At 31.3% G+C, this 144179-nt stretch overlaps 1 protein-coding gene across 6 annotated transcripts; it reads left to right on the top strand.

The window, feature by feature from the left end:
• The first annotated feature begins 42067 nt into the window (after nucleotides 1-42067).
• On the top strand, nucleotides 42068-115903 carry LOC132756916 (homeobox protein php-3-like). Of its 6 annotated transcripts, XM_060748074.1 has the most exons (4): nucleotides 42068-42159; nucleotides 61305-61355; nucleotides 101594-102107; nucleotides 113122-115903. In XM_060748074.1, exons 3-4 carry the CDS (start codon nucleotides 101609-101611, stop codon nucleotides 113445-113447), a joined length of 825 nt encoding a protein of 274 aa, XP_060604057.1. In that variant the 5' UTR covers nucleotides 42068-42159; nucleotides 61305-61355; nucleotides 101594-101608; the 3' UTR covers nucleotides 113448-115903. The 6 variants fall into 6 exon arrangements, with proteins under 6 accessions (XP_060604057.1, XP_060604054.1, XP_060604064.1 ...); XM_060748071.1 differs by lacking the exons at nucleotides 42068-42159; nucleotides 61305-61355 and adding an exon at nucleotides 64648-64961; XM_060748081.1 differs by lacking the exons at nucleotides 42068-42159; nucleotides 61305-61355 and adding an exon at nucleotides 65574-65840.
• The last annotated feature ends 28276 nt before the right edge of the window (nucleotides 115904-144179 follow it).

Here is a 144179-nt window from a genome sequence, read left to right as displayed (position 1 = left end):
CTATATCCCATTCTATGATTCAGATAGAGCCAGGCAGTGGTTATATATAAGCAATACATTTCTTAAAAAAAAATAAAAAATGTTTATGATTTCGTCAGATAAATATAAATTGTTATCAAATATTATAAGATAATATATCTTCAAAGACCGTGTCTAAGTCAGGGTATTTTACCACTTAAGTTTTATTACGGATGAAACATCTGCATAAAAGCCCAAGTACATAGGACCACCAATTAAGAAATTGCAAATAACACTTTGTTGAGAAGAGACGAGTGATTTTAATGCCAGGGATGAAAATAATTTATGTTCGTGGAATCCTGATTAGTTTGGCATAGATTTACAACTTTTCATTGCGGTCGGCGGAATAAATCTGTATTATAAGACACTCAAGACTTATACATTCTGTAAAGATTATAAAGACTTTGCTAATGTTTCTTCCGGAATAAATCTTTTCCATCAGAAAAGAAAGCTACTCGTTTTATATCCAAGCCGGTAATTAAAAATCTCACGAAGTAAGATGATGCAGAATCGTAATTAATAGTAACGTAATTACTCGAATTGTGTTTCATTTCCTATCCTGAAAAAAAAATAATTCTGATGATTTAATTCCTTATTCAAAGAAAAAAAAAGGTAAAAATACGAGGAAGTTAACAATTTTTATCTGAAAAATTCATCAGAAAATGGCAGTAAATTTAATTAAGTTAGAGATATACAATGCTAATCTTTGAGTGAAATAATTTTATCGAAGAAATTTATTGAAGTCTATGAAATTCTTAATCTGATTATGTCTAATTTGTATAAAAGAATGTTCCAACTATGTATTTAAAGCTGCATTCCCTATTACGGGTCAAGTAGTGTTGGTCCTTTCTTAAACAAAAAGCCATTTTTTTCATGACAATAATATTTATTATATAAAAATAATAATTGCTAAAAATAGCAAACAGGGGAGAGAATCTCGTCGCTTAGCATTTATGTAAACACTGCTTTCAAAAGAAAAAAATCGGTTACAGCGATAATAAAATTCAATTTAAATAAACAAATATGAAATAAAGAAAATAGAAACTGCAAGTGTGATATCATTTAAAATCATTAAACTGATAGTATTGCTGTGAATAATTCGTAGACCGGGATTTAAAGCTGCAAACATACCGAACAGCAGACGTTTTTAAAAAGCTAATATTATAACAGTAAAACAAAGACTAGACATCAGAGATTTAAAAATAAATATAACATAATGTTTGTTTTTTACCTCGAATTCGTCCATTTCCTCAAAAATTTCATATACAGCCAATACTTTATTAATCTCGCGCACCGAAACAAGTATGGAGACGAAAAAATCGCTGTCATTAGCCGCTCTCCTTTTCCCGAAGTTTTTGACGTTACGTCATATATGCCCGAGTGCCCTTTTCTCGTGGCGGCGGTCATATAATTATTCATATAGTGGCCTCCTATAGGGTGTAGAGTTTTAACATAACATATTTACTTTTTGTGAAGTCGAAACATGTTGATTATATATTTACAAAGAGAGAGTGTAGAAATTTTCAATATTTTCAAATATCAAATTTGAGAATAGTATATCTTTAAGATATATCACTGATGGGTTTAAATATGAAATTTGAAAACGATACATTCATGAAAACAAAACATATATAAATATAGCCCCGAATATATATCTCATTGTGCTTTTGACACACGTTTGAAAAAGTACCCAAAGTAAGTCCTCTTAGAAGCGGAGTATTATACACATCTTTCTGATTACTTTTACTCAAACTTTGTAGTAAATGTTTGAACAATACATTTTGTATTATTAAATTATAGAAATGATATACGGGAATCACTATTGCAATTTAATTTATCCTGTCACATTACATTGATATATAAAACCAATATAAACAGAATGGAAACAAATGTTACTAGGTCTTCATTATAGTAAATTAATTGTCCTGATATAACAAAGCAATACTTTTTGTAATTTGTTTAGGACCTTATTTAAATAAGCAAATTGAAAACTCTAGGGATCAGAAACAAGACGACTCATATCAAATAAATTTGATAATTTATATATAAATTTGTACCATTTCTGAGATTTTGAAATGTTTAACAAATTATCAGAGAAAGAAAACACCAATTTTTAATGTTACCATATCACTGTAAAACATCATTTTCAAAAGAAAGACGGGTATAATGTTGTCAAATTGAATAAAATATCAGCAATCTTGTCAACTGGCACGGTGGCTCAGACAATATTTTTAGAAAGACATGGATCTATGTTTCTACAAAGAGGAGGCGACCATGTTAAGCATTACTGAAAGAAGTTTATTGATTTTCTTGTCATAAAAGTCTGACCTAAAAAATTGACCTAAAAACAAAATATTGACGCTTGGACCGAAAATAAAATAAAAGGTATCCGACAAAAACAAGATTCTTACAAGAGTTGTCTCCCACTCGTATATTAAGAACGAAAAAAGAATGAAAATAATTGTAATTTCAATTAAAAAAATGATTATAATACAAACATAAAACAAGCAAAAAAAAAAGAATACGTGCAAAACATACAGTGTTCAAGTAGATTACGATATAGAATAATATATATTACAACTAATTTAACCTTTAACCTGCTAAATGAGTGTAATATATTTGTCTTGCTTTGAATTTCGAACAATCCATTTGTGAGAGATTTCGATATTAAAATATATAACACAGCTACCAACAGTATAGCGTCTGGTCAGAATACATGGGTGTTGGTGGCAAAGACAAGTTACTTTCGGTTCCATCAGAGTAAGGGCCATCTACTTTTGTATATTACATAAGCAAACAATTAAATCTAAATGGTAATACATTGTGATTTTCACGAACACACAGATGACAAAACTGCCGCGACTGCATATTTAAAAAAAAATAAATAAAGGCTAATTGCGAACGCCTTAAGTTCATATGGTGCATATAACGTTGCCAACTATGCAGTTGTCCTGATAACTATAGAATGAAAATGATACTAATTTTACCATTTTTATAGCCGTAAACAATGGGTTTGTATTTTATCTCGCTTAAATATTTTGTAACAAAAGAAGAAGAAAACCCCAGTTCAATGCAGATATGTCTATAAAATAAAAGCGAAATCAATGCCGTTCTTTGTGAAACTGGAGGGGGAAAATGACTAAGACAACGGCCTAAGATTCTTTTCTCTATTCATGAAGTAATATATTCAAGACAGCATTACTTTTCTGCCAAAGAATTGAAACCCAAAACTTTATGATCATTTTTATGACGCAATCGATAGTTACTTGGGTTACACACTCTACCACAAATCAATTGTTTAGGCATTCAGAATGAATTATTTACAGCCTCAGATCTAATCCTTAAAAACATGTAATGTATCTTGTGTGCATGTTAAATTAAAATCAACCCATTAATGCAAAACAAAATATACTATTTCTGCTGCTTTACTCGGCACACTCTGCATTATCCGACGTTAATGGTCTAGAATTATCATCGAAAAAGCCATAGTAGCAAACTTATTTCGACATTAATGTATTGCGAACCAGATACAAAAAGTAAGGACATAAAAAGGGCAATTTTCTTGCAGTCAAATCATTAAAATTTACACCCGCAACCCCAAGTTTCAAAGATGTATTACACACTTTAGCTCTTCCTCCTGCTTTATATTAGCTTATATTCTTTGCCAATGATATAGAAGTTGATTTGATAGAACTTTAACAAAAACTGATGTTTTTATTAAAGGCATGTCACCAAAAGGGTTTAATATTACCAGAAAAAAGGAAAAGGGAAAATACCACTCTCAAAGATGTAAAAAAAGACAGCTTATGCTTTTGGCAGAAGGAACAAATATATCCATTTTTTTGAGATACAAAAAGTTTTACACAATCATTTGTTTAATGAATTGATTTATAATAGTACCATATATAACTATTCCATTACAATTCCAGTATGCAAATCTGAGAATAAACTAATTTTGAAAAGGACGTAATATAATAATGTTCCAGTGTAATCCTTGTCATGCTAATTATCTTGATATGGACTTGCCAATCTTTTAATCTGGACGATACCATTCATCATTATGAGGAAATAATTTCAAAATGTAAACTGGAAAAAAAATCCAGTGCAGACCATTAAAAGAAAACATGGATATTAGTCTACATTTGCCGCATGGGGTGAATCACTTGTCACTTGAAGCCTAATGGTTAAAAGTAAACATTCTATGTTGTATATTAACGATTGGCAAATAGTTAATTAATTAAACATTTGCTATATTGCAGCTTGTGCTTAAGCTCTGACAAATCGTAATAAGTATAATTGTCCAAATACACTGACAACTCGCAACGAGTATACACTGACAACTCGCAATGAGTAAAAGTGTCCAAATGCTTTAACAAATAGCGATAAGTTGAATTGTTTTTAAACCACTTGTCCCTCACCGCTGTGGGTTCGAATCCCGACAGGGACTTAGGATTTTTTCATGTGAGGAAGCTATCCAGCTAGCTTACGGAACGTCGATGGCTCTACTTAGGTGCCCGTTCGTGCCTGAAATAATGCACGGAAGGGCACCTGAGGTCTTCCTCCACTAGTAAAGCTGGAACGTCGCGATATGACATATACTGTGTCGACGTGACGTAAAACCAAAAAACAAAAACAAACAAGTGGAAGTGTTCAAATGATATGACAAATAGCAACAAGTAGGAGTGTCCAAAAACAATGTCACACAGCAATAAGAATAAGTGTTCAAATGCTATGACATCAAGTATAATGCTAATACATTAAGGGGCTTTTTAAATCCAGACCGGTTCAACCTTATTTATACATTCCATCAAGACATTTTAAATAACCGAAATATAAGCAAAATATACTTATATGGATTAAGATTGATTCCTTTCCTAATAATAAAACATTGTAGTGTTAAATATTTGAGGTCAAATGTTATTCAAAGAATATCTGGTAAATCCTAGTCAAAATACGCTTACTCATGAATCAAGTGTAGGTCATTACAGGGCATTATAGATTCTCCCTAGAATTTAATATTGCGCCGTATAATATCTTGAGCAGCGACATTTATGTTAAAACGAAATTTTATGGTCCAAGGAAAACGCATATTAAGGACACAGTGATGGATGTTATCATAAATAACCCTGGTTTCAACCCTTCTCTTATCGTCTGCTTATCGTCTGCGAAATCTAAACGTGTCTTTTTGTCATGTATTATATTGCCAATGACACCATTGAATTGGCCAAATATTGCTTACGGAATATTCAGATATTCAAAAAATTAAAATTTGTCACATAGATTGGTCTCGGGTGCTGATGCTAAAAAAGTTGTAAAATTGTCATAAAACCTTACCCATGAATTTATCATCATAGAGGCATCAAATTTCAGTGACACATCGACATTTTGATCAGTCATAAGAATCATTAGAGTAATAAATAACGTTTAAAATACAACAATTTTAATATACGAAAAGCGACGGTATTTTCTTATAAAATATTCAAAAATGTCATTTTGTTTTAATACATCTCACGCTATAAAATTTCTTATTGTGTATACATCAAACGATCATTCTTAATTACACCATAGGGAGGTATTTTACTTATTAATACACGTTTGCCTCTCCAATTGCGTTCCTCCAAAAAGCAGAGCGTTAACAAATAAGGGTATGAGAACCACAATTGCAAGTACAACTATTACAATTTCTATTAAAATAATTTGTCACAACAAGGGTTATAAGGTACAATTTTACAAAGAATTGATTCAAAAAAACAATATAAATATAATGGGTTAAGAGTTATAAACAAAGGCCTTGAAACATAGAATTACAGCATACAATAAATGATCATTTGTATTGAAAGGTTTATACAAATTAAAGGCTTCCCCCAGCATTTCCAGTAAACAATAATTACACTAAGTTGTCCCCCTTTGTTGCAAATCATCTTAATCCAGTGAATCACGTGCATGAATTACAAAGCTCTCCTTTGGTAACGAACAACGGCATTTTCTAATACCGTCAAAGACCTGACAGTGTCTTTAGTAGAGTAAGCTTGATTCAGTGTCGGTATAAAAATTGCTTTACTTTCAAAAGCATAATTTTTCTCTTTGAAGTTTTGTTCATTAAATTAGTCTAATTGAATATGTATTTTTTCATTAAGAACCGAAATAAAACAACACCGATAAATCAACATTTTAGGTATAAAATGTGGATTATACAGAACAAAGCTTATTCAATGTAATATAAGTTGACAAAGTCTTCGAACCGACGCGGTGGGCCTTTTTGTCTTTTGTCCTTAATTTTGTCAATTGTCAACACTAGCTATGGAATGAGACAGATTATGAAGGTGCGTACAATAAGAATGATTGACAAACTATCATCATTATAAAATCTGTATGTGGCTTAGAATACAATGAAATTTTTAATTACACATTGACTTGTTAACTTGGAAAACTATGTAGGCTCCTCTAAAGAAATAATAGCATTTCTATTGATGATGTTAATAATAATGAAGCAAACGATGATGATGCAGAAAATGGTAATTATATTGATGATAATGGTGATGAAGAGCGTTGAGGAGTTGCAATAGTAAGTTGTTTATGAGTTAAAATTATTAAAACTTCGTCTTGGTCATTGATCAATGCACCGGCTTAAGAAATAAATATAACGCTGTAGACTAAAATCTGACGCTTTCATTTTAGTTAGTAAAGGGATAAAATGCTGCATTCAGGCCACGCTCTTTGTCACCAACTAAGATATTTATTTAGAATTAAAAAACAATCTTTAATTTCAACTATGTTCGTTATTGTGACAAAAGTAGCGAAATCCAAGTTAATCTACCTATTTGTTTTAAAAAGGCTCACCAGTTTAAAAAACACACACCTTTCATGTTAAGGTATACTTTCGTATCCTTCAACTCGTGAACTTAATATAACGACATCCTTATTGAAATGGAATAACCTCTTCAGATAGATCTATATCTATTTACCCAATCACAGTCTCTCAATTTCATATGTTTTCTTTATTTCAGACATAAACACAAGAATAATGTCCACCGGAGAACATTAATATATAGTATCGTATACAACATAAACAATAATTGTGATATTTAAGAATAGTCATTTTGCCATAAAAGCATTGTTATACATTTAATAAGAACAAAATGAAACTGCAATAAACCGTATTTGGAAATGTCATAGCATTTAATCTCTATCAAACCTAAAGCAGATATATTTTCCTAAATTTGACAATTTCATGGTAAAATAGGGGGATAAAATCTTTACTTATGGTCTTATAACGCCCATTTTATGGTCCAAATATGCTGGGCGTATGTTTTAAGTAGGCTATGATGCCAGTATCTTGCCGTGTTTTAGTATCGATTTAAGGATTCCCCCTCGACTTTTTACGACTATAATTGTATAAGAGAGCCGAGAAACATCTAAATTTATCCATCTTAGCACGCATACAACTGCGGTCTGAAATAGAGATGTGGAATTGAACTCGACATGTTGATAGCTGGCTGTATAACATTGTCTGACAAATGCACGCCATCTTTTTCTTCTGTTTAGCTTTCTTCTGTATTTGGCAAGTATACTTAGATAGTCTCAAAGGGAAAAATACGTCTGTCTGTGTACATAAAGTTACTTGATCTTTTAAAAAACAACAACCTATTTGCTTGGCAAGTACTCTCAGATCAATCAGCGGAGAAGTAGTTTATGTTGCTTATTTCAAAACTGTTGGCATTACTTTCATGATATGATATCCGGAGAGAGAAATTTAGTATTAATACCTATATAAAATGCAAATAGATGTGCAACATGCGACAGCTGAGAAAACCTAATATACCATCACTTACACGAGCTTTAGTCCCCCTCAAATTTACACAATTACAATTCATAACAGATCAGGACATTTCTGGAGTTTTTGTTTGTTTTCTTTTTTGTCTGTAATTTCTCAGTATTTAAATAAAATAAATAAAAGGCAATTAAAATGACTGATAATGTCGCTTATTTTAGAATACACTGATAACAGGGTATAAGGACTGTTTTTTATGTAACATGGTATAAGGACTGGTTTGTTTGTAAATGGCGAGTGTGAGTGGCTTGTTGTCTATGACAAACAACTGCAAGGATAACAATTGCTCACCCTTTGTAATATAGTCTGTTCATTAGATGCCCTTGCATATTGAACGCAGTCCAACCAAACCGTTATAGCAACTGCCTCAGCAGCAGTGGCCAGTCTAACAGTCTGCATAATTATATTGTAACCAAAATGTTTGTTGTTGTTTTTTTACTTTTTGCATACTCTTCAAAACAAACAACATTTTGTGTTCAAATTTCAAATGATTCACGTGACAGAATATCTGACCAGAGATTGTCATGTGTATATAGACTTAAAATATGGGGTATATGAAAATTATTACATCTATGAATATACATTTTTGTAGTAATATTCTTTTTGTTTGTAAATTGTGTCTAAAGTTACAAAGCTATGCCCTGAAAATATATTAAATGACATCGCACGATGTGAATTTAAAACATTTGTAGAAACTTGGGGAAATAGCTATAACAACAAATCAGTCACCTGGTATTTTGGAAACAATCTGTTGCTGAGAGAACTGTGTAGAGTTTTGATCTAATACTTGATGCTCACAAATACAATACATTAATTTTATGAATAGGTATTTTGCTAAAGTGGTGATCTGAATCATTCGTTATCAAATGACTTTATAAATTTAAAACTCGAATCTTCAAACCTGGCCGAGTGATTAATGCGTCGCACAGCTCAATACTCTACCCTGGTCATGTAGTTTATGTGTCACAGAAATAATCCAGAGATATCTACTGACACGGAATCGAACGACCGAACCCCGTGGGGCAAGCCGTTGTTTTCTTGACCAAGAAATATGACACTCATTGCTCTGTGCTGGTTGGTTACAGTAACGGATTCGAGAGTGTGTCTAATAGCTTATAGCTTCCTGCAAAATCAAACCAAAATATATTTTGTATTTGTTTTGTTTGACTTTACGGCGCATCAACACAGTTTAAGGTCAATATGCTGATATTCTGTACTTAGTAGTCTTCAAAAAAGTAATGGAAAGAGCTACAAGCACTGAAACATGACTCTTTGTTTTATTTGTTATATATTATGTGTCAGTGGAAACATTTTATGAGTACAATATAAAATTTCATATCAACTTGTTATCAGATGATAACAATTCAGAAGTTATGTTGTTAAATGAACAAGCAGTCTGTGACATTTTAAATGAATCCCAGGACAGGCAAATCAAATACCCGCGTTGTGTTTTTGTTGTTCTTTCTTTTTCAAACGAAATTGGACTAAATAGTCGTTTGTCTTTATTAGTAAATTCATTTGATTGTATTATTATAGTTATGTTTATATTGGTATCTTTTAATTTGTTATACCAATTTGTATGGAACAGTATTGATATCGTATAATGACTTTTTGCATATTCGGCCGCGTTATGTCGTTAAATGAAGTATATATACCAAATTACGAAAGGTAATTAATGGAAATAATGAATAAAACTCCTTAAGCAATAAATATACATTTGTAATTATGATTACTAGATTCAATAATTCAATAACTAGATTCATATTATGTAAACAATTTTGTATTTGAGAAACAACAACATTTTCAATCAACAAGACTAGTGTAGAGCTCAAATTAGAAATCAATCTGAACATAAAAAGTAAATTGTGTAAATAATTCTATTTGATCAGACGAAGATGGACATATAAGGAATTTATTGTCTATTTGACGTGTTTAAGTCTTTGCAAGGCTTTAACTTTGGGTTTCTCAATTCAATAGAACACGCAGACAAAACATTGAGAAGAATCAGGTCGACATGTATAGCAATCCTGGACACATAACGTATGAAAACACGAACCATGAACAAGAGAGTTCCATGTTAGAACCTTCAATCTTGTTTCCATACAAACACTCATTTTCTGTGTCTGAGTCAAGCACTAGAATTCATGTGAAGTTTGAAATACAATTCTAATAATCATTACTGTTTCTAAAACCAGGATAACTTCTTCATTTAAACGAAGAGATTATTTGAACTGAAGAAGTGGTTGAAATTTAATCATTTAAAGGGACTCCACTGTTGGTTTTTGACACAATTGGACTTTTATTGTATTGTATTTTATTTAAAAAATGAAAAGCGTTGCAACGCTTTTTGCTCAAATCGGGCTATAAATCGCTGATAAAAAACGATACTGGTATCAATCTAATTTTTCAAGACGTTCATCAGATGCTCTGTTTGTTCGTTAATATTTATATATATAATTATATATCATTTATAGATGTCGGGGAGTTATTTCAAATTATTGAAGTATTTTTCTCTATTATCCATTGTAGTTTTTCCAATTTTTAAATGTTTCACTTGATCTATGTACGAATTTAAAACTTGTAGGTTTTTCGGCTTTTGGCCCCAATCGAGCTCCTTAAATTAATATAATATGTTTTCTGCATAAATTGGCTGCACAAATTATTTGTATAATAATAATTTGTATACGTGTTCTTAGATTTTACTATTACACTGTATTTGTAAAGAAGGTGATCAATTGCATAGATCACGTAATCACGTGCATATTTGGTGCTCTATATGTCGACACAGCATTTTTTGAATATTCATTTCAGGAGTCTGTAATAGTGACAAAATGTCAATGGTAACATGTGCGTATAATCAAGTTCGTAAAAAAGAAATCCTTCGGTAACAGCTGATAGATAAAGAAAACCTGGAAATTGGCCAAACACATTCTCTTGATCCATTATGAGATCAATCAAAGGCCATGTAAACATGTCTTTGAACGAAATGCTCATATTCAGAAGAAGAACAAAGAAAATATATACAGTAGACACTAGGTGGAACCGAAAAATACGAAGTGTAGAAAAATCACTCATTTAGCTCCGTTGAAAGGACAAGTTCTTTGTTTCTTAAAAAAGTTTCCTAAATATATAACATGAGTCTGGATTTTGCGTCCTTAACTCTAACCACACTAAATATTTTAAGAGGACCTGTCCAGCTATCAATATGGACAAAACCATTCATCATTTTCAGGAACAGAACATAAGTTTATTAATAAATCGTATGTAAACAGCATATTGATTAAACAATAATATTTTACATGCAAGTATGTAATGAGAGCATATACAAGAAATGAATCAATGTATAAAAGATAAATACAAAGCCTACATACATTTGATAGATTTGAGAGATTCGGCTTTGCTATTTCAAACTATTCATAAACAATTATGATAACGAAAATGTCAAACATGGTAATTGCTATTTCATATGATACAGTATTTGAGTTTAGCATTTTAATTAACTATTTGTATTTAAGAGAGTCTTGCTTTCTTCAAACGCTTTGATTAAATATTTTGCCAGTAATATGCACATCATTTTTAGGCAACATTTCAAACAAAAAAAAACTGACTGAATAGCCGACAGTGCAGACACACGGTTGTGCTGGCTGATCTTGGTCGGCCCTGGTCACGTGGGTAGATTCATTTGCCATTAGAAGATTACAAGCTAACGAAGTATGTTGCTGAATGTTGTTGTATAAATAGAACCGCTTCATACTGACTTTATAAACTATAAACTTTATGTGTTTGTGTGACCTCTTGAAAGGAAACAATCGTGAAAAAAGGCTTCGTCAGAAATTCAGTAAAAATCTTTGTTGAACGTCCGTTCGAGATACAAAATGTAATTATGCTGCTATATAAGAAAAGAAAAAAAACAAAGTTTATCAACTCAAACACAAATATCGTAAAAGAGCATAGTTTGGGTAAAAGTAGCAAGCAAAAGTTACATATTTGAAGGAAACGACGTTTTGGCCCGCTAAGAAAAATTATATTTATACATACGCATATATGTTAGCTTGGTGAAATGTTCAATACTATGCATGTTAGCAAAAAAGAACTAAGCTGGATTCTTTTCAAAGCAAAACGTTCATCAGATGCTCTGTTTGTTCGTTAATATTTATATATATAATTTTGTAATTTATAGATATCGGGGAGTTATTTCAAATTATGGAAAAGTTATGTATTGCGTGTGCTTGTTAAATAAATTGAAAATCAAAAAGGTAAAAGCAAATATGTTATCTTAAGCTCATCACAAAATAGGATGAAAATATATCGGCATTAAACTGTATTTATAGCATTTTAAGATCAATCAAAACACTTTCCCATGACTTTTAACCGCTGTAAAGAACGGATTGACAAATGGGCGTTAATTAAAATCTTGTTTTAAACCTATGTTTGGCTCTTATTCGGAATGTGAGTGGGCGGAGAAACTGCCTTGATTTATTCCTTTATTTTGTTCAAACCCGTTTGTACTTTAAATAATCCTTTCCACGGAATCAAAGACAAATCGCCGGATATCTATAAAAAAACGGCTTAAAACCTTTGCAAAATGATAATATATTTTTTCACTATAATACCTTTTAAGCAAAACGATATACATATATCCAGATGACTTATACCTGATTCCTAATCAAAAGATTCCAAAAAAGTATTTTGAAAGAAAACAAATTATGCCTTTAAAAATACAAGCACCATTGATATACTTGGGATAGTTCATAAGTCTAGGTTCATTTAAAGGAATCGAACAGTCAAACATTGATTTTCAAATAAAAAATAATGTTCATCGCATGTTCGTGTTACCCTTTGTTATCAAATTTTCCGATAAGTTTAATGTGAGATAGTACCTTTGTCCTTCGTCTGTAATCTTCCTAATTTGACAATAAAGTTGCAATAAAATTATCCTAATATTCAACGACATTGTTCTCTAAGGTTTAAGACACCTTACACGCGCGCGGCGCTTTGATATAATCACATTTACTCTCAATTACTCCTAATGATGTAAAGAGATAGACGTTTAACAGCACAGGTGAATTTTTGCCGTGCATAATTCTTATGTTAAAATTTTCATAAGGGACAGATGGAAATATTATAAACGCATAAAATCGTTTATTTTATTTATTTTCTTTATTTTTTTCCTTGTGTTCTCTTCCTTAAGCAACATGTTTTGGTGTAGAGCAGCCGGTCTGTTCATCTGTACAAAAACTGTAAGATGCGTGCGACGATTCGTCTTAAAGAAAGAATAGTTAAGAAAGTCGATTAAAGACAAAGAATAATAAATAAAGTTTTAATGAAAGTTGTTCCAAATCGCCATAGTATCATCGTGGTAGTCAGGAATCAAATATTCCACAATTAAAAAATAACTACAATGTAATTTATCAATAAATTAATATAAATTAATATAGATATATTTAATTTAGGCGGGATTTTGATTCTCTGTAACAATTATTCATGATATATGATGTTTTTTTTTCATTTTAAAACTGAATTGTATCTATCTTATTTTTACTTGGGTGGTTATATAATTTGTAATAATAATAAATATTTTATATTTAAAAATGAAAAAAAAACAACAACAAAAAACAAATACATATAAAAGTAACAAAGAAATATTATGTTAACACAGTATGATAAAATTTAGAATAGAGCCTAGTATAAATAAATATTCTGCAGGGCATGCCACCCGTGTAGGTCAAGATTAGCTGGCAAATCAAAGCATTCTGATTATGGTATACACTATTTGCTTTTAAATCAGTACTAATTTTGAATGTTTTCCTTAAATTGATAAATACTTTTGTACAGAATGACAGATGAAAAACTCCATTTAAGATATTTTAAGCTTGGTAAGTATTCGAATATTTTATTAGATTCATAATGATGATGTTATAAGAAATACCGATAAAATTCAAAAAGCATATACTAACTTAAGAAATTAAACACTCTTGACGAATTTTTATGGTGCGGTGTATTTTGTTATTTTCATTGCAGAGGCCAGATTATATTAGTTAATATAATTCACTCACACTAGTAAACTTTTAATTATCATCACACTTTTGCGATTACAAAAAAAGTAAAAAATATTTGTAACAATCAAGTACATTATATTATTCATGTCGGGGGTTTCATATACTGTCGGCATGTTAAGATTTTTGTCTAATGTTAGTAAAAAAAAACGTCTGCGTGTGTGTGGTATTTTTTGGACAACATTATCATAGATTAGGAGCATAAAATGTAACAATTGTTTACACTTTCCCCACAAAGAAGCAGAAGAATACCTCTTAAGATAAAGAAAGCTCTCTTGATTTCAACAAAACGAATATAAATCATTATTTGAAACCATTTTGTAAGCAATGCCAATGATTTTATGGCGGGCATTAAACCCCCTTTTTGTAGAAAGCAAAGTATGTGAAATGACTGCGTTGAAAACTAGAGCGGCTGAAGTAGGATTCAGCTGGCCGCCGTTTTGTGTTTAGATTTGTTTATTACAAGATCAAAAACATACAAGTATTCCGACTGCCTGTTTGCTCGCCATTTTATTAGCTACAATCTTATGATCCAATGTTTATTTTATTGCAAAGAGGAAATGAAATTGCGTCATTGATCTCGGAAAAAAGGGCGGTGGTCCTTGGTAGCATCTGCAATACATACCAGGCATGTTTAAATCTCTGTCGTTATTAATGTTGGTCATACCATTCACCATCTTTGCCCTGTGTAAATCTATTTCAGTTAAACATGCTAATATTAACATTGCAGTCATTACTGTTTATTATAATCATTATATTATTATTATTATTATACATGTAACTGTTATCATTATTATCATGATAGTCATTATTATCTTGGATCACTCTATCCATAAATTAAAAAATTACAGACAAATAAAACTGAAAAGTATTTTTCTTCCTAGCTTGAATGATATACTATTTAAAAAGTGAAAAAATAATTATTTGCAATTTATTTAAAATATTTGAATCTGAATATTCATTTGAATTATCAGAATTTACGAACTCTTTAAGAATTATCGACTTCCCCTATAACACATTTCTTTCTTAACTTCAAGCATTATTTGCTAAAACGCAAAATAAATATAAAATTTAAATAAAAGCATTATTCCTTAAAGAAAAAGTGAAGAACAATGTTTCCGCTTTCACAACTTAAAAGTGACCCCTCCTTTACTGATCTCGTGTCAGAATTGTAAGCTCCCGTGTTAAGAATTATGCCTTCTTTACTAATTCTTGCCATAAAATTTTTAACGCTCATTCAATTCATCCGACCATAAATATTTATATTTGTGAACTACAAAGAACAAGATACCTAAAGCTCCAAAAAAGACACAGCGCGTGAGTGATGGGTCATAATTTAGATCCATTTTAACGTTAGCCTCTTTGCCAAGCCGCCAATACTCAATTCGTATTCTGATACATTTTATACCTTATTTCAATGGAAACTTTGTATAAATCATAGTAATTAGTTGCCAAGGTTACGGAGATTTTCTGGCAGCGTATAATTTATCTCCGATCCAGGGGTATGAATTTACATAAATCCAATTTTATTGTCGCTTTACGATACATTTTCTTTTCTCATCTCGTCCGCCATTCCTCGCGGCCGAACACCCATAGTGAAAACTATTTAGTTTACAGAGTTTTATATTCGAAAAAAATCGAGACAACTGTGCATGCATTAAGAGATTAATCTTGGACTTGTAGAGCTCTGCTGGAAATAAGGTCTTAAATCTTAGATTGTTACCAATCTGTAAAATGTGGGAAATGAAAAACTAAAAAAAAAGTCCATGCGCTGTAAATACGACACGAAGATTTCAATATCAAGATTTAGTTTCAGTAAAAATCTTGGCGCCCTTATGTCATTTAGCTTTCACGATATTTAAGAGAAAAAAACAACAATTTTTATAATATATATATTTTTATTTCGGATTTACTGCAAAATTTTAACAGTATCTTATATATAAAGTTTCCAAATTGAACTAGAAATACCCCAACATTTTTTGGTATGAGCTAGACAGAAAGGTACTATATACATGTATATACCTGAAGAAGTGAATAATGTCCTTTTTAAATTTAATCATTGAAAAATATAAAAACTTTTGTCTTTTCATTTTGTTGGAAAGTCAAGTGAATTATGAAACCTATAGAAAAAAGACATGAATATAATTTTAAAGCGCATACTTCAAAATATGTATTAAGTTTTGTATCTTAAAAAATCATAGCTCAATAGATTATTTAAATTATTTTTGTTTTACAAGGAAATCTTAGATATATACAACAACTTGCTAAATTGCAAAAGTCCATTCTTTTAAATATGAAGTTTTTTTACAGATTAGATTGATAACCAATTCTCTTACAAAATTAACCTATCGTAACAAAAAAAACAATAACATTTTAAAGAAATAAATATCAAATTAATGTAAGTTATGACCGCCATAACACTCAAACATTGTTTTACATAAATATGTCCATTTTCCAGAAAAGTTGGGAATTCTAAAAAGTCTTTTGATGATATAGTGCTGTTTTCATGAAACTAACATATTTCATATCGACATTTCATGCAGCTATTATACAAAAGCAGGCAATATCATATTAATTAAATTAAGTTATTGTTATTAGATACGAATGATTTAATGCGCTAAGTGCAACAAAAATTATTTCATTAATCAAAACTTAAAAGAAAAATACCTATTTAAATAAGGTCAAATGATAATAATTGCAAATGGCATAATAAATATAAGAGTAATATGTACAAAATTTGAATGATTAGTCAACCTTCATTAACAGTTCTATTATGTTTTATTCTTAATGAAATAATTTGTAAATAATAATAGAAAATAAATGAATGAATAAATGAATGAATGAACAAATGAATGAATGAACGAATGAATGAATGAATGAATGAATAAATGAATGAATGAATGAATGAATGAATGAATGAATGAATGAATGAATGAATAAATAAATAAATAAATTCTTTTAATCTACGACAGTAACAAATGTCCACATACTTTTAAGTGTCATATACAAAAATGGTTATTGTCAGACTTATTATTATTATTTTTATTTTGTATTATTATAATATTATGATAATAATAATGATAATGATAATATAATATAATTGCAACGACAGAAACAATTATAACAAAACTGATAAGGCAAAATCATACTAATACATGCAAGAAATCATCACAATTTTCAGGGGCATGGCACAGCAATGCAACAAGGACCCAAAACATAACAATGTCAAAATTGCTAATTCATATAAGAACAATTTCAAGTTTCAATTTGAAAAAAAGTATAAGTAACATAAATTTATTTTTTAAAATTATCAATCGTAAATGAACATATAGATACAGAAAAGAAAAGAATATAAAATTACATTTCTCCCATGTTCAAAGACAGTTACGGCGGAATATAGTGCAGACGTTTTATCACCCCTAAAATTGAAAGGTTATTTTACCACTTTCCAGACCGAACATTATTTGGTCATATAGAGGCCATATTCTAGGTATAAATTTCACACCTATACTAAATTTAAAACACCATTATATATTGGCAAAGGAAAAAGGGATAAAAATGTTATTGTTAAAGAAAAGGCTAAAAATAAAACTTTAGGAGGGAATTTTCCGCAAATTGATTCAAAAATTCATTAAAGACAGAAATGGGAAGACTGACATAAATAAGAATCGGGAATCGAACAGATTAAAAATAATTACATGTATGTAGATCCAACTCAAATATACTGATGATTTTTTATGGTTTCGAAATAGATATTTCTATTTAAAACTTACACTTTTTTCCTGAAATTATTTCTTTATATTTCTCAAATGTTCAGATAAAAATGTGAACAGCATTGATATATTGAAATTTGCTATTTTATGAATGATAATCTTTAAAAATTGAGTAATTCAGTAGTAAATTTAAACAGATTGGAACACGTTTTAGTGCTTAAATTGAAAAAGAAACTACTTTGAAAAGTTATGCATGACGTTCAGAAAATATAATAATAAATATATAATATTGTTTTTATTTCATGACGCGCCAAGTAAAATACTTTTTTCCCCTTATATTATGATATTTTATGTATATATTTAAGTGCCGAATCATTAACATTAGAAACGCTGTATTTTTCTTTAATATTATCCTCCTTATAACAAATATTACTTTAGCAATTTCAAGTCGTCTTGAAAATAAAATAGAATTATTGTTTTCGGAATAAAATAACAGAAAAAAGGTATATATTTTGCGAATCATAAAAATATTATCTAAAATTTTAACATTTGTTTTAAATCCATAGTTATCTAGATAATTTAATAATAAAGAACAATGGATTTTAACAACTAAACGTATATAGAAAAATACTTTAGCTCTTAAAATACAAAAGTTTATGAAATTATTTCACAATACGTTTCCAATTTCCACGCAGTAATATGTGGCAATTTATAAACAACATATTTTTCCATTTTAGAAAAATAATGGCCTCAAAAATGTTTCAGTTTTATAAACAACATGTTTTTAAGCAAAGAGTATTTACAAAATATATATAATAAACAAATTCATTTAGAGTCTTGATTATTTCGAAATTAAAGAAATTGCGCATACTGTATCCATAAATAATCTTAAATGTGTATTTTTCTTTTGTAATATAACAAAATACATAATAAAAAATGACTTATTTATTTGTTAAATGGAAACTTTGAAGCATCTTGTACGAATATAATGATTGTTTTATTTATTTCTTGTACAGCATTTTAAAACAATGTTTACTTTAGATAGACTATTCGATTTTAATGTAATTTCTCATGACCATATCCTATAATTCAATACGGATTGGCATTCCATCTATTTATTTTGTTTTAAAAAAGATATATGTAGAAATGTATGTTTTATCATGTATATGCAATGATAAGATGTAATTAAAGAAAACTAATTATGATATTTTGTATCAATAAAAAGGTGATTGCAATTGCGCAAATTGTTAATAATACTGCCGTATCAAATTATATGTCAATTATATATTTGTTAATAAGATTTATTTTGTTTCAAGTCTGGAATTTTAATATGAAACTTACGTTGCTGAGATAATTTGTATCATATAAATGTATCACTTTTGTTGTTATTACCATTTTTACCACTGTTTTTATTAATTATTATAAATTCAATATAATAATATCATTCATACAATTTAATATTTTCATTTCATCATTATAGTAAAAGTATTTGTAATTAAGTTCATTATTTTGGTTATTCTGTCTACATCATGACTGTGATGCTAACAATGATGATATTATTATTATTACTATTATTATTATTAATAATTATCATTATTATTCATATTCATATTCTTCATCTTCATCTTCTTTTCTTCTTATTATTATTATTTCTTCTTAAATCGAAGTGTTTTTCCTTGGTAAATATTGTTTCCTGTCATAATTATATCAGAGTCAAGAGAGAAGGGAATATAAAGAAGAGATTTTTTAAAGTGAAACTGAACTAACAACAATAACTTGAACATTTATTTATAATTAAATTAAAAAACGTTTTACTTTGAATTTCTTTTTTTCTCACTTAATATCATAACAATAGTCGAGGAACAGTAAGATTGGACTAAATATTATATAAGTTAAAACTGACTGTTCGCACCTAATGTCCAGCATGTTTGTATATATTTATCTACCATTAAGGAAATAGAAATGCCGACCACAAAAAAATTTCTTTTTTTATATTCATAACTTATGTTCAACTGATGATATCATTTTAAAATAAACACACATTCATACAAAAACATTCTGTTAGAATATCAATATAATGAGCAAATTAACATTTTTATTTTTTTCCCTTGCCAATCCAAATTATATTTAAAGTTCCCATATGCTTGGCTGTAACACTTCTCATCAAAAGCTATACCAGTTCTTTAAACAAAGCATTCTTCGGCAATTCCGTTGCCAATTGCCGAAACGAAAGCGATTTTGCCAAAGACTAAACAAAAAATCGTAACTCCTCTTAGATAAAAACGAAGAAAACGTGATGTCAAAATACCGAGCACATATGTTAAGCAACTGCCACACTTAATTATATCCGTTCAAACCAGTCTTTCTTGTGCAACAAAAACTTAAAGTAACCGAACTCCTTTGGGACGTAATCGAGTGAATTTTCCTTCACTTAGTTAAGATTTTAAAATATCTCCATCAGAAAATATGACAAGCTAAAATTGAATCTTTTCCAATCCTCTTTCAAAATTTCCAGAGAAAAAACATTTTTTGAGGTTTCACAGAAACGGACTGGGAATTTCTTGAATTCTGTAAAAACAAACATATTTTCCAACTCGTGGTGATGTGTTTTCCTTTTGCATTTTTGAAATGAAACATGAAAATGTTGACAACCATTTTATATGTTGTGCGGAGCTTTAAAAACCAGTTTTATACCATGACGGGGGAGAATTATTTCGTATTTTGTAGCCTCTACAAAACCGTTTACAGTGTTTTTATGCTAAAACCGTTGTTTTATTTGTGAAATAAAATAATACGATCCTTTTAATTACACAAAGAAATTTCGTATTGGTCTCTAAGCCACTAAATACAAAATTGATACCTGCTTTAAATTGTTATCTGCAATTTTACAATGCTAAAAGTATTTAAATGATTTTTAGAAATTCGATCTGGCCCAAAATGAAAAATATCATTTTGTTTTCTGTTTGAAGCTAGGCTGGGATGATTTCTTTATGATTGCATTAAAATTTAAGGACGCTGTAAAATTAACGCTTAAAATTCAAGCTGTAGAAAAATCAAGATTTTCGTAGTTTTATGGACCAATACCCTTGATACTAAGAGTTCGCCTTGATTAAATTTATTAACATCATCTGTTAGCTCACACGAAAGTCAAGAATGATAAAAACAGCTTTTGAGAACTTAAGCCGAGGTTCGAACATATGCTTTACTTTTATGTGGGCTGTAAAAATATTATGTGACTTTAAAAGCTGTGGAGAGATCGTAAAACAGAGATAGGTCGCGGCGAGCCATGTAGATTTCCGCCAAAATGTAAATATAATTATTGGAAATGATAAGTTTGAATAGCAAACTTTACCGATAACATCACCATAAAAAATCAAAAACAAGATGGAAAAATTTAACAGGTGTTATCGAAAATATAGTTTTAGTACTTGTTATTTCTAATTGTGAACAGAAATTTCATGTCCACGGAATGCTTCAGTAGACTTTATTAAGTAAACTAGATTTATTACCAACTTCATCAAATTTGATTACATTAATATGTAAAAACGCACTCAAGCGTTTATTGGTGTAACTTCCAAGCGTTTCAAGTAAAACAAAATATTGCCTTTTTCAATTTTTCCTTCAATATACAACGTCAAGGGATCGCACTGTTTTAAATTATATTGCCAATAAATCATTACATTATTTATTAAGATACTGAATAATTTATCACATAATAAATGTTATTAACTTAAAAAAGATAATTTAACATAATTAAGTGCATTTGTGATTTTTGAGAAAGTCTTCTGTAGCCAAAATATGCTATTTGATGCACAATTTGTTCTTTTTCATGTCAATAAAAGTGATAAAATGTCTTAGTAAAACATGCAAATTCAATTTACAAAGGACATCATGCCAGGCGTTATGCAAAAATGGGCAACTTTTTCAAATCATGCTTATGATAGAAATGCAGATAAAGCCACAGCTTCATGACTAAATTATCAATTTCTAAGTCTTACAAAATTTATCTTATCTATGTGAATAAAACATATCATTTCTAAAAGCAAAGGTAAGGAAATAAGATTGTTGTTCCCGGCAAACTTGATCACTCTAATTTTAAGTAAATGTGCGTAATAGATAAGCGAATATTTTGGAGGGTAAGAAATAAACAGAAATGAAGACCCATAGTGTAATCATAACCCTTTAAGTTAGAAATTTAATTTTAATAATTGCTTTTTTTCAAAACGCACAGAGCTAAAAGGTATAAGCTTAAGCTGAAATTACATGTCTAAAAATTTGATTAAAAATATTGGTTGGAAAATATTTCAGGTTTTTGAAGTTGAAATAGTTTGTTAAAAGTAACTACTGTAGAAGAACAAAACACATCTGAAGAACAAGGACAATCACCAAATAACTGAAATAATACAAAGGTCCTAAATCAAATTGATGCTACAAAATTATTTAGAAAAAAGTAAACATACTTATACGTCATTATTAGTCTGCATTTGAGTTTTTAGATATGTCTGAATGCTGAGAAAAAAATGAAATAAATCTGAGTTAATACATACTGATATTAAAGAAAAGAAAAACAATAACAAAAATGTCACTAAAATGAAATATAACTATGCACATTTTCAATAACTTTTTAAATATTTCATATAAAATAATTTCTGAAACCATGAGTTCTTGAGCACAAAATTTCAATCAATATTAAGAATTGAGAAGCTAAAAAGTTGGAAAAAGAGCAAAATTATTTTAAGGAAAATAGAATGAAGCGTTGGTGCATTTGAATTATTGTTTCAACCGGCAATTTCGTTTTCTCTATCACTATAAATGGCGACAAATGCTAGCACACTTATAAAACAGATAGAAACAGACGAATTACCTCTATAATGTTATTGCACTTGATAGATGAGCATGTTTTGTTACATCTCCACATTAATACAAAATGATGCATACGTCTAAAGAGCTTCACTAGTACGATTGTCTCTTTTATGACAGGATGGTTATTTTGCTTGACAACAAAGCAATCAAACGAAATAAATGGATTTTTGGCGTGAATTCAAGATGGTAACCCTCGGTTTAGTGATTTGTAAGTTAAATCGAACGTAAGACTTAATGTGTTTGCATTGCCATTTACGGCCCGTGTTATTGTCATACAATTTTCAAAGATGACAAGAAGACGTCAAGTGAACGACTTGACAATATTGAAACAAATTTCTTTTGAATACGCTGGCTTTTAAAATGATCAAAGCTGTTCTTAAGAACTTGTTGAGTGTAAATCGCCTTTTCAATGTATACATTAATATTACAATAAGCTTAGATGATCGGACGAGATCGGCTTAGTATCGTAGGAGAGGCATTCCCGTTGGGTCTTCTTCAACTTCATTAGATATTTTAAAAGACTTATCTGAACAAACCACAAATACGGTATCAGGTAGAACACAAAAAATGACAACAAAAGCAAACACATTTTCCGTTTGAATATACTTTTAAGATGACATTTTAGAGTATTTGGCAAAAACATGATAAAGTATAATTCTTGTTTAATTCCTGTGCAAGTCTGCTAAGGAAACCGAAAATGGGTTTTTTTTCTGTGTGTTTTTTTAAACCATCAGTTTCTTTTTATTTCTTCTATTTTTTCTTGGGAAGAAAAGAAAACAAAAACAAACTTACAACTAACAACAATACAAACAACAACAGACAAAATAATAAGGAAACAATATATCATCATTTATCCATTTAATCAATGCAAGTAAGTAAGAGACTTTCAATCTTAGACATACTTTTGTACATAAATATTCTCTCATAGCCATCATTTCAAACAAATAAAATTAAATATACACTTTTATCATTTGTAAACAAATGTTGATAAAATTTTCAACATACCAAATATGATATTGGCACAAGGTTGTTCAATATATTAAACTTATGAAGTAAAATAAAAAAAAATCGCACAAAACATCATTTTTATCAGCAATAAATAGAATACTTTGAGCACCGGTTTTATTTATTTATTTATTTAAATTATTTATTTATTTATTTACAATTCCATTTATTTTGCTTGGTCAGCTTCTTGCAGTTTTGAAAATAACAAAACAACAATCTATTTCCGAAAATAAGGAAATAAAACATTCTTCAAAATTCAATATTGTAATGGCAAAACATAAAAAATGAAATAGTATCATTGGAACGTGTATAAAATACAATTAACAAAACTTAGTAACTGTAATTTAGGAGATAAATATTGTTTTCTCTCCGGTTACCTAATGGTCTCGCGGTTGTTTTAAACTAATGATGGTTTTAAAGTTGTAAAGTTATGTACAGATGCGTGAATTAGGTGCATTAGTATTCTATTCAATCGAAGTTTTATGAATCATGTCATCAAATTACTTTGTAATTTATATGTTGATAAAATAGGATGGGAACAGTACCCATCTAAAGAGGGTTATTCAGTTAAAAACTTCTAAAAAGAAGAAAAACAAGTTTAGCACTGACGTTTTCCAATAAAATATGCTTTGTTCAGCTATTTCCTGGAAGAGGCGTGAACGCATGTGCGTAATAATATTGCATGCTAAAAATTGTATAATCAGCCACACTACAGATTATTCATATTATCCTGCCGCTGCTAAAAGAAGTTCTGTCTTTTGTAAACAACCAGCATTGCGTTACGGTAGTTTATTACTCAACAAAAATGTTTTGCATTTTTTTTTAAATTCAGAAATGACTTTCAAAATTTTCTGACATCCTTGCCGAGGTGTGTAATTATTATACTTATAGAGCATCATGTTACGCATAATAATGCATTATTACATTGTAATGTTTATGCTGTGAGATTATACGGTTTCAAGATAACTTGTCTACAATATTTCATTACTAGGGTTTACATAATTATTTCATTAACCTGCTTACTGCAATGAATGTCTTTTATAATTCTCGTAACCTTTTTCTTAGGATCAGAAACACGTTTGCAGTCTATATGTCGCCAATTTGCTCTTCGCCACTGGGGATCAGTTATTAGCAATAACCTTCCAATTTGGGAGACGGGATTTCTCACAAAAGTGCTTTAGATTACACTTTTTATTCTTAAAACAAGCCGTATACATATCAGTTTAGCAATTTACTCCAAATAAACATAGTGATAATCCTCGGATTTATACGAAAACGGCTGCAAAACTGCCGTAAAATCGGTGAATTAGGCATGGAGTGACCAGGAAAAAGCGTCTAATCCGCATTTCTACAGAGAGAATTTATTGAAAATTAAGGATGATTATAATAGCATCTATACGACACAGGGGAACATGAAAAAGAAATGAAACGAAACATAATAACAAAATAAAAACAGAATAAACTCTAGAAGAACGTCTGCAACATAACATTCTCTGGTTCTCATCAAGACTTGAGAACGAAATTAATATTTCACCAAGATTACTTTTACGATGTTATTATTGTTTTAATGAAAATTTCCTTGGTAATCAAGTTTTCTTACCACCAATAAAAGCCTAGATATATTGCCAATATAGTTTTTGAGACAATGTTAAAACGCGCGCATTATGATCATAAGAAACAGAGAGAAAAAAAGGCAAATAAATATACTTCAAAAACAATAGTGTATTTACTGACTGTTAAAGAAAAGTTATGCCAAATGACGCTCTTTAAACAGTAACACAATTGGCAATTATCTGCTCACCCTTGTATTAATTATATGTATTATTAAACATGCATTTGGCATAAGAATGATTCGCGAAGACATTTATCACTTGTTTAAAAGATATTCTTTATCACTCGTTTAAAAGATATTCAAATTGCTTAGCGAAAAATGAATACGAACTGCTCTAGATTGTCTTTGTCCGACCCGGGTATGACATTGTTTTGTTTTAATCTACATTTTATTTTCAAAATGCACGTGCGGCCTGTAAAAACGTTAGTGTATTCCTATTTCGGAACTTTTCTTAATAGCTGTAAATATGAAAACATTATTGTTTAGTTAAAAAGAGTCATAAACAAGAGTGTAAAATTAGAAAGAAAGAAAAAATGTGTTTGAAAATAATTAGCAGAAAAACTTTGTAAATAGATTTGTAAAGTAATAAGTTGCATACGCCAGGCATCTTATGAGGAAACCCAACAAGGGAAGTCGTTATTTAATTAGCGTTGCTAGGCAACCCCGTTCCAAATGAGATTTTATTACCTTAGGTAATGAAATACACGAAATAATGCTGAAAATTCAATAATTATTTTCCACCCACAGAAATTTCAACATTAACATTTAAACCCTAATGTCTGAAATTGTGATTAAGATGTTGAAACTGGAGAAATGAGTTTTGCATTAAAAGTCACCGGCATTGTTTGGGCTTCATTTATGAAATTTCCGGTTTGAATCATTCGATGACTATATGTATATAGGAAGGAGAATGTTTTAGTTTTCAGTTCTCAGTTAAATAGCTTTTATAAAAGTACAATGGAACCTACTCGTCGACTGGACCAGTCACCTATTGTCTCGATGAAGCACTAACTGGACAGTTAGGACATTCGGTTTCTAGGCATACTGCCCCAAATTGTTGCTCTTTGTCTTGAAGACTTTCAATATATCATTTTCTTTTTAAAACGCGATCTGTATGGCATTTTTATATATTGTTTACATAAGCAATTTCATTAATTTTACCTTTTCGGTGATACGGCTGTTTCCAAGTAACACTTACCGGAAATACATGGCAATAAGCATAATTCCGTGTTTGTATTTGTAGTAAAGTCGTAGGAGAAGCTTTCCGTACAAGGGGGCTTGCAAGGGTGGGTTTGTTTATAGCTTGTACGGGTATGAGCAGTTTCGTTGTACACTTTTGGAACCTGATTTGGGAGCTTCTTCAAAGGGCCACTACAACATGTGCCAAGGACAAATATGGTTACAAATGAGCTGGTACTATTACAATAATAACAGTTTTTTCAACAAGAATTTACAATTTACAGATTAGATTACTGAATTTATTGTTTTTATATCATAAAACATTTACCTGCCTCGATCCAGTCTAACATACAATCATACATAATTACATATGGCCAGTTTTATAAAGGGAGATATATCGAAGAACCCCCAAAAAGATTAGATTGAAAGTGTTGCAGACTCTCTTTGATTGGGCCTGTTTATGGACGGTAGTGGTATATGAAATCTACCGTAGATACCCCTAAGCACCGGCTTAAATAGAATGCAACATTTAAACATGAAAATGTGAAATTTTGAATTTCAATATATTCACTGGTATGTTCATAGGTAAACAGGCTGTAGAAGTCAAGGTCATTAAAAATTAATGCAATTTATGACCAAGTCGATTTTTGTGTGAATGTATGATCAGAATGTATGGACTTATCCAGTTAATCAAACATTCATTTGGACTTTCAAATATTTTAAGGGATTTCAGTCAAAACAAAAGAGTATGATAGTATTTGTGGATAAGGAATATCGGATGTTATGACATTACTTAAAGACACAATTGTGTTGTGATGACGTTTATGTTTTTCAAATTAAAGGCCAATGTCACGTGATAATGGCGTCATTTTACTATTATTTAAAGTGTTAAATAACTAAAAGGGTGACAGTAACTTGATACTAATGTAGTAAGTCAGTAAACTTTCTAATGAGTATATGGCACCTTGATGTATGTAATTTACTTAAGCATTCTTTAATTTAGTAAAATTGTCTATATACAAATACCATAACTTTGAATGTCGTGACGTCATATACTTGTTTTTCCAAACAATAAGAACGCTGTGACAGACGGCGTAAAGACATGACATCTTAATTTGAAAATTACTCGTCGTTACAAGCCTGTCTCTTTTTGAAGGTAGAATAAAACTTGATTGAAAGTCAAATTAGGAAATAATAAGGTTTTCACCTATTACAAAATAACCTAAATTAATATCGGTAACAAGGTTAAACGATCATTTGCACAAAGTGAGCATTTAACTTTATGATAGGATACTCCAAGCTTCTATTACTCTTTATCAAATACATCTTTCGTCAGACTGAAATAATAACATAAAGCACGTTTTGGTATTTAAAAATTTACAAAATTGAAGACAGATTAAGTTCTTATATAAGTAATTTTCTCTAACAGTAGTGTTACGTAAAATATTGGCAGGAACAAAATGTTTAAATTACATTTGGAGATTAGTTTTCAATATGCTGATAATGTCTTTTATTGCCTAAATTGAGTCTCTGAAACCAATTTCTAAGTTATTGCCAGATTCCCAATTAAACATTCACAGGTGATGGAAACAATTTTCTTGCGATATTTGGAAAAGATAATTGGGCGCTAAATCATAATTATTTCAGAACACACAGGAAGACTGTGGTAAACAGAATGTTCACATGCTGTTGCTTATAGCCATGGAAAATTATTTTACTTGTGATTTATGCTAAGTAATCCATGTAATAAAATACATGACCTACCTAAATACCTTATTGTCCGGTAACTATGTAATTTTATATTAAAAACAAATTGCACCTGATAAAGCTTTCGCATCACTGGGATTCATAATTCAAATGTAACCACAAAAAATAAACAATTTAATGATATTGTATGATATGTTTGTATGAAGTGTGCAATTAAAGTAAGTGTTTGTTAGTTGTAATACCAATACGTTGAATTTCAACTTTGATGTCAACATCATAGAATTTAATCATATATACAACTGATACTAAATTACTAAATGACATGTCAGCGCGGTCAACAATACTAATATCCGTGTATAATTATCTCGTTTGAAAATATATCAAAGTCTAAGAGGGACCTCCATTGCTGTGAACATGACGTGTTTACTCCTCAGTTGCAAGTTTGAGCTACGATACCGGCAGACTTTCTCTGGTATGGACTCTCTACGGCAATCCCATCGTATCACTAATTATCGATAAGTGATTGGTCATGTCTTATCTCAATGTTTTGAAGTATTGCCGGTGTCTTTTAACACAGGTTATTCTGTAGCAAAAAGGGCATTATTTGAAAACCAAAATACCGATACTGTTTTTCCTATCCTGACAATTATAATTGCTTCGGAAAGGGAAAAACTAGAAAAACTAGCATATGCAAAAGACGGTTGGATGTAACCAGTTTTAACACTTTATCAAAGTTTGCGTGAAGGGATAAAGGGAAGTAACTCAGTCAGTGTGTATATATAGAACACCCACACGTGCAGGCAAAATACCACCAGCAGCAACATTTAACACTAAGGATTTCCAGTTGGCTACAGAAGAACAAGATTAGTGTTTTAAATCGAATACTTACTGATGCATTTTATTTGCTTTTTCATAAAATTTTATCAGATCCACCTTAACTTATACTAATTAAGTCATAAATCATAACAGAGTGGCAATAAATCAAAAAACTAAAATTCAATAACTTTGAAGTTCATTCATGAATATTTTTTTCTGTCTCTAAAAGTATGCGAAAACTTGTTCGAATTATGGCAAGATGAACATTTCATGGATGGTATCATATTTACATCAATTATGATGCTTTTTTTATTTAGATTTGAATCATCAAATCTTCAGTAAAATCATCAAATGATTTTGAAATTTGAAAAAAAAAATTGCAATGTTGAAAAATTCATACAGTTAACACCAGTTTTGGTGGACACCAACGAAGCCAACAAACTATACATGCCAGTTTCAGTAAAAGGTGTTGCTTAAAATTGAGGTATATGCAACCCTTCTTCACGCCGTACGATCAACAGCCGTTCAACCGTCGATCAGTATATACATGTCGGCGCAGAAAACACATTGTCTGCCCATTTGATTGTACGGTGGGTTCTTATTGCAGGCTAGTTCAAATATACTAGTTTTATAAATACAGTATGTGATGAAAATTGTCTAATGAATATTGAAAACATGATTGTATTTTGTACCAAGCATCGGGCTGAAAATTAATATGTTAGTACATTGACATATTCTGTACATGTACAGTCAGCACAATTAACAATGAACACAAGCCACGGTTTTTTTTATCCATTTCAATTTTGCCGTTTTTAGCGTTCTTTAGGGATTTGCGTTAAACTCTAGTTTTACTATAAACGTACCGGTAGGTAATCAAAGAATAGACATGAATCATATACGTAATAGTTTAAATTGCAAGTTAATGAATACAATATATGTTCAGAAGATGTATCTCATTTTTATGAAAATTTATTCCTGTTTCATATGTTCATGTCATACTTTCTTGCATTGATGTGCAATACGGGCACCTGTCTAATTTTTCATGCGGTCAATACGAAATTGCGCAAAATTAATAATAGATCACCATTAACGAGGTGCCATCGAGTAAATGGACAGCAATTTCAAGGAGCATGCATACCTGTCTGTTAATTATCAATAATTCGCTTACCTTAAATCTGTACCTTTATGGCACACAAGTGCCCAATTGCAGAATACATTACACAGAGAATACTGCAATATTTATTAACATTGAATTGTACTGTTATATCAAAACCTGTTTTCAAAATAATACATTCATTAAATATATAAATAAGGAGTGATAGATGTGTTTCGTTCTGATTTTGCACTACAGTTACACGTTTTATTGCCGTTGGTTTTTAATGATTAGGAAATTGAAGCCTTATGAATCGGTAAATAATTTCTAAACAGGACCCTCTCTGGCGTCTTTTCAACAGGTTTCGTTATACTTATTGTTGGATACTTCTGCCATGTGAGTGGGTAGTGGGTGTTAAATAAGGCGTTTCGTAAACCTGCTTGTATGGTCCTTGATATTTCAAACGTCCTTCAGACAATTATTGTACACGTTAAAATCATTACACATTTGTAACATTGGTAACATTTGTCCTCTCTTTAATATCTGGAAAAAGTGCGATCCCACAGAAGCATTAATCACAACGAAATTATATGAAAATTGCAAAAGCGGTTTGATTGAGTCTGTACATGAGGGATAATAAAATTGTGCAACATCCCTCATGCTCCCTAGCACCGGCTAGAGCGGTATTCAATTCTCAACACTTAAAAGTTCTTGAATCAATGATCCCGAAGGACGCGAAAAATATAACAATATTGAAGTAAAGTACGGGACAATTTTTCTTTAAACCATTTAACAAATATCTATAATACTTTAATGAATGTTGATTATTACTTTTGTAAATTCAATATTGTCCTAACCGGACTGAAGATTTCCAGTTTATTTAGTTTAACTTTACATTCCAAATTGTTAACTTAGATTAGTTTAAAGGTGAATATAGGAAAATGACCATTATTTTTCTTTAGATGTACAGTCAACATAATCTATTATATAGACCTCAGTTATTTATTCTATTAACAACTTCCCTTACTTTTGTTTACTTTGCCCTTAAGAATGTCCAAACCCTTAAGGTAAATGATTTTATTGACATACAATAATGTCCATTTAGATAGCATTGCTTATTTTTCACATATTTACTATTGATTGTAAGAGCCATTTTCTTGTAGACACACAAACAGATTTGAGACTTTTGGTAGCATTATATAGACACTTAACAGAATTGCTGTCGTTTTGTTTCAAGTGTTTGGTGATAAGGTAGTGTGAGAAAATACCACGAAGCAAGGCTTCAATGTCAAACATGAACATTGTTAGTAATTGTAATAGATACTTACAAAATTTTATACTTGTAAAACCGATTTATTAACATCGTAATATGCTAAATATATTATATCTTTCAATGTGGATAGAATTACTTCTCGTTTTTGGGGTAATATTCTGATCGAATTGCATACAGTGCAAACCATGATCAGTGGACACATGTGTCCGGCTGATCATGGTCTACTTTGGTCGCAAAGGTAAATTCGGATGACGGAATCAGACGTAGAGTAAAAGAATAATTTGATGCTTTCATGCCACTCTAATGTTAGAAGATAATCTGTACGCTTTGAATTAATTCGTTTGATCACCAACACGAGTGCAAGGCTTTAAGAAACGGTTTGTTATATAGGAATGTCGTGAAAGCCATTTAATAATGTTAAAGAGCTTTTTAAAAGTATTATCCTACCGATTTGTGATATTCCTAACTTTGCTGAGCTTTCCAATGTAATGTGTGTATGTTATCAAATATTTATAAATATATTCTATGTTAGATTCAAAACAGAATTCTCTTGTGCAATCATTAAAACTTAAGTAACCATAAAATATGATATGTACATTTAAATAAATCATATCTAAAAATATTTGAAAGACTAAACTTGTCTTTGAGGGTAAAGTTATGATTTTGGTTTGTGCTTTTAATACGTCCGTGTTTTGAATATGTAAGAATACGTTGGGAAGCTTGACATTCGACTTCAGAATGCAGTGGCACCAAAGTGTCATATTGAAGGTTCCGTGATAACCGCCATATGATCTGAGGTTGGTTGAGAATTCAAAATTTTACCAAATAATGTTAAATGTTATATTCTGCTTAAGCCGGTGCTAGGGGGCATGGACCGTAACTTGCAATTACCACTGCCGTCAACGATCAGGCTCAATCAAACCGAGCAAGAACCAATTTCAATTTTAAAGTGTTTGGTTTTCTTAAGGGATTCTGTATTTCTCTATTTTATAAGGCTTCAACATTACATTCAAATAAATGTATACAGGAGACACATTTTTGTACACCGTCTGACAAATTAACACATGTTTTAGTGCAAATTCTGTCTTTGATTCTGTTTGAAGGAATCTATCCGTCTGATTTCAATTCCACTTCATATCATGTCTTTCCTGATTCAAATAAAATTGAATTATTTATGTGGCGGAGTAGCACCCTGGACGCAAAATGTAGCGAATTGTGAAACGGAATAACATTAAAGACTTCATCAGGAGTGTAGATCAAAGGAAGCCGCATTTTAATGACCAAGATTGTTTTCTATCTACGGCGGCTAAGTTTCACCATTTTGATTGATATTTCGAATACACGTGTTTGGGATTGGGTTGTCCATAGTTCTTTTTTTCCCTGTCGGGTTGATATAAGAAATAAAATACCACAATAAAAGAATATTGGCCTGACAAAAGTCGCAATACCTTTGATGAGGAAAATGCTGGATCATCTTTCGGTGTGTTTTTAAGATGTTTTTAACTTAAAGCAATTAATGACAAAGTGTTCCACTTAACTGGTGACTGTCAATGTAATGTACCCAATGAGATTTTCATATGAGTTTTATATATACAAATTTTAGGGGAAATGTGGTATTATTGATTAAGAAATATATAGAAAAACGTATATGTATATATTTAAAAATTAAAGTTCTAGATGATACTATGTTATTTTTATCGTGGTACAAGTATTTTTAAAAATATAATGGTTTATTAAAATAAAAAGTATATTACATGTATTCTTTATAATGTACAATATCCTCAAAGATATAGAATATCATACTTAAAACTGTTCCATGATTAATCTCTTTTCCATCCTCAAAATGGCAAAAGACCATCTCTTGTGCTATAATTTTGTTATATACAAAATCGTCATCAGAATGTAAACCACACCTCAGTACGGAAATATTTGAAGACATAGAATATTTCCCACAAGTGAAATAATTATTTTAAAAAAAATAAAACAACAGCAAGGAAATTATTTAAAATAAAGTCCACTTACGCGTCAATTTTTCCACCGGAAGTATAATGTAGCACCTACAGATTTCGTTGATTTACAACGACGTGTTACGTGTTGCACAATGATACAATTGTCTTGTATGTTAAATTTGTTTGATAAATTTAATGTATGTGAACAAGCTATCTACATACAATAACTGCTTTAAATGAATGCTAGTAAATTATATCTGATATATTTTCTAAATATTATATCCATCGAGCCAAGTAAAGTCAATCGTAACAAAAATATGAAACATTTTATTTTACCGTAATAGAAAAGATCTTAAAACCCACTGAATAGTTATAACTATTGTGATATAAAAACTTTTAGATGGAAAATATAAAAACCGAACCGTCCGGTAAGGGTTAAGTGAGAGCATTGGACTGTGAATCGAGCGACCCAGGTCCGAGCCCGTTACGGTACAGGTCACATTCGTTGTGGTTTATCATGAATTTTTTTCTACGGTCACTCGCACTGTACCTCTGCTCTGGTATGTACAGAAATTATCAGTTCCTTGCGAAAATGAAGGCACAAGAACTGGTGTACTGCTTTTAAAAAGGCCTACTAAGGAACGATGTGGCGACATAATTGCTCTGGTGAATCCAATGTATCTTACTGCTGTGATCCGGAGGTCAAACTACCAACACCACCTATATAAAAATGATTTCTTCCGTTGTAAAGTATGGAATAATAATGATACGTGTATATGGTCACTTCTATCGTCTTTAATGTCAAGTGGACACATGGTCAACTTATTCCCTGTAACTATATATGCTCATATACCGGCTCGTATGACCATTAGTCTGAATATGATTCTTAAAAAGATCTTTTTCTAAAAAGTGCACTACTAACGCTCGGACAATTTTACAGTGAGAGCAAATTAATCAATATTGATTCTCCATAGTTCGGCGGCCAAGGCACTCTAAATGTTATTAGTCTAGACTTCAACAAGAACAGAAAAACGAAAAGACCACTCGGTTAACCCGGTATTTGGTTACATAATTTTGATACGACTGGAAAATGGCTGTAAGTAGGTACACAACGAACATAATTTACCACTTTACAGCACCGGTTTTCCAATTGAAACGCCTAATATACAAACATACGCCGACCTGACATTGATAAATAAAAATATACAGAGTTGAAGTCAAGGGGCGTGAAAGTTGTTGCGTACCAACTACTCCAGTGTAGCTAGGCGGAAAGGGTCTTTGGGACACAAACATCCTTTTTAACCCCAAAACAGCCAGCAGAAGTTCCTTAAAATATAAACTCCCACGACGGTGTGTAAAATAATCAATGTTCTTTCTTAAAGTCTTATGTCCGCAGGAATAGTTACATTACAGCCAACTTTTATAAATAAATGATTTTTATTTAAGTCGCTATATTTATAAATCAATGTTTAACATCTGTGTCGTCATCTGAATAAAACTGTTGAAGTAGATAACAAATAATAATTGAAACACGACAGTTTTAAAATTAATTTTTTCTTATTATATATATTCACAAAATATAATTTTATAAATCTCATATTATGTTTATATGCATCTTTATTTAGTTCTTTTATGTCTCTATACAAAGCTCGTTTATGAATGTATGGCCATAGAAATATCTCATGCCGATGAATTTTGAAATAGTAGATTTATATTGTAAATTGTGAAATCAGTTAAATGACCGCATATCATATTAAATACGTTAATTTAATCGATACAATTATGTTATTTCAATAAACATAAATAAGGCATATACAACTATATGTGAAGGTTCTAATTTGACGGTCATTTACATCGATATAACAAATTACACCATTCAGTTGGTAACTATTTGCATCATACGTTATTATAAGTCAAATGCAAAATATTTTGTTTACTGCTTTCCTTACCTACTTAACGAAACGTAATGTGGACAAACTGGTTATTATTCTGTCTTTGATTTAGTTTTCTCTGCAAAGTTATTTTGATTGAGGATGCTTTGTATATTTCACTCGTATGATTTAATCATATTTGTTATATAAGACAATGTACATTGTATAATAATTTCCGCCTGATATTAAGTACGTATAAATGTTATGCAAAATTTCTTGCTTATCATTCGGATACAACAAATACATGTTAAAAATATTTTCATTGAAAGAGTGTTAATCATAAAATGGTGAGAAGCAATAAATCTTACACTTTAACACAATAAAGGGGATGATAAAAACATTCTCGTGGCCATAAACTATATTTTAATTTTGCCTACGTTCAACGGACTACCCATGCAAAATAAACCGAACATTCGTTGTCTATAAAAGAATAATAAATTCACAATAAAGCATTTGTTAGGTCACTGATCAAACAAACACCATATTACTGTAGTCTTAGATCGATTCCAACTCATTTCGACATCTGAGGGAATACTTTAATATATGAATCCTTACCCAGATGCATGCCATCCTTTTTCCTGCAAGCCAACGCTGTTGTTTCGCGAGTATCTTCGAGCTACTTCTGCTCACCGAACATACTGCAGGAAATAAAACGGGCATTAAAGCCCCCCTGAACACATTTTCCCCCTGATTTTACTTTCATTTCAACAAAATTATGTGATATTTATTTGAATGTTAGACTTTCGACAATTTGTTCCATTATTGTTTATGGCTCTTAAAATAGCAATAATATTTATTGAATGATTTTGTCTTATATGTGATTATGTATCCGCTAACAGGGAACGGAATTCATCTGTGAACACCTGGAGTTGTATGCCGATTGATAGACATCATTATGTGTTTTATATGGTTTCATTATTCTACCTTTTTGCACTTTTTTATGTGAAATGTAGTAACAATTCTTTGAGTACTTGTTTCTCATGGGTTTGAAGTCAAACCGACACAGTTAAGGTCATGGGACGGCTTTAATCATCTGAGGAGAAACACGGCCCTTAGCCTGTTGGCTGAGTCTATCCTTGCGACCACGATCAGCCGGCACATCCATGGTCTGCACTGTTCGCAATTCAGTTAGTACATATTTTCCCTAAAGTTGATGAATTCTTTTGTCAAGATGATTGGAAGATTTTTGATATCTGACGTGGTAGGGTAAAATATATTTATTTTAGTGCCACCCACATGCGATTTTTAAAAAAAATGTAAATACATGTATATACTTTAAATGATCTTTATAACAGTCAGTTATTTTACAACCAATTGTTACAAGAATTATCAATATATAATAGTGTATCTTAAAATTATGCGAATAACCAATATATATTTAAAGCAATTTTAAAAGAGAATGTTGATGTCAGTGAAATACTTTGAAATCTTGACGGAAAACATTGTAAGAAATAGAAAGTAATCGGCAATAACCGATAGTATTCAGCAAAAATAAGAGAACGAGTTAACCTGAATGTACGTTATAGAAATAAAAGTGTATTTTATTACATCGAATTCATACACAATAAAATGCATGTGACCAGATGAATACAGTCAAAAATAAATTTATTCTCAATGTCAAAATTTCGAAAACCTATTATCTCAGGACATAAAATAATCTGGAAGAAGAGTGATTACTCGGAAAAATAAATCGAAAAAAATATCATGAGAATTGCAGACTCGGTTTTATTGTGTCTGTACATGAGAAATAATGAAAACGTGCAACATCCCTCATGCCCCCCACTAACACCGGCCTATATATGTGCATATACTCTTTTTGACATATTTGTCAACATATAATTATATGGATTTAGTCTTTACGTTAATAGCTACATTTCATTGATTTTCTTAACATTTTTCCAAAAAAATGTGTTGCAGACACTATTGAAAATCGTGGCTGATACTAATCTAGTGTCAAAGTAATAAAAGTATTGAACTTTCATGACAACAGCTGTGTTTGTTGCATATCAACATTTTAAACATCATTGTGACATAGTAACCGAACTTTCAATTGCTAAAATGTGTTGATATCACAAGGAAATAAGTTCAATTTTAATTGCCAAGCTGCTCCCATAGCGACATCTCTCCGAAAGTGTTGAACAGATCATCTGGACTATAAAGAGGGGAGAACCCTATGTCCTAACATATGACACGTATAAAAATATTGCTAAATTAGGTTCATTTGAACATGTTTTCAGATGTTCGATTGCGCAAAAACACATGCTATACATCTCCTGAAAATATATGATAGTAATTTGTAAAGGAACAAAAAACAATATAAATAAATCAATTGTTAATTTTGAAATATCACCGGATGCTTTTTTCAGAGAGTAAGGGGCAACGCCATATTGAACTGTTGTTCCATGGGTAAATTTCTGTGCAATCCCTGTAAAACATTTTGGCTATAAAAGAATGCATGGTGACAACAGGTGATTTTAAGTAGAAATATATATATAAAACAACAGGCCAAAACAAAAAAAAAAACAGGGCCATTTCTTATACGCATAATAGCTTTATTTTCGAAACTCACAACAAACAGATCAATGTTTCCTCCGAAAATACTTTGTTTGAACTAACATCATAGCTCGGATTTTCTAGAACCCAGCATGAAATAGCGAAATAAAAGATTCGTAATCAATTTTGTTATCTCCAGCTCGGTTTTCATTTGTGTCCGAATTTGAAACAGAATCTTTGTTTGGACAAGGCGATAGCATACAGACATTTTCATTGCCTTCGTAACAGAATTCCGGGGTCATGGATGACTTTTATATCCGTTTTATTGTCGTCTACACCATACGGGTTATCAGCATAGATTATTAGAAGAGCCACATTGGTATAATTGAATGATGCTTCCTTTAATTAACTGGCTGCTATCTTCAGTTCTTTCCATTCCTGACTCCAAATGTCAAAGATGCTTTCTGGACATTGTCCAGCAAAACCATGGAAGCGCAAAATTTTAAACAAATATTTAGAGAAAGTAGTTATGTCAAGTTATTCACCTAGCTTAAAAATGTCCACATTTCTTGAATTACTATAAGCCATGTCCGAACAAAATAAAAAATACACCGAATTTCCGTATTCACAGTGTACACGATAAGGATCGGCAAAATAGACTGTTTTATGTAATATCAAACCAGTTCATAAGTAATGAAAACTAAATGCAAGATTACGCAAATAAACAATGCATACATTACGTTTATCAAACAAAAATCGACATTTCCGTCTAGCAATATCAGAAAGAAAAGAAAACCCAAACAAAACAGAGTACAGAATTGGTATTATTAATATTTTTAATATTTCTTTTATTTGTTTATAGTTCGTTTTTCAGTAAAAGCATTTTTTGTTTAGATGAGATTAGAATTAGTCCTAACAAGACAAACTTTATTATCCTGCAAAACAGAAATTGTTGTAGCCAGCTGAAAAAAGGGATTGTACACTTATAAACTATAAAATAAATCAATATGTACAACAAAATTACAGACAGGTATTTAACTTTTATTGTCATATTTTTCATGAGTGCTTAACAGTAAAATTAGTATTACAAACCATAAAACACGACCCCTTCATGAAATTAAACCATTAAATAGAGCCACAAAAATACCACAAATACCGTTTCAATAGTCTTTGCAGGTTTTGCATTCGAAATAGATTGCAATTATTTAAATGCAATGTTTCATTTTGAAACAAATTATGTTTTCATTGTTGTTCTTTCTCAGTTTTTCATGGTTAAGAAATCACTTTGGTAGAGGTATTCAATGCCTTTTTATGGTCTGTTTATGTTCCTAACAAACGCATACCTTTCTTTGGTGACGTCAAAGGGTACAAATGTTTTATATATTGTTAACGTCTGTTTATTTGTAAATACATAATCAGTATACGTATACCATGTAAAACAAACTATAATTATATGTACAGTTTTGCATAGAACATGGAATTTCAAAAGCAAAATTATTAAAGAATGAATTAATAAGATACTACCATACATTAAACATTACAGAACCAGATTCAAACGTTAAATGCAAGCAAATATAAGGCACTGTTTCCATAAACAAATGATAGCATGTGCATAAAAAGTAACTCTTTGTTTGGGTTTACGGCGCACTAACACATTATAGGTCATATGGTGTCGAAACAGGAAATACGATTTTTGTTCATATCAGGTGTTAAAGCAACTCCTGGGGTGAAATCATCTCTCCTGCTGGAACTAAGAGATGCATAGACTCCATTCATTCGAACCCATTTAGTCACCTGTTTTGATCACGCAATTCTTGTGCCTCAACACTTAACGGCAACCCTCAGCCACTAGAGGCAAAAATAATTGTAATATCAGTTAATAAAAATGTATTATATTTCAGGGCAACATGTATTTTGCTAATGCTTAACAAATTATAACGCTGATAATTTAAAACTATGGTTATAAAATAATACAATTGGCAATAAGTACTTGTTTATGATGTCATTGTATTGACGTTCATTTTAAAAACTGTATTGCCGACTGTAAAGTATACAGGATACAATCCAATTGAAAATGACATGTTTGAACAAGTTACATTAAAACCGATTTAACTTTAATAGCATAAAAACATTGTTTGTGAAAGTAAGCTGGTAAGTCAGGACTACTTTAAAGTTCATCAACTCGTACATAAATCAAACTCATGGCAATGACGTCGTCAAAAGCAACACAAATCTTGGCACCAAATACAGGTTTTTTGCTCTCTTCTAAAAAGCCTGCACTTCTCAGGGCAATAAAATTCAAGTCTGACATTTTGAGCAAACACTGTAACTTATCAAACATAAACACCTATTTCTGTCCGATAAGAGTTTCGATAACAGAAGGAATCTGTTCGTTTCTGAAGGGTTGGTAAAAATACTTTTAATTGTGGGATTTTTTATACTTCTCAGTATCTCCTCCGCATCGTGCTTTTGACGTTAGTTGCAGGCAGCTGTGAATCTTGCCTCATACTGTTATAAGCTGACCTGAAAGTTTGTTTTATCAAGAGGTTTTTGATTGGAATCTAGAGTTTTATATCAAACACCCATTACAGAAGTTAATTCAGGTACATATTAAAATAGCTTGTTTTAATTCACCTTGCAAGTATCATAAATTTATACAGCATTCTAAAACTCACGTCAAACGATGATTGTATTTGAAATTTATTAGAGAATTTGTGAGGATTACTTCATCTTGTAGAGAGATGAGCTATATACTACATGATTTATTAAAAACATCACTTTGCTTTGCTTTCAAACTAAGGAGTCAAAGGTAAAAAAATCGGTGCACTTGTTTGCTTGCCTGAGCCCTTAGCTATATTTTTGCTAAAGATGAACAAGCAATATGCACTTAAAATAGCATTTTTAAAATATTTTTTTTTAGAAACTATATCGTTTGATTTATCAAGAGAAAGAGGGTGTGAGTTTGATATCTCAAACCTTCTTGGTAAGTATATCTATAAATAGATTAAGTTTTCTTTTTAAAGCCTTCGTAGCCGATGTGTAAGGTTTTTGACGTTGAATTCCTTGCCCCTAACAATTCTTTGTATTCTTTCTTTTGATGAAACTAACAAGCCAGCATAGGGCAAGCTGGTTGTACATTTCACTTATCAGCTCGTGCTAGAAATAATACACGGGTAAATGCTTGAGATACTCTTTCATCAGCAATGCTAGGAATTGCCAATTGACCTTTACAGTGTCTTTGTGGCTAAATAATCAAACACGAAGAAATTAGCTTTCATTTACCTTCATTCCATTTGGAACATAGAATACTGAATATCGGTATTTACTGAACCTAAGTCAAAATATATTTTTAAACTAGAAGATATGATATAAGTCTTGATTATTCCAATCCTCAAACATAATTTTTGTGGACAAAGACAGAGACATCACATCGCACAAACAAGGCTATATCGTTTTCCTGACTTTTCTGATTGTGTAAGACAGCGTGTGCCTGTCCGTTGTTTGTTTAAGACAAAAACAAAAAACTGAATATACAGCCGACGCCCTAGTGTTAACTAGGTGGGCAGCCTCATCTCATGAAATACATGCGGGGTTTCAATAATCAGCAGTGAGGAACAATAAGGTTAGAAGAAAGCAACTTTTCGTACTCGCCTGCAAATTTTGAAATTAACATAACCATAGTTTTAATTGATTGCAATGTTGTCCAGTAAAGGAACTAAACTATGTAACGAATTGCATCTGAAATACAGGTTGTGTGTCTTCATGAAAATTGTGTACTGCCAATATATCAAATATGCAATGAAAATTGCCTTTTTCGGTTTTCATCGTGTAAATGCTAATGCATTTATATCTAAAAATAACTTATGATAATGATACTGCTTTCTATGTTAAAAAAAATTGAAAATTTCTACATAATTTGATAGTAAATACACATAAAAAAGAAAGATAGACATTATAACGTGCAATTGCCTTACTCATAGGTTTCGATGAAAAGAATGAGACACGAATCCATATGGCAAGTGCGTACGTGAAGACATTCGGTTGTTCAGTGGTCATTTTGTAGCTTACTTTTTATTGTTAACAAATATATCGTTGCAAATACTGATTGGTTGGTTTTTTTTACTCAGGTTTCTTATTATCAATTAAAAAATAGCAGCTTGCCCTTATTAAAGGCTAAATGCAGATAAGATATGTCCGTCTTGTAATGTAATAAAACGGAACTAATTGCTCTGACCAGCCGTTCATACTTATCTGCATCTGTTTGCATGTTACCAGCGTATATGTAAACATCGGGTAAACATAGGATTTGTGTGGTCTGGTAAACTGAAAGCGTTCGATGCACTAGGCTGTTGTTATAATTGAATTAATTCTATAGCATCATTGGGGCAAATTTGAGATCGGTTCCACGAGAATAAAATGGTCTCAGAGCTGCTTGCAGTAAAGGCAAAGGTAATAAAACAAACCATGTGACTAATAAAATATCCAAACTTCCCGTGTTATTGTATTCTTTTATATCATTTAAACATTAAACGGTTTCCATGTGTGTGAGGGAAATTCTAAGAGAGTTTAGTTAATATATTTTGAAAATTTTAGAGGTTAAACAAATAGGAATAACATGAGGTAGAAATTGTGTATTTATTTCTTTATTATGTAAATTGTTGCATAATGGTGTTGTGAAACTGTGTGTCAATATATTGTAGTTTCTTCGTAGTTTCGAAGGAAGTTCTGCTGGCTCTGGTTTCAAAAGGGGTCATTGACCATTCAGAAAAAGACAAACACAAAGCGTTCCGATGGTCTTAGGCAATATCTAATGTGTTTTGACGTTTTTATGCTTTATGCTATTAATTGCATGAGACATTTTTGTCTACGTTTGAGGAAAGGGGCTTACGAGAGTAGAAAGAGCAAATGCATGCGTTATGTAAGTGCTTAGTTCTTGACCTAGTTTAGTTATATTTTTGTCGTTTGTTTCTGATTGAAGACTATGTATACCCATCCATAAATTTATATTTTAAGCAAAATGATTTTCATATGTATCTACTTATGTATTTGATTAATATATATTCGACTAAAACGCATAACTAGTAAGTTTGCGGTAATCAGATTATATATTTTGTTGCAAGGTTGCGGCGTTTTTATACTTTTAAACTGCTACTTATTTATTTACTTCAAAAACAACAACATTAAACAAACACACAAACACAACAACATCAACAACAATGTGATTCAGGCTATAATGACTATTTTTCAACACATAATTATAGAAATTGCTTAAAATTGCAGGGAAAATATGAATAAATAAGTATGCAACGTCAAGCGCCATCTAGCAAATTATTCATTACCTAAAAAGTCCAATGGTCAGTATTGTTGAGAAATTATACATGCCTGTTATCCGAACTATAGACTTTTATAACAAAAAATTAATAATGATGAGACGAGGTTGTCATACAATAATATATATTGCAGCATCTTTTAATAATTGAAACTTGAACAAATAATATGTAGCTTCTACCAGTTATATATTTATATTTCCTACCATAAAATGTTCTGCTTCTACCAGTTATATAAGATATTAATATTAGTATTTCATACCATAAAATGTTCTTTTAATTATTAAATGATATTTTCATACGGTTTAATATTTTGTTTCAGAACTCTTACTTAATTCATTGACAAAAACTATTTTCTCTGTTATTCTGCCAACAGTATTATATATCTGTGTGTACATTTACATATTTATTTAGCAACAGAAGTGAATACTATACGAGTTTGAAAACAATTCAAAATATCTTGTGAACATTTCTATTAACATGTTATTCTAACAAAAGGCAATACCTTGTTCAAGTTTAAACAGCATATATGTATAGGAAAAAAAATCATGCCTTTTTCCAAGTTTTTAGAAAAATATGCTGTGTTAAGACACATGTATCACTCAATGAAACTTAACATTTTATTCTAATAAAAAGACAATGGCTTGATCAAATTTGAACAACAATTATTAATAGGAAAAAAAGCATGCCTTTTTTCCAATTTTTAGAAAATTTATGTTGTGTTAATTTTACTCAATGAATTGCCATATTTTCTCAATATAAAAGTGTAAATTAATGTCAATGCCTTGTTCATATTTTTCTCAAAATGTATGTTTGAAAATATTTCATTCCCTTGAACATATAAATGTAAACATAATTTAATGCCCTGTTGAACATTTCTAAAAAATGATAGTGTAAAACATTCAGTGCCTTTGTTAAAAAGGTCTTAAAATATTGAATAATGATAGTGTAAAAGCATTCAGTTCTTTAATTGTCTTGTTAATATTGTCCCACAAACATATTAAAAACATTCATTGCTTTTATTTATACTTCGGAGTCCCTTGAGTGGTATAATAATAATTATATGTTTGTATTGTAATATCGAATATATATCATAAGCACAAATATTCTATCTTCCATTTGTCTCAATATACTATACAGGCAAAGAATAAATACCAATATTAAAAATGGTTTTTCATACTCCTTTGTAGATGTCGTAAGCTCAGACTGCTCATTTGATACAATTTTCACATACTACTAATGTCGTACTGTATACGCAAACCATAAACACAAACCATAAGCACAAACTATAAACACAGACATTTCACAGACAGTTCACTTGATACTAATTCCATATACTGTTTATTTAAAGAGGCATCAGTACCATTGTATACAGAAACAATAAACACAGAAAGGTCACTTCATACCAATTTCATTTACATGTACAATTAATTCAAAATAGCTTAAGAACTATTGTATACATTAACAATAAACACAGACAGTTCCCTTGACATCATTTACATATGCAATATAATCAAAAATGGCCCCCTTAAGCTCACATAAAAACCATAAACACAGAATGTTTATTTGATACCATTTTCACATACAATTAATTCAAAATGTCCCCAGTTCCTTGTATACATAAGCAAAAACACAGAAAGTTCACTTGATACCATTTACAAAAATAAACCATATATTAAAAATGGCATCCATAGCTTTACATTCATAAACAAAAAAAGAAATACTCCCTTAATATTTTACATATACCATGACTTCAAAATGGGTTCTATTCTCTTACATCCATCAACCATAAACGCACTATCCTTTGATACATATATTTACATATACCATTTATTCAAAATGGCTTCTTTTCTTTTATACTCATAAACCATAAACACAGTGTCCTTTGATATTGTAATATATGCCATTAACACAAAATGGCTTCATCTTTACACTCATAAACCATAAACACAGTGTCCTTTGATATTGTTATATATGCCATTAACACAAAATGGCTTCATCTTTACACTCATCAACCATAAATATAGTGTCCTTTGATATTGTAATATATGCCATTAACACAAAATGGCTTCATTTTTACACTCATCAACCATAAATATAGTGTCCTTTGATATTGTAATATATGCCATTTACACAAAATGGCTTCCTTTTTACACTCATCTACCATAAATATTGTGTCCTTGATATTGTAATATATGCCATTAACACAAAATGGCTTCATTTTACACTCATCTACCATAAATATAGTGTCCTTTGATATTGTAATATATGCCATTAACACATAATGGCTTCATTTTTACACTCATCAACCATAAATATAGTGTACTTTGATATTGTAATATATGCCATTAACACAAAATGGCTTCATTTTAACACTCATCTACCATAAATATAGTGTCCTTTGATATTGTAATATATGCCATTAACACAAAATGGCTTCATTTTTACACTCATAAACCATAAACACAGTGTCCTTTGATATTGTTATATATGCCATTAACACAAAATGGCTTCATCTTTACACTCATCAACCATAAATATAGAGTCCTTTGATATTGTAATATATGCCATTAACACAAAATGGCTTCATTTTTACACTCATCAACCATAAATATAGTGTCCTTTGATATTGTAATATATGCCATTAACACAGATGGCTTCATTTTTACACTCATCAACCATAAATATAGTGTCCTTTGATATTGTAATATATGCCATTTAATACAAAATGGCTTCATTTTTACACTCATCAACCATAAATATAGTGTCCTTTGATATTGTAATATATGCCATTAACACAAAATGGCTTCATTTTTACACCCATCAACCATAAATATAGTGTACTTTGATATTGTAATATATGCCATTAACACAAAATGGCTTCCTTTTAACACTCATCTACCATAAATATAGTGTCCTTTGATATTGTAATATATGCCATTAACACAAAATGGCTTCATTTTTACACTCATCAACCATAAATATAGTGTCCTTTGATATTGTAATATATGCCATTAACACAAAATGGCTTCATTTTTACACTCATCAACCATAAATATAGTGTCCTTTGATATTGTAATATATGCCATTAACACAAAATGGCTTCATTTTTATACTCATAAACCACAAACACAGTGTCCTTTGATATTGTAATAGATGCCATTAGCACAAAATGGCTTCATTTTTACACTCCTCAACCATAAATATAGTGTCCTTTGATATTTTACGTATACCTTTAGTTCATTTATTTCTTTTTTGTAAAAAAAAATTTAATACAATATCCTTTGACGTTTTAACATTTACCATTATTCAAATGTCTTCTTTTTCTCTTACACTCATACAGTCTCCTTAACATTTTTCATATTCCATTAACACATAATGACCTTATTCCTCTTACACTCATAAAACAATTTAAACATTTTTGCTCTTATTCTCATAAATCATAAAAACACAGTGTATCTTTGATATTTTACATACACCATAAGTCAAATATGGATTCTTTGTCTTACATTCCTCATCAATAAACACTGTGTTCCAGTGATAGTTTAACATATACCATTAATTGAAACTGTCCTTCCAACCCCTTTTGAATAAATCATAATCAAATTGTTTATCATTTACATATACATACGTATATAATTTATTCAAATCGGCATTGCTATGGCATAAACAATGAGTGTTTACTTTTTTTAAATATACCATTCATTCAAAATGGCTTCTTACACTTGTGTACATTAACCATAAACACAAAGTGCTAACATAATATTTTACGTATACTTATTATGCAAAATGTTTTTGTTTACATATACATATGTTCCGTAAACATATAATAATATGTTTGTTGTTGTTTTTTATTGTCTGTTTGATTTTTCTTTTGTTTATTTTTTGTGTCGTTTTTTCAAATACCATATAGTCAATGATGGTCCTTCTTTATTATACTTTTTACTCCATTCATATAGCATAATGATAAAATGGTGTCTTAAAATTTCATCATACAAAACCAATCTATCTTCAAATGTTTATTTATCGAATTATTAAATCATTATATCGAATTTTCTGGATATGCATTATGAGATAGAAACGCAAAATGACCTTCACGCACGTTGCACGAATCTATGACGCAAATTGTCTCATTCGGAATATCCCTGACATGTTTCATCGATAAGCGATTTATATTTGGAATAGAATCAAAAGTCACGAAACATTTTTGAAGACAATCATATCGTTCAGTTTGGACTACAAGTACAATAGTATTATTTACAAATTCTATAAATTACATGAGCTTCACAATTTTCCTTCAGCACCATAGACTTTTACAAAAAACTTATGGGACTATTTACATGTTTATTCGCCTCCTTAAAGGCACATTAAGCCTTAGTAATAAATAAACATTTCCTTAAATAGAAAGTCAAAGTATGCTTCACAGTGTTGAAATAATCGATTTGGAACATGTGATATGCTTATCACCTGGACAAAATAGTATCAAATGTAAAATCATTTGCGATAAAGTTAGGAAATTGTAAACAAAGTAGTCATTTTACTTCCATGCAAAATAGCAAGTCACTGCATTGATTGCCAAAAAGCAATAGAAGCAAAAGCTTACTCAGCTATAGGGCCAATGTGAAATTTTCTTTAAATTATAACAGGATACAAAAAATAAAACAAGTTTTTGAAAAATAAATCATTGTTTTGCTTCAAGTACATTTAACATAAAGAAACAACAAAAATATAAGTAGATAATTAGGTAATAGAAACTTGCGCCAAACCATTCACCACTCAACTTTGTAAGTCAAACATTCGTTTCTCAAAGTCATTAAGTATAAAACTAAACCCATGGCCTGCTAGCGGCGACATAATCTACCATTGAGACCAGTACAGATCAAGATCAGTCGACGCATCTGTGCGGCCTGATCATAGTCTACCCATTTTGCTATTCAGGCAATTCATATTTTGAAAAACAAATTCCATAGAAATGATAATGCGATAATAGTCTTGTCCAGACTAATAGATAAATAAGTCCATTTAAGATATAAAAAGTTGTAAAGGTTTATTGTTGCAGTGCATATAAGTTTAAGACTATCTTATTAGCAAAACATGATTTACAAGTGAAACGTCGGCTTAAGAACTCACCTCTCTGTTTAATGTCAGCCATGAAATTTCGCCATAATTAAGGAATGCCCAGTGGTCTCGCGTTCGAAGAAGTAATCTTCACTCGTGCGATTAGTTAATAGAACGGGCGACGTAAGGGGAACACACATCAGTCGTTGAACCCGTATAAAATAAGATTTTATCGTGAACAGAAATAGTTTTTCATGTTTATGACCACTGTGGATAGTCCCTAACCCGACGACATTGGAACAGTCACTGAAATCTCGGACAATAACGTGGGAATTATTTTCAACACCATCATTAAATGTGACGACGTAACAAGTTAAATTAACTCCCCTGATAACAGGGCGGTAGAGCTGGCCTGGGCTTTTTTAGTATTACTTAAATTTTCCAAAAAAAGTATTTAATCAAAAAAACAAAAAAATGAAATAATAAAAAGTATGTAACACTCTTTTAACAAAAAAAAACGCAAAAGGGTTTCATTGCGGTATTTCAAAAGATGTAAATAACAGTTGTTTGTATGAATACGGATTTCTGTACTGACGAAGTCACTTATTTAAGGTTCTTTTCATTGTATTTGAATTGAGAAGAACAGACCCACGCCTCAACAAAAATCTTTAGGAATAACACTTTTGATCTATCAAAAAGATTTTTTAAATATATGTATATATATGAGATTTTATGTTATAATTGCATTACAAATCCAGTTTTGAGAACAAAAAAGAAATGTATAGTAAACAATTGTTTTTAACAATAATGATGGTCCCAAGTGAAAATTTTACTATTATTTAGCAATGGATTGACTTAACTGCGAGTATAAAAAACATTTCAATTCAGATATATGATTTGAATTAGAAATCTTAATATCAATTTCTGTTATAGAAAAATGCTTTATGAATAAATTCATGGCGCATGCGCACATGAACTTAGTTACTTACTAAAAGGGCTCACTTGTTAGAATACTGTTTAAAGGAATAACAAGCATGAAAGAACTCCGGTATTGTCCGTTCTTTTCCATGCATTTTTAAAGTCATTTAGGCACCTACATGGCTAAGAACAACAAAAATCTTTTCATCTTAATGCTTAAGGACAAAACGTTAAATATACGGAAAATGGCGATGTTTGCCGGGTCATTACGATGCTTGACAACAATGAATGTAAGTCCTTACCGCCAGTGCTGCATTAACGTATTCCGTTTACAATTTAGACAAATTCCGTTTCTTTCGGCATCTGATATGAATAAGTGAGGAAAAAATGCTCTTGGACTAACATTTAAATGCAAGACAATACCCGAAAAGTGTGTAGGATTCGAAAAAATGCTTACTACCCTAAAATAGCGAAATGTATGAGATTTTCTATAGAAAATTCATTTCATCGAAAACAACAGAGCACGTCCTGTTATGTTTTTAAAGAATTCGGCTACCACATAGTTGATGTTTTAGATTTAACATGTCAAAAATATTGCCGAAACTGTCATCAGGAACCTTTAAATACACTTCCAAAGATTAGTCTTTTATCAATGACCATCATCTGTTATACGCCATTTCTCTCACTAGAGTAATATTACCATATATAATGATAGGAAAAAAATACGTGAAAAACGTGAAATATCATTTTAATAGATTTCTATCGAACAATGAATTTCCCCCGACTCCTCAGGTAGTGTAATTCTCTTTTGAATCATAAAACGCTGCGACAAATAATAAGATACAAGTTGGAAAACTATAAAAACCGTCTTTTGTCGATAAATTATCATATTTTATCAAAATTTTTCCGGTTGTGCCCTTTTTAAAAAAATCCCCAATTATTCCGGGAAAAACCAAATTGATTAATAAACAAAAATTTACCCGCGATCGTACATGTTTAAAAGCTTTTGCCCAAAAAAGACAAAAATTAAAAAAACGCGAGATGAAAATAAATTTTTATAATGCTTTATTAATTGTAATTTTAAAAAAACAACAGAAGAAATGTTGGCTAATTACACACTAAAATTAGCCGGTGCAATGATTTTTTTCCTGTTTAACAGTGAAATAATATGATATATTGTATGACGGTACGAATTGATGTATGGACGAATCAAAGATTGGTCTTTCAATAGAATTAATTCCAGGCATATCAATAAAATCCTGTTATCCCCATGGTTTACATTTCCTTGTGTGTGAATTTATGTGGCGTATCAAGCAATATCAACAGTCTGAAAATTGGTTATAAAACATGTATGAAATTAAAGTTATGTTTAAAGTAACGACACATTTAAAATACCGGGATTGCACTTCAAATTGGCCGTACATCACTCCGAAAGTGACAATCGTGTAATAAAGAAACGTCAGGTTAAGGAAAAACGGGGATGTTCTATGTATCTTTGTAAATAGTTTAAAAGCTTTAAAGTATTATCAACCCGTTAAGGTTATTGTGATACTAGTTTAAAGACTTGATGTATGCGTGGATCACCCGCCTTGCGTAAGGACCACACAGCAAAAGCCAAAGACAACGTTTTGTAAGCATTTTTTTACCAATGTTGGCAAGCAAAAATTTGCAATCGGTAGACACTAAGAAAGAAGAATGTTAAGTTTCATTTCATGCAAATAAGCTTTGTATATGATGTTTTGTTTACAAAACATAGTGACTGGCATATATGCATGTAAAACATTAATGAATGCCTAAGTTTACTAATTTTTTAAGATATACTACATGTATTAAAATATTTTTATCATAGAACTTTATTGAAATCTAGAAAGTGTTTCTGCATATGTTTAATTTGAATAAGCGAATGCATAAACTTTGTTAAGGGAGCAGCGTTCTCAGCCACTGGTCAAGTTAACATGGTCTTTTCTTAAAATATCTGACAGGTTTTTTTTTAATAACAAAATGCATTCTTATTGTGTTAACCTCCTTTTTAAGTGTGTAGAGGTTAAACCGTAACATATATTATTTGTGATTACTTAAAAATTGTTAATAGGGACTGTTTAGCAATTATCAGTACACTGTATTTTCAAACTTCAAATTTGAGCATAATACATCTTTGAGATATCCAAAAACATCTAAATTCTTGAAACAAAATATATATATGGTTTTTGCATTATCAACTTCATTTAAATACAATGGTCATTAAAAGGCACGTTAATATTTTGATTAAACGTATACTTCATATAACACATAAAGATGTCCTTTTACCGGTTTAATAGGGTAAACTAAGAACTGTAACTAAGAAACTACGATATAAACTAAGAACTATATAGAAACAAACATCTAAGAAAAACATAATATGTTACATGTAAAAGAAGCAGCCGTGTTAAACAAACCTTGTTTTGAAATTTAAAAATTATCATTTCGGTTTATGAATTTATTCTTAATTAGAAAAAAAATCATCAGTGCACAATTTCGAACTTACTAAAATATTTTCAAGAAGGTTTTGTTCGCAATGACAAATGACTTTTAAATGAAACAATTTCACATAAATCACCGCTTACTGATTTGAATTAGTCATTTCACCCAACCTACTGTGGCTCAAATTGTGTTTCAACAGCGTGTTTTGAAATTTGAAAACAGTGCGCCGATGAGTTATGGACATTTCGGGGTACCTTCAGCAGTGGGACCACACAACTAGGTGCAAAACAATTGACTTCCTCAGATTATCAAATTTACAGGCAGGGCAGCTCCTTTTCAAACTGTACTAATTTAAAATGGACATTCTAGAACCAAAGACAGTTTTCATCCATTTCACAAATTAAAATGTATCATAGTGGAAAATGCACTTAAGTTGAATTAAATCCCACAACGTTAGACGCTTGAGAAATACGAAACCATCTCTTAGAAAATTTATGTGACAACCAAACAGAAAACACATTTATTTGAGTGAAATATTTTGAAGCTAAATTCCGCTCGTTTCTTGTACCTGGGAACCGTTGGGGGAAGTGATAATAGGGTCATTTCATCAGATCGGCGATTAATTGATTTTGAATTTGTCATATTAGCATAGAAATTATCTTAAAAAGTGATTTACGGCGGAAAACATGAATATTGCCTTTGATTGGAGATTTACAATAAAAAAAAGGCTTATGATTCATAGAAAATCCATTTTGATGATTAGAAAACGGTTTCCTTTCTGGTTTAATTTGCACGATTAAAAAAAGGGTTGAAGGGGTTTGAAAATATCAGTCTAAATTTGTATGTGGTAAAATGATAGAGTTTGCAATAGTTTCATACAAGTTACCGGGGGTAAATGAAAGATATATTGTGCTTACTTTTTTCCGTATATGTTTGAAGCATTTAAATTAACAGTTACAAAAAACATTGTGGATGCAAGATAAACTTGATCACTGTCGTTAAAATACATCTGATTTTCAAATCTAATTTCGTCTGCTTAGCTGTTGCTTTGGGGTAGTGGACGGTAGATTGACTTTCCACTGCCGTCCATGAACAGGCTCAATAAAGACGAACCTACAACCTTTTCAATTTTGTTGGTTTGGGTGTTCTTTCGGTGTTTCGTATTTTTCTGTTTTCATGTTTGTACATTTATCCTGAAAATATTTAAATCTTTATTTTGTTCAGCAACACTTTCGTTCCAAATTATTTCGGACTCATGACCTTCCAGCCAGTAGTAATGAAGTTTGACAAACAAAATTAAGTTACGTTTCCACTTTCAGCTGTGAAATCAACAGCGTTTGATCTGATGGAAGTTTATTACGCGAATTGTTTCCTGAATTAGCTTTAAATGATGCTGGGGTTGATTGTTTTTTATGAAACTATATATAAGCAACGTTTTTTTAAAGAGCACGTAGTTCATATTCGTAAATTCTTGATAATGAAAGTATCTATATTCTCTTGATGAATGCACTTAACATACACCATTCTATCACTCTTCCGTTAAATAATACCAGTATTGTCTCCCCTGAATTAGTGTGTAAACAAAATATCAGTATATATTTTCTTATATCAATGAATGAATAAAATGCGTTTTGTTTAATTTTTAAGATAGAACCAAACTATTCTTAAAATGTACTTGTTTTATGACAAGATGCGAGTATTAGAGCAATTCGTATGCCATTGCATACGAATTGCTCTAATACGTGTACCTTGTCTTAAAATCTTGGTCAATGCAAGAGAACACTCATGTTGCATTTCGAGCCAGACATCTTTTGTATCATTTTTGAAGTTAATATTTGCATTCCATTAGAAATGGTTGGACGGTTTAAGAACATTATAACTGTCTTAGTCTGTCTTGTGCGTTGGTTAAAGCTATATGGCAAATTATATAACTCTTTCATGTGACATATATATGTGACAGACATACGTTTTCAGTATTATATATGTGTCGTTTTTACTTTTTAAACCATGTAAATCGTTCAACAAAGCTGCTTTTTTATAATTATTTCAATTAGTAGAAGACGACTAAATTTATTTTCGCCATTCAAATCACGTAACCGGATGTCAAAATTTCGTTCAACTTCGCGTTCGAACGTAAATTCATCTTTTATTTTCATCCCCTGGTCATGACTGATGGAATATTCAAGTTTAAGGAACGAAAAGGCACATTAAAACGATATAATATGACTGTAAAAGTGAAGGAAAAACGACTGTATGATGACGATTATACCAGCCAGCTAGGCCGAGTCATATGCCTAGTTCAGATGCTAATGGCATTGTTCTCAATCATGGAATTGGAAGAAAAATCATTGTAACGAACATTTTACTGTCTACATTATAATTACATGGCCTTAAAGGTGGCATAAAAGAAGTCGTAAAAGGTTCTTTTAATTCCAACGTCGACACCATTCGAAATTAAACGCGGGCAACGTGATACGAAATCGAATACAACACTCAAGAATTTTACGACGTCAATAAAATGTTGCTCCTTATTTGAGGAACGTCTGCCTTGCCAACAACAAGGTTCGCGTCGCATTTTTTTTATTCTTTTTCTTTTATTGTAGAGACTTAATTCGAATTTGCATATAGATTCGGTCCTTGCCGAACGCGTTTTATGACCATACTCGCCTAAGATGTTTTATTCAAAAATTTAAGCCACTCTGAGAAGCATAGAATGACTTTGATGTTTCACAGACTAATCTGTAGTTTAACATGTAAATTTGACATCTTGGAGAGACAAAGAACTCTCATTCTGGTAGATTAGCGCACGTTTTCTACGTCATACTTGTGACTTTAAGTTGACACCTTTTGTGGCTTTATATGGAACAGACTGTAAAAACAGACAAATAAGTTGAATTACATTAGCTAACAAGAAAAAAACATAAAGGGTAGACTGTAATGGAACAGTTATAAATTCAATTGTTCAAAAAGAACGTTAAACAAATTTATTAAATGTAATATCAATACTTTTCTATGTATGTGAAATTTTGAATAAGTACAAGAGAACTTAATGCGGATAGCTGTTTCATTATCTTGTCCTTCTGGACATTTGATTAATATACATACTTTGTTGTGCTGTAAAAAAGAATACAGATTTAGCCGGTGCTAGGGGGTGTTAAAGATGTTGCACTTGCCATTGTTTAAAAAAGTACAAGAGGACTTAATACGGGTAGTTGTTTTATTATCTTGTCCTTCTGGACATTCGAATAATAGACTTACTTTATTGTGTTGAAAATTGACAACATCTGAATCTGAAGAAGGTGTTAGGAGGGCGTGAGAGATGTTGCACTTTCCATTGTTTAAATAAGTACAAGAGAAGTAAATACGGATAGTTGTTATATTTTCTGGTCCTTCTGGACATTTGATAAATATTTTACTTAATTGTGCTGAAAATTAAATGCATCTTAAGCCGGTGCTAGAGGGCGTGAAAGAAGTTCCACTTTCAATTGTTTAAATAAGTACTAGAGAAGTGAATACGAATAGTTGTTACATTTTCCGGTCCTTCTGGACATTTGATTAATATACTTACCTTTTTTGCTGAAAATTGAATAAACATCTTCAGCCGGTGCTAGGGTGTGTGAGAAATTTTCATTATCTCTCATGAACTCAATCACACCGAACCTGCAATTTTCACTTTTAAAGGTAACTTTGTTTTTATTGCTCTCGATGTATATCCCTTTCCATGATTTTTATCAAAATAACATTAACAGTTCCTACAAATATTCAATACTATCATATTGTGTTGGCAATTTTGGAACATTTCAAATATAACATATCTTTTTTTACATGATCATAATTGTATTCATGTATAATTAAAAAGTAAAGTTCTGATGCTATTCTGTATTTCAATTGTTGAGTTCTCTCCTTTTGTTTTAAGCACACATATACTTATTTTCTTTTGCTAGGGAAAAATAGCTTAACCTTTAAAAAATGACATAAAGGGGCGAGTTTTTTTTCATTCATACTTGTTTACCTTCTACAGAAAACGGTGTCGGGGTGCAGTTAAAGGAATTTACTTTATGGACAAGCTGTAGAACCCAAGCAATATGTATCTAATTCTATCTCAAGAAATCATTCTGATTCTTTGATAATACATATAAATAGCCGTGCTAATGAACACAGCCAATTTTTTGTTTTAAAATAGCAAGTTTTAACTTAGAATATAATTTTTTAAATACATTTATACATATATTACATTTTACTATTCATATAATGACACAATAATTATAACAATTAGTTTACGAAAGACTAAATTCTAGATTAGTAGAAAACTGAAACGAATATAGTGGTTTTTAAAAGATATATTATCATATCATAAGAAAGATGATCCCTCGGAAGCATTTAATCACAACAAAATAACATGGGAATTGCAAACTCGGTTTGATTGAGTCTGTACATTAGGGATAAGTGCATCATCCCTCACGCCCCATAGCACCGGCAGACATAAACATTAAATACAGACATTAACTGCTAATATGAAATTGACCCCGGACATTGAGATAGAATGGCCATTAATCTCTCATCTCTGATTCAACAATCATGTTGAATAAGAAGCCGGTCATTTACGGAGAAATTGGTAACTACGTGGTATATGCCTCCTAGATATAATCAAAACAAATGAAAATGAGGCATATATATACCAATGTTAAGCAGTTATTTGTTACAGTGACAAACTACGTCTTAATGATTTTATATACTATTATAGCTTTGTTTAACAAACAATTTCGAAACTATTTGGAAGTACTGCGTTTCATTAAATTTTGTATCTGGAACGTGATATAAGTCTAGTCATTTACAAAATAACCATATTACAATATCCAAAGTCTAAATACCAGCTGAGCTTATCTTCAAAAAGATTTCGAAGCAATCCACTGTATCATTTAGTTACATCAAATATGTATGAATGAACAAAATATGATCACGGGCGACAATAAAAGTCACTTCAAAAAGCAAACCTTTACAATTTGTTACGCTTCTTTAGTTTGAAAAGCAAACTAGCATGTAACGATCTCGTCTAAAAGGACCATATTTGGATATAATTTTAAATAGTTAAAGTGATATAAAACAGCCACTCTTCCAACCTGTCAATCAGAATAACTATAAATGTCACTTTTAAAGTCAGAATGAGAAATGTTTAGATTTAAGGAGAGGTTAGACTCTGTGTGATAAGCATCTCGTGCTGGATGCACGAGGAATGGATGGAAAAATGATATTTAGGTCAGTAAGTTTTGTAAAAAATAAAAATGACTGAAATTAAGCTCTCTCTGTATTATAGCAATATTATGTCACAAATGTCTCTTTTATATAAAAAAATGGCCAGAAAAAATCAGTGTTTTTAATTAAAGTTGTACACTCCAAGAGAAATATGTTAAATGTTCAAATGAATTAAGATATGAGTTTCAACGAATTTAGTCAAAAATCGTGTGAGTCACGAGCGCGTAAATATATCTAACACCTTAAGTTCCCCCCCTGGTGACATATTACACGGTGAAGATGTCTATTTAATAGAAGAACATGTTACCATCTCATTCAAAAGAAAAACGAAAAACTCATTTTTCTTCGGCAGTCGCAATCCCTCAGCGCTTAATAGGGGCAACACGCTCGATGTCAAATAGTTCGCTTAAACATGAAATACACCCCATTCTTAATCAAGTGATTCCCATTAAAGCGGGAGATACAATTATAATGTTTAGTTTGAGCCACAAGAAACCCATATTTCACCTTGGCAGATTCCTATGTGAAAGCAGCGGGCTTTAACAACCGCCTAGTCCATTAGTTTGATACATCGGAAAAAGTTCGCATACTTCTTGCGGCAACGAGGAGTGCGGAGGAATACTTGACAGGCCATTTGCAATTAAATTAATATCTCTAAGAAAATGATGTACTGAACTGAAATCATGACAAATTCTGTAAAGTTCTGACATAATAGGTAAAATCGTAGAAACGATAATTGTAAAGAATAATGCTGAAAGTTGTGTGGGTTCAAGCGGACTTGAAATAGACAGGTCTATTTGCGGCTTCTTTTTTGCTTACATTGATTCATTTTTAAACCTACGTGTTTTTTTTTCTTTCAAAACATTCAAATACATAAGTTCTTACTCATCATCTGTTTCACCGATTTACTTACATCATTTGAACATTGATATATCAAATAGATTCGTTTACCATACTCATAAAATAATATCATTACATTTATTTCATAAACAAAAATGTGAATACCTTAAAATCTTGCCCTGATTACTCGATAACAATCACTTAACTGTTAGAATACAAATTAACAAGGTTTCTGTGTTGACCTACCCACCTGGTATCGTGTAGTAAGCGGTATTCAAAACTCTTAAAATATTAAGAAAAACGCAGAGATATAAAAGCAATTGCGATGAAATATTGGTTTGCAATCTTCTTAAATTAATAAAACATTATATATCAAATATTCACATCTCTCTACCCCTTTTTCTCTATTCATGTGATCCACGTGTGAGCTAATAGATATCGTAGACGCTTACCTATCTCTACCCATAAATATACTTTACCACCGTTTTAGAGTGCTCGACTGACATGTTAGAGTGATATATGGGTGTATATGGGTGGCCATGAACACTAGTCTTGCGGGAGTTCCTAAGTCTAATAGGCACCCGGGGCAACTGTACAAAAACCCTCTGAATTGATAGCAATAAAAACACTTGTCCTAACCAGATCAAAAGTTTGAAAAGATTGAATACTGGCGAAATGAATTTCGTGAGGAAAACAGTTTAAATGCTTATCTGATTATGTAGTTATATATATTTTTTGTAATAGGTTATTTTTCTAGATTGTATACAATTTAAGTAGCATGGCCCTTAAGTCTATAAGGAGTATACCCCATTACTCTTAAGACAGACTTAAAGAGCGTATACTATTTCTTAAACAAAGAGTTTTTAGCTCTTGTTTCAGACAAACATTGGTGCTAATTGCCATTCTTATATACATTCTTATTGCCATCCTGGAGCATGCCTGTTACAATTGCCGTTTTTCAAGTATCAAGTGTTTGCCATTCTGTGACATATATATTATTTTTCATTCTGTAAAACAAATTCTAATTATTATTCTAAAACATGGATTATGTGCGAATTAGAAACAAGTTGAGTGCTTTTCTGAAACATAAGTTAATTACCTACAAAAATGAGTTTTCTAATTGATTTTCGGAAATAAGAAGGAAAGAATCCACCAATTAATTAATGAAAAATGTTAAAACTAATATAAGGAATAGTGAGTGTTGTTTTTTGTCATTTTGTTGTTGCTGTTGGTTGATTGGTTGGTTTCACGGCGCACCAACAAAAGTTTAGGTCATATGCGCCGAAACAGGAACGATGATTTTGGCTAAACTAGGGTGTTACAAACTTAAAGCAACACCACGGGTCAAAACCACCCAACCTGCTGAAGCTAAGAGATGCAAAGACTCCAGTTATTCAAACCAATTTAGTCGCTTCTAATGATCACAAAGGGATAAACGGTGCCTGTAATTCTGATGAATCAATCCTTAAAGACAACCCCTCAGCCACAAGAAGGACAGGGGATAGTGATCCAATTGCCTACAGAGATCTTAGCAATTTCTATTCTAAAACATATAATAATATTGTATTGTTTATTTACTAATTTACCATTCAAAAGCATGTGGTAATTGTCATTTTGTAACATATACAAAATTCCAATGTGTAACATATACAAAATTCCATTGTGTAACATATGCTAATTGCTTCATTTTAAAACATGTGCGAATTCCAATGATAAAAGCTATAATCATTTCCATTCTGAATCATGTAGTAAATGTTTTTAGACAACATCAACTAATTACCATTTAGAAAAAAAATGAATTTAAGATTTAAAAAAAAAACTACTTGATGATACTAATTTATATATGCCAAGATGAAATTGTTACAAAAAAGTCGATTAAAATCTTAATGTTGATCATTTGTCGTTTGTATCTTATATTAATTGCACCATTTTCAAACGTGTCAGTGTAACCGGTATGAAAACAGCCTTTCAAATTGAATATTTATGCTCCACGGTCGGATACTTTCTGTATAAATGTGCATTTTTTTATTTTGTCTCTTTCTATATCCTAGTTTGTATCAAATTATAAATCTAGAATAATACAAAAATAAACATATTTTGTGTGAGACAATCATTTCTATTATATTTTTTTATAATACAACGCACGTACCATTGTTTATTTTTGTTATGCTAACTTAAATATTTCAAATATACTATGTATATTAAGAAATAGAAAAAGGGCCCCCTGACATTCCAGGTTTCAACTCCATAATACCTTTGTGTGTTTTAAATTTGAATTATGAAGGGCTATCTGTGCGTTACATGGACTTTCAATAAATGTTTTCGATGGTTTGATAAAAAGGCACTGTGACCAGAAAAAATAAGGTTCAACATTGCAAAGGGATGAGAGTTTTGAAGTCGGCTTTCTTAAGAAGTCAACCAAATAGGCTCTTATGGTTTAGTTTTTGTCTTTTGCTTCATGTTTTATTTCTTTTTAGTAACTTCCTTTATGTTCTACTCGTATACTTGTTTTTAACTTAACCATCTTATGATTTTGCTAAAGTTTGTTTTTATATAAGTAAGAGCATAGAGTAATTGTTAGGCTGGGAGATTTGGCAAGAATTTAAAAGATTTGAATGTTAAAAGGTCATTATGCCTCTAAAGTGATATCTTTATTTCGCATGTTTGATTTCTAAAGAATTAAAAATATGGATTTCTGAGGCATAATGTGCCTTTAAGATAACTTGTTTTGTGTGTTTTTCATTATCATTATTTGTTGTTTTTTACGCTTTATTATAAATCTACTCAAGATTATTTGGCATACTGTTATTCTATTGATGCACCAGTATTATTAAACAGGCTTAGAAAGACTGCAACTTTCTATATATCGCGTGTATTATCAAATCTTTTCTGAATATATTTAGTGTTTTATAAAATCATTCCCATATTATATAAAAACAAAAGTTTCTACTTGCATTTTTATTTCGGGCGTTTTAAATTCAATTCCAATTCTTAAATTATATATAAAGCTTAGGTAATGAACCCACTTTATGAGGTGCATTGAATAATGTAAAAGCATTAATTTTTAAGATGTTATCAGAGTGATAGGCATTTTATGTTCCGGCACATATTGGGTATACAATTTCATATCGCACATATAATTCGCCATAAAACACATTTTCAATGTGTCTGTGTCACTTAAAATATCTATCATTTCATTTTCATAGCCTTTGTTTTGTATTCTTATTTCCTACTTATATGAAATGTAAAACATATTTTACATATCTCTCATTTTATATCAAATCCCTTTTAAATATTCAGAATTTGATACTTGTTTATATGGCGTAATCTTATTTTGAATATAGTTGTTCACAATATAACGTATAATTTTGTTTTTATTCGGATGCTTATAATATATGGCATATTTCATTAGTATGTAGTAAAAATATTTGAATTATGTAAAGATTTTAAGATCATAATATTATGTTTGATGGAAGAATAACTGCATTATATAGGGCTGAATACAGTCTTTTAAGAGCTTTAAAATGGTATAATGCTTTGAAAACTGAGAAATGTAAGTTTGATAAAATAATATTTTAGTGTTTAAGTTCAGTCAATGAAAATAAATCGAGCACGTTCAGTTTCCGGGTAATGTGCAAACGTCAAAATGAGCAATAAATACAAAGAACTAAGCTAATGATTTGGCAGCTCAACGTTTGATTAAATAAATAAAATGAAATTTAAGTTTTAAAATATATATTATTTGAAGAACATGTGTAGATTGAGCTCATTACAACATTATTTTTCCTTTTTATGTATATTTTATTACATGAAAATATATAATGCCTATTGTTTTATGTTTTAAAACCAAAGTTTTGAATTAAAGTTGTTAAATTAAAGTTTAATACAATCAATTCTTTCTTGTTTCAGACACCCTGAGACCAAAATAATGGAACATTGTGAACAGAGACCATCATTCATGTAAGTATGCCTATAGTCCCTAATTATTATGCATACACTTAAATAAACGGCATGTTTTACTGGTGAAAGTTATATACAAACATTGTGTGGGTTAAGGCATTTTATATTTATAATGTTTATGCAAATAATACATTTTTGTTTAGTTCCCACTTGTTAGTAGGGAAATGGGTCAACGTTATTTTGAATATTAAACTATTCACTAATCACGGATAATGTTTCTCTAGAAATCAAATTGAAAGAGAGAAGATTAGCCTTTCTGTTGTTTAGATGTATTACTGTCAGGCTTTAATATCAAAATATAAAATGAAAAGCAAAGTAAAGATCTGGCAGAAAAGCCTTGGTTTAAGAATTCCGGTTGTTTGAAATATGTGATGCTCGTTTAATTCTAAGGGGCAACTCGAAAAGCAATAAACAGTTCTATAAAGTTAACTGACCAAAGAGATGACCACCGTTTCACGTCTAGAACACAGAAAAAGTGCATCTGGTTTTTCCACATGCGCAAGACTACGGGTAATATTATCCTTTTATCTTTTACCTTGCATGTGATTTTTATGATTATTTCTATCATCAAAATAGAATATGAAAAAGACGGGGACAACATTTATTGGTGTTTACGAGCATCATAACTGGACATTACTTTCGACTGTTTTCAAAAATGCAGATTTGAAATACAAACATGAAACAAGTGCCGAGCAATAATGTAAAATTTAAACCTCTGTCAGGATAAAAAGTGAGTTTTAATCTTACAGACATCAAAGGAAAATGTTCACGTGTGCAAAATGCTTTATTTCCTCTGAATTGTACGATTTGCCGCGATTTTTTGTGTGCTTTGGCGTTTTTCAAATTTATGCTTCTGCAGTGAAGAATTTAATCGGTTTTATTTTGTTTGCAAAATCAATTTAAGCTGGATGAGTATGTTTTACATAGATTAAATATTCACTGAAATTTTCAGGCAAATATTATAAGAAATAAAATAGTGTCTAGGAAAAATCCCATATGTTGATTGTTGAATAAAAACAAATGTTTCTGTTTAAGGCAAACAGCGAATTTTTGTTTTACATTTTCAGTAGCTAGTTACAATTACAGGCGATTGAAAATTGATAAAAACATGATATTTTACAAAAATTACAAACAAACATGATTACTCAATTTATCAATCGTCACTGTGTCTCATATGATTTGAAAGAATTCCGGAAATAAATAAATAAACAAATTTTGTAATCAACTGATACTCTTCTTCAATACCTTGTATACAAAGCACACAAATTAACATCGCTTGGTTCAAATGTTATTCTAGATTAACGATGAACATAATCAAATCCAGACGGAACGCTTCTGTAAAGCATATGTGTATGTTTTGCTTTCTTTAAGTTTCAAAGTGTCCGTACAAAATTTTAACCAGAGTTACGTCTTAAAATTATTTTACATTATTTCATAAAACCCCTATAATTTAATTCAACGTTGTTGCACATAGGTCAGTCAAAAAACTTTGTTTCCGCTTCATACTACAGTATTGTTGTTCGAATTTAGAACATTTAACAAATATTGAAGTTTAGAGTATAAATAGTATAATTTTGACTAATTTGTTGTTGAAAATTGTTGTCCTTGAATAACAACAAAACAATCAAAATGTAAGCTATTGGACCGTATAGTGGATAATTTTCCAAGAAATAAAGATATTTTAATAAAATATTTCACTTTCAATATATTCAAAGACTTTCAGGCAGCCTGACAATCATTACCCCTATAGTTTAATTCATTTCCGATAATAGGATATCATTGTACAAATTCAACTTGCACACGAAGAGACAAAAAAGAATCAAACAATTACAACGTGCTATCTGGACCCTTTGCTACAGAGACCATTTGTGGTCAGAACATTTTAAAGACCTTCTGTGCAACACTCTATGTTGCCATGGTAATCTCTATGTTTCTAGTTAAAGATCTTGTTAGATCTGTTACATTAACAGATTTGGGAGAAATTCTAGGAATATTGCATACAGGAATAAATGAATTTGCCAAAATTTTGGAAATTAATTCCGGGTTTTATTTGTCCATTGAGCGAAATGAACAGGGCAGTGTTTCGTGACAATTGCTGATTGAATGTTTGGTCTGTAACTGTACACGGAGACAGGAGCCAAATGGAGTTTTTATTATCTTCTCTCAAGAGTTGATTCTGGTTTCAGACAAGAAACTTCTTTAGATAGTGTTGAAGGCCAACGAGCCTTCTAATATTCTGACTCAGAATCTTTTAACGTCTATTCGTATTAAAATTTAAATGAAATATTTGAAAAAAAAACGAAATGAGAAATAAAAAATAAACTGACCATTTTGTTGTGAACAAAGCAATAAATGTAATACTTAATTAACTTTAAGAATAACAATATATCTGACAGATGTTTTGAGTTACAGCAAACGTTTTTGTAAATCGTTTTGCATCTGAAATCTTCTTACATTTTTTTTCTTGAATAAGGTACATGTATTATAACATCTGACTTTGTTCTTAATTGATTTTTTCCAAGTAATGATAATAATCCATGTCTTTATATTGAAAAAGTGTACTTATTGCAATGGAATATGTTGTTTTAATGTAATAAAATATTTGTAGTTGTAAATAAATCAGGTTTGCAATCAGCATAATTCATTGCTATATTGAAATATATTGCTCGATATGTATGGTTGTGTAATGCATAGTTCTCATTAAGTCCAAGAATCGGACAAAAAAAAAAACACTAATAGGCATATCTGTAAATGAAAAATGATATTTGTATTGCAAATTAGTACCGAGTTATGTTTAACATTGCAATGTGTAAATCAAAATGCACGTTTTAATACTCATTACTCCAGTTATATTAAATTGATTCATTTCACGTCCATGAAGGAATTTCTTACTTAATTACAGGGTAAGCCACACGATCAAAGTTATATCGCAAGTTCATTTCCTAAACCATAATTTTCATGAAAACATAGCCGGGTCAACAAAGTACGTTTTGCTTCAGTTTAGCGTAAATACGACAGCGCCAGATGCCCTATTACCTAAGGAAAAAAGTAGTTTAATTGTGGTTTGGAGAAATCGCAAAAAAAGTTTCAATTTAATTGTACATATATACTATGTATATACATACACTGCATACACAATTCATATGTAAACAAAATCCAGTTAATATGTTTCAAGGCTATTGTTGCTTGAACCAATGAACCATTATCTAAATTTATCCGCGAGCATGAAATGTTTTATGAGGAACTACTTTTTAACGCGGATGCATATACCAGAGTTTTTCACACGACTGATTCAATGTAATAGTAAAGATGTATTTAATACGATAGGAATAAGAAACGAGCGTTCCGTTTATTGAATTTCGAACGTTTAATTGACTCTCGTGTGGAAAAATCGGTTATTAAACAAACTTCAAAGACATTGGATAAGCACTCATATTTTGACGTGTGATACCGTATAGCGGTGTTGGTTAGTTCCAATACTTTAAGGGGCTTCAATACTTCACCAACAACAGTTCTGATTGCGCCCAAGTTGTGTAAAGATGTCTAAAAGTTAAGGCAATGATACCAGATAGATCACAGTATTCCCAAAATATCGGATTGTTCAAGGTAACAGCTTTTATATTGATAATTCTTTCTCTCAAGTTATAAAAATGATGTAAATATGTACTTAAATTCATCCAAACAAAAGCTTAAGCAGTCTAATAGCAATTAAATCTAATGGAGGCGGACCACTGTACATTTAATGGCCGCTAAAGCGATCTTGGGACTCTGTATTGCAATAACCTCATCTGATGGGCAATATTATTGTTTTGCGACCCATAATTTTCATACATTCACATTTTAAGCGTAATTCCAACAAGCTTTAAACTTTTATTACATCTATAAAGCTGTATTGCATTTCACATAAATAGGCCGTATAAAGACAAACGATATTGACGTATAGTTTTATTTTATGTTCGAATAATTCGTTGTTTGCCGAGATTTTTTTGATAATGATACATAGGTATAGACTAAGATGTGTTTTCTAGGAGTTTTGGGTAATGAAAATAAAGATTATTTTGACGCATGGAACAGAATCCGGTATGCATATAATTGTATCGTATGCGTGGCTCTTTCACCATTTATGGCAGAACATAATGGCATTTTAATGTTTAATTTCATCCTATAACTCCAATTCGCCTCATACTTGATGTCATAAAACGGAACTAACTTAAGCAGTAAAAGACAAAACACGCAGTGAATTTTTGGTGAAGCCATTTTGAATTTAATTTAGAAATTAGGTGGCTGGCATTTGTAGATTCATTTCAACTTCATTTTTATAAATATTATGCTAGTCTTATACGGATTGTGTGAGCATAAAATCAACAGTACTTAGACTTCATCTTGATCAGAAATACACTTTACATTTTAATGTTTTAATTATATTTGACATTTTGAGAGAGGAGTTTATGAAGGATTTATTAAAATGGAGGCACGCATAAATTGGTAATAAATATTCATTTATTCAAATTTTGAAGAAAAAAAAAACAATGTATATTTTAACTTTGTCAGTATTATAGTTTGAACATGTTTTTGGTAAACTTTACATTTCTATAGTCATTTACAATTTTGAACATTTCTCGTCATGAAGATTTTACCTAATGTTAAACCTCATTTTATCTATTTTCAATTTTTGAAATATCTTTTAGATTTAATAGTCTCGTTTAAGAAACTGTCAAAAGAAGTATATATGTACAGAATGAAATAAACTGTCGGTGAAGTTACTAGAACAAATATGTTTTCAAATAACAACAACAATTTGTTTTTGTTTACTGTCTTTATATTTTTTTTTGTATTTTGTGTAACATTTTCTTACACATTTAGGGCTATACTCTAATACTAAAACACCTTGCATAAAGCAGAAAAAAACATTATATGTTTATGCTTGAACTATATTCAATAGATTGATATGAATTTAACAAGCAAAAAATAAAGAACATTATTTGCAAAAAATAACTTAAAGATTAACACATCTTAAAATATTTAAAATCAAATAAAACACATAAATAATAATATTCATTATTTTAAAATTGATTTATGATGACTTTCATCGCGTAAAATGATCTAAATGTCATACACATTTCTTTGATGTTTTCTTAAATTAAGGTACACAAAAAATCCCGTCATCAACACAAACTAAATTTCATAGTGCATATTTCAATTTAAAAGATATTTATCTGGCTAGTACAAAAATCCCCGAATAACGCATTTTGATATAACTTAAAATCCGTGTTTTTTTTTCTTTTCTTTTGTTTTCGTGGACGTCTTAATTCAATTTGAATATGTACAATTCAAAAGCATATCTGTAAAAGTGTCAGCCTATTTCGCTGTGACACTGATAGGGTTTAAATGATAATTTACAGCTCATAAGAGCACTTCAACATAACTCTTTATAACAATATATATTTATTTAATAAACCTCAATGTGCATTTGAGATATATAAATCATACAAACGAACTGCGGTATGATCAGGATTTGTATTTTTGAATAAAATGACACTTTTACAAATTTGTGGTAAAAAAAATATGAATGCAGATAAAATAAGTGTTTTGTACCCAGGAGTGTTATTGAAAATAACTATATTTTATACAACAGTACTGTTTTATAAACAAATTAAAGGGGAAATGTTTTGTCTGTGATCAAATATAATTTATTACTATTAACTCTACTTTAATAATTGTATAAATTCACATGTTTTAACATATTTTAAAATGTGACTCAGAAAAATAAAGTTATGAACTGAATTGAATTGAATATAAGAAAGAATATAAATGAAATAAGAATCAAACTCTGTGATTTTACACAATATAAATATCTGTGTAAAAGAAACCACATTGGATTTTTTTTTGCAATCTTCTTCCTTAGATTTCAAAAGGTAAACAATGTGAGTATCAAGATTTCTTTAAGGAATTAAAATGCTGAAACACTTTCATCCTTAACTCAAGTACATCAGCAGTAACAAAAGCAGTTGTTTTGTGAGAAAACGCATGCATGTGAATTATTTCCAATTATTTAAAGCATATTCAAGTCCATCTAGGAGTTATTTATAACAAAAAGCATTCAAAAAGTTATTGCAAAAATATAATTCAAATAAAGAAGACAAAGAATTTACTATGTCCTATTTCTTTTTATAAAATGTGCTATAAATCATCTAAATTGTCCTTAGAAAATGCAACATGATGCATATGCAAAAAGACTTTTTCAGCATAAGCAATATTGCTAAATAACAACAAATTGTATGATTTGCAAAAAAGGAATACTATGTTTGAAAATTATAGATACATGTATAATTATTCAACTGCTTTAATGTTCAACTAAGGCAGGATTGATAATTTTCTAGAATTTATTGTTTCATTGATTTTGTGCAGTACGCCTTGCATTAATAATTTACTAAACTATCTGCATGACCGTACATGGCGGATAACATTAAAAATTTAATAAATTGAGAGACATAAATCAAAATAAAACTGTCGCATTTTGGTGAATTAAGCAGCAGCTAGAAGCATCGCGTTTGAATTATTAGCATATGTGTAATAAATATACACGTCATGCAATGCTTTCTGTGTAAGCATACGTGTAGTATATACAATCTTAATCAGTTAAATTACGATGGTGTAATATCTTTAGATATATCAAAAATTAGTGACACTATCCTAATTTTTAAAAATCTATTTATCTAATATTTTCAAGTTGAATTTGTTGATCATAATTATTTTCCCCATTAATGTTTTGCAAGTATCACAAAATAGTACAATCATCTGATATTTAAATGGATAATACAGAGTCCAATATTTTAATGTATTTTCAATTATATCAAGAAGAATTAGAATCTTTTATTTGTAAATTAACTCTCAAACGAGTCTATTCAAGCTTTCAAATTATATACATGTATACATAAGTAAATTACTAATTACATAGAAAGGGGATGTGACTACAAGTATTTCTTTTCTTTGATGATTTATGGTTATATAAAATATATTGTATATTTTGGAAAACGAAGTAAACTCCCCCAATCAGATAAATAAACAAATGAAAACATTCATACAAAATAAATTCTAAACAAAGCACCAGCTGTATCTTTGATATAACTATACTTCATAATTTGCACTTTCAAAAGTATACTGTTGATTTAATCACCAAGCCTAAAAGTAAAAATAAAATCATGCATATTTATGACAATTTAGAGTAAAAATATCAAATGAGAAAATACAGTAATGTGAGCAACCATAAGTCATTTACAATCCACATAAAATATTTAAATATATGTCAAACAAATCATGCCAAATAGACCTCCCTCCATTAGGTGCTGGGTAGTAATATGGTGATAAATCTAGTAAATGCAGCTCAGTTTTGCATACACTGCAATATAGTGATTTGTACCTAGAAATGAAATATGTTACAAAAAATCTAAAATAATTCTTTATGTTTTATTTGTCTTTGGAACGTTTGTTCTAGAGGTGTTTGCTTGAAAGATATTAACATTTAAAAAGAAAATTGCTATGAATATATATGTAATTTTTCTTTATAATTATCAAATCTTAATAATGGATAAGTTATACTCAAATATTTGCTAGAATTAATTCATCTCTATGTTGTATAATATAATATAGTATAATATGATAGTATTAAAATGATATAACTGTTTTTAAATTCATACTATTTTATATCAACCATATTCATACTATTTTATATCAACCAATATTCTGCTATTTACATTACTTAAAAACAAAGTGAAATGGTCAGGTTATATATTTTATTATTATTTTCTTCTTCTCTTTATAAATAACCAGAACAACTTCTGTCAGACAAGTGTACAAATATATTTCACTGGACTCAAAATGGGATACTTATGATTATATTAAAAACATGTTCTATTGATCTTTAAAAATCTTTATTCTGAAGTGATTACATGTATATACATGTATATTATTATTCATCTGAGTTGCAAAGCATGCCAGTAAGCTTTTACCTATTAATTACACAAAATCTCATGTTTGAATTTTAATAGAAATGCAATTTACCCATTTAGAAATACACAAAATAGGCGAAATTTCAGGTTCCACGAATATTTTTGTTTGACTCTTGATTTACAGGGCTTACAATCACAATCAGAATTCAAATTCATGGCTTAATATGAAATAATTATCATCATTATTATACTTTGTTGAGAACTAGGTTTAAATTGGTCTTTAAATTCAGAAAATAAAATGTATATTCAAAATTGATTTCTTTATAAAATTCATATAATTCTTCAATGTTACTTTGTTAAGTATATGCATCAAAACTTAATTTTCTTTTCAACAGAATCGTGCAAATTCCTTTATTACATATCAAAAACAATGAAGGCAAAATAACAAAATGTGTTTTCTTCAAAAAGTCCCTGCACTCATACAGTTTTGCTAAACATAAACTGACAATCAATTAAAGTCAGTATAAGCACACATATTTTATATTTACATTTTATAATTCAATACTTATTTACATTTATGTTTATATTTACATTCAAATACATGTATACGTTTTTTTCCGACTTTTACGTCTATTGCCCTTCTTAATTCTTTACTTCATCAAATAGTTTTGTGTTCATGACAAGTTTTAATTGTTTCTTTACTAGTATTAAATAATTCAAAAAGTGTTACATAAGCTAGAATGTTAGATTATATATACGACACATGTAAACAAAACAATCGAACTTGAACCCCCCTTTTTCTTTAAACTTAACTTGACTTAACATACACTGTCTATTGATTACAGCTCTCTGCAAAGTCCTTTTAAGGAAAACATCTGTACTTTTCCCAAAGACAAGATACGTTAAATTTGTAAAAAGCCATTTATTTTCAAATGTAGTCAATATGTATGAAAATCACGTCAACAATGTTTGGTCATAAATTAGAAGTGAAAGTGTAGATCAAAATGATAAAATACCGAATAAAGTGACATGTTGCAGAAAAAGCGGATCGAGCTATGTAAAAGAAACACATTTTGTATTCATCTGAATTAAAAAAAAATCCCTGCTTGTGTTTCCTGTTTTAATTGTTTTATTTACAACAAAAACAAAAGCAAAAAAGTCCTTTATACGCTATTAATTTAAGAAACAAAACATTACAAGTTACGCCGACATTTTTTCGGTGTATTATGTTTCATTAAGTCACTAAAATTACTACAAAGTATGATTGCATATCATGTTTAGTTATTAACAGTCCGCGGATTATTCCCCTCTTCTAAAATAGTTTTAGACGTTAATGCTATATTTACAACTGATACGCCAACAAACTTAATAAAAAGCATATAACTAAACTCTTAAAAATAATTTTATGTGTATTGTTACGAAACCTAAGCCAAAATCTACACACATTTTCTAATGTTTTGTTCCATATAATCACAATGAATTGTTGAAATAAACATTATTGCTTTCGCTGGAGGCTATATAAAATATCTTTCTTAATATCATGCTATCAAATATGCAAGCATGGATCTGTAAAACAATAAAATCTTAAGAAAAAAAACAGCATTTGAACTATTCCCACACCGGTTTTCTTCTGTGTGTCCTAGGTTCCTACCACGATAGTGGAAAAATGCATAACAGATTTTGCTAAGTACCTCATTTAGCCGGATCCCCGACGGTCTATAGCCTATGCTTAAATACGCTAGACTGTATAACGTAGTTATTGAGATGAAAATGATAATTTCTTCACCACACACAAAACCCATCTATTGCCTAGCAAATTTTCAATAAATCATACGTAAAGCCCTGGGACATAATAAAACTGAATACCACACAAAAAAAAATCCCATGTGGCTTCAAGTTTTGTTAAAAGTTTTGTTACAGTGATATTTTGCAGTAGTGGTTTGAACACAGTGATGACATATTTATGTGTTTGTATATTGTGTTGGCTTTCACACATATTTTATACTGATACTCCCCTTCTCTTCCTTTTGTTTAGCTGTTAAAAGGCTTATTGTTAAAGATGTAAAGATTATTAAGCATAATCTATATATAGATTCCATTATCGACTTCAGATGAGTACAATATTTGTAACGTCATCATTTTCTGTTAAAACAAATAGAGCGTTTTGTAATAAAACAAATATCGAGATTAATCTAAGTGATATGCTAATTTACAAAGCGATATTATGTTACACAGTAACATGCTGTGTAATGTACATGTAATCAATAGGTTAAATGTTCAATACCTTGTGTCAGCAGTGCCTGACCACCCGCTTTGTTTGCTGCCTACCATTGGCACTGCATTCACTTACAGACGATTCTAACATTGCTTTATGCGCACTGTTATTGTAAATGAAACATCATTTGTGACAATGAATTAAATTTTATGGCGCATGAAAAGGTGAAATGATGTTGTTTCTTTTGATCACATAATCATCAAAACTGTGTATATGAAGTTCAATTCTATTTAAAAGTATCATTCAGAAGTCTCAAACACACGTAATTGTGATGGACATTCATGTTAAAGGTTAATCCCATTGTTACATCAACCCCTGTTCATTACAGTTTTGCTGTAAATTAGTACAGGTCTTTACAAAGATTGGAAAATATACTTATCCTAATTTTGCGTTGAGAACTTATTTGTCAAACGCATATGCAACTAAGTGTACACATATTGTGTAAATATGCGCGTGGCATTTCTTTACACAATGAATGCTAAGTTAAGGAACCAGCCTATTTTTTTTAACCATTGCCTTGCTGAAAGGTTTTCTTTATAAGGTGTGTTCTTAAGTATAAGGTGGCCCTTAATGGAATATGAAGTTGTATGTATATCATACATAATATGTACACATTTATATACATTTATTTTGACAAAAGTCTATCACTAAGTGTTTGTATTACGCTGGAAGACCCTGGCAGGAAATCCCAACTATTTTTAGTAAACATATGACCTGGAATATTTTTTATATAATGAAAGACCAATACTATTTACCCTTGAATATCTGATTCAACAGTTTTACATAAAAACATTTTATTATCTTTAGGTACGTTTAACCCCTTGTGTTAACAGTACGGGCAACATATGAGTCAAAGAACATTAGGTATTTGGCCCACGCGATACAGAAAGTTTCCCCTTTAATACACTTAACATTATTTCCACTCTCACTTGACTTTAAAAAGTTTCAAAATAGATAATGATGGTATTTCAACTACTTTGATACTTAGATACTCACCTGTACCCGGTAATAATTCTAATGTTTTGAAACGTTTTTCCGCCTCTTTGATCGTCAAGGGTATCATTAGCTTTCACCGACCCATCTTGTATGCTACCATAAGGTACCCGGACCGCTTGATTAACTGTCAACAATGCACCTGAAAATTTCCTCCTAATTTTCAATTGTCTTTTAAATGGTTTTGTTTTGCATGGATTGTGATTTTAGAAAGTTGAACTATAGTGTTGATAATGCGCATTCAAGGGAAGGAATGAAAATTAAAGAGAGCTAAATGAGTGACGTTACCGCAGGTGAACATTTTCTGTCAGCCTTTAGTTTGAAGAGTTCGTGAGGAAGGGCTATAACTATTTGAGTTTATGAATGAAACAAATGCTTCAAACAGTGGACACAAATCCCTCAAACAGAGGTTTCTGCTATGGAGTAAAAATTGACATTTAACTGTTAGTTAGATAAACATTGGAATTTGTTTGTTCTGTTCTTGTTTTTTGTTCTACTGTTGTTTTTTTTCAAACTTTTCTACCAGTGGAGTAACATACAGTTTCAGTAAATAGAGATCATGGTAGCTGTAATATATCAGAAGAACTAAATGCTCTTTATCATAAGCTTTTGGCTTTACAAGGGATGTACCAAGGGTGCTTTTGCACATTTTGTCATATTTTGCAAAACTACACAAATGTATAGTAAAGAGTCCATACCATGAAGTCACGAACTATGGGGTAACAAGTTTTCCATGAATACGTCAAAACTTCTTTAAGTTCATATACATTACACGGTATGAAGCTATACAATAACAAAAAAGCACATACACAAACAAAAATAATAAAAAAAATTGTCCCAAAAAACAAGCAAACTATTTGACAAAGGATCATAATTATAATACTATACTAATTTGTGCTGTAAGCAAAATTAGAAATATTCTTTATTGAAGCAACAATACACTCATAAAAAATAACATAAAATTATGAAGCAGTTTAAGAAATTCTGAAGCAATGAGTTTCAGCTATCACATATCCAGATATGAAATGTACATGCCCTGAAAATTCGAAACTTTCAATGTTACAATATCGAACCATTCTGGGGACATATTTTATGACTTGTACATTTTTCATGTTATTTCCTATGCTTTAGACCTTGTACTGAAATTTTTGGCAAAAGGTCTTTGGATTTGCACTAAATTTAACTTTAAATAGGGAAAAAATCGAGCGTACTTTTACGCATCAGTAAAATGTTTGGCAATACTTTGCATACTCACATTTCTGCCAAAAAATTGTGAATTGTAAATCATTGAAATAGCCTTACTTGAAAGCTTCACAAGCATAGGGGTTTCAAAACAATTCAATGTAGACACGCAATGTAGATATTATCGTTCAATCAAACTGAAATCTTTGTTGAGATAATATGGAATAAAACATACTATGTGCTAAAAAATTTATCTAGATTGCTCATTTGTGAATCGCTTAAGGATATACGTAGATTCCAATAGATGTAACAAAAAGCTCACGATTTCGTGAATTCTGTCTTTAACTTTATAACATACTGTATGCATTATACTTGTATTATGCCACATGTCTTAATATTATACACAAGTCAAGTGTTTGGAATCAGGAGCAGGGTTACTGCCAACTTTATTTGTTAATAAAGTCAACTGTGTTCAAAACAATAAATGAATTAGTTTAGTTTTACGGCGGATTGACACAAATACATCGAGTCACGTTTGAGCATTGACTGCAAAGCTATTTGTGAAAAAAATGACAACAAGCGTCTTTCTAAAAACGGTCGTGCAATAAATGAACACTTTTATAAATCTTACAGTTTTCCTTTTCGTACATGCATGCATGTTTTTCTAATATTTTTTGCACGTACCTATGTTGAGAGACCGTAAAACATTGTTTACACTAACAATTATGAATTTAGACGCAACTCGTTCTACATGCAGCTTGTGTGAGGAATAACTTAAAATGTTTGAAAAACAGATACAAATCTGTAAACATTTGAACAGCTAGTGAATTTCAAATTAAATTTGGTCGAAAATATTCTAGAAAACAAATCTGTTAATTTTTAGGCCTTAGTCTGCTAGGGGCTACCAAATTTACGTATGCAACCAGTGCAGACCAATATCAGTCAGCATATTAGTGTCGGCTGATCATGGTCTGCACTGTTTGCGATTCAGTCAGTACATATATTTAAATTTCCCCTACAAATGATGAATGGTTAAGTCCAGATTGATAGACGGACAAGTCTATTTATAATATTTTAGCGGGGTAATGTTTAAAATGAAAAATAAAGGCTGATGTTGTGTTGCAGCAACTCTGGTTACTATAAACCCTTCATTCAAGTAACGCCTTAATTGAACGGGGAAAGAGATACTGTTATCAAAAACACGTTGCAATTTGTAACTCCAGACGATACAATGCAAAAACTACTTAAAACATGTACATGCTCTGCACATGCGTTGACTTTAAGATAGACCTTGAACAAATAACGCATTGCATAACTAGTCTGTATTCCTACGCACTAACGAGATTTTAAAAAAAAGTTGCGTAACTGTGAACATGGAAAGGAAAAAGAAGAAATGCACTTTTATGTTTACTGATTTTGTTGTATATTAAAATTTCATTAAAGCAATATATGACCCTTGGCTACCATATATTATAGTCGGAAGACATTATACGTATAAATCAATCGTTAATAACATTATTATGATATTCAACCATTTTATTTCAATTCAAAGTCAGACAGTGAACCTTGTATAAGTACTTTAGTTTCGCATTTGCTTTCATGCTTAAGAAGAGCATTGTTTCTCATATATTATGTTTATTTTTGTTTTCACAACGTGTGCAAGGATCATAAAAAGCTATCTTAATGGAATGTGCAATCTTACAATATCTACATCATTGAATAAGATACGGGGTACAATCGTTTGCTTAGATAGAGTCGATAGCATAGAAATTGTAAAATTATACGCCGCTAATAGCTGTTTATATATGAGAATAACTACGTTTTAGAGTAAATTTACTAACCCATGCGAGGGGGGTATAGAATGAGATCAGAAAATATATTTATACTTAAAAAAACATATGGGCAGATACAAATCTAGTGATTGAAAATGGGGGCCTGTCACCAGATGTGAATCATAATACACAAGGAAAAAACTTGATGTTTTCAACACTTATGAAATAGCAAAAAAGCATTGATCAATATTATTTAAATTGATAATACCAATTGATAAGATAAATGTTTAAGATAACTGGATCCCGTTTTGTCCAAAAAAAAAGTTGAGTAACAAATGTTTTTTCTAAGCGATGGTTTTGGCATGCGCTGAAATAAATCTTCACAATGTTTTGTAAGAGAGTTGTTTTCTAATGCGTTACTTAAAGTTAAAGGGACTCCACTGAGGTTTTTTGACATGACGGGACTGAAAATAACTTTTCAAGATCCATGCTCCAATTGATGTAGGTCTAAACCAATAACTTGTGTGCACAATTTCAAATCAATCACTTACTCCGTTTCTTTGAGAATAATTATTCTGAGAGCAAATAATCAACATTTTTACTCAGATCAGCTAAGAAAGGCACACAAATACGATTTTTTTATTTAGTCCTGAGTAAATTACTTTATTCTCTGTTTACGTAATTCTCTTTGTAAATATTCCTAGTTTCATCTATGTAAGAAATTCAAATTTTATGTTTCCTGAGTGGAGTTCCTTTAAACTTAAAAATAACACTAAATGATAATATACGCATTGATTATTTGACAACCAATTTTTTACAAAAAAAAAGATTTATTTTCATGTTTGTTACACATAATAGTATAAAACGTTCAAAATGCTTAAGTTAATGAAAAGGAGAAAGGAGAGAGAAAAGAAATTTACCATTCAAAATCAATTCAATAAATTTGTTAAGTTATTGTGTAAGGTAATGAAATCGTTTTTTATTGAATTTTCTTCCTGATTTAAGCAGGTAAATGGCAGGAAAATAATGTAGTAGTTGTAGTTAAACTGGATAGTAAATTTAAAATCGACCTAATTACGACATAAATTTATCTTTTGAGTAACTTTTATAGTAAATGAGAAACAAGTTTATGTTTTCTGTCATCTTTGTCGAGCATTTAGATGTGTCGTCTGATTCAAATTAGTTTAATTTGAAATATCAGATGAGCACAGCATTACGTCACATTTTTATAATATGGTTTTTGTAAGTAAAAGCTTTAACATTTTGTATCCGATCCCCCTTTTCGCTTATTTCGTTTATTTCGTTTACATTTCGGTATTCTTTAAGGAAAAGCTGCGTATTGGTGAAAATATTAAAGTAAATGTGCAGCAACAGTTAAATACTAGAATGTTGAAATGAAATAACTTGTGACGTATATGTTGAGAGCATTTAAGATCTTTTGTGACATAGATTTAATGGTATAATTTGAGATATAAATGGACTGTATGTTGATAACTCTACCAGAGAATTGTGTTTTGTTTACAACTTTAATGACAATAATACCTCTGTATTTCTATTTTATTATATTGATATGATATGTATATTATTTATGACTGAACAAATATGAACTTATAGAAAGAAAAAAGAAATTATGAAAATATTAAAAACAAATCAACAATGGTATCAACACATATGCATCCACATTATAATCTTTCAAAATAAACAAAATAGCATGTCAATAAATAAGAAATGTTAAAATTACTTTGTTTAATTATTATTTTGAAAAAAAAAACATGTATATTTATATATAAAGGAAGTAAAAATGGCAATTTTTACTTTAACTTTAAGATAAGAAAACAATGTAAATATCTGGTAAAAAGTGATCCCTCGGGAGCATTTAAAACAGCAAAAACATGAAAATTGCAGATTCGGTTTGATTGAGTCTGTACATGAGGGATAATGAAAATGTACAACATCCCTCACGCCCCCTAGCACCGGCTTGAGCGGTACCATTGAAAATAAAAAATAATGGAAGAAAAACTGTTCAACTTAACTGACATGTACTTAGATATGTAAATGTATTTGACCGATTTTAAGGAAATCTACTTTGATACTAAATTCTAAGTGCTATAATGCCCCTTTCTTTTTCTCAGCGTCAAATTTAATAAATTTAAGTGTTAAAATTTGAAAGCTATTTTGACTTTAAGTTATCTAACAGAGTGTAGTTTAAATCAGAATCTAACAATGGCAAAAACTCCTGCGTAGTAGTTGTCACTGACATGTAGCAACTGTCAGATTCCCAGATAAAATCTGGACTGAATTTGCCTATTTGTTGCCATGAATGAAATTCTTCATTTTTTGTCCATGATAATTTTTTTAATGTTTGTACATTAACAATGTAATGGTTAAGATATTGATGCACACACAGATGTTCGTCAATGTATTCCTGTAATGTATGATGCACATTATGATTTGTAAAGTGTCGTCTGCATCTTCACCAATGACACTTCATGCTATAAATTCAAAACAAGTAATTTTACGACATTAAACTCTATACAAAATGTACGTAGCTAAAAAAACAGAAAGAAAAATAGGCGAATTTTGAATAAACTTATCGTTAATCTTATTTTACAAAAATTATAATTTAAGAAACGGAAAATCCGTCTTCGTTTTTGAATTAAAACGTAAAATTAATAATCAGACGTGAAAAATCTCAGTTACTCAACATAGTTAGCAAAGACTTACCCCAATGCATTACTTCAAACGCAAAAATGGCAACTTTCTTTTTTTTAAAAACCTCCTACGTTGAAACTAATATTGTAAATCATTTATGATGTTATATTTTTTTTTCGTTTGATGAACATTAAGTTATACTTCCATTATTCAAATGAATATGATATATGGCGCGATGCTTTTAGTAGTAACTTTACAAATAATGTAATTGTAACTGCTTTCAAGCGTTTGATCATTAATCTAGACCTCAAGTCGTCTGCTTACACCATGGGCGTGCTGGGTAGTCGCGACTGTATTGGGTCATTTAGGAAACTGTTTGGACAGTGTCGTCTGCCAAAATGATTTGCTATCAGATATAATTAGAGATTGATATGGGATTGGTATAAAATATGTAGCAGAAAAACGACTTTGCGCAAAAAGGGGAAGTAACTCAAAATTTGAAGAAACAAAAATAATGAAATAAAATCTTATGCTCATAAATGTCATTTTATTTCACGAATTTTTATCTTCCAACGGAATTAAACATTTAAAATGTGTTTTATGTGATGTATTTCATTAAATCGTGTAATAATCTAGTGATAAGCAGCGTTTATTGTTTTTAATATTTTTATAAATGAAAAAGAAGTAAATATTCCCTACAGTTGCAGTTTCTCTCTTCAGCTCTTAGACATAAGCTGGGACTTATAATCTAAGTCCCAGACATAAGTAAAGAAAAGACAGGGGCTCTTTTAAAGAATGCAAAAAAGGAGAGAAGAAAGACATGTAAATCTAAAACACGCGGGTAACTGATACTGTTTGTACATAATACTCACCAACATGCCATGCGTGACAGTGACTCACCCCATATGTTATCAGTAGATATGCGGAAGAGTTAGATTTACGAAATCTTCAATCCAGGGACATGCATAAAAATAAAAACAGGCTAAACATCTGCAACAAATATACGATCAAGTTCACTCGTTAAAATCTCCAGCTGTCACAGCAGTTTAAAAATAGAACAATGTTGTATCACAAATTATGATAAGAAAGTGTGTTAGCTCCCTTTGAGAAATATACACCATTTTCATTGACTATGGCGACTTTTGCCTTAGCCATCGACGAACAGGCTATTTTTTATTTTGTTTTGATTTTTTTAATATTTTTCTGGAGTTGTTACGATGATGTTGAATTCAGAAACGTAATTTTGCTTTATAGAACATCCTTTATTCTAATTATTAATGCACATTATTTCATAAAAGTACAAAGAACCATAACTGGCCTTACCTTCATTTGTAGACAAATGGTGTTTTGTAATGAAAGGGAAATAACCGTTTTCTTTTTGTAAGATTCATTCTGTAATCATCACATGACTATTTGTGATTTAAAGTGTAACTGAAATAGAACTCTGGTGAAAAATATAGCTTCTTGTAAAAAAATAAGCATTCCGTTTATTTATAGTGTTATCTTGAGTAAACTAGTATTTTTGTTTTGTTGTTGCTTTATTTTGCACGATTTTTTTCTGTTTTTCTAAATGGACATACTATATGTGTCTGGACACATTTTAAAAAAAAAATTATGTAAATGTGAATGAAACTTCGGGTTTCAATTTGTTTCTTATAGCACACATACTCTATGTGTTTACAATGCGTTCATTTAAACATTGGTTTGCTAGTGATTTAGAGAGAAATACAAATGCATATCTCGTACATATGTCTACCGAATTCTACCTTCGTATCCCCTGGATAACAGAAAAGTAATCATAGACGTGAATCGGTCCAAAGTTTGAATTTCCCAGGATCTTTATAATCGATAGTATGTAACACTCGTAGAAAAGAAGAGATAATGGTGGCAAAGTGCTATTACTGTGCAATATCAACGTCTTCATCCAGATTGTTAATAACAACAAAATTTCAGCTTATCTGTTTTGGTTCAAATTTCGAACACGGGTCTTACCGCATACGCGTATAGGATAGAAATATAAGAGCTTTCAGCAAAACGGTTTGACACCTCGATGTATAACCCATACAGTTTGTATTACGTTTTATGGTTTCGCAGGCCACAGTGTTTTACAATTTTCTGACACTATGTATAAACATTTGAATGAGGACCACCCCTGGTAATAATACTACATCATTCTAACTGTAATTTATACGGTTATCACATTTCACCCCGCACCGTTTATAGGTCCGCGTGGAATTGCAACAATTACGAATTGCCCAAAATTGGCCTAATTGCTACCTATTTGTAACAATAACGCCGCTCTTTGATCTTTGTGTATTTCTATGTCACAAGAGAATTAAAACGAACTTTATGATATTGTTAGCCTATATAATAGTGGTCAGCCTTTGACTAGAATGCCTTTGATATGGTCATGGCCACCTCTACCGTACTAGATAAATGTTTCAGATAATATGAAATAAAATTGTACTAAATCAGTACTTGTCCTGTAATAAAGTAGCGTTGGTAACCAAACCGAGAGCCCGCCCAAGGGTAATACGAATCGTAATAAAATGTCTATATTCTGATCATTTGAAAATAAACAAAGGTATCATTAAATGAAATTTTTATGTAACAACGTAGAACCTAGTTGAAATTAAATGTCAAATATACTGTGTATTTATGGTCAAATTATGACTAAAATGTGTTCCTTTACAAGCCTTTACACACAGTTTTATGTATTCTTCTAGAATAAACATTTCAGGCCGTATCGTTAAAACACACTAAGATAATAATTATACTATTTATCATAAAGTAAATTTGTAGCCTCGTGCCAGTCATGAACACGGTAAAAAGTCTTAAAACATTTGTACTTATTAGTATTATTTATTGTTATATGTGGCTGATTTATTTCGTAAACATTTCAATTATTTTTGTAGTCAAAACATAATAAAAATAATAATAAAAAGACACCTTTTGATAGGTAAATAGATATTAGAAATTGTTATATATTGATTGAGTAGGCATTGTAACGTATTAAAACTATTTCATCGGTTTTTTGAAAAATAGTTTTTTTTTTCTGTTTTTTATTATTTTTTTTAAATGCCATTTCTTTGTAAATGTTTCGGATATGAGTACAATATATAGGAAAATGTTTGCCTTTTATTCACATGGTTACTAATTCTATTTAAAAGCATTTAAGGTTCTTATGACATACCGGATTTAGTCATAAATAACAGATTGGGTAAATGTTAAATAGCATCTGTAATTCTTTCATTATAAGTATGTATGTACCTATAAATCACCTTTTTTCTAAACAAATTTGTAGCGATGTATGCAAGAGATTTAGTGGTACACTTTTAAGTTATTTCACGTAGAACATTTGATTTTTATTAGGATTATTTTATATATCTATTTATTTATTTATTTATTTTTGTTTTCTTTTTAGAAATAAGTAAAAATAAAGCATTATGCACTCTTATGCATAGGCAGCTTTCATTTGAATAGTCTGATATAACACATTAATATTACTGTTGAGATTATCATTTTAAATACACATGTTTCTACCCAATTACAAATGGCAGATAACCGTTTTCACAGTTGACTGTTTTTAAGTCTATATTAATTACTTAAAAAATTAAATTTACATTTGTATGCGGCATTGTTCTTTGCATTTCGGATGACCTTTGTGTTCCATGTAGGCGTTTATTTACAGAATTACTAGACATAAAAAATCGCGAGGTTCGTTTGCATGGAGATTCCGTGCATAGACTTAATTTGAGATAGTCGTTTATTTAGATCCAACAACACGCTTCATTAAACTATTAATAATTAGACAGTGGTTTTATTGGGGGTATTGTCAATGCAAAAATGTTTTTACGACCATCGCTTCGTATTCATCTCAGAACGCTTTAGGCAATCAATACCGGTAAGAGGCAGTTGCACCGAGTCACTTGCAAATATCCCTCCGCGCACTATTTTACGACCAGAATACCTGCATTTTTGAACACTTTTGGACAAACGGTTGGTCATGAATATGATTGTAGCCACCTGTGTACCAATTTCGATGGGTGGGAAAACGGACAGACTAAATAGCCAGCATACTGATGTCCTCTGTGAATTGACGGTTTTATTTCTACGCGCTTGTCATTTTAAGCAAGTCTTATGATCAGCTAATAACGATATGAAAACGTTGAGGCAGGGAAAGTGACATTTTTATAAGAAATTCTTCATTTCTGACCATATTTGTCACGATGTTTGATAGACATGTTGTCCAGTTGTCCCCATACTGATGAAACTGTTTTTCCCCTGATTTTTGTAGTGTCATTCTGTCGCCTAAATAATTTTCTTTTATTTTTTTCCCCTCACAAATGATAAAGTGACCTTTGATCCAATGAGATTTTAATAACGTAATTGTAACTTTCCGTAAGTATATGGTCATATACATCTAAAAACGCGGCCAGATTGTCTTCTTATTCCGCCTTGTTCTGTTTGAAAAGAACTAAAAAGATATCCCATTTCATTAGCAAGATATACGCGATTGAAAAAGTTGTTTTGGTTTGGTTAAATAACTAGTATGCTTTTTGATAATTTATATTTATTGTATCATCATTTGTTTATATTTATATTATATTTACCCTGTGCTTGGTTTTTTTTTTTTTTTTTTTTTTTTTTGTATATCTTGTCAACTTTTGTTGAGATGAAAGTGTAGATTTATATAGACACATTGATTCATAGGAGAAATAGATACATAAAGGAATGTGCTTTATCCGCATGTGTAAGTAACATTTATCCCACAAAAATAGCCGAGAAATAGATACTTAATTTAATTTAGAATAAATACAATTTAATTTAGAATAAATACAATTTAATTTAGAATAAATACACATTATTTAATTCAAAAAATATACTTAAACGTGTGAGAAAAAAATCAAAACATTCTTATAAATGAAGAAAGAATATGATCATGTTCATGACCATTTCTTCTTGCCCCTAAGATATATTTTCATCGTGTGGAAAAAGCCATACCATAAAATGACAATACAATGGTTATAAACTTCTAACAAATGCATGTATAAAACTAGAGTAAAGTACCTTTTTACTGTAATATAGTTATTCACAAGCACAGTACAGAAGCCTTGATGGCCAACAAGAACATTAAATGTTACATATATATGCCAAACAATAAATTAATTTGATATTATCTAGTATGTTTAAGTCTTTATAGAACAATAACAAATTGCTTTAAGAGCAGGTTAGGGGCGTTTAAGTATGATTTGATGACTGTTTTACATTTTTTATTTCAGAAAACTTAACTGTTAAGCTATCTTAGTGAAACAGGGATGAATGTTTTTTTTAAATGTTAAATGTCATAGTTTGCAGACTTCGTGAAAATGTTTGCACAAAAATAGACGAATTTGGGCGCAACTTAATTTTATATGCAATCGTGATCCTGATGGTCGTTTTTCCGCGATGCAAGTACTTATAACTGTTGCATTATTGCAATCATGGAACAAATATGCTAGATTTTTAATTTTACATAAAACAAGCTTGCATTTCTTTGATAATCGAAATATTCGAAAAACTTACGAATTTTATAACAATAAAAATGCGATGAATCATTCTTAATGATATAAAACACACGAAACTGTTTATACTTAAGGGTAAAAATATTTAGATATCGTTTTCAATAGTAATATAGATTCAGAAATATTTTTAGTACCTGTAATACCTTTTAACGTGAAGCAATGCAATAATGCGAAGTGAACGTAATCTTTTCTATGACCTACCTCAAATTTTTACCACAGGTGTTCCCCCAAAACATTGTTTTGCTTTTTTTTTCAAAATGACTGATTTTCGTTTTTTTACATTTTTGACAATGTTGTGTTCAAACGCCAAACGAACGCTCAATGTTCCATAAACGTGTTATTTTCAATAAAAGATGAAAGCGACTCTTGGTAATGGTCAACGTGTATTGCCATTAGAACAATAGAGCATTGCAATCGGAACCATTGCGCGGAAGTCGGCCATATTACAGGCATAAAAATTCGACCCGCCCTGCAATTTCATGGTTATTTTATGTTCTTGCGAACTCTTTGATGATGGTAGAAATCGTAATCAAACCATGTGTGGGGTTTATCAAGAGACACAAGACACCATGTTGCTGTCCCTTTGACTTGCAACTCCTTTTGTGTAACAAGCATGTAAATAAAAATGCACCGAAAGTCTTAAGTTTTTATTCCATATACCAGTCCATTAAATACAACCAGTACAGACAAAATACTTAAGGTAAAACAAAGTTATTAATCAATGAAACGGGTACGAAACAGTCATTTCCACTACCAATGAAGATTTCATCAAATTATATAACAAAGTTATACATGCATGCACATATATATTTTGTTGTGTTTTTCCGTGTTTTTTTTTGTCTAACATTAAAAAATCAAGTAAATAAATGAAAATGAAAATAATAATATAAAAACAATCTTGAAAGCAGTTTAGTTAAACGGGATTGTTTTCATTCTATTGTGAACTGTAATAAATAATAAATGTTAGAAAATTAAACTGTTTTATTCAAGTTTTCAATAAAAATGCATTTGTATTCCTAAACCGTTTATTAATGTTACCGAAAAAGGGAAACGGTTCCTTTATAAGATATACGCATATATTATGTCTATAAGATAGCATGCTGTCTAATTTTCGTTTTAAAATATAATAACATTTAAACAAATTATGTGATGTATACATTTATATATACTCAATAGAAGGACAACGAGTGCATATAATTCATACATTTATATAATTACATTATGTCAAAGCAAAGGTTAAACGTGCGAGATAAAAAGGGCCTTTTGTCTTATGGTGGCATGTAAATACAGATAAATTTGCGCTGTGTTTTGTCATATACACGGGAAGACGATAGTGGTTACTTTATTCAGGTTTTATCATCGCGTATTTTAATCAAAAGGTAGCATTTAATACGGGTTTTACTGTATTGCGTCAATGAAAGAATAAAGAATAGTGAGACAATGATTATATAAATACATATATATATTTCAAAAGAAAATAATGTTATAACAATGATTTTATACGAAGCGGTGCTTTTCGATCTATATTTCCTGTTTTTCTTTCTAATGTTTTGGCTACGTCGGTGTTGTATACTTTAGTTTTGGTGTGTCTGTAAAGGAAATAATATAAGGAACTTTTGCTAGTTTAACATAAATGTATTTTGATGTATATAAATAAAGGATATTTGTTTGTTTTGCATGTAAGATTGAAATATAATTTCACTGAGTGAACACCAGATGCAATATTTTCACGAGTGGCGTAGCCACGAGTGAAAATATAATAGCTGGTGTTCACGAATGAAATATATTTCAATCTTATATGTAAAACAAATAAATTTTCTATTTATTTCATGTTTTTAAGTGATTTTAAGTATTTTTTACTGATTTTGCCGCGTAACGTCGCGCATTCTCCTTTGTGACGTCATCATATCATGACGTCACATCATCAATTTTGAAATACAGTTCTGTTAAATTTCTCTAATTTTGTTACATTTTTAACATGATTTATGGTGAGTTCGACTTACTTTTCCTAAAGAAGCAAAATTTACGTACGACGGCATTTATTTTTGCCTGTTATTCCATTTAGTTATGATTTTCTTTTCATCCGCATTCAGATATAGTCCGGCTACAGTGAAAATTATATTTTATAAATTTCACTAGTGGTTTATCAGAATATAATCATCTGATATATTACAATAAAACACTGGAAAGCATGAAATAAATATTCTTACTTTTCCTGATGAATTCAATTATAAAAGATACTATTAAACGTGTATGCCTTTCATTACATTAAGCAACATTAATCAGGGCTGTTTAACAGATTTTCTGTCATTTATGTAAATACAGACGTCTTAACATACGACAAATCTACGCTAAATGTTACAAAGTTTTTACCAAAATGCTTAATTAAAAAATTATTCATTTTTAACATCAAACGTTTTGCTGTTGTTGTTTCTTTTTCCCTAGTATGTAAAAAGAGAGTAAAGACATTATGAAAATATGCAGGATTGTTAAACGATTAAATCACCGTTTGTTTATTAATATACTATAAGGTGTTAGAATAATTACACGTTACAATGACAGTACTTTTGTTTCATCTATCGTCTTGCCTGTTTATTTCGTGACCGCAACTGTCAAACATGACCGCAACTATATAAATTTATTCTCCGTTCGTCCTCATATATATTCTGGATTATGTTGATGACCGTTCAACGTTTGATTGATATATCAAAGAATGTCATATCCCTAAAGGATGTACGTCTTGAGTTCTAACGAAGGGAATTGTCATATACTTCTTTTCCGGTATGCCCAAAAAACGCATCATCTGTCACCCAACAAGCGTATTTAAGGTTGAATTTCATCATAATACGGTGCTGCATTTTAATATTCAATAAACTGCAACTTTTTATCTCTAATGAGTTTTCAGCTTGATAGAAATGACAACGGTGGCCATAAAAGATGAAATAATGTATTATAATGCGAACTTATAATTCAATTATAATTGAAAAGTGAACTGTAATCACTTTTTGTACGACTAATTAAAACATATTATTCTGCCATTCTATTTCATACAGTAAAATGCATCTGTAATTTTTACCGTAATTTTGAAACTTAGCGCAAAATATCACAGAAAAAAGAGTTAATTATTCAATTTGATATTTGTTCGAAAAAGTTTGATTTAGAGCCGAACTAGACGATTATTTAAAAGCAATAAATAAAATTGGAAACAGAAGCGACCCTTGTCTAATTCCCTTATTCACCAGAAAATCGTTTTACGACCCGCAGTAATCAATTAAGCATAGGTAATTTTGTCCGAACAATTTGTTATTAGTATCACTTTACAACTAAAGGCCAATTGGTGAAAATGAAACCACAGACGTATTTCACTTTCATTCAAGATCATTTTATATAACCCCAATAAACGTGTCATAAAGAAAACAAAAGTGAAAGAGTTAAAACTTGCAATTACGACCCATTACGCGCTTAAACTTTGTCGATAAGTGCTAATGATAGTATTATATCAAAATAGTTTTGGTTCGAAATTTATGTTTTTTGTTGATTTGTAATACCCTTGTTGTGACTTGCCCTCGGGCTTTAATTAAGTTACACTGGACTGGCATTTATGCGCGCATGACCGAAACGTCTTTCTTGAAAAGCACTTCTTGTATTTTATCATTTTTTGTTATATTGAATTTAGAACCACCTGAAATGTATAGACGGTTCTGTGAAATACTTCTCATGTATACGAAAATTCATACATGCAAGTTATATCAATGAAATTGTCAAAAAAAAAAACATTATTTAAAAGTGTCACTTTTCAACATCTACATCAAGCCATATGTTTACCACCGTCCACCAAGTGGCACAAACATATTCCTAGCCCAAAAAGCAATGTGAAAGTCGAAGAAGAAATGTAAGGTCTGGTACGCCACCACTGTATAACCTTTGCGTGTTTCGGGGATATGTTTAAACCACAAGTGTAAATCAAAGAAAGACTGGGTACAAAAAAAGTATTTCCCGAAAAGTTTTCTTTCCAACCACAAAGTGTAGTCTGTATGGAAAGCGAAATATACATGTGACATATTTCACATTTTTGCAGCACTAAAATCTTTATAAACTAAAAAGACAAAAACAACAACAAGGAAAAAAAATAACGATCAATAAATAGACGTATCTTTTTTGCATCCTTTTAGATTGATATTTCCATATAGAAATGATACCCAGTAAATTTGGATATAAGAAATTAAACCAATTCGTTCTACCGGAATGGGGTTATTTTCCCTTAATTATGATTAAGCCACTTTTCGCGTAACGGTTATTTTTCAATATAACAATGAAGAGCTTTTAAATGAAACAATATAACTGACTTCCAATACTGGTTCATTAACTACCGTTTATCATATCCAATGTATAAAATAGAATGTTAATTATCGTATTATTATGATAATTTAATTAATAGTTTACGGTGTACGTATTGAGTATTTAATGTTGCCATCAATGAATGAGATCAGAAATAGTTTTTTTTATCTTCGTGATGGATAAGGTTTCATTTACATTTGTATCTGTTCCTTATGTGCTTTGTAAAAATAATGCTGTGAATTTAGAACGTAATAATATAATTTCTTACACTGCAAACTTGAAAAGAAGAGCTCTATTTTCTAACTTTTTCTAAATTAATCTATAATTGTCTGCAAATGTGTGATATCATTTTTTAAGTTTTATTTTGAAAAATATGTTAGCTAAGAAAGGATGGAATCATAAACGTTGGCTTATTCGGTAAAACTGAAAATGAATCAGGCTATGTTTAAATGAGTCTTCTACGGACGGCAGTGGTGGTTTAAAGCAAGGCATCGTCAATGCGTTCTTGGAGCTTGTTCAGCAGAATGTAACATTTAAAAGAAGAAATTGGTATATTTTATAAAATTAATACCATATCTAAAGTCTAAAAATACAAATTATGGGATCTATATAGGAGTGTGTGGTAGATGTAATAATACATAGTTTTTCCTCTACTGGGACGGAATATACTATTTAAAATGCTTTACTGATTGAAAAATATAAATAAAACCATTCCTGTTCTATGGTTAATTAACTAAAGACCGTCTCGGCTTTTCAAAACACGGCACAATTTGAAGAGGGCGCACAGGGTCGTTTATTAGATGGAGTGATCTAAATTAAAAAGTATTTCTATCCTTCATTGGTCACTTGAAACTGTACAATAAATTACTCAGAACGTTTAGAACTTTCTGTTTTCAGTTCATTTAATGGACAAATTTGCACTTATGTAGATAAAGGGCGCTAATTGCAACTTTTACGCTTTGTTGAATACCAAATTGCTTGTTTCCGTACTTTCAAAAAAGTACACACTTAGTACTTTGGAATTTAACAACTGTATCAAATGCTGTTTAAACTAATGGCTGTTTTGGCCGAAACTATTTGAAAAAGGCAAATTTTGTCCTCGGTGACCTTCAATACATCACATGGTAGAAAGTATTTTGTGTTTTGAACGTTGGGAGAATACATTGAATTTTCCGCGTTGTTGCAAACGCTAAATCTAACATGTCATTGTCCGTCTAAGATGTAAATTATCAATTGTTCCTCATTAAGCTACCAATACCTGTAATTACGAATTCATACCATATGATAAAATAGGTCCATGTTGACAGATGGGGCGTTATTTGAACATCTTCAAAGATTTATAAAAATCCGATACCAGTAATTCTTTTGAGGAATTCGTCAAAATCGTTTACATGGTTTATCGTTTTTGAAATTGAAAACGTCACAATCATGAGAGGGTTTAATAAACGGCACTTGTTACCAAGATGCGGACCATGTTTGACGAGTCATCCTCGCAGTTTATCTTTACAAATGCGTCGTTTAATTTACGACAACAGTGGTCAAGATGCGGACCAAAAACATGATTTTACAAAATTGAAGTCGGGGCAACTTTTAATCGGTTGAAATTCTAGCCCGATGGTATTCAGTTAATCACGATTCTATTGAAACATTTTAGTATTAACTGTAAGGAAAACTTAGCAGACATTAAGTGATATTGAGATGTTTGTTGAAGTCAAATGCCGTAAATATTAAAACTTACATAAAAACAACAACAACAAGCTGCGGCGGCATGTCGGAGGTAACAAGTTCGATAACATAGCTGGTAGGCTCTAAATTTAATATTCAAACAACCAGGTCTGTTCAGTAAATAATTAAATAACTGACCATTCTGTTGCCAAAGCGCAATATGAAGGAGCTCTACACCCCCTCGCACCGCCCTCTCAAAGTTCAACTGTTTCAAAATTATACCACTGGTTTTGCAATTTTCAAAAAATGAAAATAAATACTTAATGTACTAATGTACATAACTTGGGGGATCAGTAAACTTACTTCCTGCCTCACCCCCCCCCCCCCACACACACACACACATATCCATTCTCTCTATATTCATAATAGTCCGATCAAACACAATTAGCACGATGTTACGAGCCAATTTGATGATCTTTACATGTAGTTATTTCACATGTTTCAACATAACTGCGGTATTGCTACGTGTCCGTCATGTCATCTTAGATATACTATACCAGATGCGACAAACACTTCGGTCCGGAGAAAGAAATGTTTATATTAGTCACTTACGGAACGTCTGATTTGGAAACCTTTCCGCTACATACGAACCTTTTCCCGCTTTATACATTGATATTTTTGTCATTTTTATTACACTTTACAGAAATTGTAAAGTAAATTTAATTTTTCTTTACTCAAGAAAAGATAAAAAATAGAATTAATCGTACACGTCTAAGCCTAGACAGACATTTTTAGTACCTAAACTACTATGAAGAGTTGATGAAAAATCTAATTTTGTCATAAAACAAGTCACTTTCGAGCCCAGTCCCTGTCTGGTTAAAATTTCACTCTCCTTGAATGTACTTTTACAGGAGAAAAATATAGGGATCCGGTCTTATAACCCATTTTGTAGTTATTCCAAGCTATGCAACTAAAATAACGATCTCAGGGTATTTTTTGCATTTCGTTATGCAATAAAGGCTTTCAGATGTCAATCTTTGATCAATTCAGGCAGCCCTTTTGCCTTCTTATCCAAAAGGTACTGCAGTTTACAGTTACTCTATATCATAGATTATGCTTAATTAGGCTCAAACGTTATGTCGCTAATTTGTATGAACATTTTACCTTTGTATTTTGTAAAACAATGACCAATGATAATGTAATGTACATTTTTCTTGTCATAATTGCCACATCAAAGCCCCGGCTGACCATGATGTATGTGTAAGCGTTTCTCAGACCATAGATCAATCTTGCAACTCAACGATGAGTGACAAGCGGTCCGAACGTCTATCCACGTGACAACCTTTGAACCAAGGTTGCGAAGCGGCTCGTAAAACCGTAATGCATTTGTCTTTTAGGAATGTATATCAACCTATAAATAATATTTTGTGAACCATTCATCAACATCGAACATCAGTTCAACATTCTTCGTGTTTTTCGTTCAAAATGATTCTGAAAATCATCGTCTGCGTTTGAGCGCCAGAAAACTTAAGACAGACAATTGGGACAACGTCGTTGGAATTCCATCCGACAACTGTCGTCTGCCTATTACTTTATTGATTATTATATTCTTAATAAGTGATATGATTTGATATGAAAACGTCAGTTTTTATTCATCCATCATTATTTTGGTAATACTTGAGTCAAATTATGTAAACAATTGTATGATCAAAAAACTAGGGAAAATGTCTCCGATGTTTTTGTACATGAGATTTGTGAACGCAGTTATACAAAAATAATGTAATTGTGTGCATTAAATATGAACAATTGTAGACAAAAACAGTCTGACGTAATGTTTCCAATTCATTTCTACTTTAATTAATTTGTGTTCTAGTTAATAAAACCCTGCATTTTAAATGAAATAGTGGTACAATTTTTGTAAATAGAAATTCAATTAGAGAAATGAAAGGCATTTCGGGAAATGAATTTCATTCATATTTACAAAAAATACGCGGAAAGCACATAACTGGGCTGAGTGTACTTCCGGTGACGTCATTCTTCAAATCTTTAAAAAAAAAATTATAATTTTTTTTTTTAAATTTAATATTTTAAATACCCTGTACCCATGAAAAGATACTAGAGGCCTGAAAAAACATGAAAAATTGTAAATGCATAATGAAATTAAAAAAAATTTAAAATTTTTATCAAAAAATGCAAAAAAGGGTTTTAGTTTTGTCTACTTAAATGATCGATATTTTAAAATTAAAAAATTTGGCCTACTTTAAATTTGGGGTTGGTACCAAAGTTCAAGACCTTTTAAAAAAGTTTTAATTCCAATTAAGAATCAGAGCTACTTACTAGATAGGGCTTATTTAATGTATTCTTATTTGCAAGAGAAAATAATTTCCTGTTCAACTGTAAAAGGGTTGCGCGTTTGTTTTGTTGTTTGTGTGTTGTTTTTTTTAGTTTTTTTTTTCGTTTCTTTTCGAAAAAAAAATCATGCTGTACAGTAACACTGATCACTTATTGAACTCTGTAAACTTAGAACGTACATTTTGTAGATAGTTCAGTGATGTTTAAAAAAACTTCAAAATTAAACTTTTTTTTCAAGTAGAGTTAAAGCTTTTCAGAGTTATACATTTCATTTATGAAGCTTTTGTTTTGAAATGACTTTTACGAAAACATACCAATTACAGTATGACATTATCTAAATTGCTGTGATTGGAACTGGCACATTTCACAAGCTTGATGTTTCTAGTATTCGTTTGTTTAGGCTTTTTATTACAATACACACTTAAATTTTCATTTAAATTATACAAGGGTATAGATCGATATTATTTATAATACCCGTATTATACCCACATGTGTATTCATACGATATAAGCACAAAATGACCGAGATAATCTAAGGATTTCCACTCTTTTTCTGACATTTACACTGTTTAACTTTGAAAGTGTTTCATATAACAAATCTAAACTTATATAACTTGGTGTTTGATTGCTTGGTTATTGGGAAAATCCCCAGATGATTGACCAATAGAAACACTGAATTCTAAAAATTACTCTTAGACTTAAGTCTTTAACTCTTAAGCCTAGCTGAAAATCACAGTTCCATCCCTTGAAATAAGATTTTTCCCCAGATTGTCTTGCACAGTTTAATATAACATGCACGGTAATTGTTCGCAGTTTTGAAATAGTTTCACATTTTCTGTTTACGAACGGAAACGTCGTCTAGGCGGTCATTTGTTAAAGACTTCAAACCAAATGTCACTCAATAGCAAAACGCATGAGTAATCGTTACAGTTGTTTGTTTCTTTACGTACAAGAATATTTACATTTTAACAGATGTTGACCCACCGTGTCTCGTTTGATATTAAAATGATAAAGTGATCGTACAATTGTGCATGTTATCCTTTTCTTTAAAAGACAATACACAAAGGCACGTTTGCTATACATTGAACGTCATGTCAGAGCACTGCTAATTACTTTAAAATCAACTTTGAATACGGAAGAGCTGTAACGTGCAATCTCGAGTAGTACTTGTCAAACATGGATGTTGTGTGATGTCGAACATTGCCGAAAGTTGTCGAACACTGGCGGACAAGTAATGTGCTGTAACGTTGAGGTGACCAGGGTCGTTTCCGGAGCATCGAGTGCAATTTGTCCTTTTTTTCGTTTTTCAAATGATGAAAATATTCTTATAGTCTTTCGACAACAATGAATGGTTAATATAGAAGCTTAATCAAGTATTTACTAAAGAAAAACAAAATATTTTGTTTAATTTGGTACAGAGAAAATTTTACATGAATTGGATATTTTGTATATATTTTATTGTAAATGTGCGGAAAATATATTTGCCAAGTGTTAAGAACCTTTAAAATGTATCTTAGCGCATTCGCCCAATCTTCTTACAAAAAATCGTTGTAGTTTTGTTTTAATATAGATAAACACGTGCGTTTCTCTTCATAGAACGTAGCACGTGCTCCTTTAATTATTTCTCTGCACAATAAAATGGTAAAACCAATTACACCAAACTAAAGGGCGTACATAACTGTTGCGATTTCCAAAAGAATGTATTAAATTAGATCAGTAAATCCTCTTTGGTAATAAATAAGTTTTACGATATATTTTATTATCAATTTATGGAAAGAGAACAATGTGTTAACAATGTAATCTTTCAGCAAATAATTTTACTGTCGAGATAAACATTTTGTAAAATAGATATATAGAGTTAGCATAATCAAATGCATTGTTATTTATATAAAACGGTTGTAAAAATGCAGATAATTGGATCAAAATTTTATCTTTTTTAAAAAAATTGAACAACTTAATTTTTGTACCTGTTTCGGTTATTGACAAGTTTGCCTGCCGGCAAAATCGATATCTTTTCGTGTTTTGTGCTAGAGTTATAAAAAAGCAATAAAATTAAAACAAGTCAACAAGCAATCTTATCATTGTTAAGATCTTATCTCTCTCGAACCATTGTTTAGCCATTATCTGGCCCTAAAATCGAACATAGATCACTTTCAAACACGTCCATTTATGCCTAGATAATGTAAGAGTCAATCAACCATGGAACATCTCCAACCCTCAAATCTTCAATTGGGTTCGAGGACAATTAACTGTCTTCGAAACATCTTTAATTGCTATTGCAAAAATATTTAAGCAATTACATCTCTTATTAAGATGTAGATCATGAAGATGGACCTACCGACAAGTAAAGACGGCCGCTTTAACCCTCGTCCTGCGTGCCTAGGGGGCATAAATTTGCTCCCCCGTCCTTTCAGTTCGATGTTTTGGCTTGTCAATATTCGATGATTAATTGGTCTGGCAATGGCTAATTTTCTTACAATTTCGGTAATAGCACTTTTTCTTCAGGTAATGTTAAATTATAGACGCATAGTCAAAAAATGCCAGTGCGATTAGAAGATTTCAAATCGTTCACCATTTTCTAACCGTGTCTGTACTGCATTTACAGATGATCATTCAATTATGTTATATTATATAACCCTGCGTCTGTATATATCTTTATTAAAGTTGGTAATATAGATCCCAAATGACGTTTGCTCCAATGTTTCGTTTATCCCGTAGTATGAGTTCTTTTTTCAATATATCTAATTATCAATGTTAAAAATACGTAGAATGGTATTCCTTACATAAAAATGCTCCTATTGATTTATGCATATAAGAAAATGAAGTACAACTTGGTAATAGAACGAAACAAATCAAAACAGATTAGTATCTTACCTTACTGAAATAAAAATAAATATATAAATAAATAAATTAGTATTTCAACAAACAGTGGCCATAGAACACCCAATTTCGCCTTATTTTGCAAAAGAAATTGTCTGATGTCTAGTTAAGCACTAATATATATTTCCCATGCTGTTTTACTTTGGTGCAATATCCATGTAAATCATTTAATAAAAAAACAACAACAACATGTTTAATGTCATTTAGGAACTTTGATTAACTTAAAATGCATATCTGTCGCATGAAGTCGATTACCATAGCAGAGTCTATATATAGCATTTGTCATTTTATAGGTATATAATTATGCACATTTTATAGGTTATATATGCACATTTTATAGGTATATATGCACAATTATAGGTTAAATAAGCACATTTTATAGGTATATATTCACATTTTATCAGTAAACAGGCACTGCATACGAAGTCCTCCATCAAACAAATATTCCATTTTTGTCCAAATAGTTAAAAACCTAAAAAGGAATAAATCTAGGAAGGACCAAAAAAAAAGCAGTAAACGTAAATAATACATAAATCATTGAGTGCATTTGGGTTGGGATTTGCTGTAATTGTTGTTTTTAATTCAATTTCGGATTGTGAGCCTCACGCGTGTATATGTATTTCACTTATTGCAATAATAATGGAGGTGCCATAATTTCACCCTGACAAGCACCAATATTAGAGATTTATATTTTCTAATTACTTTAGTAATTCATACATGAAATGATAAAAAATAAATGATAGGAAGTGAAGCTAATCATATCAGTGACACATGTTTAAATAGATATTTATGATTACTATATCACATGTAAATAAAAATCAGAAAAAGACCACCAACAAATTGGTTTAAACTGTGCTGATCCTTATTTTTTTATTAAATCATCTAAATCATAACCATATATCATGTTATTCCGAATGAAATCACCCAAACACGTCATAAAATTGCTCTTGAAGTTAGAAACGTATCATTCATAAAATGTCTGTTTTTGTAATATAATTTCAAGTCCCAACTCTGGACTCGCATGGGCTGTATTTTCTTTAGTTTCCACCAAAGTTACATTTACAGTGTATTGGATTTCGCGCTACGGCGCTCAGCGATTGGACATTCTTATCGGCTCATGAATATGCATGAAAATAGTCCCGCTGTCGAGAGATCCAATACACTGCGTTAAAAATGTAAACATCAGACTACTGCTGTTAAACTCAGCATTTTTATTTTAATTTTACATGTAAGTCTTTTTTTCTTTTTTATTTTCTTTACAAAATTCTTTTTAGGTAAATTTTACAAAAAATCTTCAAACCTTAGCTGATTAAAATCTTAACAGATATCGCTTCGATAAAACAAAAGTTTGCAGACGACTTTCGCTATACTTCTACGCGATTGGATAGTCGCGTCACGTGGTTTCTCTAGTGAAAATATGGTTGCGCCCCCTAGGTATTCACAGGTTTTATGAGATACAGGGTCATATTCGAATAACTACTGTCGTTGTGTGAACTAAATGTATACGACATTCAGCAATTCATTCAAACTTTAAAGGATTTTGTAGATATAGTGTTTACAATAAACGAGGAAAAAACTTCAACATTCGGACATATAAACATTAATGGCGAGCACCTATGGTTACAAATGTAAGTTACCCTTTTTTCTCTAAAAATATTAAATATCGCTGTCTAAACTGAATGAGACTTATCCGTTACATTTATAGCATATGAAAAGCATTCATGGAACAATAAAATATAATATCAGCTCATTTTAGCACCTTGTTGGAAATTAACTTTCTAAAGATACGATGTACAACTGATTATGAAGAAAGTAAAGGGAATTTAATGAGTATTTTAGCGTTCCTGGATGTTTTGAAAGACCAAAGCCGGCGTGCGGTATTATGACCTTATGCGACTATTAAATCGGTTTAAATTCGCTTAATCGCCCTGTTTTATGAATCGGAATACTATGAAATTTGCCTTCGAAATGTTTGTTTTATTACATATGAATGGTGGTTTTAGTTCTGTTCGGGCCGTTTTCCTTGGTAGGAAATTTGTTTATTTTATTAACAATGGTGGACATTAAATGATTTTTTATTTATTGTTTAATGCCGGTGTTAGAATTTAAGTGTTATTTTATAAGATGGGTGATGGATAGTGTTGCAGACCCATTTCAGAAACAAATTTAAAAGAGGGTTTTTATAAACGCATTATTTTTTCATTGTTTAATTTGATTTTAAATCTGTTTGATAATTGTCATTACTTATTTATTCATTGCTTTATTTTTTGAAATTGTTTTATAATTTTTTTAACTAGGCATTGTTCCTTATCATAATAACGCTTAATATATTGCAAATAGTTATACCAAAATTGAGCGAATTAATAATTCACTGTGAATAAGAATCTTTTTTCAAAGCGAACCCCTGCATTTATTGTTACACATTTTCTACTTATTTCTGAATTTATACAAAACAAAGAAAACAGCGTCTTTGCTATCAATATGTAAATATTAACAACATTTTAAGATCTTTCCACATCATGTTTTATATCTTTATAGATATTATTTTATTATTATTTCATTATTATTTTTGTTAATATTACGTATTATGCATTATACAATTATAAGCATCCACATTTTTAAACAAACATTTCTTAATGGTCAACATGTTCATAAGTGTCAGTAGTTAAAACTTTCTTCATAATTCATAAATCAAAACACAATATTTTAAGCCAGTAAGAGTATATATATAAAGAATATAATTTTATCTATATTTTATTCTCATACATTTTTTCTTAAATATAATGTCATAGTATTGTTATAATATTCTTTTGTAAGATGACAACGGACGAAGAGTTTTCCAAGTTTTAAATATAAGTTTCAACTAAAAGTCTGTAGAAACCATGTTAAATAAATTACTTACATAACAATTCTCAAATTAATTGCTAATGTGAAAATCATATTGTAAAAAATCATTGTACGTTTTGTCCTTTATATCAAAATTTATGAAAACGCATTTCTTCAAACACACTTTTTTGTAACATTATGTAGTCATTATTTGCAGTACCATTGCTTTTAATAGAGGCACACGGTGCTAAACATTAAATAAACCCTGAAAGGCATGCTTGTCCCAATTCTCTTAAATTGAAACCGAAGCTTAAATCAGTGAATATAATTTGAATAACAAAACACCCCCTTTTTGCTTTTAATAAATGCAAAAAGAAGGGTCATTTATTGATGAAGGGGACGTTTTATGAAAAATTGACCTTGTTTTTATTTTCTAAATTACACCAAAAACAAGCACAAACGCACCATAAACACGTATTGCTCTTTAAATTAATAGGGCTAATAATATTAATTTCACAATTAAGATTTATGTGTTTTTACACAATAACGCCAGTTTGTTTCACTTTGAAAGCAACAGCGCTTAATTTTATATGCATTCTTTTTTTATCCGCATATCACCGTATTTTATGCTTTTCCAAAATATGATTTAATATATATACAAACATACATTCTCATGATGGGGAAATCATTGCAAAACTATCGTGATTTTTATTTGCTATTTTATGACAAAAATAAATGTTTCCTCTCATAGGATAGGTGGCGAAAAAGAATTTTCATAGTCATTTTATTTGGGTTTCATAGCTTTTAGTTTTATGTAACCTTCTTTGACAGATGATACGTGTTTTGATTGGTCAATAAAATCAAATCAAAGAACGAGACCGCCTTTGATCACAGTCATTGAGTAACTAGATTTGTATTTGGTAATAAAATGAGCACACACACATATATATCTATGAGTTAACAAAATGAAGCTGGGAGTTTATAAGTACAAAAATTACATGTGTCGTAACTTGAATATAAAATGATCATATGTGTGGCGTTCACTAACGTTGACTGGTACACGATTTGATAATAAAAAACTTTTATATACATCATAAAAAACAAAAGTAGTCAATGTGAAAGTATCAGTGTATGAGCGCTAGTTGTTTTTTTTATCATATATTATTTTGCAATTCATCTTTTAAGATAAAATTGGATATTCTTTTACATGTAAGTGCTTATAAATATACAATTTCTTGTAACCGTAATTCTGTGTAATTCCACTGGAGCACCGTTCTAACACTATTTCATTTATAACTTTTAACTATACATTATATATTAAAAGCGTTTCATCAATTTGCTGTTTTATAGTTTTACGACTTTCAATTAAGGAATTACATATCACTAGCGTTTATTGAAAACGCAGCTTGTCTGTTATGCACTTGACGTTCATTGCGGTAGTTACTTTTTGTGTTTTAGAAATGAAATTAAACTAACACCGATACTTTTCGCTTTAAACCTCTCTGAACAGATATTAAGTGCTATAGTTTTCAACTAATGCGCAGTCTCGGATAATGAACTGCAAACTCTCTATTATTCGTTTGAATGAAATAAAATCATCAGTTCCAAGTCTCAATGGGAAATAGTTGCATGTTGAATTTTACACTCTTTATTCTAATGCAATATTAACGTAAAATTAGTGATTGCGTTCCATTATGAAAAAGACAACATTTTATGCAAAAAGTACTTAAAACAAACGCTTGCGTGCTGGAGACCTGAGGCATGCGAAACCCTTCAGTGAATGTAATGGAAGTAATTTTTGTGTGCTCTAGATTTCTTTTAAATGACGCCATTTGCAAACGCTCCCTCAAAACATATGCTGCTGAAAGAGAGCGGTATATTTCCCGTGCCGCGGAATTCAAAATTTATGTTCACCCTACGCTCCAGTTTAGACTACAAGATTGCAATGCAAGAGATTTATACCTTTACTAGGACCGTAAATTACCAGAAATGTGGGAGGCCAAGATTTCAAACAAACGCATACTTTTCGTTCCTTTTCTAATAATTTACATCTTTGTGTTTTTGTTTTTTTTCTGGGTTGTTGGTTTAGACGAAAAGATTACGTCAACTGAATGTTGGATATTCTAATTGCTTACTTGATTTCAATATTCATTTGTACATACATGTATGATGACTGCGTGTCGTCTGCAACGTCAGTCACTATCCACTCCGTTCATATTAAATATATATAGTAGTTTGTAGTGATTATTTAAAGACGTTAAGTCGCTTCACATTCACTTTTAGTATTCTGGGATAACTTTTGTTTCAAAGATAGAAAGCTTAGTATTGATAACTTACAATACTTTTCTACTTCCGGTATGTATAATTCACGCAGCTTTGAGCAATAAGTATGGGTTTCTTACACATTATCAAATTCTTGTCGTTTAGGAAATGCTAGCTGCCCGAAAATCTTCCTTTACTTTAAACTTCCTCGGATGTCGAAAAAGCGCGTGAAGTTGCTATGTCATTAACTTGAATATGATATGTATAAAACCCAAAACTTTTCACCTATTTGGTGCAGTTGTCGTTATTTATGTTCCGTTCGCGTGAAACCTTAGCTGATAATACTTTCTAGATTGACGTAATTTAAGTTCAATTTGATATAAACAAATCCAAATTTCCCATAGCACAAGCTACATGCATTTAAAAACGATTTCGGTATATTCAAATATTCGGAAAATGGCTTTTTACACCGTAAGAATAACTAGGTGTGATATTTGCACTTGAACGGTGCACGCTTAGTCGAATGTTACGTTTTTCCTAGCTTAATATTGATGTGTTTTAAATCGAGCATATACGATTAGAAACAAATCTGGATATACGAGATGTTACAACAAACATAACGAAGGAGCGGTGATGAATTCAGGGTATTTTGGAAATATTTAAAATATAATGTTTTGGTTGAAATGTATACTTTGAAGAGATGGTTAGGAAGTTTTTACTTATTGTATTTTGAAATCCGTAGTTTGCACCTGCATTTGTATTGTTATAATTTATATTATATTAACAAAAACAACAACGACGTCGGCAATAACAACAATAGATTCAGCTTTAAGCTCTTGATCTAAGGGTGTGTAAGGCGTAACGAAATTGTACCAAATTTATGTTTTGTAAATATATAAATTAATTGTATATTATAGTAAATAAATGATTAATTTATCAAATATTTTGATTAAAAAATATGTAAATTTAGATAAAATCGATAGAAATTGTGAACATACTCTTAGATTCCCCATATTGCCATACGCAACGTGGACTCGGGGTAATGTATATAATAAAGTTGGAATAAAACCCCGTGCACGTGCGTGCTAATCTTGGAATATTCACGTCGAGATTTCTGATGACTTTACACGTAATGACGTGCAGAATGATTTATAAATCGTATGCATGCACGTCATATTTATGGAAATTATTAGCTAAACTTAATATTTCTATTATGCTATTTCCATATTATATTAATAAAATCATTTAAGGACAAAAATGATGTGATTTAATTACATCTCAATATTTAGTCATGAATATACATGTTCCGATTTTACACAAAAACGTCATTATCATTTGGAACATTATATCATAGACTTTGTTTGAGAGAATACTATACTTAGAGGTTAATTTATAAATATCAAGTAGAAGTCATATTACAGGGTGTGTAAGGTATAATTATATATTTTTGTTTATTTAATATTAGCATCAACAAACATTGTATATTTGTATATTTTGTATATTTGTATATTTTCTCTTTCTATTTTCAGTGGTTATGGTAAATTATGGAAAGCCCTGCTAACAACATTCTAGCTGCCCACTCCGGACTGTCTTTGTATCCTAATCCAATAAGTACCTCCGTCCCAGGTCTACTGAGTTCGAGCCCAACACAAGAGTCTTCGTCTTCGCGGTTGTCAGGGAACAACTCGTGGGGAAGTTACACCGGTGACAGCGGCATTGTGGCACATAACTCGTGTTCAATGGCATCGTACGGTAATCTGCCCTTAGGGGCTAGTTTTTCAATGAACAGCAAAGCTGCCGCTTATAATTCAGCCTTTGGAAGCAGTTCGGACTATTTGAATTGTAGACAAATGGTGAACCATATGTCCCCTTTGAACGCTATGCCAATGCGCAATTATCCCTCTATATATGGTGACATGTACCAAGGACATACAGCCGGCTACACAAACAGTGGATTTTATCCCGACATGACCGCCGGAATCCCACCCTTCCCCGGCAGAGAATTAGAATGTCGGCAACCGCCGTCAGATTCATCGGAAGGAGGTAAATTTTGTTCTAAATGTACTTTTTTATATTTGTGTACTTTTTAAGTTAATGTATTTGTGTGTACAAAACGGGAATATATTGATGTAAATAATAGTGAATATTCATTTACTTTAAATAGTCATATTTCAGTTTACTTAAATTTAACTCCAGTTTATTTTCTTTGATCCCTTGCTTTTGGCGGAAGAATAAATGAGGGGGAAATAGATGGCACCACGGAACTTCTTTACTTAAAGGAAGATAAAAGGGGACTTTCTATAAAACCACAATTGAAAATAATTTGATTCAAATTTAAATCTTTCTGGTCATTGTATAAAATCTAGAGATTTTCCCTTTTATTTCGAGAAATAAAAAAAAGGAAGATATTAATGCTAAAAAATGGATTGATAACTTAAAAAGTAACACTAGAACGGTATGGTAGGAAGAGGTTTTTAACGGGAGCATATCATCAACCAAAAAACATTTTATGCTCTTAATTTTTACAGTTATTTGTAACGTTTCTGTACAATATAATTTATAACTAATTGATATATCAATTTGAAATTAATTGCAAACAGATAGGGGGTACTAATTTAAGATTTTAAAGACATTTATACCGTACCCTGCAGTTATAAAACTTCAAAACATTCAATTTTTCTTACGTGAATATGTCAAGGAAGTTTATAAAAACTGGGAGTCAAGTTTGACATTTGACCTGATGACATTATACCGGACAGTCAGTGCATTGACCAAAGGGACAGAGTCGAAGAGTAGATTTCAAAGTGGACACATTGAGTAAATAGTTCATTAACACTATCTCGCAAATAAAACTTCAATGCTCGCACGGAATTAAATATTTAAAAGATATATAATAACAAATTCCAAAATGTGTTCTAAATATACGAAATTATCATTTTATAATAAGTCTTTCACAGTTTAATTTGCAAGAAATGGCATACATATGAGAACTAATTTCACATTTAGACCAAGAAGTTGAAGCTGCGTTTGTTTTATACCATCTGGTCAGTTTTTAGGCAAGCGTTTTTAATCGAACACGTATCCAAATGACCGTATAATGAAGCGGAACACGTGGCAGCGTTTGGAACCGATGTTCTAAGGATAATAAACATGCAATCAAGTGTGCATGCTAATGGGCGAACTTTGATTGGTTTTTCTAACAGAACTGTCTAATAATTTATCCATTTCCGACATCTATAGCGGCGAGTTTGTTTTATTAGCGAGAAATCATTATACATCTGATGGAAACTGTTTTTTCGGTTATTTGTATTTTGTTCTGAGAGATAAGTGGAAGAGTTGACCAGTAGCCTGGCGTTTGATACAATAATCTTTTCTCATATTAAGTATATTTTCAAGTACAATATACTTCAAATTCTCTGTTCGGACAAATTAAAGATTAGAAATAAAGAAATAAGTACTGGTTGTTTCAGGAACTAATTCGAGAGTGCGTCTAAATGTTTATAGCGTTCTACACAAGTGAAGTAAAATAAATTTTGTATATGCTATGACTAAAATCTAATAGCATTGTACTTATTTCAGTTGACACCCAATTTTTATAGACCTTTAAAACTATATTAATTGAAAAATTGCGTTTCTTTTCCATTTGTTTGTTAATAGTTGATGCTGTTAGGGCTACAGTTTCTTTTTAGTGAAAATTACCATGACGATGGAGAAACATTGATATTGTTACATATTCGATGTATGATCTTTCTTATTCTTTGGTATTCTCTTGCTAAGAAACTAGGCTGGAATGCACTAATATTGTGAAGTGAGTAAAATATGATAGACATGAAATGGGGGGAAACAATTCCACAGTCTTAGCGTTCTCGGGATCGTTATCTTATGTAATACACATGAAATTAATTAGGCACCCTTTATAACGTCTTGTTTTTAATATCAATTAACGTTTAATTAACGATACGTTGAATATAAGTGGTAATTAATAATCCACAGGAGAACCTGTGTTTAGTACAACTCACGCATTGTGCAATAATGAAGTATCATTTAAAAAGAATAATTCAGTTTTGTTAACAATTTAGGAGTGCAACTGTATTTTTCGGTGACACGTGATACGGGTAAACCCGCGAAACAGTATCCGATGACTGATTTATGGGACCGGGAATTCAATAGTGTACAGGACTACGACAACTTAACACCTTTTGAATAATACACGCACTTTAAAGCAAAATTATTTATTTATAAACTGTAACAAAACTTAACAAAGGATTATGTATGATTTGATATTTTTTACCCAAAACATGAGCTAGCTTGCACCTTTGGTTCTAGTCCGGAAAGAAAAGAACAAACCTTTGGCGGTTAGTTATTCTCGTGCGCATGATTTTAAATATTTGATAAATGACATTAATTAATATTCATACGGAATGTATAATGGTGTTGTTTTTTAAACATTAATGTATTATTTCATACGAATTCAATAACATTTCGCGGTTTCGTTGGTAATATTCGCGGTGAGTTTTCTTCTCCGCAATTAATTCTTTTGTGTTTTAAAGTATGTTTACAAATTAACATTAAAGTGACTAAATGCTTTTAAATTAAACTGTACTAATTACGAAAGGGTCATTAATTTCATAGCCCTTCTCACGCTCTTCTATTTTTCTTTGGAATGATATCATATCTTAACAGAGGATTGATAGATATGATATGAAAGTTAGAAATTTCTATTATTTCAAAACGTTGAAAGCGATACTGCCTTAACCTTTTACGGAGCGTTTTTTTTATGAAAATATATTATTTACAATAATGTGGCAGTGAACTTAAGAAAAGATGTGTTAAACAACTGAAAATTAAGCAGGTATGAAACGGGTTCATGAAAGTAATTCTTCATCCCCAATCTGTCAAGCTTGTCAAGGCTAGCTGTTCATACTCACAGCTTCACACCTAGCCACCTAATTGATTCATGTATATATATTAGCGGCTCCTTTGATGTATATAAGAGACTCCATCTTAGAAGGTGATAATGAATGGCATACTTAACGTAAATAAATGAGCGGTCAGGGATCTTTTTAAAAAATTACATTCAGTACGTAAACGGACGGGTTTTAAACTTTCCATACAAATGTCGTCGGTTATGACCCAAATTGCACTTGCCGATTATCAACTACTTCATATTGCTTTCCGGAAATGAAAGAATTGCGAAGACGAGGCTCCTTATAATTGTATATAAAACATTAAGACAATGGTCTGTAATATCTTTGGAATAAATGATGAATAAAAAGATATTAAAGAAAACGTCTACTTTACATAAACCGAAATAACAAGAGCATTTGAATTCCATTAATCAACTTGGTTTTCAAATAATTCATCCTATCGAGCAAACGCCTTTCCTTCTTCAAAATGACAATGGGATATTTAATTCTTATTTATACATATTCACGTCAGATGAAACCAGGGTTTGCGTTGTTTTCCATGCGGCCGTATCTAATTAACGTCGGGCGATGATTTATACGTTATGTTAATGTTAAAGTCCTCGATATTAATAAAACCCGATTGTTTTCCGAAACAGCACGCATATCATGTGTTGATATACATGGAAAAATGATAAATATGCCGCAATTTGTCACCAATTTGTCATAAAGATCGAACAATATAGACTAATTATTAGTTATATACCACGTTATTTGACTTATCAATATTGTTTTTTTGACCACAGGTTATATATGAATACATAAGGATACTCTTCAATCACAGTTTACCACTAATACATTATCTTTTTTTTTCAATAGCAAATACTTTAAATTATCTTTCATTTCAATGGCGCTAAATATGTCAACTTTTATTTCAGCCATTGCAATATACATGTACAAAATTATCACTCATTTTAATGTCAACAGACAAAATTATCTTTCATTTCAATGCCAGTATACAAAATTATCATGCATTTCAATGGCAACAGACAAAATTATCTTTCATTTCAATGCAAACAGATAAAATTATCCGTGATTGGAATGGCAATATACAATATTATCATTAATATAGATGGCAATATACAAAACTATAATTCATTTCAATGGCAATATACAAACTTATCTTTCATTTCAATCACATTTCACAAAATTTCAATTGAAATATCTTGGGTTACTTTGCAACTATAATATTCTTCATATGTTAGTCTTAAATATTAACTTATTTCAATATATACATAGTTAATACAAAGAAGAAAAGAAATATTTGTTTATCAGATGTAATTCACGTATTAGTTTTTACCATTGTTTTTGATATTTTGCATAGATTAACAAAAAAAATAATGGTTTCTGAGCAGTTACGATTCGCGTACTTAGCGTAATTAATTAGTATCCGTAAATCAAATAAATTACATAAAACACTTACTTTATCGCTGCAGTATGAGTTCTAAGCAGATATTGTCTGCAATTACGCATTTCCTTGGCTTTAATATTCTCAGAGTCTTCAAGAGATTTTTATCTGTTAGTATAAGTGGTTATTGTAATTAATAAAAGTTGTATGAGATTATACAACTCCAAAGACTATAGTGTACAGTAATGATATTAAATTAACACTTAAAACAATGATGGTTCGGTCTAACATGCATATGTTTAAGTATAAACAACAATTGATGGGTTTAATGGAATATTTTCTCCTACTTGTACAAATTGAGGAAGGAAATATGAACAGAATCAGAATATTTTTCTATATATTGACGGGAGGGGATATGAATATAGTAACTTGTTTCAGCATCATCTCTTTAAGAGTATCAATAAACGAACTTCGGAACAATTCGATTTATTTTATAAAAACAGACATTCCGTTTAACTATTTAGCATATTTTCAACTCGTGTGTTAAGTATATTAAGTCCGTGAAATGAAGGAGAAATATACTTTACAGAAACCGAACATTACTGTGTTTGGCCTTTGTCGATTTTCTGCAGAGTTAAAATAATTTCCATTATACAAGAGACTCCCACAGGGAGTGAAATATACTTAATCATTGTTATTCTATCAGTTTATTTTTGAACTTTTGATACTCGGCATCTCAACTTACTGGTCTAACGTAACATGGCCCGTTCATTAATTGGAAATCTTCAATCCAGCAATATGATTTTTTGCGCATAGTTTGTAAAAAAATGCTTTAATGTGCTATGTGGGTTTATAAATCGCGTGTAGATACAGGGTTATTACATATCCCTGGATAAATATTTATCATTCCGTTTTGTAAAGGGGTTATTGTTGTTTATATTCAGCGTTTTGTAGTGATTTATTAAAAACAATTTTAACAGATGTTGGTGTAATCTCCATGTCGAAATTCAACGCGTTAATTTACATTATAAATTCTATTAATTAGTTTGTATTGAATGGGGGAGTTTTTCCATAACAATAGAGAAATTAAGATGAAGAAAAATAGATCGGTTTAAAATGCAATATTTCACTTAAATGCGATACAGTATGTGTTTTATTAACATCAAATAACTTTATTGATATATTAATCACGTCGACCTTTTGGAATAATTGTGAAATGAGAAATAAATAAATAGATCAAGATAAAAAACTGTTACATGAATAACGACTTCACTAACACTACGTGTCGAAAAGATAAATGCGGGTGAAAATGTTAACAGCAAATGTTACAAGATTGGCTAGTGTCCACCGTGTAAATTGTTATACGTTATAAAACGTTTAGCGGAAAATCTTGAGAGGCAGAGTTTTATTGTTTCATTCCGATTTATGATCGACTGACAAATTTATTACCAGAATTGTCGTAAACTTTGCTTATAGACCGCTACGCAAATATTTGTTCAAATCTCTCTTAATCAAGTATTCGCAAAAGTGAGGTGAGAATGACGTCTGATTTGGACATTTTCCCAGGCTGCTTGGTTGATTCACAAATATATATATGTTTGAAACTGTTTGGTAAAGTTTTGGGGAAATTTCCTTTCTTCCTTTCTTCCATCAAGCTTTATTTCGACGTCATAACTTATCTTTACTCACTTCCGCGCATACTCACTTTAACACTTCCGGTTTTTACCGATAACTGTTTTCGTCCAGCGACATTTCTTAGGATTACGACTTAATCTTCAACGGATATGTTATTGATCAAATCAATTGTTAATAAACTAAATAAATATAACGCAATAATAATCCAACAATTATTGCTCCTTAAGATATCGTCAAAGATTTCTTCTACTTTTTTTTTCGCACATATTTTTTTATTTCAATATCCCCCAGACTAAACAAATCGTAAACATCCAATAATTACAGTAAAACAGACATAACTTTGATTTTATATGCTTTTCTATTGACCGTCAGAATTTATTGTTTATTTTATATGAATTGACATATATTAGCAATTCGCCTGCAATAACTCGGCATTATAAAATACGTTTTAATACCAATGTCTTGTTAAGAGTTAAAGCTATGGAGACATTAATACAGGTTTTAATACGTTAGCTGAATCTCGGAGTACGTCGTGTTAACTGTTAGTTAATGCTACTTTTACGCCTAGAGGTCGCTATGTGTTTTGTGTTTATTGTAACAGACTTGATTATTAATTGCGCGAAAGTGACTATATAGATAAGAAGCGTAAATTATCATATATTTCACGAAATTCGCATGAAAAACAGGCATTGGCTTTATCAAAGGAACATTTCCTGTTATAACACCCAACGATGTCTTACAAAATAGCATTTATGCATTTATTTACTTTGATAAAGAACAATGTTAAGTGGATTCAATAGCAATGTTACGTCATGCGCATGCGTATTTTGTGCACCTAATTGCTACCGATGAATATACAGAATTTGAAATGAACTAGCATTCAGATTCACGAGAAAAGAATAACCAAACAAATAAACATTTCTTCACTGATTTTCATATATTGTATACCAAAATTTGAAATTACTGCATATAATGCAATTTTGAAAATAACTGATAATGTCGTACAAGGCTACAAAGTATAAAGATTTAAAACAGGATTTGCTTTTAAAGTTGCGTGTGTTCGTTCGTATGTTGGGTTGAGTGGTTGGTGTGGGGTTGGTTTTGGGTGTTCATACATACCGTGCTCATAAAGATTTTTTTCACTAAAAGTTCATTTAAAAATTACGCAGCAAGATTTCTTTTCCCCTATACTACAGACCGTGTTCGACTAGACACTTGAAAATCTCGTTTACCCTATTGTAATCTTTTTAATAGGATGTATATAGCTCTTGTTTATACTGTTTCCATCCAAAAAAACCTCAAGTTGTAATGTGAAATATTGTATCCTATAAACCACCCACATTGTTAAGTATAGCTCGTCTCTATGTATATATACATATATCCCATCTCAACGCTCAACGGGAGCGAGCTATTGAAAACGCACGAAATGTGCGTATCTCATTAACTGTACAGCATCGCGCCATCTTGGAACCCTGTAAGTACGCGTTCTTACAAAAATGATCTCGTCATATCTTATATTTCATATATATCAAAGGAGGTTCTCAACTGCGAAATGGACATTCCAGACAAATTTAAACGGTAGCCTCGTAAATATTATGTTAGGGATCAAAAAGGCACAACATATCATTTTTCTCCGAAACACCGCGTGCACCTGTTCGCGAAACTTGCTACCGCTAATTTACACGCGTTTTGTCATTCGATCCGTGTAATGTATGTCTATTGTTTTTCAAACGCAGATGAACAAACTTAATTTTATTAATTGAAAACCTTGGTGTAAAGCGCGGAAGTGAATTGAACGAGTTCATATAAATTATGCCTTTGTGTTCATTAATCATATTCGACAAACTTCATGGTACATTTTTTGCTATTTTAACGATTGACAATCGCTTTGCAATTCAAATCAATCTGTCACGTCGATCGATGTTAACGATCCTAATGAATGTATTTGACGTACTCAACATAAATAAACAAGAAAACATCATATTGTCCTTTAGCTAGGTTATTTAACGTTTGTTATAATTGTAAATCTGACAAAAATGTATTTTTTTGAAACGCCGTTTTTCGATCGTCTGCTGCACTTTTTCCCAGCGTCTTACAAAGAATCAGAAATGACCTCGTCCGCATACATTCATATTTCCCCACACACAATTTGACCAATATGCAAAAGACTTGCCTTGAAATTGAATAGAGACTGCCATAGCGGTCATAAAAATATGAGAAATTACCGTACTTCAATTATTTATTTCTGAATACAGACTAGGATAAAAGCCGTCACGGCGGTACCGTTATTACGGTATTCATATCGACCTCCTCAGATTATATGGTGTTTGAATATTGTAGGATTTATTGATATTTATCTAATAATATCACTTTTTATGGGGTTTTATCTGTCTGTCTATCATTATCGTGGACTGTTTGCACAATTTGATAGGCTGCCGGACTGAGGATTAAACATTTAATACTGCTTGCAGAAATAAATTCATTTTCTATATTGTCTCTTTTTTATGTGAACATAAAGATTTGTTTTTGTTATATTTCCTCTTTTTCTGTGAAAGAAAGTAATAAATATTCGAATTCCTTGACGAACATTTTCAAGAGGGGATAAAATCGCGCCTTTAACAATTTAACTTGAATTGTCGTTGTTTGTTTGTTGTTGTTTTTTTTTTAATTTTATTTTTGGTAACTACTTTTAATTAATTTCAATTATTGCATTAAGCTGTGATGTTTTATATAAATAACAACTAATTTACCAATAAAAATCGAAATATATCACCGGAATTAGTACACGCGACCAGGTTCAACCGTATTTCATTCGCAAATTCATTTGACCTTTTTTTATTATAAATGTCATTTAATAAGTTTATACAAAATTTCCTACAAACAGTTCATAAATTATATACCGAGATTGTATTTTTCGTCCTCGGGCGACAGTTTCACCAAAAACAACTTTCCCGCCTTTAAACAACATCAAAGTTAACCTTATGACAAAAATGATTTTTCAACGTTCTTGTTTTCTTATTTACGACTTCATTTCTTTCCTCGTTAGGAACACCATCGAGCTAAACAATTACTTGTCATCTTTATGAACTTTACTTTACGCACTGTTTACAAGTCACAAATAGTACTGATAAAAACTATACCATTTCTAGTAAAATCAACAAAATCGCATTATTTAGCTAAAATTTGACTTAGGGAAAAAATAATGAGTTTGGAATCAAGTTATATACATGTAAGTCTTTTTTTATGAAAATAAAAGTTAAAAAAAGTTTTTTTTATGAAAATAAAAGTTAAAAAAAGTCTTTTTTTATGAAAATAAAAGTTAAAAAAATCTTTTCAAGGCTAAGGAGACTATTGAATATCAACAAAATTCATTATTATTATATTTACATGTACATGCATAAACAATTATATATTTTCCAAGTCTTCAGAATTTAGATTATAAGATTTAGTTCTCAAAACTTTCATTTGTTCTTGAAACTCAAATATCAAAAGTACATACAAAAAATACGGACAGAAAAAATATGCTTTTGTTATGTTAAAAGATTGAGTCTTATGCTGAATTGTGGATTGCATATACATGTACCCGAATTATGGAAAATTATTCTAACACGAAGGGAAATATTAATGTATCAAAAAAAATGTATATATTCAATACACTTGTGATAAATGTGGGAAAACACAAAATTTGACATAAACGGTGATTAATACACCTTCAAATTTGACAATGTTACACAACAACAATATGTTAAGTGACAGTCTGTATGCTCCCGAAAACGTTTATACGTCTTTTTACGTTGTTTCACCTATACGTCATAAAAATGACAATACCTCAGCCGTACATCTAAATCATTTATCGATTAACGTAATATTGACTTTATGACGTAAGTATTTTTATAACGTCCCGAGCGTTTGACCCGGACTATTTTAAATTAGACATTGATGGATAAATCAAAGAAAATTCTGACGGCGGCTAGACGTTTTTCGTCTGCTACAATGCAGATTTTTTTGGTTTTCTTTGATATCAAATGTAACTAATTGATGACAATTTCATAATAATGATCATTGACAAATATGATAAGTAGATCTATACGTACACATAACAAACAGACACGGTGATATTTATATACTTTTAGTTTGGCGTTTGTTGCAATCAGTTAATATACGTTGCAATTATTAAAATTCTTATGATGGGACTTCCGTTCGTTCAAATAATAAATAAAGAAATGTTAACAAAATTTTAGAGAAATAGATGAGTAGAAAAAAAGAGTCTTGTTTTTTAGATTTTTTCAAATGATGAACAGCATCGAATGAATTCACTGCCAAGAAATGCGCATGTTTTTATCGCAGTAGCATGCACCTTTCAAAAAACAACAACAATAGAAGCACACGATCAGAATTCATCAAAATATTAATGCATCACAGTCATCCATTTTTTTATTCTTGCATAAATCACCACGAACAGCCATGTTTAGTCTTCATAACGGTCGGTGGGGGGGGGGGTAAATTTACAAATTATTCCTACAATCGCGTTCTTCTACTATGAGACTCTCTGAGACAAATTGAAATCGATTACCTAGACTTAACTATGGACGAACTGGTCTCACTTTGTTCACAGAACACATTAAGATGGTGTCCGGAGAGCAATAATATATTGCCTGCATTTTTACGACTCTCTCAGACACGAGACAGTCCAAACCATTGTGTGTAGGGCAAACCTACAATCATAAGATAAATCATAGGCTTCTAGATACTTTATTCATTATAGAAACATGATTCGGCTTTGATATTGTGAGATATTTTCGATTATGTTTCAAACTACGTATACAGATCAATATATAAATATCACTTGCTTATTTCAAAAGATTTGTGAACTTTTTGTTGTGTTTTGTTTGTTTGTTTGTTTTGTTTTGTTTTTGCGTACTGGACAGCAAAACACACCCAACCTTAACCGTTTTCTTCCACCTTTATTGGGCATTTAACCATCACCTTCCTCCTTCAAGTTGCTTTAGTCAAGGTCAAAGGAACGCGACCTTCAAAAGACCTTGACCCAAATCTGTTGCTATATTTGTACATTCGTAGACTATATAGTGGTTTCCGTTTCTATTTTCAGAAACAAAAGGCAGAAAGAAAAGAAAGCCGTACACACGTTACCAAACTATGGTTCTGGAGAACGAATTTTTGAACAGCTCTTGTATTACGAGACAAAAACGATGGGAAATATCATGTAAATTACAGCTCACTGAGCGTCAAGTAAAAGTCTGGTTTCAAAACAGGCGAATGAAAAGAAAGAAATTAAATGAAAGAGCAAAAAATAGACTCAGAGAAGAAACTGATATAAAAGATGTTCCCCAATTACCACAAGCACATAGCCAGCACCCGCAGCATTCATTGGCTGCCCATTCTCATTCGCTTGCGCAACAGCACCTACAAGCCTGACGCTAGGCTATTTATAGATTGTGAGGGGGTTATCTCAAAACATTAGATATTGTCTGAGAAACGACTTGGCCGCTCGACCGAGTCAAAGTGCTAAAAGTGATGAAGAAATCTTAAATAAGATTAAGGTGCTTGAATAAACACTCGAAATGTTTATAGAAAAGTTTCAGAAAAAAAAGGTATCTAACCTAGGCGTCTGAAAAAATATGGCTATGCCAGTAGCTCCGATCTCTTGCCGGTATGGAAGGTTTTTTGCTCAGAATATTAAGAGCATAATGTCCCATTTAGGTTGGTTGTTGACCGACCTGAACTTATATACATTATTATACGTTGTGATTTAAGATTCCATGAGTTATTTAATATTATGTACATAATATGTGTATAATTATTGTGCACTTGTGTAGAAGTATTTAAAATAAAGTGAGAGTTTAAGTGCTATTGTGTTGTGTTGGGGACGTCAAATCAAGGACTACTTTCTTTGACGGACTATTTTTTGCGTCATTCATTGAATTGCCAGTGCCATTCGACCTAAAGTAATTGTGGTTTATGTGATATTTCCCTTAGTTGTATTGAATCTTAATTACCTGAGTTGTTTGTAACTAAGTTCTTTAGAGCCACGGGTTGGTAACGGCGTGCATCCGGGTGACTTAAAAACTTTCTGGAACGCTCACGTGAAAAAAGATGACAACAAGAAAACTGCGATTTGAGAAGCCACAACAACAACAAAAGCTACGACAGAGCAACAAAAATACACGTGAGAAAAATATAGTTATTGGGCCATTGAAAAATGCCATTCTTGGTTAGATGCAAACATATCTTCAAAAACGTTCCAGTAAGCGCCAGGCGTGCGAAAAGAAAGCATACGAAAAAAGCAGACGATAAATATCGGAGCAAAGTGATTCATTGTTTACACGCTAAAATCAGGAAGTGAGTATTGACCATCGTATAGGACAAAAGTTCCCCACTGTTGACAACAGCTTGTAAGAACAATCCTCGAGATAAACTATATAAAAAGTATTTATATACTTAAACTGTACTTTAATCTATACAGATTAAGATAAAGAAAAACTTCTGTTGCCGAAGATTTTAAAAAGGACAAATGCAGAAATAATATTTTTGTTTCTTGATCAATTTGATATTGCCTAAACAATTGTCATTATCATTTCCATTTTATAATTTTAATGTTAATTAAAAACCAAAAAAAGATAGAATAAATATCATTTTTAAATACGTTTAATTCCAGACGGACTAAGCCTATACATTTCTGCGTAATTTTAGATGAATTTTTTTCCTTAAATTGTAATAAAAAGAATATGTCAGGTAATTCTGTTGGTACCCACGGAAAACTATAATATAAGTTCTGATTCATTGATATTTGTGGATTGTTGTTAAAAAATCTTTGTAAAGATGAATGTACATATTGTTATCAATGTTAAAGTGTGCACTGCAATATTAAATGTTATGTGAAATATAAATTACAAATAATTAGGAATGTATGGTAACTCTGTATGTAATACATGTCCGCCATGCATAATCTGTAGAAAAAATGCTTTTTTTTTCTAAAATGCTGTGTTGAAATTAAAGTTATTAAATTATATATGTACAACATCAGTGCTTTTAATGTGGATTTGTTAACGAAATAGTTTCATTATTCAAACGGAATATCTCTTATAAATAGACAGACAAATTATTTCAATAAGATAAGGCTTATAAGCACAGGATGACATAATTATAGCATATTTACATATTTGAATAATAACTAAACAAAGAAAATCACTTAATATAATAATTAATTGTTTTTCAATTTCTTCTTTTTAATTTTAAGTACCAGAATGAATGGTTCCATGTAAACTTGCGCTAAATTGAAAAATGTAATACGATTTCAAGACTATATATACGATTTATATATTTTCTAAACATGAAAGTGAAATACCCCGCTGGATATGATGTGATATTTCGTATAAACCATGACTTTAAAAGTACTGACTTACCCCCATGTTTAAAGTAACGGCAAAGCTTTAAAAAAATAAAGAAAAATAAAAAGAATTACAAATATCTTTACATAAGTAACATTGATTTAAATGTTTCTGTGAAGAAAATAAATATACAATGCTTAAATGTTTCACTGCAATGGAATACTTTAAAGTTTAAAATTTTCTCATACAATTTTTTATTCTATTTTTCAAATCATTTTTTTTGTACAGCCGAGAAATATGTCAGTGACACTTTAATGGAAACATATTATATTTAAGCTTTTTAGTATTATTATCATCGTCATCCGAAATCAGTAATGTTGAAGCTAAATAGAGCTTTGCCGCTACCTTAAATATATTTGAATGTTACCTCAAAATATGTATTATTTGTGACATGGCATTTTTGTATTGTTTGAATGTTTATTAATAGAATAATCATATGACATCATTGTTCTGAATTCTAAAAATAGATTTACAAACACTTAATGATTTTCTGTTGTTGTTTTTTGTCCATGACTATTTCTATTTTCACAATATTACATTTTATAGAAAACAAGATATGCATGTATATTTTGATTATAATAAATTATATGAATAACTTAATATAAGCCTTCAACTGTGTATAAAATATTAGTAATTAAACTTTTGACAGGTAATATGGCCCTAGATTAATGGTTGTTTGGAAATATATAACCCGAGCCGCTAGGTGAAGATTATATTCTAAACAACCGTTTATATACGGCCATATAACTTGTCAAGAATATTTATTATGAAGCAAACCTTCTTTATTTAAGAAAGAAATGAAATATTTTCATAAATTTACAAAAGCAGTGTTGATAGTTTATATGAACGTCATGATTATCCAATCAAAAGCGGCGTTTCAAACGTGCAGTATTATGTATCTTATAATACTGCACGTTTGTAACGTCATTTTTCATTGGATAATCGTGACGTTTATATTATTAGTTAAAAAATCGTTGACAGGTTATATGGCCCTATATAAACGGCTTTTTGTAAATATAACCAGAGCCGTTAGGCGAGGGTTATATTGCAAACAGCCGTTTTTTACGACCATATAACCTGTCAACGATCTTTATAACGAATTTATAATACAGCAAGCATCATTTTTAGAGACAAAAAGTTAGATTTCTTCATGAATCGGTAGGAGCCGTGTATATAAAACTATATAAACGTTACGATTAGCCAATGAAAAATGACGTTACAAACGTGCAGTATTATAAAATTTTATATACACGGCCATATACCGTTTATATCGGGCCATATAACCTGTCAACAATCTTTATAACTAATAATATAACCTGTCAAAATCCTCAAAAAGAACATTGCATACTTGAAAAGTCCATCAATGGAATAAATTTCAGGAACAATATTGCGATCCGTGTCTTTCACTATTTCACCGAGTTTGGAATTATAATGTATGTATGTCAAGCTAAGCTTAAAGGCACACTTTGCCCCAGAAATCTATTTTTTTAGAAATATCAAACATGCGTTAATAATGTAAGAATGTTTTAATTATGGATTTAGAGCATGTTAGACGTTTAATAGCGGAGGAAAGTAACGTGAATGGGCAGCAATGTGTCGTTAATGTAGCAAAATGTAAACAATGTAGTAATTTGCCCCTCGTACAAAATACTAATTCAATTGTTTTACTGTCACACAATTACAGAATAGTTTAAAAGCAACGAAAACTCTCATTAATGCAGAAAAAAGTCTACCAAGCTAAAATAAATGTCACAATGTCACAAATAGCATAATCGTAGATTCACTACCTTAAAACATTAAATGAAAAAGAGGATTTGAAAAAAGAAAGTTAATGTGTAAATTCATAGATGTTTTTCTATCACATACCTATACATGTAGTTTGTATCGACCAATTATTCATTTCATTACGGAAAGCATTCTTAAAGCAGCATGCCACCTGACAGATGCTAATTTTCATAAACTTTTTGAAAATATATGAATAAAGTAAAATATTGTGAAGTTAACACAATAACACAAGAAAGCAATTTACACAATCCACGTAAATAATCTGGTCAAAATATTCAAAAATAGCCCTAATTGCGTTAGTCACGCGGTAGAAATATAGTGATTAATAGTGCTAAACTAGTCATTATTCGCACATAACATGTAAATTACTTCAATCCTGAATTTTGTCACTTTTCTTAAAATCTTAGTACATCTTTCTTAAGATTGATTTTCTTAAAATATTTTGGCCAATGCATGCAGCTTTAAATATACACGTATAAATCTGGAATAGGAAAATTGCAAAGAAAATATACAAGAGATAGTTATAACAAATCATTGTATGCAGAAGGTGAGGACGTAAGGCTTAACTCTTCGCTAAAATTGAAATTTTATTGATCAAATTCTAAATTTGACTTTCAGGACAACATTAGTTTTGATCACTTTCTTTGAAAGTAAAAACGATTCTATTCTATTGTTTTTTATTTTTGTTATCAAATCCTACAACAAATTTTCGTAAAATGCAAAAAAATGCCAAAATTTAAAGTTGATTTTTTAATAATAAGTTCCGAATTTTATATCTAAAATAAATGAACATATTGCCTATTTCATCTTTTTATAGGCAATAAATAAAAAATTATATCTGTGACAGTTATGTTAAAAATCTAAATATGTTTTTTTAACATTTATGTATATCATCATCAAAATTATTTGAAGGTTAATTAAAAATTTCCTACGACTGGGAAAAATCTATTTTCAAATTTGAAATTAATAATATTTTATTCATAGATTTTAAAGAAAATAGGAGAGGGTAAGTGGGAAACCTTGGCAATTACGTCAATAATATATACATGTACATGTATAAGATCTAACATATTGCACGTGCTGATGCTTTTCCCAACAAAATATTATCTTATCTTCAACGAAAATAAGCAAATGAATTTAATAGACACGCAGAAATTTATCTACAAAATATTATCTTATCTTGAAAAAATGATTATACTTATATATTTAACCCGAAACAAACGACTTGTATCTTAAAAGGGAAATAGGCAATTGTATGGTATACACCTAACGAAATTTGCTCTACAAAATGTTTTTTTATGTCACATTTCATATACGGTTTAAAATTTTTCTACCGAATACTTGTATCTTTAATGGAAAAACAATCATTTATTTTATATACATGTAGATATACTCATACAGCCAAATAAAAAATGAAATAAAATTTTGAAAGTTAAACAATCTCAAAAACATCACACGTGTACGCTGCATTGTTAAGAAAGATCACAACATTTGAAATTAAAATCACATTTTCAGCTAGACTTCGTTTTAAGTGAAAATGAAAAAAATCTAAACAAGATATTAATTCTTTATTCGCTCCTGGTTAATTGGCAATATTATACTCATTAAAATCAAATTATAAAACAAAGTACCGTAATGGAATTAATATTTCTATAACATCACATATGGGTAACATTAGTTTTAAAATGATACTAATCGAGCTTTGAATGTGCTTGTTTAGTTATCGACAAAAGATTTTACATTAAAGGCAAGTGATCACTTTAATCCTTAGATCACAATAGTGATTATCTCATACAGTGATAATTAGTGATCATTAGTGTTCCTCCGTGTTACGCATTTCTCATTAATTATCAGAGATCTGTTACACTACCTGGCATGAAATTTATTTTTAATTTCAATATTGTTGTGTCGCAGCTTTTTCCGCATCATGTTTTTATATCGGTTAAATTATCTTTTTATCTATTTCTTTCACAATCATTATTAATGACTCGGCTCTTATGCTTATTTGTAGTGTTTAGAATTATTTCTTTTTTACTTTGAACAAAATTTAACTTTCTTTTGAAAGGTCGCACGAACTTTTTATTTATAATAAATATTATGCTATTAATACATGTATTTCTTAAAGTGGTCTTTATAGAATGATACACGTATATGCGATATATATACAAAAAATTCTGATAAAAAAATGATTTAATTCTAAGTCGCAGCCTAAAATATCTGGCGGGAACCATATATACTGCGTAAGAAGACATTTTTATAAAGAGTTAGATATTTCCGTTTATTATATACTTATGAAATATTGAGAAATATTGATAAAATAAAATGCTTATTTTCATTTTCGTATTTCCACTGCAGTGAAGCATATTTTTTCCTTTCTTTTTTACTGCAGTGAAACATATTTTCCGTATTTTCACAGGCGGTGCTGAATGAAGCATATTTTTTCCGTATTTTCACTGCAGTGAAACATTTTTTCCGTTTTTTGTGTCTTGTCGGACTACTTTCTGCTAAATTAAGCCAATATACAAAATTAAAGGGAAAGTCGTGCAAACTGTGATGTCAAAAAAAAGGAGAAAAATGTATATAATAAATAGAAAATTCAAGTTTTTTTCTATCAATACAGGATTTATTTTCATCTTGTGCTATGAAAATTATCATATTTCACTCGTGGCTACCGCCACTCATAAAATATTTATTTTCATACCACTTGATGAAAATAAATCCTGTATTTATAGAAAAAACTTGAATATCCTCTATCTATTCTTGATATCGTAGTAGCGCGATGATTCGGTGCGATCCTTATCCAGTACATGGCTGTGAATATTGATCTAGAAAAAGCGTATAAAGGGAAGACACTGGCCAACAATCGTTTGATGGATAGAGTTCTTATGTAAGCAGACACATCAATAAATTAAACTATCTTATTCATGGAAAAAAGCAACAACAACAACAAACACTTTAATGTTTTTACAACGATGTAATTGAATTTGGAGGAAATATATTATTTATTCCTGAAATATGACAGTTTTGAACACACACAATAAAATATAATCATCTTTAAACGAGTAAACAACATTACGGTATTTTATGTACAGCAAATAACAAGTTGGAACATTCTATGTTATTTTATCTGAAATATATTAATATAAGATATGTAGTTTGTTCTAGAAATAAAGACACATATATAAATCATAGGATATATTATAAACATATATCATTTTTCTTTAGTTCTTTAAAAATCTCGAACGTTCATTCCATTGTGACATGAATTTACTGATCATCGTTTAGAAAGGGTTATTATACAGACATTTTACCCCCCCCCCCTCACAATCTGCGCATGCGCATTAAAAACCGACCTAATAGCATAGCATCCGATGACAGAAAAGGGGCATTTAATCTTGCGTTTCTGTGACATGTTCAGACAAAAATAACCAAACAAACACTCTCCCGAAAAAACCAACAATTATCATTATTTCTTTTTTTTGCGTTATTCATATTGCATATAAAACAGGGGCATCATGCAATTTACAGCCATTTTGATTAATGAAAAAAATAAATAACAAAAACAAACAAACAACAACAGCAAAAACAAAATCAATATTAAACAATTTATACACGTGTCATTATTATGACGTAATTAAAATTTATCCCATTCAAATTCTAGGAATAACATTATAAAATTCTCAACAAAATTAGAAAGCACGAGATAAAAAGATGATACAAGTACAACTTGTTAATTGATTAACTGTTCCATCAGTAATCAGTCCTTGATGGAAGAGTCAACATAGGCATGCGCAACGCCATCATGTTTTAGATATTCAAAAGTGATATTTTTTGTGTATTTAGAAAATTAAAATGAGTTAAACATCATCAATATTAGATTGAATTTTAACTTTGCATATCAATGATCACTTATCTTTTTTTACACACAGCTAAATTAAACGCAAAAAAGCGTTACCAGTTTTGTCGATGGAAATGATTTCGTTCGCGCATGCGTGCTTTCATATCTCATGGTACTTGTGAAACTCATACGTCAACGTAAAACAAAATTATGTAATTTTGTAATGAATAAAGCCCGTGCTCGATAACAATAATGTTAATGCTGAAGAAATCAGACATATACAAAAATCTGAGCCATTGTTGTATTGCCCACTTTTGTAAAAAAGTGAGTAATCTCCCTTGATGCACCACTTGTAAGCAAATTATCTTTTCCCATGTGTCCTAAGACTGGTCACCGTTAACAGCTTTAACTGTATTACTAGTGTAAACTTTAACATTTGTATTTTCACTTACTCATTACTTTAATATATTTCCATCAGCCAAGGGACGCAACTAACTCATACTGTCAGAGAAATGTAGACATCAGGTAAAAGTAGATTAACATTACTACTTTAATATATATATGATTATTCTCCAGCAATAAATAAAGAACTGATGAGCCACCAATACATGAGCATTAGTCATCTTAAATGATACAGAACAACTATATGGAAAACGTTTATCTATTGAAATTGGTAAACTCTAGGAAGCAAACGAACGAATGAATAAATAAATAAATGAATTATAAAAAGAACGAAAGTACAACATATACATAGATATATAAATAAATAAATAAATAAATAAATAAATAAATAAATAAATAAATAAATAAATAAATAAATAAAAGAAAAAAGAAAGAAACAATAAAGAAAGAAAGAAATGAAAAGAAAGAAACGAACGAACGAACAAACAAACAAACAAGCAAGCAAACAGAAGAGAACGAGAAAGAAAGATAAGAAAGATAGAAAGAAAGAAAGAAAGAAATAAAGAAATTGTATGAAATAATCTCACCAAATGTACAAATGCTTCCGAACTAAGTATGTGGAAACTCGTTAATATATGAGACTAACGAGATTTACCATGAATAGTTCAAATCCAGCAACGTTTGCTCTGTGCTGTTATTTTATTCTTCTTTTTTCGACCTTTTCTGCAGTTTTACGATCTGCTTACATGTATAGATTAATATCCTTATAATAAAACACTAACAGCTTTAACTATGTCGTTTAAACCACTAACGGATCACCAATGTCCTTTCATAATACGAAAATCAACAACAACAACAACGACGACGAAAAAAAAAACGACACAATTTTGCTTTGGAAAAGTTCAGAGAGAACTTGAAATAACGGCAATTTGGATAACATATTTTACATAGTCCTCGTTTTGTACTAACTGGGTGGGCCGAGTCGTGCAAAGACCCTAGCCCCTTATCATCTCATAAGTATTTTTGGAAATTTATGACGGGTTATGAAAAATAGAATTTTATGTATGAAACAAAAAGGCGGACGATAAACTTATGAAATGAACGTAAATCTTACGGAGCTCAACAATGTCAAGATTACGGGAGGCGTTGAAGGAGAAGAGAAGAAAAAAGTACAAGAAATTCCCGATAGTCTTACGAGAATTATTCAAAACGAAAGGATTATAATGACAAAAAAAGTTGTAAAACTAATTACTTCCATTTCTAAAAAGTCATTTTCAGATGCTATCAATAACTGTGATATTACTCCGCGAGAAATGCGACGCCGTGTGGCCTGGTGCTTTATGACTGTGTAACGGTTAGCACGAAAGAGAGACGAGATAGAAATGTTCCTATTATTTTGTGTGGTAGGAAGTAATCGAGAATTACCCAAGTTTCCCAGTGGAAATAATTTAAAATCTTACAAAAATGATTATATGTATATCAGCGACTCGATAAGATTGTGGAAGTGCCATTTGTAAATCCCCAGACGCTTTGTAAGAATATAATATTCATCTATTTCACTAGACGCTTGCACGAGAATTGATTAGAATTTATAAAATCATTTGTTTTTTTGGATTCTTTCATAGGAAAACTTCATTGAGAATCTAAATCATGTGTGGTTTTGAAGGAATGGGATTAGATAAATGAATATTAGCAATATCTCCTAGGAAATAACTAAGTGAAAACTCCTAGTACAAGGTTCTTTGAACACCTCAAGAACGAGATTGATTACATTTTATCAACATTCATCTGTCCATATTTAAATAAATAAAACAATGCCACGAGGTAACCGACACTTTGACACTGAAACATCAGATGGTGACGTAATAAATTAGTTATTAGTTTGTTCATATAAAACACACTTAGAAGCGGTGTAATATGAAAGCCACGTGACAATTTGATCACTATCATCAAACGACTGTTTACTTGTAAAACAGGTATCAATTTGAATAATAAAGTTATTACGAATCAATGTCGGTAAAAGACTATCACTGATTAATAAACCAAATGAGCTAGAACTGTTGTCATTGTAATACAAAACGAGATATTAAGAAGGTTTTTTTTCTGCCCATTAATTGCTAAAACGAATGGTTTTGAATGAATACGTGGCTGCCATGACCGACTGCTTAACGCGTTAGGCTAGTAATATAAGGATTTCTGTCCTCCAGGGTTCAAACCCTACACATCAGCCACAAGCCCTTGTTTTATTTAGTATAAATTTTCACTCATTGAACGGATTTGAGAGGGTGCCTATTTATGCTTATTACGGTGTCCCGTTAGGTCAATGGCGACACAAGTATAACTTGAAGCGACCGAAAGACGAAACGAAACCACCACGATGGTAAAAATTCGAAGGTACGATGATTAAAAGCCGAAATACGATGGCGAAAAGTCGAAATAACGAAACCACTATGCTGAAAACTCGATATCTTTGTGTTTTCGTTGTTTCGAGTTATGTGTGTGTCGCAATGAACATAACCGGGGCACCGTAGTTACAGCTTCCTTAACAAAGGAACTAAAATTAATATGATAAATTCTGTATGAAATAAAATGAATGATTTTATTTAGGATTACTGATTTTATTAAAGGCACCCTGTCGATGTAAGTTTTGATTCAAACCCCTCACAATTACCAGCCAATTTGCAAAAGGTTGAGAGTTCTATCGTCTAAAACAGTGCACGGCCGAACGACTGAGTATCCTGCCGTATAGTTAAAGTTATTTATGTCATTTGACTCAAAGACCAACAAAAATATATGTTTTAAATCAAGAAATAAATAGTCTAGTTAATGGGGAACTGTTGGATCACAGACTTTCCTCTTTACTTTGTATTTAATCTTGACCTTGGTATAGAAAATGCGTGAATACCTTTGTCACCAGCATAGATCAAAGCAAACCTGTAAAAAAGTATCATTTAATAATTGATACTGAAAAATTTGTATAATAAAATATAAAACCTGCCAAACTTATAAAAAGACTGCCGCACTCTTAGTTTAGACATTTTCTTTGGTCACGTGCATTATTTATTTTTTTATCATAGTAAAATAAGAATCTGAACACAATTACGCAAAAAGTCAACGTTTTTTAGTTTAACCTTTTGACTGAGCATTTACACTTGGATGGACAGATAGTCATTTTAGCTAGAAATACCTATAAACTTTTATTTCAAAATCTTATCAATGGCAGGTGTTACCGAACTAAAGATAAAAGTCCCATGTTTTGGACAGTATGGAAACATGTTTCGCGATTATGATGATCGTGGTTTTCATCTCAGTGGAATTCTTGGTCTGAAGTCAAAACGATGTTGAAGCTTCATTCTTTACATGCATGCTTACATACTTGACATTGGCGTAAAAAGTCAGTTGGATTCTTTGTAATAGTAATAATTTCAATGCATTTCAATTAATGATGGCACTGTGTCCTGCAAGCTTTCATAAAACGACTCATGTGCGTTTTTTCACAAGAACTCCATGGACGTTTCTTACTTATATATACTTATAAGGTTCTGGACAATGCCGAACTTCTTTTGTGGCACGGTAAGATGCCACAGTCTGTGTACATAACATTGGTTCATCAAATAGCTTAAAACATACACGTAAACTAAAAAAAATATTTCGGAACACCTTTCTATTTATTATGGTAGTTGATTTGTGTCATGCTGTACTTTCGCTCCGCGGTCGCAAGGCGAAAACATGATAATACGACAAATTCACCACTTACGTAGTATCATGTTTACGCCTGGCGCCCCGCGATGCGATAATAGATAATGCAGTGACATTGTCTTATTTTCGCTCGACGGGGCGCCAGGCGAAAACACGAAAATACGATAGTGGTGACTAGTATTTTCGTGTTTTGCTTTTGCGCCCCGCGAAGGGAAAGTACGACAGAATCTCAATATTGTCATATAATACCCCGGTCACATATTCACGGAATACGCCCACGGAAGAGCCACGGATTAATTCCGGCATCGTCCGTAGCTACCCGTACTGGTCAGTAGTTCTCCGTATTGTAACCGTAATCAATCGTAGTAGTCCTTGTATATCCGTAGCGATCCTTGACAATTTTTGAACATGCACAAAAATTTGCTACGGAAAAATCAACCGTAGCGTGTCCCTCTTAGTCCGTATTAAACCGTACTAATGCGTACTGGTCCGTACGAAAACCGTACTAGTCCGTACTCATCCGTAGTGCACCAACTTGTCAAGGATTTCCACGGTTTGGTACGGAGAACTACGTATTTGTACGGTTATCCTACGTATAAGCTACGGTTTTAATACGGATTAATACGGCATTGTCACGGAATGCCACGATCGTTATACGTTGTACTACGGAGAGGCAAGGATTAGCAAGGTCTTATACGGTTTATTGCGTTGCAACACGAAACGGTAGGGAATGGTACGGTCCACCACTGTTTAGTACGGATGAATTAAGTATCATGTACTTTTTCATGAATACTACCTTCTTGTTAAAAACAGACATATTTGCGGGAACATAAAGTAAATGATAATTGCCATTTACTGGCTGCAACTTTATATTGAAATGGCTAAGAATGCGGAGGCAGTGGTCGAGTTGCTTGATGGCATGCATAGAAGTAAATTTATATTAATACCGTACTACAATTCATAAGTAATAGAATAACATCATTCTAATGTTCCATATTTTACAAACATTGGATCGTGAAATTGGAGTAAATATGTACATAAAACGAAGTGCTCATAAGCCTCGGACGCTGGCCCTTGAGTGATAATAAGATTGATTAACGAGCTTTTTACATATTTGTAAAACATAAACATTCACGATTATTAATGTAATTGTAAAATGAACAGCAAATCTTATAATTAAAAGAGAAGCAGTATTGATCAACATTTTTCATTAATGATTACTAGTCCACACTAATCAGGAAAGAGAAGACAGACGAGATGGTGGACTAGAGATGGCCTTTTACGAAGACAGCTTCGTGTTTAGTATGAGGCTCTCATGGCCGAACTTGTTGAGGTTCAAGACATTCACTTTAATCGTACCTGATGTGCCTCGGGGGTCGGACGCGATTAGATCGTATCCTCTTCGCCAAAACCATTGAACTCTGCAATTCGTTTTCTAGGTGTTCTTTTCTTGTGAGGCATTTTGAAAATGAGCAAGCAAGAGGTTGTGGACGGATATATAAGATCCGTATAGATCTGTGGCAATTCGTTCTTCTCCGTATCAATTCGTTATTCTCCGTATCAGACCGTACTTATTCGTACTAACCCGTGCTTATACCGTAGCAGACCGTAGTGTATCCGTAGTGCGTCCGTCCTGATTCGTGTCGCTCCGTATCAAACCGTGTCGGTCCGTAACAATCCGTGTCTCTCCGGGGACTTTTGGTGGTAAATCCGTCGGACTCCGTGCTCATACCGTTGTGTGTCCGTACTGGAACCGTAGCGGACTACGGAATTTCACATTTCCGTAGTAATCCGTGAACGATTAGACCGTAGCTCTTCCGTGGCATTATCCGTGAATATGTGACCGGGGCTTTATCGCCTTTGCGGAGCCAAAATACGGCATGGCACTAATAAGCCACCATATTTTATAGATATTTCGCACTATCTGATTTGGTTAAGTGATAGTCTTAAATGATATTTCTATGTGCCGAAACGAGATAATTTTGCATGGAGTTAACGATAACGATAGAATCCGGAAAAAGTACTTTTCAACGTATGATTTGACGTTACGTTTTCTTTATCGGGGTTTAAGATGATGAATTGATCGTAATTAAACATAAATTCAACTACTTTGTTTTAATTATATTTAAATAAAGCTGTCAATTTTATCTGTTTATATGCAAATTACGTTATCACTGCGTTTTTTTGGCGTTAGAAAAACGATTCAAATTTCGATGCATTTTGAAACGATCCATACTCCGCCGTAATAAATTGTCATGAACTGACGTTTTTATACGCCGCTTCATAAATAACTTGTAAAATTAATATTTAATATTTTAAAAGAAACAATAAAATCATTATACATCTGTTACAGCTGACACAAGTGTTGTAATCAAACTTAAGATTCAAAAGGAAAAGATTGATATATTAAACTGTCTTTACAATTATACAATTGTTTAACAATCTTTCTGATTCTTGCAGTTCGCATTTTTGTATGTGTTTGTGTATGTATTAATTTAATTACATTGAAAACGAGGTAATTCATCAAGGGCCGCACTTATTTCTAATTGTTAAAATCTAAACCTTGAAGTTTACTGTTCCACAATTTGATACAATCGCCCAAAACAACAAAATAGGCTAAATTCGGATATCGTTATATTTACGGACCTAGCTTTTGACATTCAAACTGACACTGTAAATAAATTCAATTTGACGATAGGGTCGTAACAATTTTTCTTCTGACATCCATTCTTTAATCTTGATATCCATGTTGCAAGCAGACATAGGTATTTTGCAATTGCTGGGAATTGAAGAAAGTTGACTGATGGACCTGTTATAACGTGGCACAAACGATCGGCTTAGTTTGGTAGCAGACGTAACATGGGCCATGCTTGTCCACAACTTCACTTATGAATTCAATCAATAACTTCTAACCAATCTGCATAAATTCTACATTATTTTCCCAAAATGAAATAAGTTATTTTTTATCGAAACGCTTTACATGCTCATTAATGATTGGACGTTAATTGTGACGTCAAAAATTTGAACGGCATATTTATATCGAAACAAACGTATTATTATAATAATATTAATGACGTATTGTTTACATATCAAAACGACTTTCGTGTCAATTATTACAATAAAATTTGCATCCGACATCAAATGTATTTAAAGAGCATGTGAAAATAAAAATATTTCTTTTTTTGTTCTTTGGTTTAAATTGAACAAAATAGTGTCTAATTTTATCGTTGATTCGATTCAGCGCCCAGTTTTCGACTCCCCCATAATCCCTAATACTTTGATATGGACGCATAACTAACTTTCCTTTATTATTTTCTTTTCAGCACAAACACTTTAATATGAATCACTCAGTGAAAATCGAAAATCATCAGTTGAGAGCAAACATGTATGACAATGTCTTGTTCTTAACAACAGATATATAGTAAAATATCTAGAAAAGGGGAGATTTCTCGAAAGTAATAAAAACGAGGCAAGTGGTTGACAATTACAGACTCCTTTTTTATTGAGTCTGCGTATGAAAGATAATATTTATGTGCAATATCTCTTATGACTCCCAAGCACCGGCTTAAACGACAGTCAATCTTAAACACTAAAACGGTTTGCAGCATTGATCCCGAAGAAACAGAAAAACATAACAATATTGGCATGAAGTAATTGCTTTTACCGCTGTCACAGAGCACTGGACAAGGACTGTTGAATAACAGACCAAAAATACGTTATCTAGTGAACAAAATGCCATGATGGATGTCGATGACTACGTTGGTGAGAGTTCATTTAGCCAAATATTTACCGTCTATCAGATCTCTCACTGACGGTGAATTCCTCTGGTGCCAAAGTAGCAGGGTACTTGTAATAGGGAGACATTTAGCGCGAACGCGGGGATTTCACATTAAATAGGGGGGAAGTGGGGAGGTACATAATTCAAATGTCAAAGCGCCCGCGTGAACCAATGTCTAAATTGGTGCATAAATGATACATAAACAATCACTTTATACGCACACTTGATGTGAAGTTTATAAAAAGAAAATGAAAAGTACATTTATAAATCATTGTAGACATGTGAAGGAAGCGCCTTCAAAATGCAACAATGCAAAGGTGTTAATTTATGCAGTCACTACGTGAAATGTCTTTCCTGAAGCTGGTTTAGCTAAGGAATTTAAAACAATAGATATATATCAATATGTCTGAGTGAACTGGCTGTGTACAATGATTAATTAGACAACATACAATTTATAGCAGATGATGACAGGGGTCAAAGTTTCAATGTTGACACAGTTCAAGGAAGGAAAACGTGAAGTCGTTGATATTTCGAGACGGGACCTACCATGCTGGTAATTTGGAAAATGACTAGAAAACCTAGGTGTTGCTCAACTGACAGGATGTTTTTGCTTCTTTGTTAAAGATAGGTATTGGACTTATAGTTGAAATACAAGAAAACAATTAAAGAATCCAGTGATGAACATTGCAAAAATGCAAAAAAATAAGGGAAGGCAACATGTGCAAATTAATTAAAACTGATGTTTAGGTTTTATCGAACTGGTTAAGCCAACGAAAGAAAGAAAGAAGTAATAATGGTACTACCCTCAGGGTTTGAGAAAAATGTATCAATTAAGTAAACATTACATCCTTCACGGCGGCCACAAAACATCTACAATGTATTTACAATGTAAACCTGATTGGGTTCGAGTGAAAAAGCTGGACGAAACACAAGAGCACAACAAAAACAGGGCAATATACGCCCGAATGCAAATTTGATCGAATCATAACGCTAATGTATTCAAAACATTTTAAAAAATCATGATATGTAAACAAATATAAATTGAAATTATAAAAATGCCAAAACATTTCCCATTACTTTTATAGCAATAAAAGATAATAGCGCTATCATCTTATTATGATAAACATTTCTGCCAAAAAAAGTTTTAACTTCCTCCATTGTTTTGAAAAATACAGAGCAGACACGAAATTTCTAACAGACTGAAGGACGGACGGACGGGCGGACAACCAGATGCAAAATGGTTTACTGCAAATGTTATTGCGAAACATTTATGACTGGTTTCATAATTGTCTGAAATATCTCTTTTTTATGTTATTACTAAACGAAATGACATAATATATCGTCTGAAAATGACATAATTTAAGGAAATGTAATCGCCAGACACTTTATCGATTCCATGCAAGAGCAACATGTAAATGCAAATGTTACTTCTTCCTTAAATGTTGAACCGAAACAAATTTCTAATTCAGTTTTCATTAAAGAATGTTGGAATTACAAGTTCAAAACCCAAGTCTAAGATCTAAGAAAACCAGGCGAGAGTTAGAGAGACAATTTAAGTTGTTCATATTCAGAACGCCTTGGGCGACTTCAATATGTCACAATGTCTTCATACGGAGTTGTCCGAAATATAAGATTTACCATTCAATCGGTTTCTCTCTCCGTCGTATGAACGAAAATTTGCAAGTGGAACGTTTCCCTTCAAGTCGAGAACGGACGTATATATTTTACAAAACAAAATCGTCTGAAAACAAACACTGATTTCAAATAAATTTACATATCGTCATAAGTTAATTTCTTGCAATACCTAGGTGATACTTCTTGAACGTCAAAAATATGCAAATCTGGTCATATTGAATCTCGCATGTGCCTTTATGCAAATTTGTATGCATTTTGAAAAGGTCATATATGTCTAATGCTTCAGCAAATTGTAAAAAATGAAGTATGTCAGTTTTCTATGTTTCGCTTATTTTGAAATAGCTGACAAAGTTCTTTTAATGAAAAACAGTTTAAACATAACTTTCCTGTGAACCGGATGTTGTAATGTAAAACGTAAAATTTTCGTTTTTGCAGCGATCGATCATCCATAATACATAGTAAAGCAATATGTTGTGTTGCACTAAAAATGTAATGTTTAAACCCATATATCAAACTCCTTCTCCCTTGTGGTTGAGGTGGTTGAGGCATCAGAACTGCAATCACCGTTTATCCCTGCGTGATCGTAATATGCGACTAAATGGGTTTGAAGAAATTGAGTCTTAGCTCCAGCAGGTGAAATGGTTTTGACCCCTGGTGTTACTTAAAGTTTGTAACACCCGAGGTTTAGCCAAATTCACCTGTTTCGGCGCCATATGACAAACATTGTGTTGGTGCACCGTAAAAACAACCACAACTAAACTACCTATACTGATATTCTGTTAATTTTGTATTATTGTTTGCATAACATGTCTTAAGTATGTAGTGCCGTTTTCAATAATGTTGAATTCATCAGGATAAATGCATACTTACGAACAGACAGAATATTTAATAATTCCAAAGATTGTGATTATACTTTTCGATAATGGAGGAACAGCAACCATATACACCTATTGTTTGCAGCACAATCTCCTTTGCACTTAAGAATACTAAATGGTTTGTTAAACTTCCTACAGAGGTAAATCGGAGCATTAATCCATTTTTTGACACCCAAGGTAATGTTAAAATTATCTGAACCAACTCCTACAAATGTGAAAGTGACCATTAGCGGGAAGAGAATATTTGAGGGAAAACCAACATATTCTTAAGTAATCTATTGTTCTTTCTATCAAACTTATATAGAAAGTAATTGTTTGTTTTGCGCAAACATTTTGTTAAAACTAGAACTATCACTAAATGTGATTAATACCCCCACAAGTCTGCTTCGGAAATGAGGATGTTACTAGTAACAGAATACCTTGTAAAAGAATTGAAACATAGAGTTATGGTTGTGGGCAATTAAGATAATTGCGGTTCATGTATGTTGCATTTCCTTTCAATGTGATTGGCCATTGATGAAGTTTAATTGAATTACTCTGTAATAAGTCCAGAAAGACAAAGAAAAAGAACAAAGGCAATAACTCTATAAATACTGAAGATAGAGTTATAGTTCTTGTGCACTGCACTTCCTCTTATTGTGCTTGACCATTGTATGAAGTTGTTTTGAATTCCAACCAGTACGTTTTAAGTTATGCTCCGGACAAGGAAAAGTATCAAGGGCAGTAACTCTGTATTTTGTCAAAATGGAGTTATTGCTCTTGTGCACTGCACTTCCTTTGAATGTCATTGACAACTGTATGAAGTTGTACTGAATTCCAAACAGTAGTTTTCAAGTTATGCTCTGGACAAGGAAAAGTAACAAAGGGCAATAACTCTGTATTTAGTCAAGATGGAGTTATGGTTCTTGTGCACTGCACTTCACCTTATTGTGCTTGACCATTGTATGAAGTTGTTTTGAATTCCAACCAGTAGTTTTCAAGTCATGCTCTGGACAAGGAAAAGTAACAAAGGGCCGTAACTCTGTAATTAGTCAAGATGGAGTTATGGTTCTTATGCACTGCACTTCCTCTCAATGTGCTTGACCATTGTATGAAGTTATAATGAATTCCAACAATAAGTCTTCAAGATATGGTCCGGACAAAAGAAAGCAATGGAAAAGTAACAAAGAGCAATAACTCTGTAATTAGTCAAGATGGAGTTATGGTTCTTGTGCACTGCACTTCCCCTTATTGTGCTTGACCATTGTATAAAGTTGTTTTTAATTCCAACCAGTAGTTTTAAAGTCATGCTCGGACAAGGAAAAGAAACAAAGGCAGTAACTCTGTAATTAGTTGAAATGGAGTTATGGTTCTTGTGCACTGCACTTCCTCTCAATGTGCTGGACCATTGTATGAAGTTATAATGAATTCCAACAATTAGTCTTCAAGTTATGGTCCGGACAAAAGAAAGCAATGGAAAAGTAATAAAGGGCAATAAACTTTGTAATTACTTAGATAGAGTTATAGTTCTTATGCACTGCACTTCCTCTCAATGTGCTTGACCATTGTATGTAGTTATATCGAATTCCAACCATAAGTCTTCAAGTTATGCTTTGGACAAAAAAAAGAAGGCAATTGAAAAGCAACAAAGGGCAATAACTCTGTAATTACTTTAGATAGAGTTATGGTTCTTGTGCACTGCACTTCCCCTTATTGTGTTTGATAATTGTATGAAGTTGTTTTGAATTCCAACCAGTAGTTTTTAAGTTATGCCATGGACAAGGAAAAGTAACAAAGGGCAATAACTCTGTAATTAGTCAAGATAGAGTTATGTTTCTTACGCACTGCACTTCCTATCAATGTGCTTGACCATTGTATGTAGTTATATTTAATTCCAACCATTAGTCTTCAAGTTATGCTCCGGACAAGGAAAATGCAATGGACAAAAAAAAAGCAATGGAAAAGCAACAAAGGGCAATAACTCTGTAATTACTTTAGACAGAGTTATGGTTCTTGTGCACTGCACTTCCCCTTATTGTGTTTGACAATTGTATGAAGTTGTTTTGAATTCCAACCAGTAGTTTTCAAGTTATGCCCCGGACAAGGAAAAGTAACAAAGGGCAATAACTCTGTAATTAGTCAAGATAGAGTTATGGTTCTTGTGCACTGCACTTCCTCTCAATGTGCTTGACCATTGTATGTAGTTATATTGAATTCCAACCATTAGTTTGCAAGTTATGCTCCGGACAAGGAAAATGCAACGGACGTCTGGACCGACCGACCGACCGACCAACCGACCGACCACCGGGTGACTCCTATATACCCCCCAAACTTCGTTTTTGGGGGTATAATAAATCCTTGTTGCGATCCTGTTCCAAGTACTGTGTCGCAAAAGACGAGTCACACGAAAAAGGGACATAGATGTGCTTTAATGAAACGATGTTAGACGAATGATGTTTTCTGTCTGTCAGTTTCAAAAGGCCTTTCCTCGTAATACGTTCATTATTACTTTATGGTAAGACCATAAAACACCCTTGCAAATTGTTAACGGTCCCCTTTTAGTTCTTATCATTCTACTTTCCTCCTTTCGACGCCCTTGTGTCATCTCCTGGGTTTGGTTCGGTGCCTTCTAGGTGACTTGCTGTTGTGACCGGTTTGTTTCGGGGGCTACGGCCTGTGAACGTTGCCTTTGCCTTGTTGATCTTTGTTCTCAATGCCAAAATATCCTACAGAAGAAAAAGTTATATACTGAGTGCAGCAAAAAGAAGAACAAAGTGGTTCCTGGTTTAAAGGTAACGACATGCTGACAGATTCCATTTACATAAGATCGACTAACCCAAAAGTTGAAGAGAGAATGATAAATGGAAAATGTGTCGTTAACGCAGTGTTTGGTGTAAGACTGTCAAAAGAAGTATGTTTAATGAAAATAATTTAATCATTTAAACTATCATAAATGACAATTTTCGGCGCAGTTCATAAAAGAAAATATGAATTAGCATTTTGCTCTTTTTTCATACTGAAGATTTAATTACAAGCGGAAAAGGGAATGACGTTGTACAATTTCGTGTACTGATGTATGGCGTGGTAACTTCCTAACAGACAATTGGCTTTTATCTGCTAACTCTAGTGAACAAAAATACTAATATCGGGGCAAATGTTTTGTCAGATTAAAAATCTTTCAATTCCCTTGGCATGACAAGTAATATTTACTAAAATAAAGAAGATACAACCAGCGGACAACCTAGATTTGATTTTAATGTCAAGCTCCTGGTGACCTGATGTTAAGGTGAATTGGTCTATAATGGAAGGTCTGTAATACAATTAATAAACATGTTTATAGTATTTAACATCAGACACAAAAACAAACCGCAAGTGAGAGACACATGATTTGATATGACATAATGTTTTGGAACAAAATATTTTTATTCATCACATAAATGTTCATACTAAATCACATAGGACTTTTTAAGCAACATCTAAATGATACATTTCTATTGTTTTTATCAATTTTTGAAATTCTTTTGGAATGTATGCTCATTGTAGACCAATCCACTTTAAAGAATTTTCATATCCGGGAAACGTACGCATAACGGTAAGACTAAAGGGAGGTGGATGGACATCAGTTGGCTTAACCAATCACTGGATCATCAGATCGTGAGCAAGCAAAGACATCTCTCTGACAATACAATGTACTGAACCGTTATTTACTTCTTTGGTTGAATGTTGATATAATTAAATTTGAATCTTTCAATTAAACATTTGCCCGATCAGTCTAAAACAGTTAAACTTAAACTGTTAAGTTAAACTTTGTTCTTAATAAATTAACTGGTACAACACTGCTGTTTTACAATGTCGATCTTTTTTTATTCGTCACCCTCTCCCTACAAGATATTTTTCCCTCCCAGGTTCTACCTTTATCTTTCACTGAGGGCGTAGGTACCTCACTTTGTATACTCTATCGAGGAGTGAAGCAGTATATAGAAATAGATGAAAAGTCTATTTCGAATTTCCTATTTCTTGACTTAAAAATATTCTCTCAATAGATGTCCAAAGATCAGCCAGCAGAAGTATGCAGCATAGAAGAAATACAATACAAAAATGACATATTTGTTTTCAGTTAAGAATAGAAAAACAGAAGGTATGCATGTAAATTGTGTCGTTAACACCGTCTCTACTGTATGGACGTCATAATAAACGGCTAAAATAAACGGTCTTACAATCAAAATCATCATTAATGTCATTTTATGCATACTTCAAGGACTTTACCCTTTTAATTTACTTTTTACATTTTTATTTCAGCTTTTGGTGTTACCTTTAACAAATACAAAGTCAAATAAGTTTTTTTCTGGTCGAGTACTAAGTCAAATCGACATTGTTTTAGTCACATGGTGAATGTCCAGCATTACTGGTGGAAGAAAACCCGAAATGTCCTCCGTCCGTTATATAAGGCACCAGCGGACATCTGAGTAGATCAAATGATCTTCATAAATAAATTAAACATCAATAAATAATTATTTTCGGAACCTTTCGAATTGAAAAGAATACATCGGTCGGTGTCCGGTGGAATATTTACAAATCACTACCATGTTTATTAACAATATATCCGTTTTTCAAGCACTCATTGTTATTGCAAAAAAGGACAAATCTGACGATTCAAACAGTGTTCCATAACCATGTATTCATTACAGCAAACTATTGTAACTATCTTTTTTGTCTTTTTTTGCGCACAAACGTAGTAAACCAATCATAGACAAGTAAGTTCTTGACGCAGTTGTTACAATAAGACCAAATGTGTGCTCCTTCGTCACAATACTGTTTGCATATACCGATTCTCCTCAGCCACCCAGCAGAGTTTGATTTAACTGTACAACATTGATTATTAAAACGTCTTTTACAAAATTTATTCGAATCGTTCCGACTAATTGAACAAGATGGTTGCCAGAGCTGAAAATAGAAATAAGCTTTAAATTATATCTTCTCCAAATCTTTGGAAAAAGGTGATCCCTCGGAAGCATGATTTCGCCAATAGTGATGAAACTATACAGAAATATAGTCATTCACTGAAATAGCTAAAATGATTTCGGGCTGCAGAATTAGATGACCACCAGTGCTTAAAATAGCAAAAGACTTTAAACAACTCCTCCTCATCCACTTGGTATATATTGGTGAAAGTGTACAGCAATTATCATTAGGCAACTTTTAACGAAACTTTTTAAATGGTTCGGGTCTTTAGAAAAAGATGGCCGCCATAGCTATTTATAGAACTAAACTCTAATGATATCTTTTTCTCAGTTGCTTGCTATATTTTGAACAGCAAAATGATCGTAAAGTGGTTCTTTACTAATATTGCTCAAATGTTTCGGTCCGCTGAACAGGATGGTCCCCAGAACTTAAAATATTGAAATATGCTTAAACTCAGCCACTTTGTAGACTTTGATGAAACTGTACCAGAACATCATTTATACTTGCAAAGTTTTCGTTGTTCCTGTTTTGGATGACGTGTTTCTAGAAAGAAATCAGCTCATAAAAGCAATTTGTATTGTTTAACATTTACACAAGACCGCCCATTGCTTGATGTTACAGTAAATGAGAAAAGATTTTGTCTTCCGCAATTTATTACAAGTGATGAAATCAATATGTTTGTATTTGAGGTTGCAATGTTCCTTAGCTATTCGCCAGATTTAAATTACATGTTCAATACTCCTTGACACTTTTACAAGGGCCAATCAATAGGGTCAGTGTCAGAGATTTTTGTATACATAAATGATATGAGAACCTTAGAAATATGAAATTGTGAGCGCCGTCCGCAGAATGCAGCCCAGAATTACGCCCAGCTACACAAGGCCACGGAAGAGATGAAAAGAGCGCAGATGACATCAACCATCAAATGAAGAATTGTTAAATGTTGTAATGGTATTTCACTTTTGCTCTAAATGGTATTACAAAGTTTAGTACCTGAAATCGCAATTTCACTTTATTAGAAATCAACATGCCATAAAGCTAGACACAAAAAATGTGATGTATATAGCTTTAAGTACAGGCGTAAGTCTTCACAAAAAAATGATACGCAAACGGGATATGTCATTTGTCTACTTCAATATGTCTGCCGTAGTTTATGTGAAAGGTAAGTATGAAACATATCACCCTAAAGAAAAACAATAGTTCATTTTTTTAAAAATTTGGGACGAGGAAGTACCAATATATGTCAGCATTACCTTGTTAAAAGTTCCTCTTCATGTACTGTCTGAGACAAAGCACACGCGGGAATAATTTCTCCCCTCCACACAGGAGCAGTCGTTTTATTTGATCCTGCAGACACACAAGACACATTTACAACTCTGAAGTACGACAGTGAATTGATGTATATAGTCGAGACGGTGAAGGACTTTCTTCTTGCCGAAATAAAACGGTCAGTTTCATGTGAATTGTTATCTTAAAGTTTAATATGTAATCAATATCATATGCCCACGACATACAGAGTAAATAAAGACTGTAAAAACTTTACGAAAGTATTGCATTATATTACTAACATGTGATTAATACACACTTGTCGAAAAAGGAAATTTATATCTAACCCAATTTTGGAAAATTGAAAAAAATGAGGCAGATTTTGTTTTATTGCGTCTACCGATAGACGTCAGTGTAAGTGTATGCTACTACCCAAGTCCGTTTGCATCGCCGTTAAACAGAATTTAACATTCAAACATTTTCTTTTATTTTTGAATTTAGAAATTCCTGCAAATGTGTGTCATTCGGTAGTAAATGCGGAACCTTTAATGTATTACTTTTGTGTCATTGTATGATCCCGAGCAAATGAATGTGTGTGTCGTTAGCGAGAAAACAGTGGGCGAAACAAAACTAAACAGAGTTTTGATAGGGGTTCATATCTAATGGAGCGTAAAATACGCACCACAGACAGCACTCAGAAAAGCTTGCAACGTATGTTATGTACTCACTTAGGAAATGTGGACCACAAAAAAATGAAAGACGGTGTTAGGAAGGCGTGAGGGATGTTGCACTTATTTCTAATGTAGAGACTCAATCAAACCGAGACTGAACTTATAATAACGCAAACACAATAATAAGTCTAAAATTCACTTTCATGCAATCGGTCGACAACATGGCATGTCTGTTTTAATTCCTTTTGAAACAACATCATCATCAATGAAAACCCATTAACTGACATCGAGACTAGATATTTGATAATAAAAGAATGGAAAACTTGAAAGGTTACTTCTTTCTCCATAATTGCTTGCGTAAAGAAAATGAAAAGAAATAAGTCTAGGGAAACATCGACATCAGACACAGTAATTACAGGGCTATCTAGGACATTGTCCTTCTCAAGGACAGTGGTAATTAGTTGTTTTGTTTTCAGTGTAAGTAGGTATAGTACTTTCAGAAAATGGACTTGATTTCTTTCACTATTTTAATTTTAGACAGAAATCTTGGAATTGTCTTAAAACGGAACCAGGAAGCTTTAGCAAAATATGTTTTCTTATTTAAAGTACCAGTAGAATCAAAATGAGAACCGTAAAGCTCGCCCAACATGGTATATTTATTTTTTTTCAGGACCGTTATTGGTAGATATAAATTACTGTCAATGCCCATCAACACGAAGCATGGGCGTAAGCAGAAATAAATATTAAAACACGACAATAATTATTATTTTGATTTTTTTTATAAACAACTACTTGCAAATGTGTTCGTATGGTGATGGTTTGGAATCGTCAATGTGACATTTACTGTCATTTTAAATTACACGTACATGGCAATTGCCACTGGAGCAATTAGATAAGGAGATTTTAATAGATATCTAGCTACATGTAATTGAAAAAGTAAGAAGGCACTTACAGATAGTCCATCACATAAGTTGTTAAAATTATCAACAGTAAAACTTGAATATGATACATTTAATTGATTAAGATTGAGAAAAGTGGAATCCCCAAAGAAAGCCCAAAAGGACAAAACTGAAAATGTTGCAGACTCAGGTTTGACTGAGCCTGTTCATGGACGCTACTTTAAAGTGCAAGTTATCGTTAGCGTCCCTTAGCACCGGCTTAATCAGAATTCAACTTTTATTTTGTATTTATAAACATCCGCAGATGTGTTAATTCGGCGGTTATCATGGAACTTTCAAAGTGACACATTCGTGCCATGCCACGAAAACGGCGTATGGTCCCCAAGTAAAATAATCTTGATGTTACATTTGCACAGGGCGACTGTGACCTTGTTTGTTTGTTTGGATTTTTACGGCACGCCAACACATAACTGGCCATATCGTGCCGAATGCTATAATAGGCTTAAAATGTTATGTTAAACTTTTGTAAATGACAATGAAAATGAGATTGTTTTTCAGACCTAAGGCTGTTTAATTATGTTGCAGGTCGATGATTTTAACCTTGTTTCTGGCAGTGGCTTTGATTGTAATACGAATGTCCAGAAAAAGAATCATCGTGACGTAGCTAGCCATCTGACCTGTTCCTTTTAGTTTCCACTGCCCCCCTCTCATATTAACAGCACTGGCAATATGAGGTGCTGTAAGGCAACTGTAAAAGTTACCCCGTACTTCATGTCTTCATTTTAATGACGCTCCAAACTATTGACTCCCCAACACATTGAATACTGCTTCAGTCGGTGATTGGGGCATAGGAGATGTAACACTTTTCACTATCTTGTACGAATGAACAAAATAAACCGTGTATACAATTTTCATCTTTTTTATTATTGCTTTTATTGCCCTCGAGGAATCGTCCTTTTATACAAAAAATTTCTAGTGTTGCTGTTAGTGAGATGATATAACTAACTAAATGAATAACTAAGTAATGTGTTTTATCACGTAATAAACTATATCAAATTGATCTTTTAACCTATGTATGACATCTTCTTAACAAGACTTATATACCGTAACATAGTATCAATAAATAGTCAATAACTGAAAAACACCATTGCTGTATTTCCACTTTACAACTACAAACATAGCGGTTATTGTTATTTAAGTGCCGAATGAACACTTAACATATTCAAACATGACGTCTTGAAATCATTATTGTCAAACGTATGTATAATAAACGTTTCATTTACCTCATGTTTTATACATTCTTCAACAATATATAGTAATTTCTCTGTGTTAAAAAGGACATAAACGCCAAAGTTAGTTTTCAAAGTGAAAAATTCGAAATGAATAAAAGCATGTACACCCACTCCCACTTTGGAATATGTTTTAAAGCAGCTCTTATTTACAAGCTTTCAGTAGTTCGTTTTTATGGGTTTTATTACACAGAAAGTACCGTTGAGAAGCAATGCTTTCAATGAAATGGCTCCATTTTTGTTTCAGGTATGGATATGAGTAAGTATGTCATAAAGATTTGAGTGGGTTGCCATTCAGCTACATCCGTCCGATTATATAAAATTTTGTCATATAAACGGGGCGTCCGTAGCCGTGCGGACTTTCATTGAAATCGCTCACATCTCAAGGCTTGGGTTCGAATCAAGCCAGGGCCTTTGGATTCTTTCATTTGTATTTGCTATCCAGCTAGCTTACGGTTCGTTGCTGGTTCTACTTCTATGCCCGCGTGTGCCTGAAAAAATGCTAGGATGGGACACCCTTGGTCTTTCACCATTTATCTACACAAGTAAAGATGGAAAGTCGTCGTTCTATCTTTAAAAAGTGTCGCTGTAAAAAGAAAGAATTCTAGTTAGCTTTCATTTTTTATAAATGGTTAATCAATGAATAAATTGCAACCTTAAACATCATCACGTAATCGACATAGATTGCCATTTGCAATTACTGGACCATCGCCTTATAAACAATAAATCAAGATCAAAGGAAATGTTTTTGTATCTCTGGATGTAAGTATAACTGTAAACAAAACTGTCTTCATGTAAGTACAGATAATGATGTTAAGTCTGTTTACTGTACATGTATATTATTATACATTTCTCGAAACTAGTGAGAGCAAGATTTATTGTGGTATTTGTTGTTGTTGTTATATTTCTAGGCAAATACAACAACTTGCAGATGTTGTCCTTCATATCGCTTTTGCAAATAAATCGTTAAGATAACACTCTTAATTTTCCGATACATTTAAACGCACTTTATTTTATTTAAATACGTGGTCAGTATGTGTATTTATCCTTGTTTCTACACATCTTTTTTCACGAAGTTCACGTGCTGTGTGATAAAAGTTAGAGAATCGCTATTGTTTATAATTCGAGGTCTTGACTTTACATTGCTTAGTCAATCACGTTTTTATGCTCCCCGAAAAATTTCGGGGGAACATAAAGTCGGCGCCTTGTCCGTCTGTCCGTCCGTTGTCTTGTCCGGAGCATAACTTGAAAACCCCTGGAGATAATTTGTTTAAACTTCATACAGTGGTAGAGGGCATTGAGGGGGAGTGCAGTGTCAAAGAACCATAACTCTATTTTGCCTGGTTTTTGAATTATCTCCCCTTATAGAAAAATCTTGTCCGGGGCATAACTTTAAAACTATAAGAGATATCAACATGAAACTTTGTAGGTGAATAGAACTCAATGGGTAGATGTGCAGTGCATAAGAACAATAACTCTTTTTTACGTAATTTTGGAGTTATTGCCCTTTGTTAATTTTAACACTTTGAACTTAACTCTAAAACTATAAGAGATATCAAGATGAAACATTGTACGTAGATAGATCTCATTGAGTAGAAGTGAGTGCAAAAGAACCATAACTCTGTTTAGCCTCATTTTTGAATTATCTCCCCTTTTAGAAAAATCTTGTCCAGGACATAGCTGTAAAGCTATAAAAGATATCAACATAAAACTTTGTAGGCATATATAGGTCCAAAACCAAAGTTGTTCAAATTTTGTTCCTAGAATTAAAATCGGCCCCGCCCTGGGGGTCATAGGTTTTTCCTTATATGTATATTGTAAAACCTAAAAAAAAATCTACTGCTCTGAATTTTTAAAGGCTACAGGTTATATATTTGGCATGAAACAATGTAAAGTTGACCTCTACCAAGATTGTTCAAATAATGGCCCTCGGGTCAAAATTTGCCCTGCCCCGGGGGTCATTGATTTTCATTATATACATATAGTGAAAACTTGAAAAATCTTCTGGTCTGAAAGTAAATGGCCTAGAGCTTTGATATTTGGTATATTGTATTATCTGAAGGTCCAATACCAAAGTTGATCAAATTTTGTCCCTAGTATCAAACTTGGCCCCGCCCTGGGGGGTCATAGGTTTTTAGCTCACCTGTCACAAAATGACAGGGTGAGCTTTTGTGATCGCTTTTCGTCCGGCGTCCGTACACTTTTACTTTAAATGACATCTCCTCATTAACCGCTGAGCCAATTTCATCCAAACTTCACAGGAATGTTCCTTTGGTGGTCACCTTTAAAAATTGTTCAAAGAATTTAATTCCATGCAGAACTCTGGTTGCCATGGCAACCGATAGAAAAAACTTAAAATATCTTTCTTTTAAAAAACCCGAAAAGGTACAGCTTAGATATTTGGCATGAAACATCTTCTAGTGAGTGTCTATCAAGTTTGTTCAAATAAAAGCCCTGGGGTCGAAATTGGCCCCTGCCCGGGGGTCATTGATTTTCCCTATATGCATATAGTAAAAACTTAAAAAATCTTCTTTTAAAGAACCCAAAGAGCTAGGGCTAAGGTATTTAGCATGAAACATCTTCTAATGGGTGTCTACCAAGTTTGTTCAAATAAAAGCCCTGGGGTCAAAATTGGCCCCGCCCAAGGGGGTCATTGATTTTCCCTATATGCATATAGTAAAAACTTATAAAATCTTCTTTTAAAGAACCCAAAGAGCTAGAGCTAAGATATTTAGCATGAAACATGTTCTAATGGGTTTCTACCAAAAATTTGTTCTAATAAGAGCCCTGGGGTCAAAATTTGCCCTGCCCCGGGGGTCATTGATTTTCCTTATATGTGTAAAGCAAAAACTTTAAAAAAAAATCTTCTTTGAAAAAAAAACAAATAGCTAGAGTTTTGTTACTAAGCATGAAACATCTTCTAGTGAGTGTCTACAAAGTTTGTTCATATAAAAGCCCTTGGGTCAAAATTGGCCTCGCCCTGGGGGTCAATGATTTTATTTATGTGTATAGCAAAAACTTAAAAAAAGTTCTTTGAAAAAACCACAATAGCTAGAGTTAATATTTGAGTTATTGCCCTTTGTTCATTTTAACACTGAAGTTTGTCCGGGACATAACTCTGAAACTACAAGAGGTATACACTTCTGTGTCTAAATTCAATTCGGGGAGCATCACTCGGTTCAACCGGTTGTTTAACTTTAAGCCTTTATAAGAAAATCATAAAGTTCTACAAATACATGTATAACAGAATATCATATTTTAAACATTTTCAGGTTCATTATAACAGTTATGTTATTGGATCATAGTCGAACGATTATTGTTTACTATGTTTCTGCACATGTATATATTCACATGTTTTCATATGGAATGTTATGGAATAAATGCAATGTGAATGGATGATGCTTCATATGTGTTTGTGTTTTATTGTCTTAGGTATTTTGTAGACTAAAGGATAAACGATTTTTTTCCGTTTGAGAGAAAGCGAGTCAGGAAATATGTCTAGGGTATCACACACATGAAAATGAGGTAAGGTATCGATCTCTGACGTAGATACAAGCGTTCATAAGATAAACATATAATATCGAGATTTTTATCGATATTTTCACAGATGATTGTCCCATTAAATCCAAAAAATAGCATAGTTTTATACGAAATATAGAAATAATAATTTCACGTAACTTT

Source organism: Ruditapes philippinarum, unplaced genomic scaffold (assembly GCF_026571515.1).
Source record: "Ruditapes philippinarum isolate M1 unplaced genomic scaffold, ASM2657151v2 ctg433_1_1_1_1, whole genome shotgun sequence".
NCBI lineage: Eukaryota > Metazoa > Mollusca > Bivalvia > Venerida > Veneridae > Ruditapes > Ruditapes philippinarum.
This window is presented reverse-complemented; position numbering and strand designations above follow the sequence as displayed.

Bases quoted from the DNA above. Each gene is read 5' to 3' on its own strand.
- LOC132756916 (XM_060748074.1), top strand. From the start codon at position 101,609: ATGGAAAGCCCTGCTAACAACATTCTAGCTGCCCACTCCGGACTGTCT. The intron at 102,108-113,121 runs GTAAATTTTGTT...TTCTATTTTCAG, and splicing joins GTCAGATTCATCGGAAGGAG to AAACAAAAGGCAGAAAGAAA.